Source organism: Nyctereutes procyonoides, unplaced genomic scaffold, assembly GCF_905146905.1.
Source record: "Nyctereutes procyonoides isolate TBG_1078 unplaced genomic scaffold, NYPRO_anot_genome, whole genome shotgun sequence".
Classification (NCBI taxonomy): Eukaryota; Metazoa; Chordata; class Mammalia; order Carnivora; family Canidae; genus Nyctereutes; species Nyctereutes procyonoides.
Window position 1 is genome coordinate 36,232,796 of NW_026575133.1, and position 121,439 is coordinate 36,354,234.

General features: G+C 50.7%; 2 protein-coding genes across 5 annotated transcripts; both read right to left on the minus strand.

Moving 5' to 3' along the window:
- Positions 1-5,275: 5,275 nt before the first annotated feature.
- ASB1 (ankyrin repeat and SOCS box containing 1) lies at positions 5,276-45,009 on the minus strand. 3 transcript variants are annotated; one of them, XR_008667098.1, is made up of 6 exons: positions 44,885-45,009; positions 20,716-20,862; positions 18,411-18,713; positions 10,669-11,054; positions 9,185-9,431; positions 5,276-6,670 (listed from the first exon to the last, which is right to left on the minus strand). XR_008667098.1 is itself a non-coding variant. In XM_055346158.1 (5 exons), exons 1-5 carry the CDS (start codon positions 45,007-45,009, stop codon positions 9,304-9,306), a joined length of 1,089 nt encoding a protein of 362 aa, XP_055202133.1. In that variant the 3' UTR covers positions 5,276-9,303. The 3 variants fall into 3 exon arrangements, 2 of the variants coding, with proteins under 2 accessions (XP_055202133.1, XP_055202135.1); XM_055346158.1 differs by having other exon boundaries at positions 5,276-9,431; XM_055346160.1 differs by lacking the exon at positions 44,885-45,009 and adding an exon at positions 24,750-24,838 and having other exon boundaries at positions 5,276-9,431; positions 20,716-20,857.
- A 150-nt stretch (positions 45,010-45,159) lies between these two features.
- Positions 45,160-103,796, minus strand: TRAF3IP1 (TRAF3 interacting protein 1). 2 transcript variants are annotated; one of them, XM_055346157.1, is made up of 18 exons: positions 103,660-103,796; positions 99,540-99,608; positions 98,781-98,942; positions 96,620-96,763; positions 96,092-96,517; positions 93,793-93,864; positions 92,770-92,845; positions 89,461-89,471; positions 88,556-88,640; positions 83,725-83,826; positions 81,607-81,627; positions 80,631-80,715; positions 79,882-79,965; positions 78,835-78,958; positions 78,593-78,629; positions 75,952-76,028; positions 46,758-46,981; positions 45,160-45,338 (listed from the first exon to the last, which is right to left on the minus strand). In XM_055346157.1, exons 1-18 carry the CDS (start codon positions 103,780-103,782, stop codon positions 45,173-45,175), a joined length of 2,088 nt encoding a protein of 695 aa, XP_055202132.1. In that variant the 5' UTR covers positions 103,783-103,796; the 3' UTR covers positions 45,160-45,172. The 2 variants fall into 2 exon arrangements, with proteins under 2 accessions (XP_055202132.1, XP_055202131.1); XM_055346156.1 differs by lacking the exons at positions 88,556-88,640; positions 89,461-89,471.
- Between the last annotated feature and the right edge of the window lie 17,643 nt (positions 103,797-121,439).

The following is a 121,439-nucleotide window of genomic DNA, read 5'->3' on the forward strand; positions in this document are numbered from 1 at the left end:
CGCGGCCACACACCTGGCCCTGGGACACATGCCCCGGGGGCGTGTTGGCTCCGGCTAACCTCGTCCTCACAGGGGCTGTTCTCAGAGCTTCTCCGGTGCGTGTCCTGTGGGGGCTCAACAAGGAGCACACGCTCCCTGCACACTCCCTGCACACTCGAGGCCTTTCTCCAGGGAGATGCCGGCCCGGGTGAGGCCCTGGCCTGGAGGTTTTCTCACCCTGGCTGTGCTGGGAAGGCCCGGCTACGGCGAGGTGGCCGGTGCGGGCGCGGAAGCCTCGGCCGCCACCAGGCCTTCCCGCAGCGGGGCTGTGCTCGGGGCTGTGCTCGGGGCTGTGCTCGGGGCTGTGCTCGGGGCTGGGAGGCGGGTGCGCCTGCTGCGTCCTCAGGCCGCACACCTGGGGGGCTCTCGTGCTCTCTCTCGGTGCTCGTGCTCGGCACACAGATCCGGGGCTCGGGCAGGGTTTCCCACACCTGCTGCACTCCTAACACCCTTCTAGACCGAACAAGGCTCCCACACGACTCGCATCCAGCAGCCCCGAGCCCGGCCCCTCCCCCAGAGCATCCTTCCCACCCTGGCCGCCTCTCCACCCGTTCTCCCGTGTGGACTCCCAGGGCGGGGTGGGTGGGGTGGGGGGTGGGGGGCGGGGTGGGGGGGCTGCACAGGGACCTGCTGGAGGGGGCTGGGCTCAGCCGGGGGGGGGGGGCAGGGGGTGAGGGTTAGGGTGTGTCAGCTGGACGGGGAGGGGGGCGCTCAGCCCGGGAGGGGGCTGCTCGGCGGGGGAGGGTGTCGGCCGGACGGGGGTGCTCAGCCCGGGGAGGCCTCCCAGCCGGACGACCTCTCAGCGCACGGCCGTGCCCGGGGGCCCTGACCCGACCCGGGACACTCACGAGAAGACGCGGGCTCCGAGCCCGGCCGAGGGCGCCCCCCCCCCCCCGCCCCCGGAACGCGGCCGCCCGTGTCCCGGCCGGGACCGCGAGACCCCGCGCCCGCCCGAGAGTTCGGCTCCAGGAGCCCCGCCCCCAGCTGGTCCGCGCGCAGACACCCTCCATCCTGGGCTCCCATTGGCCCGGCACCGCCTGACGTCATCAAAACGGGCCCCGGAAAATGACAGCTCCACAGGAGGCGGGGCTTCGCTCCCTCTTAAAGGAGACGCGCCGACATTTACGCCCCAGGTGCTCCAGGGCCACTTGGTGCCGAGCAGTGGGTGTGGTTACTGGCCGAGCACTTTCTGAGAATTGCCTAGAAATCTGATTTTCACATTTCCTATTACAAACTTGTTGATCATCATGGTCTCTAACACTGGCCTTCTTCATAGTGATTTGTGTGCCTCTTCGTCTCGACCAGCCTCTTCGGAAGGGAATAGACCAACTTAGGAAGCAGCAACCTGCGGCTTGTTGCTGCTGCCCTCTTGTTTTTGTTTCCCAATGGATTTCTCCCTGCGTTCCCCCTTCCACTCTCTCTGGGTTCATTCCGTCCTTCCTGACGTCATGCCTTCAGGCCGGCTTCCTTTCAGGCTCTCCTGAACTCTCGACCTCTCCCTGCGGTAAGGACCACGTGGCTGTCACCCACACGCCTCCCCACCCTCGTCCCCTAGGCAGAGTTCCTGGCGGAATGGTTTCAGCCCGTGTTACTGTGACAACCTTGCTTCTTGCCCATCATTTTCTTCTCCCTGCTTTCCTGGGAACCTGTCGATAATGGGATCCCAGCCCTCCACAAATCCGTCCAGAGGCAGGAGGCATTCTAATCACTGAGGCCTCCCTGGGGCTTCCCCACGTCCCTAGACCCGGTGCCTTGTGGGCCTGCTGCTGCCCTCCTGCGCAAGCCGCCGCCTGGCCTCCCGGCGTGGGCTGCCCTCTTGCTGGACACCATGTTGTCCTCTTTCTTGGGGAGGAGTACAGCCTCCAAAGGTACATGGAACATAAATTTTTAAAGATACTACAAGTCTTTAGCTTGGCTTCTAGCCTAGCTGAAAATACTCCCTTCAGAATTACGCAGGTGAAGGCCCGCACTCCTCCGTGGCCCAGGGTGGCATGTGACGACTCCAGAGCTGTTCTGACACCTGACACTTTGTACATGTCCTGTTATAGTCTCTCCAGAAGTTAGACGATCTCCTCTCCAGTTCTGAAATTTCAGTGATGTGTGTTGGCAAGTCTTCTTCCATTGTGTTAGTGCTCTGCTGTCGTCTGGAAACGTTGCCCTTTGTTCTCAGAATTTTCATCTGTTGGAATCCACTGTAAGACATGTGACCATTTGATTGGCCACCTTCAGTATTGGTACGTTAGGTCTTTGTCAAAATCCAAACTGCATACTAAACTAAGACAGGGTCTGTTGCAGGGCTGTCGGCCTGCGAACCAGGTAGCCCACAGCTACAAAAGCAATGAGTTCCTGGTTGCTTACAGGCTAAGAGGCTTTAATGGAACAAATATGAAAGGCACTTTGTTTTTTCAGCTGATTGGTTGTCTAGTGGTGTCCTTTCTTACGTGGACGGGGTAGCTGGGCTAGGGAACAAGAAGTCCAACGGCAGAGTGACAGACCCAGCATTCGGGGCCTGGCTGGTGTCGTCCTCTGCTGACTTCTGGGAAGAGCCTTCAATTCCTGTAAGGTTGTTTCCTTGACAGGCCTGCAGGGATGGCCTCCACTCCATCCCTGACCTAAGGGACTCCATTTTAATCTGGTTCTATACATTAGGCTGGTGGGATTCCCCGAGAAGCGTCTTTCCCTGATACCCGGCTGAAGAGTTGATGTACGGAAGGCTGAATGTGGCACACTTCCTTTCACACTTGCACTGGGTTGGGGCAAGTACCACTGCCCAACTGTGTGCAGCAGGGTCAGGACTACGTCTCAACCTGGCTCTTGGCCAGTCCTCCCACAGCCCACCCACTTTCCTGGCTCTTGGCCAGTCCTCCCGCTTTCACCCACAGCCACTTCAAAGGTACCTGAGCTGCTAATTCCAGGGCCTTTGGGAGCTCTGCAGTGAAATCAGATTCTCAGATACTCTCACTTCTTCTTACAAGGTGGTTATCTCAGATGTTTCTGTACCAGTTACCATCATCCGTTTTCTTGAGAGGTTGATCCCTAAATGTTGTTGCTATTCAGTCATCTTAGTGGATTTGTACATTTTTTAAAAAGTAAAACTCCCCTGTCACTTAAATGGGATTTCAGAAAGGAATTATGGCAAATGGCCACTGTACAGAGGCTAATCTGGGAATTTAAGTGTCCAGCTGAAACTGTGGGCTTTGTTATCACACATGAAAACTGGACAGTGCAGGAAAACCACTCATCTCTGCCACACAAATTGAGCTGGTTTGGGACAGAAAGTGAAACCACCCTTCCGTCCGAGCAGGAGTGGTGTGTGTGCAGCTGGGGGTGGGGAGTGGCCAGGATGCGAGGAATGAAGAAGGTATCCGAGACAGCAGGCACAGGGAGCATCCTAGTGGTCTCTGAGATATGCATACATGTTTTTATTTAGTTCCTTCCCTGCTGGGTTCATCCCAAAGCTTCATACCTCACCCTCCCGCTGTCAAAGTAAGCCACATGTAACAGAGACCCAGAAACAATGGTTTTGCCCACAGCTCTCCACCGCCTCCCCCTGCAGAGCCCCACAGGGACAGTTCGCTCTGCTTGAAAGCCATGGGTTTCAAACACTTTAAGGGCACGTTCTCTTCAAACTGGAAACCCCACTAAGTAAAACAGGCTTGGCCGGAAGTTTAAATCTGTGCCACATTCTGGGTGCCTCCCTAGAATGCCAAGATCCCTCAGAGCGGTTCAAAAAAGTTCCTCTCTCCATATCATTCCAAACTTTCCAAGGAGCCCATCACGTGGCTGAAATGTGTATTCAAAGATTTCACAAGACCGATTTCTACCCGTTGAGATAAACAATCCAAAAAAGTAAGGCATTGAGGATGGGGGTTGAGTTAAAGGGTAATAAAGCGTTTATTAAAGTTACAATAACATATCAAAGATGCCCATCATACTTGTGAAAACTCTTCACCAGGCACAAGTGCAAGAACAGTCGCCGTCCCAGCAGCAGAGGGCAAACACACATTCGTTACCGGAGCGGAAGGGACACGCAGGGACTATGGCGAACACTCCCTGCAGCATGTCTCCACGCACACAGGCCCCTGCGGGTCACACTCTCATGCCCACCACCAACCAAGCACTGTGCCAACACTGCAGAGCTGAGCGGGCACGCTGGGGCTAGAGCACAGCAGGAAGCTGTGACTTCAGAGGTACAAGAAGCTGTGTTCACAAACACCACACTCAAGCTGCATTTACACACATTCGTACATTACTTGATGGAGATCTGAAATCAAAACAACAACAACAAAAAGGCTGCCCATGTATTCCAGACACTGGGTGATTACATGTTAAGGCAACAGAAGTGACCCCTGCTCCCCGCCTCACTGCTCCGTCGGCTTGTCTGCCTAGGATCATAAAGTGTATTTCTGTACATCACTACACTCCAAGGTCTGCGTGGCCCTCCCGTGGAACTCTCCTGAGACAAGCCCACTAACCACTAAGAGTGCACACCAGTTATTTTATTCCACACCGAGGGGTCAGGCTGTAGGGGGTTGGGAAGGAGATAAAAGTAAGTCAGGGAGAAAGGTCACATGGCCACATGAGGCACTTTCAGCAAGTAGATAGGAGTTGGTGGGGAGCCCAGACCACTGAGGACTGGTCACCGTGCGCCTGGGCAGGCGGCCAAAGGGGCAGGGCGGAAGCCTGAAGCCTCAGCCCCAGAAGGCCTGCTATTAGCGCCATCACCAACATGCAACGTGCCCCAGGCGCTCAGGGGTGCCACAGGCCCCGAGGCCTGAGGTAAGGGCGGGCCCCACTGAGAAGGCCACGCAGTACTCCCAGACAGTGTTTCTCATAGACCCAGGAATGGCTTGATGCGTACCCCACAGGGCGGTTCTGCCACCGCCAGGACATAAGCATGACCCTCCAACACCACATGTGGTGACCTCAGAGCTTACTCTTAGACTACCAGGCAGCAGAAATGCTGTGAGAGCCTTCAACAACATAAACAGGCTGTTTTAAGAATCCAAGAGGAATTTCTCATCATTATGTAAACATACACCATAGCTAGACTGTGGTTCCCTGGCTCTGGGACTTCAGAGACTGGCAAACTTAAGAAGAAACTCTGGGGCTTGACAAAGAACAGCCAGTATTTCATCTTCATCTTACAGCCAAGAGCATTTAAAAAAAAAAAAAAAAAAAAAATATATATATATAAATATATATATATATATATATTTATATATATATATCCCTCTATTATCACCTTTGTTACATAAAAGTACATTTTATCACCCAAGTTAGGAAGGACATTATCTCAAAATAAAATACAAACCTCTAGGTTGAATAAACTTGACCTCATAAGTTATTTAACATGTGCCCTTGTACTTACTGACGTGCACAGAGCCCTCTGTGCCAAAGGCCTATGCTATGGGCCCCCATGAGCATCGCTGCCTGGCGGGGGGGGGGGGGAGGGCAGGGGGGGGACACAAGGTCAAGCCCGATCCCCAAGGTCACAGGCCCTTCCAGCACCTCCATCCCCTCAAATGCTTATCCACTGAGAAAGGGATAGCAGTCACGAGGGCAGTTTACAGTCACAGGGAATGCTCAGTACAAAGTGCTCTCACACACGTTCTCCCGTGTGTCCTCCCAAAAGTCCTGTGGGCATGTACAGGTGTGAGAGTGCAGCCTCCACACTGCCTGGGGCCTGCCTGGGCCGTGCAGCAGCATGCAGACAACCATGGGCAAAGCATTTCTCTCTAAGGCTGATTTTCCTTGCTCACACCTATGCTTGCTGCATGTTCCTCTCCTCCTACTTCTACATGAACCCTTTATTCAAAAAATCAATTCAAGAAAGAAGGTAAAAAGAAAAAAGGATGGCACTTAAGCCTGAGAACAGAAATATAGTCAACATTAGAAAACTGCTAATTGTCCTCTTTTTAAAATCACCTAATGGGTGCATGTGGACAGAAACTTCCCAAATGTCAAAACAGAACATCAAAAACCAAGCATCAAAAAAAAAAAAAAAAAAAAAAAAAAAACCAAACCCAAAAACAAGCATCACTGCCTTCAACCCTTTTCTAGAACAAGGCAGGACATAAATAAATAAATACATAAATAACATAAGTAATAGGAAAAGGCACAGCTATGTGTGACATTGATGGCTTTGGGAAATACACTCAAAATCCACACCCAGGATGCCAGAGCGGAATTCTCAGAGGTATCCCTGTCCACCTGTCCACAGCAGCCAAGGCCTACAGCAGGACTCTGTTTGAGGGGAGAGTCGGGACACTCCTGGGACCAGGCTGGGGGGGACACTGGCTCGTTCCCACGGGTCTGTAGTGCCCCTCCTTGCGGGGCTCTGGGGCCTGCCAGGCAGCAGCCTCATCAAACCACCACCACTACGTTTCCTTGCTACGTGGGACCTGGTGCCCCACACCTCAGAAACATGATTACCCTATCCTTGCCAACAGAAAGAAAGGGAGCTTTAGGAAAGTTACTCACAACAAGTAGGAATGGCCTTAAGCAACGATGTACACTGTTTCCAGATTCATGTTTGGCAGCTATGAAGTTTCAGACTAGACGGTGAGCCTCAAAGCTGTCCAGATTCCGAAAGAATCAGCAGAGTCTGGTTGAACAGCAGACGTGTCCTCTGCAAAGGAAGAGCGGACGCCCTGGTGCCCTGCTGCTGGCCTAGAGCACAGCACACTCCAGGGGCAGAGCAGGAGAGGCCCCACCTCCTGACCCTGCGCTCCTGACTCACACCGCCTCCCGGGCCAGGTCTGGGGGAGACACAGCAGTGAGGGTCAGCTCAGTCCATTCCTTTAAGAGAGACCCTGGAAAAATCGTTCAATCCCCCAGAAATCAGCCCCGCGCTTGCTTCCCTGGGCTACGGACCCCAAGACCATGCTGCTGGGCCCTTGCCTCGGCGCAGCCGGGTGGTTGTGCCTACAGGTACGAGGCTTCTGACCTGGCAGCATTCCCAGGCACTGCTTTCCAGAAGGTCCAGGACAGAGCCACTGTCTACCCCGGGCAGTGCTGGAGAGGCCTGGTCCTTAACGGGCCTCTGCAGAAAGCACCCAGGGGGGCAGACGCAGAGTGTGCCTGGGGAGAACCTGAGCCAAGAGGGCAGAGGAAAGGGGACCCAGAGTTGGAAGAGCTGAAAGTAAGGTGAACTACCACCCACACTCTCTCAGCCCTACCAAGAAGATGACCAGCCACTGCTTTCACACCACTGGTGACATGAGTTCCCTGCCAGTGGCTCAGTCCACCCATGGGTGGCTCGAACTTCTCCATGTGGAGACAGAGCCCCACCTCCCCAAAGCTCCCGCCACAGCCTCACTGCGGTCCTGGGCCCACCCCGAGTGCCACAAGGAACACCCCTGATCCCTTCTCAGCCACAGCACCTGGCTCTGACTCTAACGGCCCTCACCAGCTACCCACAACCTGCAGCTCACAATGTCACTCTGACAGGCCCCAAGCTCTGCATAAGCCCAGCCAACCAGGGCCCCCAGGCCTTCGGCAGCAGCGCACACACCGAATCGCAGGTCCGACAGCCATCCCACAGTTACACTATGGCCACAGCTTGTGATAGGGTCACTGAAGCCACGTGGAGTCTCCAGTGATTGTCTTCCCCCCGAATCATAAGGGACTCTTCTCCCCTCCGTCTCCACGCATGCACCTACAGGTCACAGCCTGGCTTTCTGGCAGAGCCATCCATGACACGAGGAGGGGTTGAGAATTCTATCCCCGAGCCACCTAAGACAATGACAGGCACTGTGTGTCTCCTCGGCTAAAATATACAGTGCTGTCAGTCATGAGTAAACCTGCATCATTAATTCAATGATTACAAATTAGATCTCTCTTACTACAGAAAACCTAAACTCAGATTTGGAATTTACCCATTTCTAAACACTTCTGAAGCTGAGAATCACCACGATTCCACACAATGGTCATCAGAGGCTTCAAACTACCAGATGTGGTTTCCCAAGAAACAGCATCACCTGGAGAGCTCTGAGGAGGCAGCCAATGGCCCACCTCTACAGACACAGCCAGTCCCGAGCTGCACAGCCGGGATGTGAGTGACCCCTGCCCACAGCCAAACACCTGGGGATGATCACTTAGCTCATCTCACCTACCAGCAGCCCCAAGGAGGCAAGGGAAGACCCCTGACCTCACTGCCCCGTCCTTAGGTTCAAGGAGCAACTACAAAGCCATCAGGTCCAAAGAGGCAAAGAGCAATCAACCAAATGCCAGATGTGTTGTTCACTGGACACTAAGCAACTGGAAGCTTGGAACCATCCAGAGGGCAAGTGAATCCCCCTGTCCTGGAGTGTGCAAGGACTAGAAGGCAGCGCCACAGGTGTTTCCTCCGGTTAGAACTGGCAGTGAATGCTGTTGGAGCAGTCCTTGGTCCAAATGGAGGCAGTCATTTTCCTGGCTAGATCTTCAGTGTGGGCCTCCTAAGATCAATCAGTGTCTGGAAGCTCCCCAAAGTGAAGGGGTAGAGAATTCATGAGACCTGCTGGCGTGACACTAGGCACAGTTAGGTATCAGAACAGGTGCAGCGCTGCCAAAGGGTATCCCGTGAGACTCTGAAAGGATGCAGGTACTGACTGAGCTAACACAGCCAATCCATGCAGCCAAGAAACCCTCTTAGAGACAATTAACAGAGGACACTGCTGCCACAAGAAGAGGGCACTGAAGTGGCAAGGAAGGGCTGTGTGTAGACAAATACCACATGTCACCCCCAGGAGCAGGGAAAACAAACTAGCAAATTCATGAACTGCATTTCCGTACTCTACTTTTTTTTTTTTTTTTTTTTTTTTTTAACCAAAGCTCTCTTTTCATTTAGGTGTCAGAAGGTTTTAATCAAACAATGAAGCTGAGAAGTAAAAATATAAACAGAAGCACAGTTCTGGAAAGTGCTAGGCGTCTTCCCCACTGGAGCCATTAGCAGGCCTCCAACCTTGGCCCGTACTCACACACACTGCAAGGCCCACTTGGTTAACATGCTACCGTGAGAATCCACAACAGAGATAGTGAGGAAGAACGAAATGGAATTTTGTATGAACTTTTCAGCTGACAATGACCCCAGGACTGTCCGATGCCCCAAGCACCTGAGATGGAATTACAGTCCATGAGAACAAGGCGGTTTCTGCTTTACCAGGAGCCAAGTGGGATTCCATCAGCAGCACAGGATGTGGTTCACGGGGGCAAGAATCGGCGTCAACTTTCACGGCAGATCATCTTCTTCTTACTGCAATCAACTGCTGCACCGGAATTCTACTCATAAAGCAGAAACTTTTTTATGGGGTCTGGCAGAGGCAGCGAGGGAATCAGATGAAGCCGGTATTTGCCAAGAACTCTTCTCACGGCCACACGGCACAGACTCAGCAAGGTCCTGGGGACACCTGGATCGCCGTGGGAAGAAAGGGAGACAGAGGGAGCGAGGTTAACTCCAACGACCGCAGGCAGGACTGCACTGACGCTCACTGCCAGCTCCCAGCTCTACAGTGGACGGGGCGGTCCCTGGTGAGGAAGGTCTTGTCATCTGCTCCGCCCGGCTGTGGAAAGGCTGGGATCTCCCCCTGGGCCACCTGCTCACTGTGACAGCACCTCCTTGACTGTGGTTAATTTCCTAGACAGAAATCAGAGCTGACCACTGAAGGCGCTGGCAGGTGTGAACTGACCCTCACCCTCTGTCAGCCTCGGCTCCTGGGTGATCCCAGAAAGTCCAGGGGGACCCAGGAGACACAGGCTGAGCACTCTATGAGGCCTGCAGGCTGACAATTTTGCTCTGGGTCAAAACGGCCTAGCCACATGTCTGCCTTGTGAAGCAGGCACAACCCAGGCAGCTTCGCTCCACCAGGATGACTCCAGTGACCACTTCTCCAACTCTTTCGGGGAAGGCTTCATGGGAGCACGTTTTAATGACTGGCTGAGGAGACCCCAACAACAAAAACACAATCAACTGAAGTTCTGTAAGAGGTAAGGGTCAGGGAAAAGGTTTTCAACTCAGATGCCCTCAAAACCCAGGCAAGGAGGCTGGGCACGGGTGGGTCACGGAGGGCCCACGGCAGCCCACAGGAGGTGCACAAGGCCAATTTCTGAGTCCCGGACAGAGTCTCGGAGAAGAAGTCCAAGCCCCAGATCAACTGCACACAACCTGGCTATCGATTTATTAATTCACTAGCAAAATCTTTCTTCATAAATAAGCAACTATGGGAGTTTATCCTAACAAAAACCAGACATTATCACATAATAAAAATAATGGTATTTGAGTGGGAACTGAAGAAAGGGAAGGAGGACCCCTAGAGGAGGAAGGCCTTGCAATTTGTCGTCAGGCAAACATGGAGAAACTATGTGTAAGTGAAGGAACGTGGGGTCACAAAGCAGAGCAGAGGGGTAGAGAGACTATAATTCCAGGAACTTTGAACATGCACTTTTATATATTCCTTTGTATCAACTCTTGGTGTCTAGGAATTTGAAAAGGCCAATCTGGAAGTAGTCTGGAAGATTCCTGGTCCTGACTGAAGATTCTGACTAAGGGCTTCACTGGAAGGGTTTTTTTCTTTTTAATCACTACAGCCCGACTCATTCGGTTGAGCCAAACAGACTGCAAGTCAGAATGGAACTCAGGCCACTTACTTCTGGCCTCTTTAAAGACTTGCAAGGCCTCGGGGTCCACCTTCCTTCTGCCTCTTGACTCAGGGCCCAAGGATTCCCACTTCACCAGGTTCAGGTTGGCTCCAAACTCTACGAGCAGGCTCACGAAGGCTGCCTCACAGCCGTGACGCAGGACGGCATCCATGACACACCCGGGGGAGCCCCTGTAGAAGCCCTGCGTGTTGACAGGACCATTGCAGTTGAAGTCGGGGTTCGCCCCAGCCTGGAGAAGCAGCTGGAAGCACTGGAGGTTGTGGTAGGCTGCGCTGATATACAAGGGGCAGACCACCAAGGAGGTGAGGCGCCGGGAGAAGGGGGGCCGGATGTCAGGAGTCAGGTGGTGGTTGACATCGACGTCAGCCCCATACCTACAGGGGAGACACAGGGACAATGAGACCTTGTGGGAGATCAGCCAAAGTCAACAGATACCCACCACACCCTGAGGAGACAGGCCTGACCTCTGTGAGCACCGGGGAGCCGCTGAGGAGACCCCACAGACCACGATGGTCTCACGACTTCCAGCAACGTAAGACACTAATTAACAACTTGGAGTCCACTCACACAAAAATTCATAAGGGAACTCTGTAAGGCCTGTGAGGAGCTGACAATCTTATGGCTATTTAAACTACTTCAAAACCAAGGGGAAAAAAGGAAAAATTCCAAATTCATTTTATGAAATTAGCAAAACAATCCCCAAACCTGACAAAAGCCACACTATAAAAAAAAAAAAAGAAAACCTACCAACTAATTTCACTTATGAATATCAATTTAACCACCTCCAATGAAAAATTAGCAAAGAGAATCCAAAGTATATTAAGAAAGCAATTACCACGACCTCAGGAGGGTTATTCCAAGAATGCAAGGGTGGTTCCAATATGAGAAATTCTAAGAACGTAGTTCATCACATTCACAGAACTAAGAGGAAAATCATGGTTACCTCTACAGATGATAAAAAGAAGGCATGGGCCAAAACTCAACACTAATGCAGGTTTATAAATACTCAAAAAAAAAAAAAGTGATAGACATTTCCTTCATAAGATAAAACCCAGATGTTGGTACCTCACCTTATGGGAAAGGGGCAGCTCTCGTATGGAAGCCGGGGCAAGCCGCCTACACCTAGCCCACTATTATTAAGGCATTTTAAAGATTTATTTATTTAAGAGAGAAAGTGTGCACACGTGCGCACACACACACGCGCGGAGTGGGGGTGACTGGGGGAGGTGGCTGAGGGAGGCAGGGGAGAGGGAGAGCGGAAAAAGCAGCAGACTTCCTGACATAGAACTTGACCTCAAGACCCTAACGCATCATGACCTGAGCCAAAATCAAAAGTCAGACAATCAACCGAGCCACCCGGGGCGCCCCTATTCAGGCCTTTTAAATAAAGTTATTAGTGCAATCAGATAAAAGAAAGCAATTAGTCGATTAAGATTATAAAGGAAGAGGAAAATTCTTCCCTATTTTCAGAGGATATGACTATGTCTGGAAAGCCCTAAATAATTAATGAAAATACAATAAGCAATAAGAGAACTTATTAACTAATAAAGTTATAAAACCAATAGACTTCATACATACAAAAATAAGTTCAAAAACAAAAGGAAAAAAGACCTCATTTATGACATAAAAATAATTTTAAAATGAGATATCACAGTACATGTCCATCCAAAATTTGCAGGAGGGAAGTTAAAAAACACTACTAAAGTCACACAAGTAGACGTCAGAAATAGAAAGATCCACCACTGCCTTGGAGATGAGGGCTCAACATTATTAAGTGGTCAATTTCCCCTAGGTTTATTATATAAATGAAAATCCCATTCTTAGAACTAAATAACTTGATTATAAATATAAATAAACAAAAGTAACATCTCTGGAGTTACAAAGTTGATTATAAAGTTCCTTTGGAAAGTCAAACAAGAAAAGATGTAAAAAGCAAAGCTTTTCTTTCTTTTTTTTTTTTAAAGATTTTATTTATTTATTCATGAGAGACACAGAGAGAGGCAGAGACACAGGCAGAGCGAGAAGCAGGCTCCCTGTGGAGAGCCCAATGTGGGACTCGATCCTGGGACCCCGGGATCATGATCTGAGCTGAAGGCAGACACTCAACCACTGAGCCACCCAGGAGCTCCAAAACAAAGCTTTTTACCATAAAATTTAAAGAAAAGCTTTTGCATGGCAAAAAAACAGCATAAGCAAAGTAAAACAGTAAGTGGAAAAGTTGGGGGAATATTACAAAAGATTAATATCGTTACTACATAAAGAACTAATAAAAGGAAAAGATCAGGGCACCTGGGTGGCTCAGTCAGTTAAGTGTCCGACTCCTGGGTTTCAGCTCAGGTTGTGATCACAAGGTCCTGGGATCAAGCCCCAAGTTGGGATCCACATTGAGCACGGAGTCTGCTTGGGACTCCCCTCTCCCTCTGCCTTTCCCCCATGCTCACTCTTGCTCTCTCTCAAATAAATAAATCTTTTTTGTTTGTTTGTTTGTTTTAAAGGAAAACATCAACTGTTTTACAGGAAAATGAGCAAGAGATATTGACAGTGGTAGGCATCTCTCAGCCATTTGAAAGGATGCTCAGCCTCACTCATAGCACAAATGCAAATTAAAACTACTTTTACACCTGAAACATAAAATTATATTCAATTATACTTAACAAAACAAACAAACAAACCCTACCCTGAGATACTACTTCTCACTTATCACACTGGGGAAAAGCAAAATTTTATTGACCAAGCTTTAAGAAACAACAAATCTCATTCAGATCTGGGGGCAATGCAAAATGGAACAGTCCCACTAGGAAAACATTTGGCAAGAGCTGGCAAAGTTACATAAGCATTTACCCTCTGACCCATCAATCACACTCTTGGAATCTAATCCCAAGATACATTTGCAAAATTCTGAAAAGATGCATGCACACAATTCATTAAAACCTTATCCATAGCAGCGGAAGGCAGGAAACAACCCACAGGTCCCTCAAAAGGAGACTGGTTCAACAAACTGTGGTCCATCCACATAAAGCAGCACCGAACCACTATGAAAAGGTGTAAGGAGTATCACTAAATACTGCTCTGGAATGACCTCAACACATTTAACAAGTGAGAAAGGCAGGGCAGTGAAAGTGTGTAGCATGCTACTGTTTATCTGAGGGAAAGTGGTTACAATACATACCTGTCTATGACACAGACCTAGACACATAGACACTATGCTTATTTTTTAACAATGGAGCAATAAACCATATAAGTTTTAAAAGGTCATCTATAGGGGGTTGATGGAGACCAGCACGGAAGTTAGACTTCTTTTAATATACTTTGTTTTACAGATTTGACTTGAGAACCATGTAAATATATGTCATAAACAAATTAAAAACAATCCACAAAACTTAAAAGGAAAAAAACGAAACAAAACACTTTAACCCAACTGTGTTTCCAGATGGTGTCATCATGTCCTGCCTGCAGGTTGGCTCCTCTTTTCAACTATACCTAACAACCAGATAGCCAGGCCACTCTCAACATGAGATGACCTAGAAGGACCTAAGACAGGAAGCACAGCTTGCCAACAGGGAAGCTTCATGCAACATCCCCTTTGCCGCCGCCCGCCTCCCCTCCCCATGAGCGTGCTCACAGCAGTCCCTGAGATAATCCTTATGGCCATCCAAGAGCTCTCCTCTTCTGAGGCCCACTGACAGCCCAGATGTAAGGAAATGCATCTTTCACGGGACAGATGCATGAACAGTCTGACCTGGAAGCCTCATTCTTCAGCAGAGCCGATCTCTAAATGACTGTAAAAAGGCAGAGGCTTCTGGGTCCCCACAAGAGACCTGCCCTTGTCTTCCAGGAAGTCCAAAAATGTGACTTACTTCAAGAATTTGGAGTTCTCTCAGCCCAAGTGCAAACTACCAATCTAGATCTCTTTAATCTAAGCAGAGGCCACTGACTCAAGCACGGACGGCAGCCTAGCTCAGTGAATCAGTCCTGGCAAAGCTAAGAGGATGCCTGCTAAAAGTGCTGCCTGGCATGGAGTATTGTTAGCCCACATGAGATGAGGAGTCATGTGTGAGAGGGAGCAGCAACATTAGACTGGTTACAGATGGGGGACTGGCAAAATAAATATATATGTTAAGGATAAGGGGAACCAGGTCTCTGTCAGAAAAGCAAATAAATTTGGAAAGGGGAAAAGTAGGAAGGCCTCCGTGACACCAGACTGGATTAGAAGTATCCGGGTGAACTCAACTGCCAATGTATGTAGATATAGAAATGTGTTTATATGTAACTTAGGGTCTGTCCAATAGGAGAGCTGAGGACAGAACAGCCCATATGTAATAAACACTATCAGTATCCAGATCTTGGCTTCTAAATACCATTCTCCATTAAAAGAAACCAGGACTCCTTGGAGAAATGACTAATTCCAGGGCTAAGACAGGCATGACGCTAGATGAGCCTAGAATATGCTGTTATAAGACAAAATAAGGAACTGTTCAAAGGATGCAGGGGACATGTCATGACAAAGCTGGGCTCCCTGCAGCCAAATCCGAGGCCATCTGAGCATCAAAGTAAGTAACAATAATGAGGGATTATAACTCCTGAGATAAGGGAGGAACCATAAGTCTAACACAGATAAACAAATAAATTAAAAATTTGATGAGAAATATGATATATATGTGTTGCATGGTACCTCTCCACAAAATACGAATTAAATAATTACAGAGGGGAAAAAGAATAGCTTTACAGTGAAGAAACCTGACAGATACCACCTTAATCAAAAGATCAAGGTGAACACCAGCAGTAACGGGCCCAAGTGCAATCCTGTGCAACCGGATAGGATCTGGCTCCTGTGAGATCACTGCCCCACAGGCTTTACCCAACTCTCATCTGAGTCAACACCAGACAGCCAGCACCTGCTTCCTTGGGCTTCCAGCACCCCAGACAGCCCTCAATGCCACACAGGTTTTGTCGGCACGTGTTTCACTGCAATTAGGAAATGACAGCCTGAGAAGCAGAGATGACAAGTGGACAGGCAGGGGTCTAGGACACAGGAAAGAGCATCATCTTCCAGGCCCTGATATAAATGTCTGGCCAGCAATCATATTCTACTGCCGATCTCCTCAGCACTATTCTGAATGTCCAAAGGAACTTCTCTCTGAAACCCACACTTCTGCTTTCCGGCAGCACAGGCCTAAGAAGAGAAAGGAGAGGCACACAGACCAATGTGCTCACAGGCCAGTCCGCTTCCCCACTGATGCCACGTAGCATCATCAGACACCACTAACACAAACATCACCCAGCCTCCTAGACACTCCAGCACGGACAGGAGTGTCCTAAAACATAGACCAAACCACACAGAAACTGCCATTTCACTTCACATAATCAATTAAGAAAAAGAGAACTAGATTTTAAGCAGTGATATTTTTTTTTCCTCCCTTTGTCAGGAACAGGTCTTCCAAAATGTTTGTACTTTTGGGCAATATGACAATCTGGTATTACTGAACTATGGGAAAGACAGCCCTTCATCCACTCATAAAAATATGCTGGATAGAATCCAGTTAATTTTAATCCTGAATATTTTCCAAAATTCCCCTCCTGCTTTTAATATCTCTGGCAAGGAACCACTGGGACAACTCAGTGAATCAATATAAATTTTGCACATACAGAAACACCACTCCTTACCTTCTTTAAAAAAGTCAGCAACATATATCAAGGGAATTTACAAATAACAAACAATTTACTTGCAGAGAAACAGCAAATTACGGCTTGACAGCAGAGAGCCCTGCATTATCAGGGCCAAGGACCTAGGAAGGCAACAGCTGACATTCTATTTAGATTATATTATTTGTTCAGTAAATCAACCATATCACTCCCATTTTCCAAAAGTCAGTAAGTCAGTTACCTGGTAATTTAGAAAATAGAAAACTTTTAAATATGTGTTCTTGGTACCTCGTTGTAATAGTAACGTCCTATGCTCCAGTAAGAGAACAAGATGTCTTAATAACAGCCACACTTTCTCAAACAGGGCGTCTGTATATGTACTTCTGGAAGTCAAGCCTGCAGTTAATTCAAAGCAGTTGTGCATCATGAACTGACTGAAATGCCTAAAGGGATTTCTGGAACCAAAAGGAAATTTCATTGATTGATCCTATTCAAAAATATTTCCAAATTAATGACTTACATTCTCTAAGATGCAAAGACATGGGACCGGGGTGGCTTAGATTATCAGGCTAAAAATCCTTAAAGAGAAGGGAAAAAAAGCATCACAGCTTTATCATCTTCTAATATAACAACCATAATACCCTTGTCTGTCTTTCCAAGAGCCAATTCCATAGTTATTTAAAAAAAAAAAAAAAAGTTTCACGTAATAAATACACTCTCAGTACGCCCTGCGCTGGGCGAGGAGACACCAGGTCTCTTGCTCCTCAGAACTAACCCCACTGCGGCCTGCAAAAATAGGACCCTTAGCCGATCCTTTCCACACTGCAACTGGCTACCTAAATAAACTGTACTCTGTCCAACCACAGGAAATGCCTCCGGAACAAGACATGGGGGGAAAAAAAGCATCTTTGGTAGAAAGAAGTCATTGGAGACACAGAAAATGAAAATGTAATCTGGTTCAAATTCTTTAAAAATGTAACCATTACTATAATTGAAATAACACCATAAACTATCTAAAATAATAGAAAGTGAAAGCAAAGAAAACAGAGATCATGGAGAAAAGATACAAAATATGGAGCAGCTGAGAAACCGAGAGACACACAGACCTAACATCAGCTATGGTCATAGTGTTAAATGTATGAGAAAACAGAATCCTACCCAGTCCACTAAGAAAGGTGAACACCCACAGCGCTGCTTAAACCCACAAAGGTTAAAAACTAAATGCGACAAAAGGCCTTCAATAAAACCTACAGTTACCTTCTGGTTTGATAATGAGCATAACCCACACGCAACAACTTTTAGCATCAAACAGGAAACAAAAAGATACTAGAAATAAAAAGGGAAACTGACAAATCACAACAGCAATTAAAGACTAACAGACTTCTCTGAACGTGGGGCAGATCTGATGGTTAAACATGTAAAAAAATAGGGACCACGAGGAACACCACCGAGGCTACCATACTGCACTATGCAAATAAAACACCCGTGGTTGGTACGGCATTACGAGTAACCATAGCAACCTAACCTTTTAACGTGTGACATTAAAAAAAATTAGTAAAAAACTCAAAAGAATCCCCCAAATGCAAATTATACACTGCACATTACCTGAGCCCAATACAGTAAAAGTAGTTCATAAAAACGTGTATCCAACTTTTCTCTTCCATGACCATAAGAGCAAAGAAGAAATTGACTTTGATAATATCTGGTTGAAAAATGGGGGGAAAGATCAGCAGATACGACCGAAGCTACACAGAAAGGTGAATTAATAACGTTGAAAGTTGACACTTCAGGGGAAAAAAATGAATAATCAACTGAAAAAGGAGAGAAATAAAATTAAAATAAGGAAAATGGGGAAAATATAAAAATAGACGATCAGCAGAAAAATGAAAACTGGCAGGCAGCACTAAGAAGCAGCTCTTTAAAAAGACTAACAGACAAATCTTCCAACATGTCTGACTTTACAGAGAGAGAGAAGTAAATTCAGGCAACAGGGGATGAGAGTGTGGCCCCAGGAAGGCCAGCCATGGGGCCACGTCCCCCCAAGGGCCCGTGCAGGGCAACGGTGGCCAGGCCTCGGCAGGACTGACCTGATGAGCGCCTTCAGGATGTCGGCCCTGCCCACACGCGAGGCATGGTAGACGGGGGTGCTGCGGTGGTGCCGGCTTCCGTTGGGGTCAGCGCCAGCTTCCAGCAGGATCTGGGCGCTCTCCAGGTGCCCGTTCACCACAGCCACGTACAGGGCAGTCTGTCCTTTCACATCCACGAGATCCACCTCGGCCCCTTTCCGGATGAGGAAGTCCACACAGTTCCCGTGGCCCGCAGTGGCCGCGATTCTCAGCGGTGTGCAGGGGAGCCAGCCGCAGCACCAGACGGACTTCTCGTTAATGCGGCTAAGAAAGAACACAGGGGGGCCGGGCTGGGAGGGCAGCTGGGAACCCCACAAGCTGCTCTGCTCCCTCTCATGCTGGCACATACAAGGAACAGAGACCCAGGGGGCAACCTCTTCAGACACTCCTAGGCTTCAAGAATGCCTCCACGTGCGTTCTGTTTTATGAAATGCTGGATCTGTGCATGGGGCAGCACAGATCTGAAGAGCCCACTCCAAAGCAGAGGAAGCTGAGGCACAGGCAGACCAATAAACACTAGAGCCAAGATCCCAGATTTCCTGACTTTTGGTCCAAAGTTCTTTGTTCCACAAAGAGTGGAAGGGTCTGCCCAGGGAGACAATGCAGGATGAAGAGCAGCACAACTGCTGGCAATCTGTGTCAGGGTCCCAAGGCCTCTTCCCACCAGCTACTAGCTGTGAAGGCCTTGAGGTGGGGCCTTGGCATCCTCACTGGGCCCAGGTGACCACTGTGGTCCCTCTGCCTGTGACGCAGCACAAATGACAGCCTGCAGGAATCACTAAGGCCAACACAGAGGGAAACTGGCTATACTCAGCTCTCATCAGAAGTGACAATCAGACCATGACTCCCTGGTGAAGGAACGCCACGGCCGTGTAGTCCACCGACCCACCACGTCAGCAGCCAGCTCCCTATGCAGCTCTGAACACCGAGCCTGGCCATCCACATCACTGAAGCAGTGACACGGAAACACGGAGTGGGTCAAGGGTTCCTCCTTCAGTTGTGCACTGGCTTCCACTAGCCAGAAAGGCCAAGGAACACTCCAAGGACTCATTGTCAAAGAAGTACACAGCAACAGGAAAATGTCATCTAGAAACAGATCTACTAAGCCCAAATATAAGAAGGAAAAAAGCATTTGGAAAAGCAATACGTAAATACCCAGTTGAACTCTATCCTAATTTTTTTATTCTACTATTACATCTGCAAATTTAAGATTTCCTTTGGGCTTGAGTCACTCGCATCAAATATTCATGCAGAATCCATCTGATGTCTTTGTAGGACGATCCTTTCTGGATCCTTAGAGCTTTTTTTTTTTTTAAAAAAAAAATACTGTTATCTATTCTGAGGAAATAATGCTAAGACATTAGAAGTTAAAAAAAAAAAAAAGAAACCCATTCTCATACTGTTAGAAATCCTTCTCTTGGGAGCTATTCATAAAAAGCGGCATTAATTTCAATATTGACAGGCAGGCATTTTTTTCTGTCAACTCCCTGCCATCCTAACTCTGACGGGGAAACAGAAACACCAAGCATGAAGGACTTTCTGGCTGCAGGTCAGTTTCTAAGCTAGCTGGGACTCCAATCTTCGACCCACAAAACAATCCAAGAATACCAGGAGGGAAGACTCTGTGCTCTCCCAGGGGTCCCCGGTGGGGAAAAAAGTAGTATCAACACTCCGCTGCTACCAAGGAAGAGCCTGAGCCGGTTTGGAGGAAGTGGCAGGATCGAGTGGGCAACAGGCAGGGTACTACAGACAAGGAAATAAGGTGAGCGCACAGCACATCCCCAGGTGATGGGATGATGGCCTGGGCCTGAGCCCCAGGCCCCGGAGGCAGACAAGTGGGCACCAGATGCTGGAGGAGGGTACGTCAGGAAGTCTGCACCCAGAGGGATAATCACGGGAAAATAACAAAGTTAGGTGAACTCACGTACACAGCTTAGGGTAAAGAGCCCCAGGAGACTTGGAAGGGGGCAGGACGACTCTTCAAGAGAATAACAGAGCTGCCCTCAAGACTAACATCAAGAAAGCTGACACCAGAGAGAGCCAGAAGTTTCCAGAAAATATAAAGGCCAAGGACAGAGCTGGATTTGAACTCAGGTCTCCTCACGCTCACTGCCTGGCCGTCTCCTGCAAGTCCGACCATGCCTCCTCCGTCTCCTTTGCGGCCCTGTCCTCTGACACTGGGAGCATCAGGTTCTTCACCTGCATACCAAGGAGTCCACACCACAGCCTCGTGCAGTACTGGCCCGGCCCCAGCAGTGGCGCTCACCTCCGGTAGCTCTCCTCTTGCAGCAGGCTCCGGAGGGTCTGGAGGTCCCCCACGTAGGCTGCATCATGGAGCCTCGTGTCTTCACAGTGCTCCAGCGGATGGTCACAAAACTGCTCCCTGAGCCATTCCTTCAGATTAGGACCTGCACTGAAGAGAGGGGCTCCTGTCAGCTAGGGGAAACCTTGCCAACACCAGGCAATAGGGGGCACCCTCTGCCGTGGGCCCCTTTGTCATCTGGACACCGGGGCGAGCTCAGGCGCTCAAGAATAAACCACTCCCGTGCTCCAGAAACTCCCAGTGCTTAGAAAAATATAGAAAGCTTCCCTTAATGAAACAAGCACATTCCTGACACCAACCTGACAAGGGTAGTAATTTTTAAGTGGGGCTGGAGGTAATGAGTCAACCCTGCTGAAGAATACAGAAGATCCTCAATAAAATACTAGCCAGGGACAATTTAAAATAGGTATCAAAAAATCCACCATAGCATTACTCTATCTATCCCAAGAATGTAGCAGTGTCTTAATCCTGGGGCACACCATATAATCATCTCCTATGTTACAAAAAGATACTTGCATCTGGCAAAATTCAGCAGCCAAACAAATGCTGCTGTCTGCAACATGGGTCACTGCAGCAAGCTGACCTGGGCACTGACCTCACAGGAGTCTCCAGGAGAATCTCATCAGATGGTAACCTAAGAGGGGTACACTGCTGAATATAGGTTACACCTCAGGAAGAAGGAACATTTAAAAACATAAGCATATAAATAGAAAGCCAGCTTCACATAATGAAGACTGGAAAACTGGAAAACAAAAAAGACAACTAGAGATAAGTGCTTGACACCATACCATGTGCTTGGACAAGATGAGTCAATGCTAGAAAAATTTTAAATAGCAACAAGTAAATTAAGCAGATTAACAAACCTCTTTTGGGGGGGGGTTATATGAGATGCGAGAAAAATATTATAAAAGTCTATCTGAAGAGGGCGCCTGGGTGGCTCAGTGGGTTAAGTGTCTGACTCTTGGTCTCAGCTCAGGTCTTGATCTCAGGTCCTGAGGTCAAACCGCCCCCCCTCCACACACACAGAGCATGCTAGGCATGGAGCCTACTTTAAAAAGAAAAAAGGTTTATTTGGAAATATGAATGAAAATCACTTAATTTTTAGTACACATGGGAAAAAAACACTACCCTACCGGTTAACAGAACGTATTCTCAGGACGCCTGGGTGGCTCAGCAGTTACGCGTCTGCCTTAGGCTCAGGGCATGATCCTGAAGTCCTGGGATCGAGTCCCACATCAGGATCCCTGCATGGAGCCTGCTTCCCTCTCTGCCTATGTCTCTGCCCCTCTCTCTGTGTCTCTTCTAAATAAGTACTTTTTTAAAAAGAACTTATTCTCATTTGAATAAAAAGATAAACAGAATCAATTGCCCAGAAAAGATCTTTAAGTATAAAGATAAATGGGTATCGAAATCTGTGAGGAATAAAAGAGTAGTTGCCATAAATTGAATGTGTCTCCCCCCAAGGTGATGGTATTAAGAGGTAGTGACTTTGGCAGGTGACTGCATGGATGAGAGCAGAGCCTTCATGAATGGGATTGGTGTCCTTATAAAAGAGACCCCAGAGAGCTCCCACACACCCTCTGTGTGAGGACAAAGCAAAAATACTCCGCCTATGAACCAGGAAGCAGACCCCTGTCGGACAAAGAATCTGCTGGTGCCTTCCTTGGTCCTGGACTTCACAGCCATCACAGCTAAGAAAATTAAGTAGTCAATGAATTTGTAAAATCAGACACCTATTTGCAAGTAATTGGAGCCCAGCTCACACTGGAGCCCAGAAACAATCTCCAGATAATCAAGAGTTTTGCATACATCACTACAGACAGGGGCACAAGGAAAAAGTAGGAGTGCACACTCCCAGCATGTGACCAGGCACAGATGGAAAGCATACCCCTCCACAGGTGGGCTCTTTCCAATGATGGAGTTGCTTTTACATCCAAATCAATGTCTTTTGATTTGGATGTAATGTCTTTTAAATGTAAATGTCTCTTAAATACCAACTGTGTACAAGGGAGGCCTGACCACCGTACAATGGGGGCGATGAATAAGCTTCTTTGCCCTTCAGGACTCAACGGTTCACTGGTAGGTGGGCAGGGCAGCAAGAGTTCACACACACATGGCTCAGCCAGGCTGATCCCACAACCACGTAGGCAGGCATCGGGGAACCTGCAGGGCTGCCCCCCCACCCCGATCTTCCTCCAGCTGCTCTCCTCTTGTACAGCAGCTCCCCTGCAATTTCAAGCCCCAGAGTGAAAAAGCTCAAAGCAGGAGCGAGTACGATTCAGAACGTGTAGAGCAAAGACTGACAGATAAGTGGGAGCCACAGATGTTTGCTAAGCTCTTCTCTGGGCCTCCCTTTGCTGGCTTCTTTTCAACCCACCGCCTGGTCCAGCTCAGTGCAGCCTCCTCTTCCCTAGCTCCAGATCTAAGGATAACTTCAAGTTTGCTTTTCTACCAGCTTCTTCACGGTCAACACAGGAACTCCACAGAGCTCTCAGACCTTAACTGGAAATCTCTGTGGCCCCTCACTCCCAGGCCTGCAACACTGTAAATAACAAAACAGTGCTGCGAAGGTGTAAGAGGCCCCGCATACAGGCCAGAGCAGCCTGTCTCCCACACTACCCCCCGTCTACACTGGGAAGGGGCCATCCCAGTCCTCCTCTATTCCATACGTCTCTCTCATGCTCAAATGACATCCAGACATTAAAGTCCTGATCCCTGGGGTCAAAGTCAGTACCCACCAAACCCCAGGATAGTAGAAGGGGCTTCGTTTGACCTGCCCCTGTTCACTGGGGTGTCCCCAGCCAGGGCACGGTCTGGCCAATAGCACTTTCCTCAATAAATGTCTGTTGAGGGACGCCTGGGTGGCTCAGCGGTTGAGCATCTGTCTGCCTTCAGCTCAGAGCATGATCCCAGGGTCCTGGAATCAAGTCCCACATCTGTGTCTCTGCCTCTCTCTCTCTCTCTCTCTCTCTCTCTCTCTCTTCCTCTCTGTGTCTCTTATGAATAAATAAATAAAATCTTTGGAAAAAAGGTCCCAGGATCGAGTTCAGCATCAGGCTCCCCTGCATGGAGCCTGCTTCTCTCTCTGCCTGTGTCTCTGCCTCTGCGTGTGTGTGTGTGTGCGTGTGTGTGTGTGTGTCATGAATAAATAAATAAAATCTTTGGAAAAAAAAAGGTCCCGGGTTCGAGTCCCATGTCGGGCTCCCTGCATGGAGCCTGCTTCCCTCTGCTTGCTCTGCTCTCTCTCTCTGTCTCTCATGAGTAAACACATAAAATCTTTGGGGAAGCAAAAAAAAAAAAAAAAAAAAGTCTGTTCAAAGAATGAACAGAGAGGGATGAAAAGCGCTCCTTGAACCAGTGTCCAAGCCTAATCAGCTCTCTGGAGGAGGTGGGGGGGGGGGGGGGCTCTCCAAAGACCCAGATGATGATGACCGCGTGTAAGGTCCAGAGCCCATAGAAGCATCTGGTACATGGGGCGAATCCAGAGACTGACCCAGAGGGAATCCCAGCACAGGTTAGGAGGGAACGCGTCCCCGACGGAGCAGACAGCGCAGCCGCCCGCCCTGCAACTGCGCGCCCGCTTGGCGGGAGGGTCTCAAGGTGGAAGCCCTAGGTCCGACGGCCGCTCGGCTGGGCTGGGCCGCGAGCGCGAGCGTCTGTCGCCCCCGGACGTGCTGTGTCACGGCCGCCGCCGTCGCTGTCCCCGCCCGTGCAGGTGCCGCGGCGCCCCGGGCAGGCGGCGGGCTCCGGGCGCTTTCCCGAAGACGACCCGAGCCCCGTCCCGACAGCCGGGGGGGCCTCTCACGTCGCCGGCGGCGGCTGGGCGGCGGCTGGGCGGCGGGCTCCACCGGGCAGCAAGGCCGGGCTGCAGGGCGCCCACGACGCGCGGCCCCGGCCCGGGCACAGCGACCCGGGCGCCGCCCCCGCCCCGCGCGGCCCCCCCGCCCCCCGCGGCCCGGCGGCTGCGCGCACGTTACCTGCGGGCCCCGGCCCGGCCCGCCCGTGGGGGCCGCCGCCCTCCGCCATGGGCGCCCCGGCCCTGCCCCCGTCCGCGGCCCCGGCCCGCGCGCGCGCGCCCCGCTGACCGGAAGTGGGCAGCCGCGGCCACTTCCGGCGCCGCGGGCAGGTGGGCCGCGGCTTCCGGCGGGCGCGCCCCTCCCGACGGGCTCCCGGGGCCCCGCGCAGGGCGCCGACGCCTCCTCCTCCGGCCTCCCGCGCGGACGTGAGGCCCAACGAGCCGGGGCGCGGGCTGTCGGGGTGCGGCGTGTCGGGCGCGCGGGGCGCGGGGGCCGGCGGCGCCGCGGGTCCTCCGCGGAAGTGGAGGAGTCTGGGAAAACACGCTCACCTGGGGGGGCGGAGCCTATTGCGCGGGAGCTCTGATTGGCCGGGTCCGTCCCCGCCCCCGAGGAGGGGGCGTGGCCTCGCGGGTGTGGGCGTGGTCTCGCGGGTGTGGGCGGGGCCGAGGGAGGTCCCCGCGCTCCTCCTGCGGCTGCAGCAGCGGCGGGAGAGCGTGGATGCGACGCTGCGGGAAGGGCAGCCCTGGTCCCTGCAACAGGCTCTGCATCTACCTGCTAGGAAAGGGGCGCGCCCCCCACCCCCTGGAATTCCTTCGATGAGGCCGGGGATCCCACCTATTAAATCATAGCCCCGTGCCTCTCGCAAAAGCATTTACTGAGCAAATTGGGGAACAGAGCCAGTGACTCTCCCTGCACTCTGGCTTCTTAAACGTTGTCACACGGTGTGTGTTGAGTGTGCATCCTTCACGCGCTTCCCGGGGCTGCAGGCCTGGCCGCCCGGGTGGGGGCGGAGGGCTTCCTGCAGCGCTGGTGGGACCTGATAACAGCAGGCGGCACCCTGGCCCACGCTGGGGTGACGCCCGTGGAGCCGCAGGGTAGGGAGCCAGGGGTGTGCCCAGCCCGCGGGCCGTCCACCACAGCTGCGGGCGACGACACCCAGGCCTGGAAACCACCCAACTGTCCACCGTCAGCGGACATCTGGCCATCCAGACTCAGCCTTAAAAAGGAAGGACACTCTGGGGTGCCTGGGTGGCTCCGTGGGGTAGGGGGATCTGACTTCGGCTGGGGTTGTGACCTCAGGGCCCCAGGTCGGGCTCCCTGCTCAGTGGGGAGTCTGCTTCTCCCTCTGCCCCTCCCCCCTGCTCAGGCTCTGGCCACTCTCTTTCTCAAATAAATAAGTAAAATCTTTCAAAAAGAAAAGGAAGGATATTCTGACACCCGCTACAGCATGGATGAACTTGAGGACATCGTGGTGAGAAGAGCCAGTCACCAAAGGACAAATACTGTATGATTCCACTTATAGGAGGGACCTGGAGGAGTCAGATTCATAAGGACAGCACAGCATGGGTGCCAGGGGCTGCAGGAGGGGAGAATGAGGAGTTGCTTAAGGGGGACACAGAGTTTTCATCTGGGGAGATGAAAAAGTTCTGGAGATTGACCAATGTACAATGGTGTGAATGTACTTAACCTTACTGAAATGTATGCTGTTAAGATTAAATAATGAAATAAAAGGGTTGAAAAAGGAAGGTTTACTATGTATATATTATCACAATTAAAAAAAAAAAAAAAAGGAAGCCTGGCCCCACCCTACTCCCACCACAGAGGTCCTGATGCAGTTGGTCTGGCTGGGGTATGGCCTGGGCCTCACAATTTTTGAGGCTCAAGTGACTCTAACGTGCAGCCAGGCCTGGGAGCCCTGTCCCAGCTGGCTTCAGCTGTGCTGCCTTCCCTGTCCCCAGTCCTCAGTGCCCTCGCATCGAGGGATCAGCAGCCTGAGCAGAGCATCGCTCTGTGCCAGGGCCTGGCTCCGATGTTGCCCTTAGAACCCTGTCTCTTCTTGAGAAAGACCTGAGGCCCCACCGCATGCCTGGCCTCCCACCCCTCCTCCTAAATGCCCAGCGGTGGGCACCGTGCCATCAGTACCAGCAGAGACTGGCGGTGGCACTAACCCCCCTCCCTGAGGCTGAGGTTAACAGCCTTGGTGCTGTGTCCAAAACACACAGTGGCTGAGACAGGACTCAGACCCAGGGCTGACACAGGCCTCACCTCTCTCCAGGGTCCCACTTCTCTGGGTCTGTTAAGCCCCAAACGCCCACCAACAAAAGGGAGCTCAGTGAATGCTTTGGATGGAATTAATTCAGCTTGCATGATCTACACCCAACAGCGGTTTGCCAGTGCCGTCACAGCCCTGGGCACACAGGGCACGCCAGCCCACGGACACAGGGCTGGTGCCACCTCAGGCAATCGGGGCTGTCTCTGCCCCCCTCCCATTCCCAGCAGCACCCGTGCGTTTTCCCACATCCATTGCTCCCTCCCACCCTAAAACCCACCCACAGCCTCCCGTTGCCGTCTGATAGCTTGGGCCACCCCCACGCTGCCCACTCATCTATGGCCCCTGAATAAAATGCCCAGTGTCCCCAGACGATAACCTCCTTGAAGTCTGGCCCAATCTTTCTGGAAGATAGCTTGGCATTAAAGGTTCCTAATCTTTGATCAGAAATACCTCCCCCAGGCATTTATTCTAAGAGAGTAATCAGTTGTGTTTTTTTTAATAATAAATTTATTTTTTATTGCTGTTCGATTTGCCAACATACAGAATAACACCCAGTGCTCATCCCATCAAGTGCCCCCTCAGTGCCCGTCACCCATTCACCCCCACCCCCCGCCCTCCTCCCCTTCCACCACCCCTAGTTCGTTTCCCAGAGTTAGGAGTCTTCATGTTCTGTCAGTCTCATAATCAGTTGTGTGAGAGATTTAGCTGCAGTGGTGCTCATTTGGGTATAATTTTTATAGCAAAAATGTCCAACAAAGCTCTCTGGCACAGGAGGTCAGAGACAGGGGCCCTCGTCCTGCCCATTCCCTTCTCCTGCTGGGAGCACCACTGGTATGCCTGATGGCTAGAAGCCTGAGCCCCACAGCTGCATGTCGTGAGGACCCCACCCTGGGCTTGGGGTGCTGGCAACTCAATCCCAACGCCTAGCACCATGTATGGTCAGCAGATCACCACCCAACAGGGTGAGAAAGGGCAGCTTTCCTGGTTTCGGGGCCCTCTGAGCCTGCATGTGGAGTGTCTCTTCCCAGGAGCCTTGGGCCAGGCCCCCCTTCTGCTCCCAAACCCCATCCCAGGTTGGGGACCCACCTTCCTCCTCTGCCCAGGCTGGGAGAGAAGCAAGGGTCAAAGCCAGAGGCAGCGTCCAAGCAAGCCTCCAGCCGGGGCCGGGACAGGGAAGGACAGGCAGCGAGTGGTGGGGAGCAGTCAGCGTGGCCCACGAAGCCTCCCGCACACCCACCCTCCCTGGCCAGAGATGGCTGAGGACGGCGTCCAAGCCGGGCCGAGCTGCCAAGCTGCCACAGGAGCCCCATCAAAGCGTGTGTCCCCCCACAGGTGTTGAGGAGACCAGGCATTCCCGAGTCTCTCCTTTGAACACCCATGTAAGGCACCTGCTGTGCCCACATCACAGGGAGGAGAGAGCCCCAGGCGTCCTGGTGTCCTGGTGGCAGGGACAGTGACTCACAGCAGGAGCTGCAGACTCTCAGAGGATGACTCACCGCTCCCGGGAGAGACCAACCTCCCGCCTGGCTCCAGGCCCCGCAGGTTCCCAAACACAGGACTCCCAGTTGTAAAACCAGTTGGGACCCTACCCCGCCCCTCAAACTGCTCCTCAGCCCGCCTCTCTCCCTCCTTCCCCCCAGGCTCACTCTTCCTGCCAAGCAACTCGAGATTGAGTCTGTCCAGATTGAGTCTGTCCCCGGGCTGCTGATTCCTAAGCGACCCTTGGGACTCCCATGGGTTCCTTGGCCGGACGTGCAGGGCCCTTCGCCACACGTGCTCCCCGCCCTCCCTCCTGCAGCCCCCAGGACACATCTAGAACCCGGTGTCCACACACCCTCGGGTCCCCACATGGGCAGCCCAGGGTCCCCCGCCCCCCCCCCCAGCAGCCGGTGCCTGGGCTCCCGCCAGCCTCCGCCCACGCCCCGCCGCCTCGATCTCTTCCCACCTGGACTTAGAGCCCTGCGCCGAGCTGCGCTATCTCTGCTGGCAGACGCTTAGGTTCCTCGACAGCTGCCTCCGGCGGCGGCTGGATATTCTGATTCTCTCACAGGACTTGTTATTGAACAAATGGGTAAAGTCATTCATCGACCAGAACTGACAGGGCCCCTCGTCCAGGCGGCAGTCCAGGCGGCAGGCGAGAGCCCACCTGGTCGCCGCCCACGGAAGCTATGGTCCAAGGCGGCGGGGTGCACGGCAGCTCCCCAGAGCCTGTGAACGGGATCTTGTCGGGGAGAGGGGTTTGCAGACGTAATTAGGGCAATGACCTCAGGTGCTCTGGACTCAGGCTAGGCCCTAAATGCAAGGACAGGTGTGTTGATAAGAGAAAGGCAGAGGACGATTTGAGACTCGACCCAGAGGGAGAAGCCACGTGAGGAAGCGGCACCGACTGGAGGGAGTGGCCAAGCTGGGGAAGCCAGGAGCCCTTGGGAGCTGGAAGGGACCAGCAGGACCTGCCCCTAGAGCCTCCGGGGGACACAGGCCCACAGACCCCTCTGCCCTCCGAACCGGACGAGCCTGCGTTTCTGCGTCTTAAGCCGCCAGGTAACGAGTGGGGAGCAGCCACAAGAACCACACCCCCACACACACCCCGTGAGGCAGCCAGAATCACGCCTCACCGCCACCCGGGGCCGGGGGACAGAGCAGGGCTGGGGGCGCACAGAAGGGTGTGCAGTCCACCACAGAGAGGAAGCAGCGGAGCCCAGGGTACGGACAGACAGCGGGACGGTCCGGCAAAGGCCACTGCCCGGGCTGCGGAGGGACGGCCTCATGGGCCCCTGACCGACCGAGCGTGTCCCGGGGTCACAGGGATGTCATTGGGGTGCAGTGACTTTTGTGTGCGGGAAGAAGAGGAGGAAGACCCAGAGTGACCCCCTGCCACCCGCACTGGCCCAGCTGGGGCCCCGGGGACAGGAGACACCCGCCTCTCATGGGCCGGCTGCCAGCGGTGGGGGGCACACGAGGGTGGCACCCACAGGCTGGTAAGGTCAGTCAGGACACCACACGTGGCCTCTCTGTGGGCTTGGGTTCCTCACAGCGTAGTAAGTGGCTTCCTGGGGGAGGGGGTGTCCCGACAGCGGCAGCGGGCCATGCGGGGACACCTCAGGAGCCGGGCAGTGGCGTGTCTGCTGCATTCAGGTGGCCAGTCACCCAGCTCCGCGCTCAAGGGGCGAAGGCACAGCAGTGCCACCTCCATGTCCTTTCTGGGGTGGCAGTGGGCGGTGGGCAGCCACTGCTGCAGCTACTTGCAATGATGCAGCTTCTCCCTGCCTGTCCCTTGACGCCTGTCACTCTGTCCCTCCATCTCTGCCTCTCACTGTCCCCCTGAACCCTGGTCTCACTGTGCCGCCGTCTGGCTCTCCCTTGGCACCCGGTCCCTCTCCCCTGCCCATGCGCCCTCTGCAGGGGGACTTCCTGGCTCCTCTCTGAGCTCCAGGCCCTGCCTCGGTGACCAGCCACTGCCTCACGGAGTCACAAACTCCGGCCTGACCCCACAAGAGCAGCAGCTCCGGCATCCGGCGCCACCATGGGTCTCCCAGCTCACGTCCTGGAGACAGAGCCCCACCACCAGTCGGCCAGGGTCAGGCCCCCGTGGCCCAGCCTGCAGGGACCGGGTGGCCACTGGATAACCGAGAGCTTCAGCCACCGTCTGTGAGGGGTTGGTTCCCTCACTCGCACAGCAGGTGGGTGACTGGTCGGGGCGCCCCGCTGCTAATCAGTCTCGGCTCAAACTAGTGGAGCCACGAAGCCCTTGGCAGCCTGTTGTAGCAGACGCTGTTGGTGCCCGCGGGCTCCAGAGCCACCACGCAAGGCAGTGAGAGGAAAAGGAGTACCGGGAGGTCACGGCCCTTGCATGAGTCAGGATTCGCACTCAGAGCCTGCCATGGTTTGGCTCCTGCTGCTGCCTGACATCACAGCCCACCTGTCTCCACCCTTCCCCATCCCCTGCCCGCTCCTCTCCCCCGGGACCACTTGCTTAATCTCTTGCACTCACCTTAGGCTCTGCTCGGGGAAGCCCACCACATCAGTTAGGGCTCCCCAGAGACGCCAAACCAGTAGGATGTGCGTGTGAGTGTACGTGTGTGTGTACGTGCATTCATGTGTATGATATATGTACACACACATATCACATACATATACACGTATGTAAAGAGATTTATTTTAAGGAATTGGCTCATGTGATTGCGAAGGCTGGCAAGTCTGAAATCCAAGCTGGCAGCCTGGAAACTCAGACAGAGTTTGTATGCTGCAGTCTTGAGGCAGGACTGCTTTTTCTCAGAGCAACCTATTTTTGCTCTAAAGTACTTCAACTGATTAGATGAGGCCCACCCAGATTATGAAGGGTAACCTCAAAGTCCACTGATTTGTAGATGCCAAATACCGTCACCGCAACACCTAAACTGGTGTTTGGCCAAATAACCGGGCACCGTGACCTCGCCATGGTGCTCGGGCACAGCAAGGTCGCACCCATGTGCAGCCTCCACCATGACAGTTTCCTCTGCGACATCACCACGGACCTCCGAGTGCCTAGCTCAGCAACTGCAGGAGAGGCCACCTCTCGGCCCGCACGCCGTATCCACGGCAGGGAGTGCCCTGAGTGCCCTGCTGCCGGTGCCAGCCCCAGAGCTGGGTCCCCCCACCAGAGCCCGGCAGTCCCCCCGAAAGAACTGGATAAAGGGGAACAGGAACAGGGCCAAGGAAGCCAACACGGCCACATAGCTCCTGTCTGCCATGTTGCTCAAAAACCCGTCACTTTGGTAACTTTTTCGCAGGATTTAATTTTTCCGCTGTTTGAAGACAAGATGGATTTCTCTTATTTTCTCAAAGGCCACAGCCAGAAAACACAAGCTATTTGACCTTTGGCTGTCTTTCCCAGGTGACCCAGTGCCCCCCCCCCCCGAGCTTTCCCCCGCAACAGCGGCCACACTGGGGTCAGGACCAAGGGTGTGCTGGCTGCTTCTGAATCCATAAAGTAACAGAAGAATGCCCTGGGTTACAATTAATAAAGATCATTGTTCCTAGACCTGAACAAAGCCGGCCTTCATTTCTCTATTTGGTGGCCCATTTGGTGAAGCACTTAAGAAGCACCCAGGCCAACATACACATATAGTGGTTTTAATTACATCCTGTGAATTTATTTTTCCAGAGAGAAATATTTCTTGGGGAAATGTCCATAAAAGTAACTTTAGCGGCCGTGTGCTCGTGTGTGTGTGTTTCCTGTAGGAAGTCTGTTGAGTTTAAGGCCCAACGTCAGTGCGACTTTTTTACAGAGGTAGGGGGACGGTGAACGTGGATGGGGATGTCGGTGGCCTGGGGTCCCAGGGGGAGCTGGGCATGCGGCCCCGCCACTGAAGGAAGGCAGGCTGGCTGCGGGCGAGACGACTTCAATGGACATGCTGTCCAGGCAACACTCAGGAGCTCGCAGGGTTACGTCCACACAGCTCTGCGGGCTTCTCCATGTGATCCTTAAACACGACGCTAAGGGATCAATTTTAGAAGGAAGGAACAGGATCCCAGATGGAAGGTCTGAGATGCAGGACAGAATGATGAGCAGATATTGGTAAATATGTGAATAAATTTGAACAGAATGTGGCTGCCTAGGCAAAAATAAAACAAATCATGAGCTTAAAAAAAAAAAAAAAAAGTAAAATTAAAAGACCAGATACTACGGCGTATCAGTTGGGATTGCGCTTGTATTGTTGGAAGAAAACGAAAGGCATGGGTGACTCGTAGACTTTGTAAACTGTGAGGAGTCCACGGTAGCTACTACTTGAACCATTAAAATAACAACCGTCAAAAAATAAACTAATAATAAATAATAATAAATAAATAACAACCGTCGCTTGAAAGCGTAACTTTCAAACTAGACAAATCGAGGAAAATGGAAGAAGAAAAACGGGATGTAAACTTTTCTTTTTCCAAAACAAGACAAATAGAATTTAAAAAATGAAGCTGGAGAAAAGAACAAAGAGTGGCGAAAAAGAGAGCCCACGTAATAAGGACGGGACATCCACACGGAATCAGTCTTCCAGGTGAAAACAGACTGCCCGACGGAGGGTTTATGAGCGTCACAGTTGAGATGTGAAAAGTCAGAGAGATTTAAAGGCAAAGGATGAAAACTTATCATCCAGGAGAAATCGCTTATCACAGCAGGTAGGAGACCTGAGAATACAAAGCTCCCTGAGGAAGCGCAGAATCAAGTAGGAAAAGCATCTACGAAGAGTGTGACTTTGGAGAAGACGAGCCACAGTGTCGGTGAGGATCTGGGGAAACTGGAACCCGGGCCCGGGCGGTGGGAACACAGACCGGCGCAGCTGCCCTTGGAAAGCAGGGCCGCGGCTCCTCGAACAATCTACCAGAGAGTCCGCACGACACGGCGATTCCAACTGTATGTTGTGCGCAACCAAAAGCCGGGAAAGCAGGCAGGCGAGGGCCCCGCCGGCCCGACGGCTGAAGAGTCGAACGAAACGTGGTGCCATCGGCGCGAAGCGGCGCGTGTCGGCCAAGAAGAGAGTGAAATCCTGGCCCGCGGAGCGACGGGCGTGATACTGGAAGACGCTGCGGCCGTCGTGACACCAGCCCGCCGCGGAAGGAGGACACGTCCCATCCGCACGCCCCGGAGCCCTGACACCCCTGGGGACAGAGCAGGGGCTGGGGCCGGGGACTCGGTGTTTCACGGGGACATAGTTTCAGTTTGGGAGGAAGAGAAAGTTCTGGAGACGGACGCGGTGCTGATGGTGGCACAGCCTGGACGGAGTTAATGCCACCGCACTGGACACTTAGGGGTAAAGTGTACATTTCACGTTATGCGTATTTTACTGCAACAAAACAACTAAGGGGGGATAATGACGCGTCCAATGTTGTCTGTTAAACACAATGAGGTGAAGCATCGTGTGTGTGTGTGTGTGTGTGTGTGTGTGTGTGTGTGTGTGTGTGGCGGGGGCGGGGGGGTAACCTATCGGGAACTTTTATGAACTGGACTGTGTGAGCTGCTCAAAGGATTGGGACCCCCAGGCACCCGCTCTCCCCGCGATGCGGCCAAACCGGGGTCGACAGCAGGGCGGGGAGCAGGGGGCGTATTTGTCTAGGGGCCAAAGAATAAACTACGATGGGATGAGAAATGTTTGCCACCGAACCAAGATAAGGTCTCCAATGAAGCGGCGGTGAGAACGCTTAGTAACGAGGGGGAGATGCAACACATTGCATCGCTCACAGAGGACGCCGCGTCCGTCCGTCCATCCGTCAGTCCGTGTGACATCACAATATAAACTATATAATCCCAATAGTGTAGACACGTGTGCTTCAATACAACATGTGTTGGATCCACGTGAAAAAAAAAAAAGATGAGATTGCAAAAGACATTATTTAAGGATGAGAAGATGGACGTGTCGCTTTCTAATGGATTAAGTATTAAACAAGCAGAAAGCTAGAACCACAAAGGTCTCTGGGACGGAAGCAGCAGTCACTGTGGGGCCAAAGGACCGGAAACCACCGCCCACCCACCTCCCCTTTGATCCACTCGGTGCTGCTGGCCCCCTGCCCATCTGCCCCCCGACTAGGATCTACGAAGGTACCAGCCCTCCCGGCCTCCCCAGGTGGCACAGGTGGCAGGGCCCCGCGGGGGGGGGGGGCAGCCGGGACCTTCCCTGGAGTTGATGAGGCAGGGTCTGCGCCGTCTGTAAGGCCCCCACCCCCGATTCTGGAGCCCCCCTGGCGATGTGCAGGCCCCTGGGAGAGCTCAGCAGCCTGGAGCCCGCTAGACTGAGGGGGGAGGCCACACCCAAAGCCCCCAAACGTGCCCATTCAAGCAAACAGAGCCCAAAGGGGCTGCAGCCCCAGGAGGCTGCATCGTGGGGCCACGGGGCAGGTGCAGGTGCAGCCGCGTCAGCTCACTGCTGTGGGGGTTCCAGCAGCAGCCCTCCCCGCCCGGCAAGCTGGCCCCACAGGAGGGAATCGCCCCCTGAGGAGCCAGGCACGGGGGGCGAAGGCCTGGGAAGGGAGGAAGCCCCCACTCCCGGAAGGAAAGATGTCCCGGGGCCCCTGGGGGGTCCCCAGAACAGTGAGGAGCACCGCGTGCCCCCCAATCCCACTCAGAACAGAGAGGACCAGAACCAGAGGCCGTCCCCTCCCCCGCCCATGGAGGAGAATTACAAAGATCAGCAGTGATGTAACAGCGACGTATATTTTAAACATTGATAAAAAGGCGCGTAGCACACAGTTGAGAACCAGGAGACCGCACTCGCCGTCCTAAGTGCCCCACAGCCTCGCAGAAGGCTCTGGAGCCTCGCCACGGCCCTGTGCCCACCTGTGCCCACAGCCAGCCTGGGCCGCGGTGCCCGAGTGCAGTTCTGATGCCAACGCGGCCAAGATTTCCGTTTACTGGACGGGGCGGGGGGTGGGGGTGGGCTCCGAATGCTGCCAGGAGTGCCCCGGATGTGGCGGGAACACAACGGGGCCACGCACTGTGGCCTGTGACGGGTGGTGCCCAGAGTGTCAGCACCCCGACCCTGGCCCAAGGAAACACTGGGGAGAGACGAGCGGTCCTGGGGGCTCTGATGGGGGTAAAATGTGAAAGGTGATTAAGGGCCGGACGGCAGCGCTGACTGTCCTGCTCTTGCCACTTAGTGTCGCAGAAGTCCCCGAGGGCGGTCGGAGGGGCGGCCAGGCGGGGGCGGGCGGCACCCCAACACACCCCAGAGCCCACCTCGCTCTTTACAAGACGAGGCTCCTCATGCCACTGCTGAGGCATCTGGGACCTGAGTGCGAAATGGGGGATGCACGGAAATGGGGAGCAGTTCTGCAAGGGCACGGCGGCTGGGGCCCCGTGGAGGGGTGCACACGGCCACGGTCGATGCTCTGATTTCACCGCCGTCCCCACAAGCTCAACGCCTAAAATCCACGGTCGAGGAGCTTTTATCTGAATGTCCTACTTTTAAATGCATCCCAGGGTTTGTGCTGAAAGTGCCCCGGACACACGTTGCTTCAGAGCCAGGATCCCCACGAAGGGCAAGCCCACCGGAGGGAGGCGCGCCCCCGGGTCTCTGGGTCCGCTGTGCAGCAGGTCCCCACTCGGGCTGCAGCACGGCCCCCGGCGCTGTGCCTCTGTGGGCTGTTCCTGCACCAAAATCATTAAAAACCATATTACACAAGCGTGTTGATGTAAAGAGGAATATATTAATAGTGTGTATTAAAACATCTACTTTGACCTAAACGTTGATTTTTTTTTTCTGATTGTGAAAGAAGTTGAAGCCCCTTCACGGGTCCCTGAAGAACTTGGGGTGCCACTGGCTCGCCCAGATTTAGGCAGGGTCTGGTGCGGGTGCGTGGCTCGGAGCCGGGCGGGGGTGACCTGCAGCAGGCCGGGACGGGTCGGGGCAGGGGTGCCTGGCTCGGGTGGGGGAGACGGAGCGATCGGGAGTTTCCAGCGGATCACTGAGTGGCCCCTTCTTAGCTTTGTGCTCGCTCAGGTGAGAGAACCTCCCGGGCCTCCGGCCAACAGCGGCCTCCGGAGCGGCTCCCCCGGGCCCTGCACCCCAAGGTGCCGGGGATTCACAGCTGGCAGAGGCCCGTAACTCGCTCCCGCAGCCTCGCTGTCTCAGCCGTGAAGCGGGTGGAAGGCCTGACCCCTGACCCCAGCCCTGGAGTGGCCCACGTGAGAAAGTGCGAACGAAGGATCTTCGTAAACGATCTCCCACCACGGGGTGGGGGGCGGCGCGGTCTTTCTCGTTGCGGCCCCAGCAGAAGAGCAGAGGGGCATTGGGGACGGGGAACTGTTCCAAGGCCTGATTTCCTGGAGGGCGGCCGCAGCCAGGGCCCGGCATGTGATCGCAGACGACAGCTTCGGCCCGAGTCGCAAGGACAATTTTGGAACATCCCCAAGGGATCGCAAACAGGCTGCTTGAAAGCGAAGCAGAAAAACAGGCAAATGTACGTGTCCCGATCAAATCTGCTCCGAGAGGCACATCCCGTCAGGAACTGCCTGCAAGGTCCCCCCGTCTCCGAGGGCCGTGACAAAGGGCCCTGACATGGGACAGCGAGCTCCCTGGCTGGGGGGGTGGGCGCTGGGGGCCAGCCAGGCTCGGCCTGCACGCGCTCCTGAAGATCACTCTGCTGGGGCCTGAAGCTCAGGCCTTGGTACATGACGGGAGTCAGCTGGGGCAGGAAGGGGTTGCAGGGGAGACCTGGGAGAGTGGGGTGGCTTATTCCTAATACTGCGGGTAGGCAAGGCCTGGTACTAGCAGCGGGGCATCCAGGGGAAGCCTCCACAGCATCCCTGAGAAGTGGTCAACCAGTTCCGTGTGCACACATCCTGTGACGGGGAGCTCACTACCTACGCAGACCACCCACACCATCTTTGAACCATTCTGTGTGCGTGGAGACTCCTTCCTCATTCAGACCCAAAGTCTATCACTCCAAGTTTCTCACCCATGTGTCAGTCCCGCAGCCGCAGAGCACAGGTTCGACTCCTCCCCCACCCACCACACCTTTCATTTGAAGACGGCGGTCACGTCTCCGCCTCGGCTTTCTCCTGGGCCAGAAAAACGTTCCCGTTTTCAATTTTGAGAGGCACTTCCAAGCCGCCTTTAAAAATACCAAACAATCTATACCACCACATGGTCAACCACACCAGGTATCGAGAATCTTTTTGACTCTTGCCTTTTTTGACTCTTTGACTTTTTTAAGATTGATTGATTGATTGATTCATGATACACACAGAGATTGAGAGAGAGGCAGAGACACAGGAGGAGGGAGAAGCGGGCTCCATGTCGGGAGCCCGATGCGGGACTCGATCCCGGGACTCCAGGATCGCGCCCTGGGCCAAAGGCAGGCGCCAAACCACTGAGCCACCCAGGGATCCCCTGATCTCTGTACTTTACAATCAGTGGCGCGCCTATCCCCTGACAAGAAACTATGAAGCAGGTGCCACGTGGATTAGCCCAATCAAACACAGGCGATAGCGAGGCGAGGAGTTTCGGCCACTTGCCCACAGCCACAAGCTAGTGACACGAGCCGTCCCCAGGCCGAGGGCAGGGCACGCTGACCTGCTGGGATTCCGACCCAGGTAACTCTCCCCCAATAACTCTCTGGACCTCAGAGTCTGCCCCGGTATTTGTTGACAGGTTTGTTTGTTTTTTTTTTTTTTAAGATTTTATTTATTTATTAATGAGAGACACAGAGAGAGAGAGAGAGAGGCAGAGACACAGGCAGAGGGAGAAGCAGGCTCCATGCAGGGAGCCTGACGTGGGACTCGATCCCGGGACCCCGGGGTCACGCCCTGAGCCAAAGGCAGACGCTCAACCGCGGAGCCCCCCAGGCTGCCCGACAGATCTTGATCACTGGCACCTGCTACCAACTGTCTCTTCCTTCCGTTGTCCAATTGGGCCCTAAGTATTTTTCCTTGTTAATTAAAAATCTCTGTCTACTGTGAATATTAGCTCTACTAGAGATGGTACAAATACTTCTCCCAGTGTGTCCTCTGTTTCTTCCACGTTTGCTTGGCTAGAAACATTTTAATTTTTATGGAGCCAAAGGTTAATTTTTTTTTTCATCTCTGGCTTTTGGAAATTATACTTTTTTTTTTTTTTTTTTAAGGAAGAAGTTCTTTACCCCAAAACCTATTTGGCACTTACTATGTGCTCTCTTTCGGTGCTTCGTTCCTGCGTATTCTGTTACCTATCACGGAATAAAACAAGGATGACATAAATGTATAAGCTGTATGATAACACAGCAATGGCTAATAAAAACACATCTACAACTGTGATCGCCACAAAGAGCTCTTCAGTCACTGTCTTCCAAGTATTCTCGTAGTTTTTAAGCTCCTTAACTTCTTTTGGAACTTATTTTTGTACGTGGTACGAGGCAAGAATAGAACGTTACTGCTGCCATACGGGTGACCATATGCCGCAACATCATTTATTTGGACAACAAGCTGAAATGCTTCTGCTGTGAAACACCACGTTTATCAGAAACTGAATTCCCAGATTTACGTATCTGGTCAGAAGCTGACTGACGCCGTTTCATTAACTTATACTTCCCCACAGTCTTACCACTTTGTGGTAATTACTACAGCTCCATAGTATATTATCAGCTTAAATTTCCTCAACGAATCCATTCGGACTTTTTTTTTTTTTTTAATTGCATTCAATTTTCAGACTGGTTTGGGGGAGACAGGGCATCCTGCATCCCCGAGGTCTGCACCTGCGGCCTGCTGCCCAGGGCCCTCGGGGCTGTGGTCTGGACAGGCCCCACCAGCGGCTCTCTCGGGGCTCCAGCTGGCGTGCCCTCCTGGGCGCCTGTCCCCAGCTCCCCGGCAGGGTCACCACTGCAAGTCCCCACAGCAGAATCGGACACAGGGACCACGCTGTCCTCCCTGGGGTCCACCCGCGTCAGGGCATCCCTCCCCCGACCCTGGGCCACACCCATCCCTGCCTGCACCTCACTCCTCCAGGGCTGCGGGGGACCACGGCCAGGGCCCGAGGGGACTCACACCCCAGCAGCCCCGCGTGCCCGGCCACTGGGCAGGGTGAGCGGCGTGTGCCTGGGGAAGCCCAGCGTTTCCAACGGTGGCACCGGCTTCTCACCGCCCGAGCCACAAGGGCTCTGTTCACTTATAAAAGCAAATCGAAGCTTCCGGAAGCGCCAGGCCCTGCCAGCTCCCACGGGCCCCACGCCTGGCTTTGAAATCACAAACCTCTGGCAGGCGCCTCTTTTCAGCGCCCCCGTCCAGGAGGTCGGAGCCCCGACTTCGTGGGCACGCGGCCACGGCACAGCCCGGCTCTCACGTTCCCTGCCCCGGCTGTCCACTGGCGGGAGGGCTGCGCAGGGCCCCCCGGAGGACCTCAGCTCAGGCCGCTGTTTGGTTCTCCCCCAGGTGATGCTGGGAGCGAGCTATCCCGACACATGAGGAGGAACGCTCCCGACTGAACCGTGTCTGTGGCACATTTCAGGAAGCCGCTTCTCTCCGCGGGTGGACAATCAGCTGGGAGGCCCTCTGCCCGGATGGGGACGAGGCCAAACTGCTGGGAGCGTAGCATGGACCCCGCTAGGCCTCCTGGGCCCGAGGGGCCCACAAACAACAGGCTGAGAGGCTCAGGACGGGGTGTCCCGGCCCCTAGATCCCCTCCCAGGACTCCTCCCTGGGCACCGGGGCCTCCTCCCCACCAAGACCTTGCCGTCACCTGGGGGGTTTCTTAAGGGAGGGAAAACCACTGTGTCACCAGGTGGGAGCAGCTCATCGGGGCAGAAGGCACCCTGCTGGGGTGCCCGCCCCTCAGGCCTCCCCAGACTCCTCCTCTGCCCACGGAGGGGAGGGCAGGGGCCGCCAGCCGTGTGCATCCCCGGCTCCTACTCCCCCAGGGTGGAGGACGCAGCCCTGTCAACCCCAGACGACAACCCCAGGAGGCCCGTCCTAGGGAGGCAGGCCCGCCCGCCGGGCTCAGGCCTCAGCCGCTGCCTGATTCCCCTGAAGCCCACGCCCACCGCCTGCTACTGTTGATAAGAAACTTTGTGCTTCAGAAAAATGAGGCGTGACCCAGGAACACGGACGGTACCGAAGCCAAGGATGCGAAGCCACCCACGTGTCAGGTCCCAGTTCTGAGTTCCAAACCTGGGGCTGGGGCGGGGGAGGGCTCGGGGGGGTGGGGGGGCTACCAGCAGGTGTTCTCCATCCCCTCTCAGGGCACTGGAGGTGGGCCGGGTCAGCCTGCGGGGAGCTCGGAGCAGGCGACGCCCCAAGGACGGGAACCCACAGAAGACCACGGTTAGTCTGACAGCACAGGGGGCCCCGTCCCTCACCGCCAGACCTCACACGCCGGGCAACAGGAAACAGGAATAAGGATCATGTAGCAGAACCCATCGACCAGTCAAAATAACCCGTCCTCATCCTGCAGGATCGAGCCTATGGCTGTAAGAATATTTCAGTATTAGGTAACGCAGCACATCACATCGGCGAGGCCAGCCGAGCACAAGATGCCATCGCCGCGACGAGGACAACTCGGCACCCGTTCCTGTTGAAAGTTCTCTGAGAGCCAGAAGAGCAGGTTGGAGCGTGATGGAACCATCCCGGAGCAGCTCTGGGCGCACCGGAGGCACCGGCCCCTGCATCGGGACCACTAAGCGTCCGGCGGGAGGAGGCTCTTGGCGGCGAACTGACAAACTGGCAAAGAACAGTTGAGACTCAAACACAAGAGCTTCTGGAAATCCGAAGAAAAGGGCCAAGACAAATGACCTGAAGTCAGTACACGGAGCGGAAATGGCCCTTAACCACACGGAGATGCTCCCCTGTGCTGCAAACACCTGCAAGTGCAGCCTCGCCAAGACCTTCCTCCTCGCCCATCAGAGCACCGGGGGCCTCGGCGCGGCGTGGTGGCTGGAGAGGCCACGGGCCCACGGGCGCACCTGCACGCCTACTGTAGGGCAGCACATGCGGCCTCACACCCGCCGCTCACCTCCCAGGGAGCCCACAGCCTCGCTTCCCACGTGCGTGGCCCGGGACACCACGGGGGCCCAGGGGCAGTCACTGCGGCGCTGACCTGAACGGCAGGAGCCCGGAAGCCACCCACGCACGTCCAGCAGTGACAGGGAGCGGGGCCGGTGAGCCGGGCATGCTCCTGAGGATATTCCTGGAGACAGGCAGTGAGGGTGATCTCCGGGGACCGGCAGGGCGAGGGCTCCCCCACACGGGGGAGGCAGCACAGAGCACGGTGCAGACCAGTGCACACCGCGTGCCGCCTCCCATGACCCTGTGTCTTGTGCGGAGTGTAAATGGACTCACATACGCTTGCATTTCCCTAAAGAAACAGAGAAATAAATGGGAAGCTAATAAAAACTACTGCCCATAGGGGCAAGGACGGGAGGGAGGGATGCATAACAGAAAGAGTAACTTTCTTTTTTTTTTAACTTTCCTTTTTTAAAAAAAAATATTTTATTTGAGGGGATCCCTGGGTGGCGCAATGGTTTGGCGCCTGCCTTTGGCCCAGGGCGCAATCCTGGCGACCCAGGATCGAATCCCACATCGGGCTCCCGATGCATGGAGCCTGCTTCTCTCTCTGCCCCTCTCTCTCTCTCTCTCTCTGTGACTATCATAAATAAATTAAAAAAAATAAAAATAAAAAAATTAAAAAAAAACTTTTGAGAGTGAGCGAGGGAGCACAAGCAGGGGTGAGGGGCAGAGGGAGACGCAGGCTGCCCGCTGAGCAGGGAGCCCAAGGGGCTCGACCCTAGGACCCCGGGGTCAGGACCTGAGCTGAAAGCAGGCAGAAGAGCAGCGGGTGTTGGGACCGCACCTGCTTACAAAGCCCCGACCCCTCCCTGCCTAACGGGGCACAGCCTCCTTGCAATTTATGGACTTCACCGTTCGAACCCCACGTTCTCACCAGAGAGACCCACGTGCTTGGGTGACGGAGCTGATCATTAACCTGGAACTCAGCTCTGCATATGGACTTAAAAAATGTTACAGTTTAAAAACCTTTTAAACTTCCTTTCTCTAGCCAAGTTAAGAATCCTCCCCAACCTCCCTTTATGAAAACACTCAAGACAAGCAAAGCAGGGATTTGTTTGGGGGCCTCACGTCTGCCCCACTGTAAGCCTGGTATAAACTACTTATCAGAACACCTTTTGGGAAAATATAAATAATTTTATTAATAAAGTGCACACAGGACCGTTCCACCCAGAGCCCAAGAGCAGGGCCCTCCCCCGGGTCCTGACAGGGCAGGCCCTCCCTCCCGCCTCAGGGGAGGGCCTCACGCGGCTGCCCATCTCACTCCCACCCTCTGCTACGGCCGACCGCGCTGAAGCCCGCCCAGGAGGCTATGGTCGGCTCCTCGGGAGGCACGATGACCGGGGCAAGCCGCTCCCCACAGTGCTGGCTGGGTGTGGGGGAAGATTCCGGAGCTGGGCACGAAGTCCAGGTGTGCGTGGACTGTCCTCCCTCGCGGTGGGCACACCTGAGCACCTGGTCTTGTTGTGCGTGGCCTCCTCGGAAGCCGGTTCTCGTGGCAGCTCCAGCAAACTGGCCATCCTGAGCCCGGGGCCCCTAACGTGGCCCTGCTCGTTCACACCTGGCCTCGGCCCTGGTGCCCTTGCGTTCGCTCGAGCACCCGGACACGGCGCACCAACAGAGGACAGACCCAGTCAGCTCGGCGCAGCTCAGCAGAGAAGTGCAAGCACGCTCCGGGGGCACCTGTCAGGATGTAGGATGGGGCTCCGGACCACCCAACATCCTAAGCTGCACTCGGGGTCACTAACTGACATCATCTCTCTTCACAGATTTGTCATCAGTATTTGTTTAAGTTGCTTATTGAAAAGAAAAATAAGCATGAATATCAGGCCAGAAAGCTCACATTTTAGTCCTGAATGTTTTTCCCAAAGGTTGACACATTTTCTTTGAATGTAAATGAACATCAGTTCAACTTTTAAATTAAAATTCCTGCAGTGTGACTTCAGCCCTCCTGGAAATGTCCAAGCCAAAGTAGAGGAAAGGGCTTACTAATCCCCTTTGTGTATTTTCTCAAAGCAACAAGTAACATCAGCACTTAACGCGTCTCTGATACGATACCATAATAATCACACACGGAGAGGGTCTGTAACTTCGTGAATGACCTTGAAATTTCTGACAAATGCTTACCTGTCTTATAAAACTTCAATTTATACAGAAGAGCGAGAAGTGTCATGATATGAATGAAAAGATCAATTTCCCTGAACTTTCTTCACAAGAAAAACAAAAATATACGCGTTCGAAGATAAAAAAAATCCAAATGCTTATGTTTTTCCAGCTGTGAACTGAATCGCACAATCCATACACTTATAGAAAAAATATGTGATTGTTTTTAATGATTTATGTATAAAATAAAAATAAATTTTATGATACAATTTGATAAACTTTCATACAAAATTCTACTCACATAAAATGTATGCAGTTTTTTTTTTTTGCAACACAACAATTCTATTCGTATGTACAAATTCATAAAAGGCAGACACATCTTGAAGCAAAATGGTCAATTGAGGGTTGTGGCTAAGTCGTTCAACTCAGAAGAAAAGAGACAAGTATATGGGGGACTCGTGAACTGACACCCCTCCCACCTCCAATAATGCATTCAGTGCGATCTGATCAAACAATTTTATGGTACACGGTAGAAATGACAAAGTAGCCAACATGTCAGAACGGCAGAGCTTCATAAGCTGATCTTGAACTTACTCAGCTTGGAAAATCATAAAACCACCTGAGAAAAGGATTTGTTCTGGAAATCACAGTAGGGAAACCTAACCTGTGCCATCTGTGCTAATCCTTAAAGAAGCAGAACTTTCTCAGGCAATTCTAACATTTAAATGGCACCGCGTGGTTCGCACAATAAATATCTAGAAATAACAGTATCGGGACCCAGACCTTAAGACCTGTATGTCTCCAAACACTGGAATCCTTTATATACAAACTTAAGACTTTCCTAAGTATTTACAACACCATATGTGAGTGAAAAACTAAATATAAACCATGTTCTAAAAAAAAAACCCTTGCTTTAAAAAACAATTTCCAAAAAAAATGGGAACATCAAAAAAAAAAATGTTGCAAATCAGTGCCTCCCCTAAAGCCTCCCTTCAGCTGTCTGCCCCGAGCTACCCGCCTCTTAGGATCGCACATCTAGGGGAGGACCAGGCAGGATGCCAAGGCCGCGGGCGCAGGCGAGTGCAAGCCCCCCGGAGTCACTGCTCCTTACCTGGGGAACACCCTAGGGCAAATGTCCACGAAGGACATACTAAAATCTCCTTAAATGAATGAACTTTAAGGCAGGACACAGAAGCCAGAGGCCGTAGGGGCTGAGGAGAAACTGCCAAAGAAACTCACGTGTACTTTATAGAGATACAGCCTGAAGTGAACCCTCTCCAAGGGGAAGCGAACTCAAAATGGAGCGGACTCATTTTCAGGCCCCATTCGACTTGCAAGTGCCCACCAGGAGCAGTCATCCTTTACCTGCTCCACGCAGGGTCCAGTCACCAGACCTAAGACCTGAAAGCAAGGCCGCTGGTCCCCTGGCACGCCACCACCACTCACCTGCTGGAGGATCCTGGCACAGGACTGAGCAGGACAGGCTGCTGCACACACGCAGAGCACGCATCTGCACGGCGATACCCAACTGGAGGAAGGTGCGGACGCATGGCCCCTCTACACATGGGCATTCCTGCGGTCTCTCAAGTGTGGAGCTTTGAGACCGCACATCGGGTGGACGACGCTGAAAACTTCATTTTCTTAGGAAACTGCACTTAAAAGAGTACTGGCATTCTATCTTCCTTTTTATTGTCAGACTGAGGAAGATTTCCAGCTTTTGAAACGTCTGAGCTTTCACCTTCTCGAACTCAGATTGATGCTGTACACCATCCTCTGAATCTTCTCCTCGTTCTTCAGGACGTTGGCCTTCACGGCGCAGATCTTGTCCTGCTGGTCCTTAATCAGCTGCTCCAGCTCGGCCAGCTCGGCCTTCAAGGGCTCCACCGCGCAGTCCGTGATGCTGATGGGAAACACAGGGGCTCGTGAGTATCTGGTCTTGGCTTAGCTTTGCTTCCTCGTTAAAATAACAAAGGAAGACAAAAGTAAGGTATTCACAGCATCCAAAGACAAAGGGTCAAAATACAAACATACTCTGATAATGATGGAAAGGGATGAGGACCTCACACCTGTGAAAAACATATTTCACCACCCCACAGCCCAGAGTCCAACATGCAATTACACAGAGGAGCTGAATATTCAAGTCCTCACATCACATTTTGCAGAGAACCCTGGGATGGCAGGGAGGGGAACGGCGCAGCCACCAAGGGCCGCCGCCTCTGGGCAGCCCAACAGGTGCCCCACCTTCCTCTGGGAGAAGCTCGTCCAGCTTCCAGGGCTTCCCCATGGATGCCTCCTGACTCATGTGTTCAAGGCATGAGGCCTTTCAGTGCTGTGTTACCTGCCAGGAAAAATCTAGAACACTCTTCGGAAAGAATGGGGGGGGGGGCCTGGGTGGCTCAGTTGGTGAAGCGTCTACCTTCGGCTCAGGTCATGATCTCAGGGTCCTGGGATCAAGCCCTGCATGGGGCTCCCTGCTCAGCCGGGGAGTCTGTTTCTCCCTCTCCCTCTGCCCCTTCCATCCAATTGTGAGCTCTAATAATTTTTTTTTAAGACTCTATATAAAAAACAAAACAAAAAAACAAAAAGAGTGATTGTTCCCAATCATCCTGCCACAAAGCAAACTCATGTTCTGTGAGGAACAAGCACCTAGTGTGGCTTTTCAGTATCTTCAATCCTCTGTAGGAAGTGCCAACAAATCACCATGCTGGACTCGGCACCAAACAGTTCTCGGTGATTTTCTAATTCCTTTCATGCTGAACATTTAAACTTTTAAGGGACTTTTTTTTAAGAATAAGCAGACTACTAATAAAGAATGCAGGTTTGCTATCACACAGCATTTACCATGTGGTTTACAGACCTAGCACTTGTCCACTCAGATCGTTTCCTGACAAACCCTTAGCAACTGATACAGTTTCATGCATTCCCGATTCCCTGATTATAAATACAGAACATCAAACGTTTCCCTAAAATAGGGAAAGTTTTTAGTGGTTATTGTATTTCCTTTACAGTAGCAATTTCAAAATAGGCTCACCAGCATTAATTTCTTTTAGAGCAAAAAATTAAAATACTTTCAAAGTATAAACAGTTACCAAACTTTGGGAATTCTGAGAAAACACATATAAAAATAATACCCATACTGCAAAGGCCCCTGTATTTTTTATTGCCTGTATCTAGTTGCACATGAACGTTAACTCCAAGTCTTTCTTAACTGCTACAAAGATGTGCACTTTGAGATATGAACGCAGAAGGGAAACACTTCCTGTGGGAAGGGTGGTGGTCTCCTGGGAGGCGTCCCTCTGCCGCCCCCACCCCCACTGACCTCTGCTCCTTCTGCAGGGCCTCGGCGTGCTGCTTATTCTCATTGTGCCACAGCTGCAGCTCGTTCTGCATGGCGTCCACGTCCTCCTGGATGTAGTCCATGATCTTCCCCAGGGGGAGCGCACTCTTGCACAGGGTCTGGATGGACACACGCAGCTTCTCTATCTCCTTGGAAACTATGTCCTTCTCCTTCTTCCATGCTGACTCAAAGACAAGCAATTTCTCCTACAGTCAGTGGGGAAAACAGAGAAGTAAACATCCTCACTCCTAGGGCAGAACGAGGACATGCTGAGGGAGGAAAGACATGGAGGGGGAGGGTGGACAGTACTGGCTCAGGACCCACTTTCCACTCGTGCAAAGCGCCGTGCGAGCAGTACACTGTGCACAAGGAGGGTCCACACCCTCCCTTCTCAAAGGTGCAGGGGTCAGAGGTACCTGGCAGGCTGTCAGAGAAGCAAATCTCTATACAGTAAGATTTATCTCCCGACTGACCAGAAACTGACCAGAAACTATGGTTACCAAAGCTCAAGGACACTGATGACTGGCAGAAAAGGGACCTGACCCTGCATCTCCCTCCTTGAATGGACCTACTTTCCATGTCAAATGACTCTGCAACCCAACTCACTGGCGAAAAGAGGTGAGTTTTTTCCTCCTACAGAGAGGAGGAGAATTGCTGCTGTGGAGGTGAAGGGATGGGAGGTTTGCAGAGGAAGGCATGGTGGGCAGCACCAAGCTGGACAGAGAGCCCACTGGATAAGGGCTAGATGGAGCTGGCTGGACAGACATCAAGGAGGCCTGGTGCCTTCAGTGAGAATCACTGGTATAGGGGCGGTGGAGGGGGTGCCCACAGAACAGCAAGCAAAGAAGGGAAGGAGACAGGCAACTGGAGAACTTCATTCAATGTTAGTCAGGAATTCTCTTCATATGAGCTTTTTTTTTTTTTTTTTTTTTAATCACAGACCGCTCTGAATTTCAAAAATTGATGTAAGTTGATATGCAATGAGTAGTTGGGCTCTTGGAAAACCTTTCCTAGGGCATGGACATTGTTTAGGAAGCCCTCCCTGGATGCTCCCAATCCTGGTAAAAGTTTTACTGCTTTACCCCTTTACAGTATGAGTCAAATGCTGTTAATTAAATTATAATTACCTTGTTTTATTAACTTATTTAACCACTTGTGTTACTTCTAATGCCAGCTTTAGATTGTAGGCTCCAGGAGAGCAGGAACGCTGTCTGGATCCACTGTGGCCCATATAGGTTCTCCTTTTTGGCAAAGGTTTCTCCTTTGTCAAACAAAGGCAGTGACTAAGTAATCTACCTGTCAAGATTCTAGCTCCACTACCTACTGGACTTTGGCAAGCATACAGAAAGCCTTAGCATAATGCCTGGCACACAGAAAATTTAACAGAAAATGTTAAAAAAACAGGAGGAAAAATGAAAGGTAAAACTCATAAACTAATAAGGCAAGGTTGCAGGATACAAGATAAACATACAAAAATCAATTCTATCTCTACATACCGTCAACACATGGACACTGAATTTAAAAATACAGTGTTATTTATAATTGTATATGTAATCAAAAGAGAAAAATACCTAGGTATAAATCTAACAAAATATGTATAGAACTTGTGTACTGGAAAGTACATAATGTGGATGAAAGAAATCAAAGCAGACCTAAACAAATGGAGACATACAAATGTTCCTCAACTGCAAAATTCAAATATTGTAAAGATGTCAATTCTCCCCAAATTGATACACAAGTTTAACAAAATTCCTATCAAAGTCCCAACCAGGGACACCTGGGTGGCTCAGTGGTTGAGCATCTGCCTTCAGCCCAGGGCATGATCTGGGGGTCCTGGGATCAAGTCCCACATCAGGATCCCCACAGGGAGCCTGCCTCTCCCTCTGCCTGTGTTTTTGTTTCTCTGTGTCTCTCACGAATCAATAAATAAAATCTTTAAAAATATATACCAATCAAATTTTTAGGAAATATAAGATTATCCTAAAATTTATAAGGGAAGGCAAGGGAACTAGAATAATTAAAACAGTGTTTTTAAAAAAGAATAAAGAGGGAGCAAACAGTCTATCCAATTTCAGGACTTACTATGTAGCTACAGTAATCAAGGCTGTATGGTATTGGCAGGATAGACACATAGACCAATGGAACAGAATGAAGAATCCAGAAATAGACCCTCACAAATAGGCCTGATTTTTTTTTTTAAGATTTTTATTTATTTGAAAGAGAGACAGAGAGAGCACAAGCAGGGGGTAGGGTAGAGGGAGAGGCAGAAGCAGACTCCTCACTGAGCAGGGAGCCCGATATGGGGCTCAATCGCAGGACCTCAAGATCATAAACTGAGGGGATCCCTGGGTGGCGCAGCGGTTTGGCGCCTGCCTTTGGCCCAGGGCGCGATCCTGGAGACCCGGGATCGAATCCCACATCGGGCTCCCGGTGCATGGAGCCTGCTTCTCCCTCTGCCTATGTCTCTGCCTCTCTCTCTCTCTCTCTGTGTGTGTGACTATCATAAATAAATAAATAAATAAATAAATAAATAAATAAATAAATAATCATAAACTGAGCCAAAGTCACCTGCTTAACCACCTGAGCCACCCAAGCACCTCTGCCCAACTGATTTTTTTTTTTTTTTTTTTTTTTTTTTTTTTTGCCCAACTGATTTTTGACAAAGGTGCAAAAGCAATTCAATGAAGGAAACAGAGCCTTTCAACATGTGGCATTGGAACAACTGGATATTTACAGGGAAAAAAGGAAACTTGACCTGAGTCTCCTACCTTATATAAAAATCAACTCAAAATGGATCATGGACTCAAATACAAAATGTAAAATTATAAAACTTTTAAGAAAAGACTTGGGAGAAAATCTTTGGAATTTAAGGCCAAGCAAAGAGTTCTCACACTGGACACCAAAAGCATGATTCATTAAAGGAAAAACTGATAAAGTAGACTCTATCACAACTTAAATCTTTTGCTGTGCGGAAGACCCTGTTGAGAGGTTGAAAGACAAATTAGAGAGTAAGAGTACATATTTCAAAACCATGTATCTGACAAAGCACTAGTATCTAAAATATCTACACCCTCAAAACTCAACAGCAAAAAAGCAAACAATCCAAGAGACAGAAACAAATGTTGCACCAAAAAAGGATACAGAGATGACCAATAAACACATGAAAAGATGTTATCTTATTAGGGCAACTGAAATTAAAGCCACAGTTAGATATCATTACCAGGATGGCTTTTAAAAAATAGTGACACCACCACATGCTGGTGAGGATGCAGAGAAACTTGACTACTTGTACATGGCTGGTAGGAGTGTAAAATGGTACAGCTCCTATGGAAAATAGTATGGCAGTTTCTTTAAAAGCTAGCATGCAACCAGCATCTGACCTAGCAACCACACTCCTGGACACTTATCCCAGAGGAATGAAAAGTCACGTTCACATGAAGCCTGTACATGATGTTTATAGAGGCTGTAATCAGAGCAGCCCCAAACTGGAAACAACCCAGATGCTCTTCAGCAGGTGAACAGTTAAATGAACTGTGCTGCACTCACACCACAGAACACTACTTGGCAATAAAAAGGAATGAACCGCTGATTCATACAACCACCTGGATGGATCTCCAGACAGTTACGCTGAATGAAAGCAGCCAAGCTCCAAAGACTACGTGCTCTATGATGCCAATTAAAGAACGTTCTTGCTGGGGATACCTGGGTGCCTCAGCGGTTTAGCGCTTGCCTTAGGGCCAGGGCGTGATCCTGGAGTCATGGGATCAAGTCCCTCATCAGGCTCCCTGCATGGAGCCTGCTTCTCCCTCTGCTTGTGTCTCTGCCTCTCTGTGTCTCTCATGAATAAATAAATAAATAAAATCTTAAAAAAAAATGTTCTTGAAATGACAATATTATAAAAATGGAGAATAGTTAGTGGTTGCTATGGGCTGAGGAAGGGTGAGGTGGGAGAGAGGGAAAAGTGTGGCTGTAAAGGCAGTAAGAAGGACCTTTGCGGTGTTGGAACTGCTGTGTATTCGACTGTATCAAGGTGGATATCTGGGTGTGATCCATACTATGGCTTTACAAGATGCCATCAGTGGGAGAAACTGCCTACGTGGGAAATCTTCATTATTTCTTGCAACGGCACGTGAATCAAAGTTGTCTCAAAATAAGCTTAAGCTGAAGAAAAGTTAGTGGCCACACAAAGGCCTTTAAAATAAAATGGCAAATGACTAAAATGAATTCCAGACAACAAAAAACGACTTATGGAGGAAAAAGTGTTGTCTTTACTGTACACAGATTAGTAAATCTCTCATTAACTTAGCTGAATGATTTAAAATTCTACTACAACATTCAGAGGTGCCTGGGGGGCTCAGGCAATGAGCATCTGACTGTTGATTTCAGCCCAGGTCATGATCTCAGGGTCATGAGATCGAGCCCTGCATCAGGCTCTGCATTTAATACAGAGTCTGCTTGCGATTCTCTCTCTCCCTGCCACACCCCCAGCTTGTGCACGCACGTGCTCGCTCCTCTCAAACAAATGAATAAACCTTTAAAAAATTAAACAAACTTCCAGTAAAACATATTCATAATGCTTATTAAGTGATTCCCATGTATTTGGCATTATGTTGAGTCTGATAACAAAACTGTTCAAGGTACAGAACTCAGGATGGGGGGTTAATATTTGTAAATGTCCAATAAAACCGGTGAGTTACAAGGTAGACCAAGACACAGAGGGGTTAACTGGCCAAGCTCCCTCCTATTCTAGGTCACCCTGTCAAACTCCCCCATAGTTCAGTATCACAGCACCAAGCTGAATTAGGAACACTAATCTTAAATTCATAACTTTATTTTTAAGGGATTAAGAATCCAAAACAAAATGCATTTGGGCTGTGATTATGACAGTCAAGAGAGACTTTTATTATTGCTGCAAACACACTGCCGCAAAACACCAAAATTCTGGCTTTTTTTCCTTTTAGAAAGCTTTCATTTAAATGAACATGGCAGAGTGGGGTAAAGTCAGTGATTATTTGCTTCAAAAGTACACCTACACGGCTCTGATGATAGGCTGATTTATATATAGCCCATGCAGCTACATCAGCAAATTTCCAGACAAACATAACCACTATAAACCTTTACTTTATAGACTTTTAATATGTATAATAAAATATGAGAATCTACTACCATATTCACCACATGGGAATGAGTCATATGAAAGACACTTAATTTCTGGAAACAGAAGAGCAAAAAATAATGAAACTGTATCATTACGCAAAATACTACTTCAAACAACCTAGAATGTAGGAAGACTTTGGGGAAACGCCGTGAGAGGTCTGGAGCATGTGCTTGGCAGGTACAAAGCTGGTGCCCATCTGGCTTCACCACCTCCTAACTTTACGGCCCTGGAGCTTGACTTGACCTCTCTGTACCTCGGCTTCATCACAATAAAATGGAAATCATAATATTTATCCTGCAGGTGAGATTAAATGGGATAATATAAAACAAGCAGCTCAGTGCCTCGCACATAGTAAACCTTCAATAAACGTTAACCGTTATCATAAATTCATCCGACACGAAGAACAAAACTGCAAGCCTCACTGGCTGTGATGCGGCTCTTTTACCTCAAGCTAACTTGTCAGCTACAAAAGATTCTGGGTCAGGCGTGTTCTGAGTGCTCCGGTGTGTTCCAAAAAAACGCATTTATATGGTGTCAGCACCAACTCACAAGTTCCTATGTCTGGCTTCGGATGGACAGATTCTTTCATCAAAAATACACCTTCCTTACTGACACCTTCCCTTTCCCATCTCCACCCGATAAACATAAATAACCACTACCATGAAATTAGATCTCAGAACTCTTTCCTGGAAGACCCGTGGTTCTGCTCTGGGCCGGGCGGGACCAGCTGTAGCGGTGCTCTGCGGCACCCCTGCCCCGGCACCCCTTCCCCCGGGGGCGGCCCGCCGGGGTGGCAGCAGAGAGTGTCCCCCGGGGACCCGCCCCCAGCCTCCTGCGGCCTCCTGGGCCTCCTGCTTCTCGTGCAGGCTGCAGACTATTTACTCAGCTGCCTTCTGGCAGGAAGGCCTCTGACAAAGCGTTTCAGCGTTTGGCTGGCCGCTTCACACGTGTGCTTTAGAAAAAGTGATTTTCCAAGATTTTTCAGGTGAACACTTACTTCTGGGACTTTGCGTTGACCACACACACACTTGTCCCCAGAAATGTGAGCATTTGTGTTTATGGTGGTTTTCAAGTTTACAGTGATTTATTCTGAGTCATTTAAATAAATGCTATGAACTAAAACGTTTGTTTCTTTACCTTTCGATCGCAGTGCTTCCTGAGAGACAAGTACTGATCTACAAATAAAGCCCCACAAGCCTGAGCCCCAGGCACTGCCACAGGCCGCTCAGAAGCAGACTTCGGGGCACAAGGGCAGGGCGTGGCACCTGCGCGCTGCCCTCCGCCCAGCCGATCGGGGGTCGCCCCACGCCCGAGCAGCACTGCACCCCACGTTAAGCAAACCCAATCCACAAGGCCTGATGGATGCGGGGTGCGCAGAGGGAATAGTGAATCAGCGAGTGTGAAGATTTGCTTTCAATAACGCACTCTCCCATGACCTCAGGAAGTGATTCATATACGAGCTGCCAAAAGTCCATTTTCTTCACAGACCGAGGATCGCCGCATCCAAGTTGCGAGGGAAACGCTGAGACGACAGAGTCGGTGTGGGGAGTGTGCGGCTGCCCAGAGGCGGCCTATCGCCCAGCTTCTCTGGAAACCAAGCACGCACCTCTCGCGCGGGTGCCGCCGGACCAAGCAGGCTGGCACCGCGTGTCTTGACCGTCTTGCGCATCCGGAGCAGCACGTCCACCGTCACCCGGTAACAAAATGATAAAGCGAGTCCGCAGCCCCCGGCTGGGTCGCCGCCGCCACCCGCCGCCCTCCGTGTGCACCTGCCCCCCGCCCGGCGCCGTCGGCCTCTCCTGCTCAACCGAGCTCGGGGCGCGTGTGTGTGCAGCCCCGCGGGGCCCTCCCCACGCGGCGGCTGGGCACTCGGGCTGTTCGGGGCCTGCGGCTACCACAACCACCGTTGGGGAAAAGCGGTTTTTTCGGAGCAGCTAAACCGTAAGTCACGACAGCCAGAGACGGCGACGGCAGCCCGGCAGCCCTTACGCAGGCCGCTGTGAACCAGGCGGGGCACAGGGCCCTCGGGACGTGCAGTGACGAGGGGCGCCGCGGGCCACAGGGTAAGTCTGCGACTTTGTGACGCGGTGTCAGACAGTTTTCCAAAAACGGTTGTGCCAAGTGACGTCAAATGTTCTTCACGAACCGAGAGGCTCTTTCTACGCATAAAACACAAGAACGCAGCAACCAGGGCGGCGCGGCGCTCCGACGGCGGCAGGTGCAGGCGCTGAACCCGGCCCGGCGGCAGCAAGAGCGGGCTCTGCCGCCCCGGGAACCCGCCGGGGAGCGCGGCGCTTGCGGCGGCAACTACCGAGGGGCCCGGGTGCTCCGGGCGAGCAGGACGCCCAAGAAGCGGCGCGTCCCCAGGGCGCCACGGCAGAACGAATAACCCCACGCCTCCGCTTCCCCACCTAGGAGGCGGGGATGGGACCGACCGGATCAACTGCTGGGGACCCCAGCGACGCGCCGCTCCGCAGTCCTGAGGAGTCCTGCAGGGACGCAGGCAGCCGCTGCCCCGCCGACGGCCTCGGCACTGCCGGGAAGCTTCGCGGGAGGGCAGGTGCCGGCGCTCGCTCCGCTCCAGCACGTGGCGCAGAGCCAGAGGCCGCCGCCCTTAGCCGCGCTCCGGACCGGAGGGCCCGCGGGCAGCGACGGGCGACAGGTACCAGTGAGCGGGCCCCAGACCCACTGGGGCACTGGAGCTGCGGCCAAGGGTCAGGGCAGCGCAGGAGAGATGTCTCTTCACGTGGCCTTTCTGACGGCCCTGAAGACTGCAAATAGCCTAAGAACCCACCTCTTCTCACACACGGAACGGAACGGACCAGACGGGCACTCACAAAGCCCGCGGGCAGCGGGGAAATGCGGAACTCAAATTCTCAGCCACAACCACCCCCTCTCCATCCCTCTCTACCTAAAGTCACGGGAGTTAAGATATGATAATGCTGGCCTCAGACTGGTCTTCCAAGCATTTCTCTATGAAAGGCTATTCTCACATATTTATTCTCTCAGAGGAACTCTAGAGTATTCTTTGCCAAGCTCCAAAACATCCACTGAATATTTATTGGCATTCCATTAAATTTATAAACTAAGTTGAGGGAAATAACATCTCTATCATACGGAGTTTCCCACCCAGTAACACTCTCTCGACTTTTTCCAGGCCTTTTTTATATTTCTTGGTAAAATTCTGTGGCTTCTCAAAATAGTTGCTATAAATTTCTTGTTAAATGCATGCCTCGGTAAGTTAGGTTTTTGTTTCCAGGTCTGAAGGGGAGCTTTATGCACGTTATTTTCAACGGGCTATTGCTGACATGTAGGAAAAATACTGACTTTCGTATTATTTGTTTTGACATTGGCCATCAAATACCTTTTTTCCAAACAGTTAACCTTTTGAGGATCAATTTATTTGGTGGACTGCTGTGATCTTCAAATAACGATGATCCTGTCTCATCCCATGAAGAACTCGGTACCTCATGTGTCTCTGCACTAACTAGGAGCCCCAGTGTAGCCGGACAGGACTGTTTCACAGCCTCGTTCCCGAGTCTGGGGGGGAATGTACGCAGCCCTTCACTGCTGCCTAGGATGCCCACTGCCTGGTGCAGACATGAGCCCCCTCCACTCCTCGTTCACTACACGTTTCTAGTTGTAAGGGATCCTGAATTCTATATGCGCCATTTATTATTAAGAGAAAACACACCTACCTGCAACCTTATTTGGTTCAAGAATAGTTTCTTGGTTAAACCTAAGAGAAGTAAACCATGTTTAAAGGGTGCTGCAACCACTGAGGTCAATTTGTTTTAGGCTGGGAGGGCTGCCTCTTGCCTAAATGAGAGGAACAGGAAGCGCTGACTATTCACGGAAACAGAATCATATTTACCTAACAGAGGTAGATCTTTGCTCCTAGGATACGTTCTAGTTCACTATTAGTTATATAATAAATTACATGCTTTAGAAAAAAAATAGTAGTAGTAGTTACTAGTTCCTAACCATGAACTTTTAGTTCTTATTGTTCTTTAAATCTCTAACATCCATTCTAGGTACAGATTTTTAAGGTTCTATTAATTCTTTCAAAATATACCAAGTAGATTCTGGCCAGAATGAAAATATTGGAACCCAACTAGGAAACAACCGTAAAACAGAACAAACCCTCAGAAGCAGCTGTTTCCAGGCCACATCTGAGAGCCTGAGAAAGGACAAGGGGGCAGCCCACCCCAAACCTTGCTCGCTGTGTGAGGACACCCTCCTGGCGCTGGCTTAGAGCATGAGGGTGCCACTGAGCCATGGAGGTGAAGGCCCCTCCATGGGGCAGCTGACACTCTGGAACCGGCAGACGGGGAGGGCCAGACTCCAGCTGGGCCCAGAGAACCATCTGAGATAATTACCCATGGATCGGAGAGCCTGTGTGCAATCCCAAGTGCCCCAAGAAGTTCCAGTACACCATCGGAGCAAAAACGAGTTTGGACACACTGAAGAGGGGAAGAGAAGGAACAGTCTGACTTTACCCACCCTTTACCCCCATCACTTTTCCAATGGGGCACAGCATAGGACCAAGAGAGACCTCAGCTCGTAATTTCTCCTGTGGGGTTAAGTGATAGCATGTGAGGGAGCACCTGGCCTCCCTAGCTGTGCAGGATGTATATCCTATGACTAGGGGCTCAGGAGCAGCTGGGAGAGAGGTGGACAGGACTCTCAGAGGACATCAAAGGGACAAGGTCCAACTGCACCGCAGACCCCATTGAGAAGTCCACACACAAGCTGCTGTGGACACCTTGCCCATGGATCCCCACCCCTGCTGGCCCACAACATCCCGAGCACTCAGCGTGCCTCACCCACGTGCACCCCCACCATGTAGCTGGCTCCGTGTGTGCCCTCCTGATGGTGGCAAACACAAGCTTTGACAGACAGCCAGGGAACAAATGCACAGACCCAGCCCGAGTCTGCGGGCCAGGGGGAGACCACAAAAAAGGAAAGCACAAGGGGGGCTATTAGCACTCACCCAAGGGTGCTTCAGGTTGGAGAGAAGGCATGCAAGCTTAAGAATTCTGCCCCAAGAGGGAGCAAGAAACGTGAGGCAAGTATGTCCACAGAAGGTCTGAAGAAGCTCCAGAATCCCCACCAGGGCCAACAAAAGGTCACGTGTCTCCCGAAGTCAGTGAGTAAAGATGGATGAGGTCACTGCTACTTCAAGGCAAATCCAGCAACACATGGCTCCAAGGAACACAACTATCAGGGAAACACTGGCACCACCAAAATATCTCAGTAACCTTCCAGTAACTGACCCCAAAAACATGGATTCTACATTTTACCCGGTGAAGAATTCAGAACAGGTGTTCTAAGGAAGCTCAAATGAGCTACAAGAAAACACAGAAAGACAATTCAACAAGTCAAAGAAATAATACATGGAAAAAATGAATAGTTTAACAAAGAGATAGAAATCCTAAAAAAAGAACCAAACAGAAGAAAGAATGTGTGAATTACAGGACAGATCTGAGGTTATCCCGCTCGAGGAAAACAAAAAGAATAAAGGGGGTAAAGAGAGCCCAGTCGGCTGAGCTGGAAGGTCCGGCTCGGCCACATTCCCATGTCCGGCAGTGGGTCCCGCCGAGCGCCCGCTGCTTGTCTTCTCCCCGATGCCTCTCCAGCAGGGAGCCAGACCTCGGGGCTGCCCTGGGGGGAGCTCCTGAGGAGCCGGCTGCCCATGGCGGGGAGCCCTGGGGCTGCCTGTGTGTGGGAGTCGGGGTGGGGATGGGGCTGGGGTTCCTCGGTCCCCTGTGCTGCGTGGCCTTCAGGCCGAGCCCCATGCTCACCCAGCCCCTACTCACTAGGGCGAGGAGGGTGTCCTCCACACGCTGGTGTGAGAGATCCAGCACCACAAGTGGTGCACGCACGCTGAGTCCACCTGGTGCGGGTGGCCCAGCGGCGCGAGCACCAAGTGTGGGACCCAGGAAATTTAACAAAAATCCCCTACCCCAGGACGAGCAGAGCAGGACTGATTCCATTTTGTGCTACACCTGCCACCTCCCCTATGACCCCCACATGACCTGCTTATGGCTTGAGGCGCTGCCCCACCCTAGTCAAGCCGCTGGGCACACGCTCATCGGAAATCGGCTCCTAACAATGTAACCCTGCTTTGTGCCCGCCAAAACTGCGCGCCGATTCTGACCGCAGTACTAGGCCAGCTCAAGTGGATACTAGAGGCTAAGGTGTCATTCAATCGGCCACCTGCGTGTGGACCGACATGACTGTGCAACTTTCTGCGTATCCCATGGGCCAGTGGCCCCTAGAAAGCTGCTTCGCCTCTTAGTCTCGGGGCCCAAGTCTCTGCTCCGCTGTGTCGGGTGCACTTGGACCCAAGCCCGAGCTTGTAAATAAACCCTCGTGTGTTTGAAAAAAAAAAAAAAAAGAGAGAGCCCAGGAGATCGGTGGGATCCCATCAAATGAAGCAATCTGCAAATTACTGGAGCCAGAAGGAAGAGGGGGTCGTGGGGGCAGAAAACTTATTTAAAGAAATAACGGCTGAAAATACCCCAAGTCCGGGGAGAGTCTGGGTCTCCAAGTTCATGAAGCTCACGAAGTTCACCAAACAAACTCAACTTCGGGAGATCCTCCCCAGACATACCATAACAGAACTGGCAAAGAGAATCTTCAGGGCAGCAAGAGAAAAGCTTGCACGTCCCAAGGAAGCCCTAAGACCGCAGCAGACTTCTGGTCTGGAGGGAGCAGATGATGCACTCGAAGGCTGAGGGAGGCCAAGTGCCCACGAGAACAGGACCCTGCAAAGCTGTCCTTCAGAGGAGAAGACGACATACAGCCGCTCCCAGACAAGCAGCTCTGAGGAGTCGGCCAGCAGCGGACCTGCCTCCCAGGAAATCCCAAGAGGAGGCCCGGGGCTGCCCTGAGAGCCATGCATTCTCTTAGACAAAATAGACTTCTAGCCAAGAACTGTGATAAGAGACAAGGAAGGTCACGTCATTATTTGCGGATGAGGGTCAACTCAAGAGGACATGAGCACGGGAAACACGTTAGCGCCCAGCACTGGAGCACCTACACACATCACACAAATACCAGCAGGGGGAGGAAGTGGGTGTCTGGACTCCCGCTGTCCTGACCTACAAGCTTCAAGCAAACAGAACCAAGCACCCTACTGAGGGCTGTCATCGTGGCAAGAAAACCAGCGGCATTTTGCAAATAGGACAGCTGACTCCAGGGCACTCTCAGAAAACCAAAAGATTGGAAAAGCTGGAGTCGAGCACCAGTCAGAATGGAAATCACATCAGAAGACACTCCCGGCAGGCAACCGGGGTGGCTCAGCAGTTTAGCGCCACCTTCAGCCCAGGGCCTATCCTGGGGTCCCGGGATCGAGTCCCGAGTCAGGCTCCCTGCATGGAGCCTGCTTCTCCCTCTGCCTGTGTCTCTGCCTCCCTCCCTCTCTCCCTCTCTCTCTCTCTCTCTCTCTCTGTCTTGAATAAATAAATAAAATCTTAAAAAAAAAAAAAAAAGACAACACTCCCGGGAAGGCCCTTGCTCCCTGTGCCCACTGCAGCATTCCCATTTAAGGATCAACCACACATCTGCATGACCCCCAAGTCAGTGACCTGACTTCATCGCATCCCATCATGCATTCCCCCCGTCTCTTTAAAAGTGTGCATTTGTTACATAGGTTTTAGGGTAACTGGCCCACACCTGGGCCACTGGACAGGGCAGCAGGGCACATTTCCCGTTGGTCAGGAAGATGTCTCAAGATCCGCCTCAACTCCACAGCTTCCTGCTCAAACCAGCCAGGTCCAAGAGCACCCCCGCTACCACCCAGGGACCTGGGGGACGGGGGGAACAGGCTCTTTCCTCCCTAAACATTAAGACCCCAGGTCTTCCGAAAGGTTAATGTGACCAGCCTCTCTGTGCACAGGAACCAACAGAGGCCAGCAGCCAGCTGGGCCAGAGGTTCTATGGCGATGTCTGATTCTTGCCTGGGGAACTTTTTGAAATACCAATGCCAGGTCCTGGCCCAGAGACTGATCTAACTAACAGGTCTGAGGAGGAGCCCTGGCACTGATATTTAATAAAAACTCTCTGAATGGTTCTAATGCATCAGCAGCTCTAAGCAGATACACTTTAAGTACCTTTCAAAGGACATAAGACTAAAGTTTACTTGCTTTACATTTTATAATCATTTTCTATGCTACAAGCAGTGGCAGCAAAAAATGTAAGTTAAAAACATACCCTAAGGGCACCTGGGTGGCTCAGTGAAGCATCTGCCTTTGGCTCAGGTCATGATCTCAGGGTCCTGGGATCGAGCCCCATGTCCAGCTCCCCCCTCAGCAGGGGGTTTGCTTCTCCTTCTGCACACTCACCCCCCACCTGGCACTCATGCTCTCTCTCAAATAAATAAATAAAATCTTAAAAAAAATACACTACAAAAGTATTTTGTTTTCACTATGATAGTTTTCACTATCATCTCTGGAAATTACCATTATGATTATTAAATTGTTTTGCTTTTTATTTCCATCCCTTTATTAACTAATTGGATTTGCTACTTTAAATGTCTTGTTAAAATAGTCATCACTTTTTACTTGGGCCTTTTGCTACAATCTTCTAATTCTGGTTCCAGTTTTATTTTTACATATTTAGCCTCCTAAATTCTGACCATATTTCATAGCTCTAAAAATACCAGACAAAATAATCACACCCAAATTAACCATTAATCCTACAAGGCAGTTTCTGGGCAATATGAAACCCACCTTATGGTTGGCATGTGAACCGAAGAAGAAACATTCAAACCTATTAACTAGAAGCGCTTCAACAGAAAATACCTTTCACAGAACCAATGACGAATATAAGGACTGAGTCCAACGGCTGGAAGAGCAGAGGAAAATTCAAACACAGGACAGTCAGGTCCTAAATACCCTTGCAAGCAGTAAGGCCAAGATGGCAATACTATGTTATAGATGGTAACCTGACCTGCTGATGTAGATTGGGGATTGGCTTGTGCTCAGTATGCTCTACTCCTCCAGCTGTTGAAAAGGTGAACCCAAAACCACACAATTTCAGTGAGTGATTGAGACCAGGAAGGAAATAGAGGTGGCGTCTGAGACCAGTGGGCGATGGGGTGGCGAGAGGACTAATGAAGCCGGCTGGTCAGGGGAGGCCCCTCTGAAGAGCTGGTATGTGAGCAGGGACTTGCATGGTGACAGGAAGAGTCTCTGACTAACCAAATGGCAGTTTTCTCCAAGAGGTCCTATTACGGTGCACCAGGCCCGGGATACCAGCAGCCCGCCTCCAGATAACTCTGGACTGCCAGCACAAACCAGGGCAGGAAGAGGCCTGGCCTGCAGGAAAACAGGCCCATAATTATGTACAAACACCTGCTCCTCCCTACCCTCCCTACCTCCCACAGACAACCAAAGAGGGGAAGAAACCAGCTGCACAACCACAGGATCCCAATGAGCCCCTGCCATGGGGCTTCTGGGGTGCAGATGGGATAGGGATGGCACAAGGAATGACAGGAGAGCATGCTAAAGAAGGACCCTCCCAGGGCTCCGTGCCTCAGACCCACATGCCCTGCAGCCAGGAGCGAAGGAATCTGAGACGAGTCAGCAACAGTTGACCACAGAGCCACGCGGGTTCCGAGCAACCGGGATCTCAGGCCTCATCGAATAGGAAGTGAGCTCCTGCTTCTGATCAGTGGCCCTGGGGAGACAAGCCCCCAGGGAAGACTGACTTCTTCCACGAGGGAGGGAAGGTACCCAGCCCCAAGGCTCCACAGCTTCTGTGAACCAGATCACTCCTCTAACTCAAACTGTTCTAGGGCACAGGAAACAGTTTTATAAAAATTAACTATATGAAACTGACATAATCTTGATTCCAACACCTAACAACAGCAGCACACGTGTGCATGAAAACTCCAGGCCAATATCACATGAATATGGACTTCTATTTTAAAGGATTAGTAAATTGGGGTGCCTGGCTGGCTCGGTCAGAAGAGCATGTAACTTTTTTTTTTAAGATTTTATTTATTTATTCATAAGAGACACAGAGAAAGAGGCAGAGACACGGGCAGAGGGAGAAGCAGTCTCCATGGAGGGAGCCCGATGTGGGACTCGATCCCGGGACCCCGGGACCATGCCCTGAGCCAAAGGCACATGCTCGACTGCTGAGCCACCCAGGTGTCCCGTAGAGCACATTAACTCTTGATCCCAGGGATGTGAGTTCGAGCCCGACATTGGGTGTAGATATTACTAAAAAATAAACAAAACGTACAAATAAATAAATAATTGGTAAATTAAATACAGTTTTGCTTTAGGAAAAATAATAGACCATGACCAAACAAAGGTTATTTTAGGAACATAAAGATTGCTCAACATTAGGAATTCTAATAATATACAATAGCTGCCAAGAAGACATTTGATAATGTTGCACATCCATTTCTGATCAGACTCCTGGAATAGAGCCAGTGCACGGCAGATGATGAATAAATCCTGACTTATAAAAACAATAGCTTGTAATCAGAAAACAAGTTTATATTAAGGTTAAAAAAAAAGGCTAAATAAACACTGGCAATGTGAGAGTCCAACTTACGAAATTAAAAGAACAACAGAATAAACACAAAGAGAATAAAGGAAGGAAATGAAGAAAACTGGGAATCAGTGAAAAGAACAACGATACAAAAGAGAAGACCAATGAAGCCAAAAACTGATGGTTTAAAAAGACTAACAGACAAGTTTCTGGAAACACTGCTTCAAAAAAGGAAGAAAAAAATACAAATTAGTCGTATTGTTAATAAAAACACAAAACAAAACTAAACTAAATTACAAATAAAGCACATGTTTAAAGAATTCTATGCAGAACTTTGCCAGGGCACTTGAAAATTTAAAAGATACTGACACCAAAACTGACTGAAGAAGAAAGAGAAAGCCTGCTCATATAATATAAAAATAACAGCTGTGCCCTAAGAGCTTCCCATCAAGGAAACATCATCTCAAATGGTTCTACACACAACTCCCACCAAAACCATCAAGAAACATACCATTCCACCATCTACCATCTCTTCTGGAAAAGAGAAAAAGAACTCTCCTCAGTTCACTTTTAACCTTGGGACTAACACAAGTATCATATGAGGAAAAGAAAATCACAGGTCCATTTTATCCACCAACATAAAAAGAACGCTACTAATTAGCAAGATAATCTACCAGTGGATGGGGGCAGCTTGGGTGGCTCAGCGGTTTAGCGCCGCCTTCAGCCCAGGGTGTGATACTGGAGACCCGGGATCGAGTCCCACACTGGGCTCCCTGCATGGAGCCTGCTTCTCCCTCTGCCTGTGTCTCTGCCTCTCTCTCTCTTTCTGTGTGTGTCTCTCATGAATGAATAAATAAAAGCTTAAAAAAAAAAACCTGAAGAATCTACCAGTGGATAAAAAAGATAACACAGAATTTCATCTCAGGAATGTAAGGATCACTTAAAAAATAAATGTCATTTAGCGAATTAAAGAACTATAATGGAGTCATCTCAATGCAGGAAAAGCATTTAATAAAATTCAACACCCATTCATGATAAAGCCCCATAGTGGGGAAAAATATCAAGCTTTCTTAATGTTTTATTAAATGCTATAGTAAGTATCATTAGAAAAGGACAAATTCTGGAAGAACGGTCACTAAAAATCAGAAAGGAAGAAGGTGGCCCACTATCACGGTCACTGCCCTCTCCCGTCCGGGAGGCCCAGGCTAATCTGTCCAGTTAAGACACCAGCACGGACAGCATGAGGCCTGGAGAGGAGGAACAAGGCCACGGGGCCTCAGGGCAACGGGAACGAGGGAGCAGCTCATGGGGAAGGGCACAGACTTGGGCCAGACGCCTGCCTTCGCATCCCAGCTCTGGCGCTCACGGGTCCCGCAGCCCCAGACAAGTCCCCTAACCTCCAGATGTCCCTGTCCCAAAACAGAGGTGAGAACAATCTGTTCTCAAGAACAGAGGTGAGGGGATCCCTGGGTGGCGCAGCGGTTTGGCGCCTGCCTTTGGCCAAGGGCGCGATCCTGGAGACCCGGATCGAATCCCACGTCGGGCTCCCAGTGCATGGAGGCTGCTTCTCCCTCTGCCTGTGTCTCTGCCTCTCTCTCTCTCTCTCTCTCTCTCTGTGTGTGTGTGTGACTATCATAAATAAATAAAAATTAAAAAAAAAAAAGAACAGAGGTGAGAACAATCTCAATACTGTGAGAACAGTATCTGTATCTCGCTATATTCTCTGTGTTAGTATCCGGCTGCTACTATACTACAGAAAACACAAAAGAATCAACACATATTTTTATTTTTTATTATTATTTTTTTAATTTATGATAGTCACACACAGAGAGAGAGAGAGAGAGAGGCAGAGACACAGGCAGAGGGAGAAACAGGCTCCATGCACCGGGAGCCCAACGTGGGATTCAATCCTGGGTCTCCAGGATCGCACCCTGGGCCAAAGGCAGGCGCCAAACCGCTGCGCCACCCAGGGATCCCTCAACACATATTTTTAAAACAACAATTTATCAGGTGGGAGGACGGGGTAACTGGGTGACAGGCACTAAGGAGGGCATGTGTTATGATGAGTGCTAGGTGTTATACTATAGGCTAGGAAATTGAATTTAAATTAAAAATATATATAATTATCTCTCAAAACAAGAAAAAAAAATAAAAATAAACACAACAACAGTTTATCAGGGAAGTGGTTATAAGTCAACAGTATTCCTACCCACCAACAATTAGAAAATAACTTTAAGACAGAGTGTTTCCAATAGCAGAATAACCTCCAGAGTGTCCACATACAAATCTAACAAACAAGGGGCACAATGGCTCTAGAAAGAAACCACAAATGTTTACTGAGATGTATTAAAGACCGAATACAGAGCGAGATCACTGCTCACCGACACTCCTTAGTTCCCGAGAGGCCTTTCCGTGGCGCTCACTAAGCTGCTTACGGGACTTCCACGGAAGTGGGAAGGGCCAATAGCCAAATCGCCAGATACGAGGCCTCTTCATAAAGCTACTCAAAGCAGCGTGGAATCGGGCAGGGTCAGTGAGACAGGCCACGGCCTACGGGCTGGCCCGCTGCCTAGTTTCTTATACAGCCCATGAGCTAAGGATGGCTTTTACAAAATAAATAGTTGAAAACAAGATTTAAAGGGTAATATTTGGTGACACATGAAAGTGCTATGAAGTCTGCATTTAAAAAAAAAAGAAATCTGCATTTTAGTATCCATTAAAAAAAAATTTATGGGAACCCAGCCACAGTCATTCATCTGTGTGTCATCTATGGCTGCTTTTGCGAAGTTGAATACCAGCGACCAAGTATGCGTGGCTCTCACAGCTGAAAATATGTGCTTTCTGACCCTTTCTAGAAAAATCTGCTAACCTCTGACATACAGAGTCCAGAAAGTGGGCACACGAAACTTTCACACGCAGCAGAGCAATGTGGGAAGGAGGAAAAACTAGTTATTCATTTTGGAGAGAAACTGCATCTCTATCTCACAGGACACAGGAAAATCAACTCCAGGTGGATTAAGGACGGAAATGTCAAAACAAAGCTTTAAACTTTTAAAAAGAATAAATACCTTTCTCAGCTTAGAATAGAGAAGGATTTCTTAACTAAGACACAAAAAAACACTAATCCTAGGAGTTAAGACTGAGAAATTTTGATTACATTAAAACCAAGCACTTAGTCACCAAAAGATACCTTAAAGAAAGCAAAGGGGGAAGTTTTGGACAATGATTTTAATGTGTTACCTCCCTTGGCCCTCTGCCCCACCATCAAGTCTTACTGTTTTGTTTTGTTTTTTTTTTCCCATAAAACTGATTTTTCAGAAACTGGTTTAGGACTTTTGCACTGAGTTCCATAGTGACAGTTTCAAGTTACACTCAATTTCTATTTGCTTAACCGGTTTTATTTCCTACTAGTTTCGACTCACTTCATTAAAAACTAAGAGGGGAGGGACACCTGGGTGGCTCAGTTGATTAAGCATCTTCCTTCTGCTCAGGTCACGATCCCAGGGTCCTGGGATCAAGCCCCACGTCGGGCTCCCTGCTCAGTGGGGTGCCCGCTTCTCCCTCTCCCACTCCCCCTGCTTGTGCTCTCTCCGTCAAATAAATAAATAAAAATCTTTAAAAAAAAAAAGAGGCAAATTAATTCCAATATATATTTTTTAAGATCTTATTTACTTATTCATGAGAGACACAGAGAGAGAGAGGCAGAGACACAGGCAGAGGGAGAAGTAGGCTCCATGAAGGGAGCCCAGGACCCCAGAATCACACCCTGGACCGAAGGCAGGTGCTAAACTGCTGAGCCACCCAGGGATCCCTACGTTCTTTTTCTTCTAAGTCTTTGAAATCCATGGCGTGTTTTATACTCACCTCTCTGCTCAGCTTGGCCTGGCTGCTTTCCTTGTGCCCGCACACCCAGGGTACAAGTAGGGTCCAGAGCTGTAGGTTTGAGGCTTCTTTTCATGTTTACTTTTCCTAGTTAACTAGGAAGACTGTCATAGGCCATTTTCCCCCCAAGAACCCAAAAGCAGTAATTTTTTTTGATCCCTTGCATTATCCAGATCAATCTTGCCCTATTTCTACATATGTAACGCCAACCTAAGTAATAGAATCCTGAGTCAACCTGCTTCTCCACAAATGCTATGATGCTGTGACTATCGTCCCCTCTTCTTTGGACATTTAGGGCCACAGAGCAAATCTAAAAGCAAATCTGACTTTGGTTCTTTGAGAAGAACCTACTGTTTTTCACACCATGTTCTTTCCTGGGGCACGAAAGCCCCTTTAAGGGTAGGCCCACAGGGGGTGAGGTTCCTGCTGTGACAGGTGCCCTTAAAAAAAAAAAACAAAAAAACAGACTTTGTTTAACATCCCATGAAGCTAGGTCAGAAAGCTTATCATTCTTATCACACTTTACTTTGCAGTCTGTATTACTGTCCGGACTACAGTTTCCGCGTTGGAGCAGAAAGCCACATGGCTCCGCATCGGGAGTCACGGTGTGAGGGGCTAGAAGCATACCCACTGGTCAGCATGGGGCTCAGCACAGCCACGGCACCTCCCCACTGGGCCCTGTTGTCCTCCAGAAGCATCGTGAGAACATCCACCCTCCAAGTGCAGGTGTGCTTATGTCACTCTGCCGCGTGCTGCCTCACATTGGACCGTTCAGTCCTTTCCATCTCCCTCTGTCTCTTCTAACTTTTGTTCCATTTGCTGAAATTCATCTAGTCAACAAGTCAGCAATTTGTTCTCAAGTAGTCTCGGGGTGCAGGGACTTCCTTGTAGTCCACTCCTAACTTTTCTGTAACCCGGACACAAGAAGACCCTGGGACAGCACAGCCACCGCACAGCCGAGCTCGTGGCCCCGGCCCCACTTGGCAGATGCTCACCAAAGGCTGGGACACTACGGTTCCTGCTGCCACCCACACGATGGGCCATCGGGGAAGGGGTCCATCCCAGAACCGGATCCGCTCTCCCTGCTGGAAGCTGAATGCTGCACAGAGACCACAGCCAAGAGGAGGCCAGCAGCAGAGACGCCGCGAGGACGGGGCAACGTGCTGCATCTGAACCTTGAACATCACGATCAGTCATCTCTGAAGTATCCAACAGTTTTCAAAAGTGCTCTTCACAACTCTGAATGTCTGACCTGCTTCTAAATCTGTTTTTCCTCAAGAGTTGCTTTTAAGGTTATATAAAAACATTAACTGTATTTGGTTTGCTTGTTAGTATTACATTATTTTCTATCATTTTTCACTGCAAACAAATTCTTCACGGTACAATAAAGCTTTCATGAGCTACCTGGAATCTTAGTACCAAAAATATTTTTTTTCCAAAAATATTAATATTTGGAAATTACTCTCGAGTTTCAAAATATAATAAATAAAACTTTTAGAATGAGTCTTGCTTGTAACATGGAGTGTACACGGAAGAGCGTACTTCAGAGTATGTGTTCACATACAGTGTATTTACAATTTATAAATAACTTAATGTCTAAACTAAACACATTTCTATTTTATCTTAATATCTTTTTCCCCCCTGTAAGGGATGTAAGAATAGTCTGTGAAGTTTAAAGCTTATGTATGGCAAGACCCCGAAGTAACGCTCAGACCTGGCCTCTCTGACACAGCTCTCCAAGGGCTTCCATCAGTTATTAAAGGGGTCCCGGCTGGCGGGGAGGGGTCTTCAGCCAGAAAGAAAGGTTTGGAGAATTCCGTCAGGAAACCTCAATAATGCACTACTATGAAAACCCGTACGTGCATCACTGCTACAGGTAGGAAACGAGTCCTTTCATGCCGAGCGTTTCAGTTTTTCATCATTGTAGAAAGTCCCTTGAAACCCATCTCCTGCAGAAAAAGGACAAGGCTGTGTGACCGGCTGGCCCACGTCCGCTCCTCCTGAGTCTCTCCTCCTGCCCTCAAGCCCCTAGTTCAACTGCACTCAAGCAAGCCTGACTCAGCAGCCCAGCCCGTCCCTCCAGCGCCAGCACGCTCTGCTGGAAGCCGCTCTTGACGTCAGAAGCAAACAGACAAGAACGAGAAAGAGAGCAACCAGGAAAATCAAATAAACGTTATTTCTCACTTAAAACAATCAGCACAAATGGGTAGGTTTCAGAAAGGACAAAAAAAAAACTAAGAAATAAGAAAAAAAGTTATCAAGAAATAAACTTGTTTAAAGAGAAGACAAAGAAACATGGAATTTTAGGGTTAAAATAATTCTGGAAGCAACTGCTCCACCTAAAGCGGAGAGAACACCACGTGTACCTGTGTCCCAACACACACCTGCAGTCCCCAAGCTGCCCGTGTGCCCAGGAGCCAGATGGGGGGTGGAACGAACGCAGGCCTGGAGCGCGAGGCGGGGGTGACATTAAAGGCACAGGAACGCGGCCCGAGGGAGGAAAGCTGCCGTGGCCCCCACACCGCGGTCACTGGCGGAACCACCAGGGCAAGCAGGACACCCGGCCAGCAACACTGCTCTCAGGGGGGAAGGAAGCCAGACCTCGCCTCCAGCTCGCCCAGGCTCAGGGGTACACCTCTCCTCATCAAGGTCCCTTCCCCCGGGACACACTTTCCTGACGTCTCACCGGGTACTTCTAACTGTCTTCAGGCCTCTGCACACCAGTGAGAACAGTTCAGGGGGCCAGGGCATCATCAGTCGCGGGGTGGCCACAGCTTCCAGAACTTGTGCTGAATCCCTGCTGCTCCCTTACTGCTCCCTGCACAACCTGTGTTTGTGTCGCTGAGCTTCGCCCATCTGTTCCAAGCCCTGTGAGTCACTTGGTCCTGAATTCTAATCCTTATCAGCCACTTTTCATCCTGGGGCTGCTACATCATCACTCCCTCCTTCCTCCTCTGTGTGCCACAGTGCCCGTGTGTCCACACCAGCACCTGTACCACTTAGCACCTGAATTTACAGCTAGACTCAGGCTGTCAAAAGTTAATCAAAGTAAAGATTTGTTTATGCAAAGCAAACAGGATATTGATCAGGCCAAACTGAGTAAACCTAGAAAAGTGATAAATATATGATACAAATGATAAGCTGCTATTTTTTTGGGGAAAAATCTTTTGAGAGAGAGAGAGACAGAGAGAGAGCATGCAAGGGGGATGGCAGAGGGAGAGAGAGAATCCCAAGCAGACTCCATGCTAGTAGGCATGGAGCTTGGCACTAAAAATAAAAGTTTTTATTCATCATATTATCATTCACCGAGTAGACATACTAACCAGAAGGTGAGGACCATTCAGTTTGGAAATGTTTGTCAGACTAGAGCTGGTCACAGTTTTATAATCCAACTTTCTTAAGTCATGTAGACATTTTTCTTCAGGTACAGTATTTTGATATTTTATCCACATCAGGACCTTTGTTTATACAAAGAAGGCCTATTTACTCATAATTATCTTCACAAAGTTCATATACACGTGATGTCTTGATAGTTTCCATTTTCATGGTCTATAATTTATCCATGCCATAGATCTGCAAATATTTTTAAGTGACATTGTTGATTATTTGCTGGCAGCAAGTTTATATCCAAAACCTAAAATCCCCCATGTGCATGTTGGAAGGCACTGCAATACTGGGAACATAAAACAATCACCTTATTCCCTAGAATAAATAACTCACTCTTGAGGACTAAAGTCCGTGTCGGCAGCTCCCCAGTTTGGCTGCTCACGTCTCATCAGTGAAGAACATCTAGCATATGTCCCTTTTCTTTCTTTCATAGCAATTTAAATGCAAACAGTACTTCTAGCAAAAATAAAAAATTAAAATCCATCCAATAATACCAGGACCACAAACATCCAAACTAAAAATACTCTTCTTATCAGGTGCAGACTTGCAGTTAAGGAGGGATTCTGAGGCAGCTTTCTCGAAGAGGGTGCAAGGGTTTGTGATGAAACGGCACCACCTAGTGACCCAAGTAAGAAATAACCTAGCGATCTACTCGGATCACACAAGCAAGAGAATAAAATCGAAATCCCTGCCTTTCCCGTAAGAGTTGCTCTAACAATCGTTCACTATTTGTTACTGTAACTGAAATACACCATGTTCAGGGTAAGGTCATTTTACTCATCAAGAGTCATTTCAAGGGATCCCTGGGTGGCGCAGCGGTTTGGCGCCTGCCTTTGGCCCAGGGCGTGATCCTGGAGACCCGGGATCGAATCCCACGTCGGGCTCCCAGTGCATGGAGCCTGCTTCTCCCTCTGCCTGTGTCTGCCTCTCCTCTCTCTCTCTCTGTGACTATCATAAATAAATAAAAATTTAAAAAAAAGAGTCATTTCAAGATACACATTCCCAAATACGTGCTCTTTCGGATGACTATCCACAATCTCTACTGCCACCTGGTTGCCACAGGAGGCCCTTATCACAACCTTCACCGAGGAGGGCAGTAAATACGTGCATTCACGTCAAAGTAAACACAACGCCAAGTTCTCATCTGAAGACATGCACGGCCTCCAGAGGATGCAGTTTACATGACCAAGAAGGCGGAGAAAGTAAAATCACACAAACTTTAAACGAACTAAAAAGGAAACTCAGAGAAATACTTGACTTCAAAATAAAGAATTTCAATGAAAAGAGAAAGCATCTGCAATGAAAAGACACGACACGAAGAAGGCTAACGGAAGAGCAGGTAAGCGGGGACAGCAGATAAGGAATGAGAAGCCGTGGCCAGCACTTTGCAGTGAGAGAGCTGTCTCTGAAGTTGCTGCTATCATCTAAAGCATCTTCGTTTATAAAGTTCAAAAAGCAAGTACTTTTAAAGCAGAAGAAACGCTAATAAAACAGCTTTTTTGGTTGTTTTTCAACAACGTCTTCATAAATCTGAAGGAAATAAAATGCTGGCGTGAGCTAGTATCTTACTATTAACAAAGTTTATATTTCCTCTGGAAAAGACAGCAAGTCGGCCAGGATAATGAAGAAAATGCTCAAAGCAGTCCTGACGTGCATATTTATTTTGTAATGTATTATTCAAGTCCATCAGTACAGTAAGAAATAGCTTTCCTTCAAGCGCCACTCCAAAGGCAGGCCGCAGGGATGGCTCCACTGCAAGCTCATTATCTCTTCAGCACAGAAAACAGTGCTCCCTCCAAACAATGAGAAGCACCCAGACTAGAGGCACAACATGATTTACATGAAAAGCAGAGTAAACATCTACCATCTGAATTTTTAAGTGAGACAGAGGGAAGACAAGCAATTACTATCATGACGAGCACGTACAAGTCAATAATGACAACAGGCAGACGTGGCCTATGCGTTTTGAGCAGTCTTATCGTCGCCTCTCTGCAAAATCAACCAGGGGCACTGGAGTCTGGCCCCAAACACACAGAGCAGACACACTTTGCAAACACTTGGAAACACTTATAAAAACTGACCTCAGACTAGGCCACAAGGAAAGGCTTAATTCCAAGTAATAGATATCATACAGACCATATTCTTTGAACATGAAATTAGAACTTGTCCACAAAAAGACTTTCGAAAAATCCTTATGTTTCAAAACTAAAGAACAGGATCCTCAGGAATTTTGAATATTAATATTTAATAAATTCAAATAAAGCATGCTTAAAGAAAAATGTATGGCCTTAGGGCGCCTGGGTGGCTCAGTCAATTGAGCATCTGACTTTTGATTTCAGCTCAGCTCATGACCTCAGGGTCATGGGATCGAGACCTGTGTCGGGCTCCACTCAGCATGGAGTCAGCTTGGATTCTCTCTCTCTCTCCCTCCCTCCCTCCCTCCCTCTGCTCCTCCCCCTTGCTCAAGTGCATTCTCTCTAAAATTAATTTTAAAATTTTAAAAGAAATGAATAGCCCTAAGCATATTCATTTCAAATGGCAAAGACTAAAAATAAATGAACTAAGTATTTTACACAAGAGACGAAAAACGTAAATAACCAAAGAAATTAAAAGGAAAAAGGAAAAAAAAAGAAATTAAAAGGAAAAATAAAGAAGAGGAGAAATCAATGAAATGAAAACAGAAGTGAGTATCTGTAAAACCAGAAGCTGAGTCTTTGCTAGAGGGTGCATATTTCAATAGTTTCTTTTTTTTTTTTTTCAATAGTTTCTTTAAAGTCTCATCAAAGAAAAAAAAGACAAAATTTTTGGAAGAAAAAGAAAACTATAGATATATTTTTTAAATCATAAAAGCATAGTTGAAACATCCTTATGCCATGACTTTGTAAAACATGAACAAAACAGTTCCCTGGAGAAAGGCTGGGGAGGGCACGGCCCGGACATTGGTTTCTGCTCCCCCTCCCACAGCCAAGCTTCCTGCCCCGTGTGCAGCCCACATGTGGGAGATGTGCCGCTTCCAGAAACCCTCGGCCCCCAGCCAGGCAGCCAGCTTCCTCTGCTCACCCACATGCCTTGCAAATATCATTTTCTGCACATGCCAGGCAGCGAGAAAATTTGGCAAACTCTAGTCTGTGTGGAACCCAATTGTTACCTAAGCAAACCGATGCCTGGAGTAAGGATTTCACTTCACCGTCCCTTATTGGCAAAGATCTGGCCAGTATCACCTAAGTGGAAGTAGTACGTACAACTTCCGAGAAATAGTCTAGAAGAAAAGAGGCATGTTCCTCTCCTTCTCTTCTTCCCCTTCCCTCCTTCCTGCTGGATGGACCTGGACAGCCTCCTTGGACCGCGAGGCGCCCTAAGGCACAGGGTCACACATGGGCCACAGCCACCTGCAGACTCTGAGTTGTGAGCTAAAGCACCTACCACCTCATTTAAGCCACTAATGCTGTAGATCTCTCAATTCCAAAAGAAATAGAAAAACGGAATATACCCACTCAGGAAACTGACTTGTAAAGCAAAGAGAAAGGATTAGGTCAAATGATCAGAAAAGCTAGTAACACGGAGACTTCAATACTAAGAAAAGAGCCAAGAGAAGGAATCAGCAGTCACGACCGAATCATAATCAGCCATTAAGGAAATGCATATTAAAAACACAAAGAATGTGACCGTTCCAAGCACTGATGCGGACAGGAAAAAAACAGAACTCTCACAGGCCGTGGTGAAAACATAGTGGTACAACCACTTTGGAAAACACTGGGCAGTTTCTTAGAAAGGTCAATATTCGCTGACTATGTGAGCCAGCGGTCTTGCTCCTCGGTATTTACCCAAAGGAATGAAAGTGTTTGTCCACGTGGAACTCGTACGTGAATGTTCTCCACAGCTTTACCTGCAAGAGACCCAAACTAGAGATGACCCAAACACTCATGACCTGACAGATGGATACACACACTGTGGTGCATCCAGACAGTGCACTACCCAGCAATAAAAAGAAACGAACTGTTGATGCCTGCTGAAAAACAGACAGATCTCAAAATAATTGAGAAAGAAGCCAGGCCAAGCAGGAACACATGCCCTCTGACTCCGCTCAACTGCAATTCTGGGAAACACCCACCACAGTGGCCAAATGCAGAGGAGCAGCTGCTGGGCCCTGGCGGGAGGTGGCTGGGAGGGACCCCACAGGCCGCAGGGCATGGGCCATGGAGGGGTGGGGTGGGGAGGGGGATGCACAAGTTGACCATGCTGCCTGTGGACGGTGCACACGTGGAAGACTCTTGTTCCACTGGGACAGTACCTGGGGACAGCCACTTGGAGGACTAATTTGGCAGTACCTGGTGAAATCGAAGCTCTGTACGTGCTCTGGCACAGCAATTCTGAGCGTGGACACAGACTCTAAAGCAGGATCGCAAAGTCCAGCCCCAGGCTGGGTCCCGTTGTTGTGAATAAAGCTTTACTGGAACACAGCCACACACATGGTTTACTGCTGTCTACACCAGGGCTGCTTTCAGGCTACATCAGCAGAGCTGAGAAGCTGCAACAGACTGTACGCGGCTCATCAGCCTAAAATATTTACTATCTGGCCCTTCTCAGAAAATGTTTGCCGACTGGTGCTCCGAGAGACACTGGCATCTGCAGGCCAGGAGACACATGAAAGGAGTTCGTCAGAGTTTATAACTGTGGAAGGCTGACGAAACCTATGTCCACCATTAAAGGAATTAACGAACAAATACTGGAATACCAGTCATCAATTAAGATGACTGAACTAGACCCCCAGGTATCCACACAGGGAAGGTCTCAGAACATAATGGTGCCCAAAGAAAGCGATCTGCGTCACATGCCAGCAACAGGGCAGCACTGAAAACTCACCCGAGCAGAGGCAGCTGCGTTTAAAGTATGGCTCACACCAAGTTCGTCCCTGTGGCTGCCCTGGGGACAGTGGGGTTGGGGCAGAGGCAGAAAGGACATCAACTTTTCCTGTACGTTTTAATTGCTTTTATTTTAAAACTCTAAGCTGTTTTCAGAAGACCAATCAGTGAAATTCAAATCTGATGTTTATGAGCGTACTACGGAAAACAGAGCAGGGCAGCCTCCTTGTTCCCTGTCTGCAATACACATCACCCCGACTCTGAAGCACTTACTAGCTGTACTTTTCTAAAGCAGCAAATGTTCACCACTCAAGGACATTTTTCCCTTTTATCTTCTAAAGTCAAAGTATGTACTCTGAAATTTACTCTTCAGACGAAAGCCTAAAGCACAGACCTTGTGTGCATCGCATAGCAAACAGGGCTATAAAATTTAAACCAACTGAAGCTTCAAAGGTTGCCTACATTAACAGCCTGGAGGGACACACTCATGGTTTCCGACTGGGTCCCAGGAACACTGCCAGGGACACCAGGACAGCCCCTCGGGCCTGTGAAAAGGCCTATGACATGAAAATTTCACAGCACAGACAATGGACCACAGAAAGACCATTCTCCTCCCAGAGGAGCCAACGGTGGTGCCGTGGAGTAGAGCCCCAGGGAGCACTCTTCTCCTGGGACTGTTCCGGGGCCCCCCCTGAGGTGGCTCTCAACTGCAGAGTCCCCTCCCTGCTCAACTACTGTCCCCTCCCCTCCCCAAGCCACATCTTCATTACAAACCCGGACATCTGAGGCAGAATTATCTGTGCGTGTGTGTAAAACTTCCTGGAATTGTTGGCTGCTGCTGCAACTATCCAAGAAACATCTTTCTGTTACAAAACCAGTAAGGGAAGATATATTCTTATTTTTTAAAGTGACTATAACAGAAACGTAGCTGTGACATTTGAGGCCTACAATGTGGCTGGCAAGTATTCGCCCCAGGGTCATATGCTCAGGGGCGGTGGCTGGCCAGGAGCTGTGGGTCCCAACAAACAACATCCCACAGCTGCAAGAAAGACGGCTGGCAGGCCAGGGATAAGCAGCACCTGGATTTAAAAGCCAGACTTGAAAACTCCCTGGTCTCTTAGTGTGGAGGCAGCCAGGGCCAGGCGGCCAGCCTCCCGACTCTGCAAGCAGGGAGAGGGACTGGACGAGGCTGGAAGGGGACAGCCACGGGATCAGAGCAGAACAGGCCCTTGGCCTTGACTCCTGAGCCCCCACCCAGGAGACGCTGGAGGAGTCCAGAATTTTCTATCCTCCCAACCAAGGAGGAGGTGGAGCGGGGAGCTTTAAAGTGTGTCAGCGGACTCTGCTGATGAGCACATTTGCAGGCATCACTCCTTACCTTCTCTCCAGGTCTGGGTGACCGCTGTAACTTCTCATAATCTTTCTTGGTCTCCAGAATTTTTTTCACAAGTCCTCCTGTTGAGAATCAGTGATTTTATGTTATTCTCTAAAGAGCTCTTCTATTCTAAATGGGTAGAGGGGTGGCAAGAACACTAGTTTCTTGTTTTTCCTCTTTCTATATTCTACACAGCTTCAAATCATCTTTATTTGCTTGGAGTCTACATTGGTCTAATACAGCTGGTGGGAGAAATTAACTATAAAACTTCAGAGTGTTTCAAAGAAATCAGCTCCTCAAAGGTTAAAAAAAAAAAATTGGAAACAGAAAAGAATTATGAGGACACGCAGATGGACATTCAAACATATAGCCACCTTGTCACAAACAGGTGCGCCAACTCTGAGCTGTTTCTAAGCACAAATACTCCTTTTATATTAGTTCAAGAGCCTTCAACTTCCTTTTAAAAAAAAAAATTTTGCCCATGGGGGTAAATATCATACAAAACATTTTCTTTAGAATACTGTCTCATGCAAATGCACATCCATATGAAATTGGCTGCATACGCCCTGAAGCACCCGGATGGCAGAGGAGGGCTCAGCTGTGAGCAGCAGTGAGGATGACTTGTCTGCGCTGCTCGGGGACGAACGCCAACACACGACGCCAAGTCACAACAGCAAGACAGAGACACGCAGATACTGCTAAATGCACACACACACTCCACGCACATGTACTAACTTACAGTTTTTTAAATCAAAGTATAAGCCATATTTCTTACCATTACCTACAGGGAGAGGGCAGGTGGAGGCCCCAATTTCAGAACATACATTGTTTGGTACATTTCACCTCGGAAATGTATTATTTTACATAAATAAAATCAGATTTTTCAATGCCTAAAAACTGAAACCAAAATGAAACTAATACACCTAATAATATCAAACTGGCAAGCACAGCCTAACAAAGAATTGCTTTGTAACTTTGCAACAGAGTGGTTGGCTGTCCATCCCTGATGGGACATAACCTGAGAACAGACAGACCTGACCTCCCAAGAAACACCCGATAGTGTTTTCAGTAATTGTTGTTGCTAGTGACCGGTGGTGGTAGTCTAAAGACGCCATGCATGCCATAGGGTAAGGCAAACAGATGGCAACGTTGGGAGCCAGGATTTGGGGCATGAGATAGACACGTACATATAAAATAAAAAATTTAGGAAAGACTCTAGTAAAGCTGCGATGGAAATACCAGTATGAACTTGGATATATTTTCTCATTAAAAAAAAAAAAAAAGGCAAGAAAACCCCTGGAAACAATGACCAACCCAGAAGCAACATGCAGCCAGGCTCCTTGGGGGAAATGGAGGGTTCCAGTTATGGGGCAGGAAATACACGAAATGAGCCTGAAACATCTGGTCGTCTCAGAAAACAAGGAAGCTGCAAAGTCTCCTGGGATGTGTCAAAAGCCCCCAAAAACCGCTCAAACAGGCTCCCTCAGTTACATATCGGACAATCTGAACATCAGTGAGAAAGGATTTGGCTTGAAGTGAGGCACATCAAATGTGCTAAAGGAAAACCCAGGACTTCATACAGGTAGGAGAGGGATCCACAGCCATCACCCCACAAGCCCTCTCTAGTCAGCTTGGACAATGCCAGGACACAAACTCACTGGGAGGAAAACCCTCTCCCTAGGGGCTGCGCTTTGGGGCAGAGGTGGGGGAGGAAGCTCTGCACCACAGTGTCCTCCAGCTAAACCTCAAGGAAGGGAGGGTAGGACGAGAATGTCACCCTTAATGATCCAGGCTAACGTCACGAGCAGACGTCAGGAAGAACCAACACCACTGACCAGCATTCCTGCCCCAAACCTGCATCTCTTCAAGTCTCCTGAACCAAGTTACAAGAATGGAAGAACACGTGAAAAACCTTATCACGGGCATGTAATAAGCGACAGTCAACTGCGGGAAACTCTGAAGGACAACCAGCCAGCTTCGTCAACAAATATGTTACAAGGGAAAGGCAGAGGGACAGGGACAGACAGGCTGAGAGGCTAAGAGATCAACTCCAATGCAGTGACCTTATCTGGATTCTGACTCAAACCAGAAAAAAAAAAAAAATCATAAAACTGGAAAAACTGTGATGATATTAGGGAATTGTTTTGTTTTTTAATATACCACACAGAATTGTGGTTATGTTTTGGAGAACCCTTATCTTTTAGAGATACACGTGACAAGTTAACCAAAGAAAACGGTCTTCTCTAGAACTTGAGAACAGTTAGGGGAACAGGGGTCTGCAGCAGGAGGAGGCTTAGAGAAAACATGAGCCCATCACTGCTGAAGCCGTGACCTGTAATGGGGTTCGTCAGACTACTCCCTGCTTCTGCAAATGTTTGAAATCAAAGAAGATCCTTGGGAAGGGAACAAGTAATGCCACAAATATTGTCAATTTGGGAATGACCCTAGAGGTCTAACCTCTAATGTAACTGCACACCACGTCAGAGGCTGCTAACAGCGAGCTCCTGGGTCCCGGCACCCAGCACCCATTGTCTCCCGGACCAAAAGCCACCAAGCGAGAAGGCGCCCACCCATGCCGCAGTGACCTGCTCGTGCTCTTTAGACCTGACCAACACCTTCCGCACCACACAGGCCCAGCACTCACCGTGCTTCTCCTCGTCCTCTACGTCCACCGCGGGCACCTGGACAGGAGAGCAAGGAGGAAAAAGCTGATTCTTGAAATCCTGTTTCCATAGGGTCTCCTCAAAGCAATGACAAAATTAAGGCAGGCAGAAATCTAACTGAAAAATCAGAGGCACGTTTTGTCTCCATCAACCTAAACGCTGGCATATGAGCTCCAGTGTCATCCAAGTGCAATGACAAAAACCAACACTCGCATTGCCTCACCATTTCAAGTTCTGACATCTCAGGGAGCTGGGGGGCAGCCTCCACCACAAACTGATCATCTTCCTCATTGTCAGAGTTCTGCGTGTCCACAATCACACTGGCGACGATTTTACCACTCCCTGTCCTAAAGAGAGGAGTGCTGTTAGTCGCACATCTGCATCAACCCCATGCATCCCGGGCCCCATGAGAGGAGTTTAGCCACCACCTACCTCTAGAACATCACAAAATATGGGGGGAAGCTGAGTGAAGGCCAGCAGGCCTGCGTCCTAGTGCGTCCTGCCCTCTGTGCTGCCCGCCCTCCTCCCTCTGCCCCTCCCCTGGCTGCACTCTCTGGACACCAGCTCCACCTGCAGCCCCTCACCTGGAGGGCCCTATTCTTCCGAGTGGCAAACACTGGGGCAGGGTGGCGATGTGGCCCCAGACAGCGGCCTCCTCCTGGCCACCACTCCCTGCCTAGCACCTCCTCTCCACCAAGTCCTACCCCTCCCACTACCTACTGTGTCAGTGCTTGGCTTCCCTCGGCAACACAACCTGAGTCCACGTCCATACCCGTCTCCAATTCCTGCCTCCTGCTCTATCTGAAACCACTCTGGTCAAGTGTGGTTTGTCTATTTTTTTGTTTTGATTTTTCATACTTCCCTCTAAAGATCACACTTCACCCACAGGTACACCTGTAACACTCAGAGAACCCTGTCTGTGGCCTGCTTTTATATCGTTTATGACTTTCTGACCTTTCGTTTTACAAGGTTGTGCAATTTAGCCTTAAATATTTGTTTTCCTTTTTTCCCCTCATTGTTTTTAGTTTAGAAACCACCACCCCCCCACCTCCTCTCAAAGAATAATTTCCCCACGTGCTGTAAAGCTTTAGCTCCATGTGCATGGGCACGTTCTTCTCTTCAGCTAACTGAAGTATGTGGTTGTTGTTTGGCCTGGGTCAGGGCCTGACCCGGCTTCCCTCCCCCCGTCAGCTGGCAGTGGCACTGCCTCTGGCCCCCCACACCTGCCCCTACACCCTACACCCAGCACAGCCTCCCAAAGAGGCCTCACCTGTCAGGCGTCAGAGCTTCCACGCTGTCTTGGCGCTTCACCCGGGGAGGTGCTGGTCTCGCACTCCCGGGCCGAGGTATTCTTCTAAACCCAAATATGGAAAAACCAAAAAGAGGATATGACACTTTTGCACATTTCAAAGAGGATAACAGAAAACCCAGGTCAATGATACCACTAACTTCCCGCCAGCCATCGACATGCTAGTCAGGACACAGTCTGCAGAATGTTAAGAACATCCCACTAATGTGAAAGTTTAAAAGTATCCATCTTTTAGGGCACCTGGGTGGCTCAGTGATGGAGCGTCTGCCTTTAGCTCAGGTTGTAATCCCAGGGTCCTGGGATTGAGTCCTGCATCAGGATCCCCATGGGGAACCTCCCTCTCCCTCTGTGTCTCTGTCTTTCTCTCTGTCCCTCATGAATAAATAAAATCTTTAAAAAAGAAAGTATCCATCTTTTAATCTTATGTTTTCATTAATTTTAAGGCCCAGAAAGTAATTATGTAAATCTTGGTAATCAAAACATAATTTACCATAATTACGAATTTCCCTAAATCTTTAAACTGGCCTATGTGTAGTAACTTGTACCCAGTATAGGAAAACTAAATAAATGGTACCAGCAATCCCTCATAATTAAGCTCAAGCACTGTTTACAAACCGCAGAAGGTGCAGAGAGAAGCATGGGGTGGGGTGGGGGTGGGGGTAGGGGTGGGGGTGGGTGGCTGCCTGGGTGCTGGATTAGAGCCAGCACACCTGATGTTGGCTGGGAGCTCGCTCGGCAGCTCAGAACTCTCTGACACCTCAGACTTCTCCGGGCCAGGAGGTCCAACTTCTCCTTCTGAACCATGACAATCCAGTCAGCAATTCACAAAGGAAGAAACACAAACAGGTAATAAGTGTTTGAAAGGACAGCACTCAAATGATCGCAAATAAAAACGAGCTTTATTCATCTATCATTTTCATGAAGTTAAAGCAGACATTTCATATCTAGATTTGGTGAAGATCTGGGGAGATGGGTGCACTCAAACCCCGGAAAACACACTGGTTCAATTTCTTAGGAAAGAAAATTCAAAAGGTAGGTTGATCCAGTCAAGGAATTTAACTTAAGGGAGATACAACCTGAGAGGGATGGACACGTGTGATCCTACGACCGGCCACCTTTTGTATTAGCGGCGGATGCTGGGCCACCCCAGCAAACCGTGGCAGTCCCTCGCCAGACCCACCGTTCTAACACATAACCGAGTGCAGTAACGGGTCTAGTAACGCACACAACGGGGGCTCTGGAAGGACTTTCATTTATGTTAGAAGCAGTGCTTTTCTTTCCTACTTCCTATTTTTCTGCACTTAAAAACTGTGCTACTTTGGGTATGTGCCAAATTATTTTTATGATCTGAATTCGGCTTTCTTCATTTTAAAAAAATGACTTAATCAGTAAGTGCAAACCCTAACTATTAAAGCAATCCAATTTGCTCCCCCATTTTCAGTAAAAGGGCTTTGTATTTTAGAAAACAGAATAAATCGGACTTTGAATTTAGGAATAAATTTTTTACTCTGGAAATAATCGTGAAATACATTCTCCTGGAGCATAAGACAAGTAAATTAAATCTTAAAGTGGTATAGTTATGTTTCCTTAAATTACTTTCACTGTGTATAACAAATCTGGGAGTACATGTTGGTATCTACACACACACGATCTATACCAATACACTCAGTTCAGGCCGTTGCTCACCTGCATCACTAGGGGAGTCTCCTATTAAAAAAAAAAAAAGCAGCACATGAGAAAACCGACTTTTGTGTTGGTAAAGCTCAGTGTATTAGCTAGCAGGACCAGGGGAAAACACACACTGAGCAATGTGGCCATCTGCCAGGGACACGGCCCCGTCCCCACAGCCGTGCCCACTGTCCCACTGCCATCACTTTATTTTCAAAGATCGAAAGACAAAGAACCAAGAAAACCGTGAATTTTAAAATGCTATTAATGAAAGGAGGCAACAGGGGTATGAGGAGAGCAGAGCAGATCACAGACAAAAGAGAGAGATCAGAGATCAAGCAACAGCAGATACACAGGGGAGCACGGGTCACGACGGGGTGACCACAACCAGGGCCTTCCGTCCCTGGCTCATCAGCAAAGGTCCTTCCATCAGCCCCTGAATAAGAGGACATCTCTCCAGCTCCCCACGGACCTACCTTCTTCTTGAAAGGCTCCTTTTGGGGGACAAATGGGACCTACGTGGCCACAAGAAAGTGAGCACAGGAGGGAGAGGGGGACTCAAAGTCACAAGAGGATACTGTCCGTGTGACCCACTTAAAATACATGACCACATCTGCAGAAGCGCCAACACTGCTCGGGTCCGGGTCAGAGCCAAGGACACCCCAGGAGAGCCCCCCCGACTGCAGCCCCACCTCCACACAGGAAGCTTTCACACGCACAAGGGCCAGGCCCGGGGTCACCCTGAGGACACACATGCCCACGCAGGAGGAGTGTGCTCCCCAGACACCTCTGTCTGTCTGCTGAGGCAGACTTCAGAGCTCTGTCACTGGTCAAAGTGACCTATAGAAGGTGGCTCTGGGGACAAGGGGGGCCAGGCATATGGGGCAACGGGAACCACAGGCCCTACAGGACCTACACGTATGGAACACAGGAGCCTCCCAGAGTCCAGTGCTCACAGGGCCTGAGGAAGCGTGTGTGGTGCTTAGGAGGGGCCCAGGAATCACGTTTCCAGACCGTGCCCCTAGAAGGACAGGGTGACAGCAATGGGGGACTCGGCTCGGGCTCCTCCCTGGGACGGGGCTGCACCGGGGCCAGAGCAGGTAGCCGCAGACCCTCTCCTCGACACCACGCCACCTGGACTGCACTTGGAAGAGCCCAGCACGTGACAGTCACTGTGCAGCCGGGGGCCCTAGACTCCAGACCCCCGAGCGCTCTTCAAATCTCACACCATTGGTGTTGGGGACAGACTGGGGGGTCACATGCAGCTGCTGGATCTCAGGGCCGCTACCCAGGCAGAGACTGCGCACAGCAGCTTCCCCCTTCACAGACGGGGCCCCTCTCCCCTCGGCCAGGGCTCCTGCCTCACGGAGCCTCGGGTCTTCCCTGGACCCTTCAGCAGCTCGGCCTCTTTCCCAAAGAGGCGCACAGGCCCTCTCTCCCTGGCCCCGGCGGCCACACTCCCGGCCGCTCCCCCGCCGTCCCTGGCGCACCCGGAGCCCGCCCGTGCCCCCACCGCCCACTGCAGCGCGGGCCGCTCTCCGGGACGGCTCCGCAAGCCTCCCGAGCTCGCGTGACCTCCACGGGCTGGCACGGCTCGAGCTGGCCCCGCGCCCGGCTCCCCCCACCCGGGGCCTAGGCCCCTCCAGGCTGGCTCTGCTCGCCGGGGCACCCACGGCCCCGCCAGCCCCCCCCCCCCCGGCCGCCACCCTGCGGCCCCAGGTCGTTCGCGGCCCGTTTAGATGCTGGGAAAGATCACGCCAGAGGCAGACTCTTCACGGAGGCCCAACTTAACACACCCAGAGAACATTGGACAGAAGCACCAGGTCAGGAGGTGCTTCGAGCGGCGCCCGGTCCTCTTCGACGCGACGCGGGCGGCGGCGGCCCGGCCCGGGACTCCCCGCAGCGAGCGTCAGCTCCGAGGCTCGCTCGCAGTCATTCCGACACTGGGCCCGCCGCGTCCCCTGGGAGAGCGCGCGGGGGACCCGGGAGAGGCCGGTGCCCCCACGCGAGGCCCAGCGTGCCCTGCCCGAGCGGTCCTCCAGGCCCCGGGGGGCCCGGGGAGCCCCCGCAGGTCGCACACCTGCAGGTGCTCGGAGTCGCCGCCAGGGCGGGAGGGCGGGAGGGCGTCCTCCTTACCTTTCTGCTTCGCTGCTGGCTCTGGCTCAACGCTCTGGCGCCACAGACTAGCTGAAGTGTCATCTGAAACACCAGCTGCGTAAGTACTAGCTTCCTTGGTTCCTGACATGAAACAGTTCAGAAGGAGCCATCACGACGTGCCCCGTCCTCTGCGGCTTCATTAACTGAGAGCACCTCGTCGTCGCTCATCGGTGCCTCCCCACACCCGCACCGCGGCTGCCGCGGCTTCCGGAGCGACCAAAGGCAGCTTTGGGGAACTTACACCAAGAATGTAAGCGATCGGGAGAGGGACGAGGCCCGCTCAGCCCAGGAGGAGGCTGCGGCCCCCACGGCCACAGCAAACTGGCCCCTCCACCCCCATTTCCAGAACCTTCCTGACACTATGTGTCTCCACCCGCCTCCCCCCTACAGCCAGGCCCGGCTGAGAAGCTGCAGATAGGTGGCAATTTCAGCAAAGCATAATGAAAAGAAAAATACTTCTGGCATAGTCCACAGTCCTAGACATACAGAAAGCTTCCAAACCCTGGTGGAGCTACTGACCAATGTGCCAATGTCTATAAAAATAGAAAAAAAATATCAAATACCTAAGAAATAAAACATTTTTATATTAAAAATAAAAGGGGGCAGGGAGGTGTGGTAGGAACAGATTATTAATGTGGCAGGACCCAGGTAGAAAACTAACCCATCACTAAAGGACCCCCACTCTCTAAAATGAAACGAGGCAAAAATAAACTTAGAAAAATGTTCTCTTCCCTGAAACACAATCTTAAAATTTCTTAAAAGTATTCAAATAGTTTATTTCAGAATCAGCCTTCAATTAACTGATCAAAGAACTGATTCCATGTAAAGAACTACATACAGCAGATGACATAATTTTCTAAGGAATTTTTTTTCAACCTACAAAAATGGTAATTTAAACAGTCTGATTCAAGTAATTATTCACAATCTATAAGGTAGCCAAAGAATCAATATGAAATACTAAATTCTAAAACAAATTCAAAAATAAACATAGGCCAGGCAGCTATAGATCGATTTTAAAAGAAAGTACACAAGAATTTTAGATTATTACATTTATTTCAAAGTGTCAAAAATTTCCTACACTGTTCAAAACGCACAAGCACAATAAGTAACTTCCAAATGCAGCACCTTCTGTCCAAAGCTCAAGGGGACCCTGCACCACTTCATCTCTTCAAAAGCCTAGTGGCATTCTTTTTTCTTTCCTTTTTTTTTTTTTTTTTTTTGAGACGCCTATGATAGTTCCTCTAACACATCTTTCCTAATATTCTTAAGCAAATTTTACTGCAACTCTGATATACACAGAGAAACACAGTAATAACACCACAATCAATTCTTAATCACAGAGGGCAGATGACCTAGTCTGCCAAATAACAGCTTTAAAAATAACAAATAATGTACCTATCATAAATAAAAATTATTATGAACTGGCCAAAAATCTGTTGTCTGAATTACTGGCAATGAATGAACGTCGAAGGTAAAGATGTGGGCCTTGGTGTCCTGATTTCCTAAGTTCCAGTGCCCCCAAGCACCGTATCTTGAGGAAGCTCCTGGCCTCTTCTGAGCCAGTTTGCCCCAACTTACGGCACTTGGGTAACGAGACTGTGGTCCACAGAGCAGGGGGTGCTGTGCCAGGCCAAGTCCCCATCTGTTACCATCCCTGACACTCATCAGAGGTACAGCCCACAACGCAGCTGCAAGAAGCTTCCCGCTACGCCAGAGTTCTGTAGAAAGTTTAGCGGCACAGAGTTGCCGGTTACATCCAAGCATAAATGTGACCAAATAACCAGGGTTTAAGAGGAGGGGCCCTGCCTGGTCCAGTGTCAGTCTTAGCATCCCGTCATGGGATGCAGAGGCACTACGTGCATCCACATAGGACACAAGATAAAGGCACAAGTTCACTACACACAGGTCAGATGCGAAGCAAGATGTTTGACCCAAAGCTAATGAGGCCTTTAGATCAAACAGAATATTGGGGGACGGGGGTGGAGGGAAGGAATGTCACAAGTTAAGTGACACCACAAGGAAATGAGACAAATCCAGAGGGTGGAACATTGTGCAGGACAAGCAACCTCCTCTCTTCCAAAGCCAGTGTGCTGGACTAAAAGGGCAAGGCAGGGGCGCAAGGCGGAGGAGCTGTTATTTGAGATTCGAATCATTTAAAGATACAAAAAGATTAAAAAATATATAGTGTGTTCATCTCAATGGAATCCTGGTTTTTTTTTTTAAAAGAATAACACTTTGAGACACTAAGAATACAGCCTGGGGACCAGTACTCCTGCTAGATACAACAATAACGTTGTGGCTGTGTCTAAGCATGTCTTTCTTGTTTTTTGGTTTTTTTTTTTGTTTTTTTTTTTTAACTTTTTGAGCTGCATGCTGAAGTATTTAAAGTGTTAGGATGTTTTTAATATACTTTGAAATCATTCATAAAAATACATTGCTGTAGATGAGGCACATTATTATAACCATGGAATCTGTGTGAGAGGTAGAAAGCTGTTCATTCTTCCTACTTCTCTACGTTTTTCGTAATAAAAAAACTTCACACAATAAACTGAAATGACATGAGTGATGGAGCCCAAGCAAGCCGGAGACACAGGGATGGCACATGTTCCAGGAGAACCTGGGCTGTCAAACAACTATAACCACGAGGAGGCTCATGCAGTGGGCATTTCGACATGCAGCAGGGAGGAACCGGTTTGTGCTTGAGAAAAAAATGGATAATCTCCTTATTGAGTTCTTCAGTGAGCCCGAAAGAGCAAAATGGTAGAGCAAAGTGGATGAACGCTCCATGACACGCCTGCAAAGCGGGCAGGGGCAGGCCAGGGCCCGGGGCCACCGCCACAGCAGGTGTGGCTTACGTGCAGCAGCTCACAGTGAAGGGCAGTCGCGAGGGAAGGCTCACTGACCAGACCCAGCAGCACTGCATCTGGAAATCACACTCCGGTGAGATGAGAAAACCAGCAGCTATGACAACTGCTGACAAACCCTGAATCCCAAAAGTCAAAGGACTGGCAACGCAAGATGACATCTGTGACTGGCGTGATGGTGAAGACGGGGACCCAGGGCACATGCAGCAGCAGGTTTCAAGGGGAGGAGGGTCGGGGGACGGGACCACCCAGGGACAGGGAGCAGGACTCCACTCTTGGCCACCAGGTGGCACTAGGCTCCGTTCTAACGTCTGCAAAGCTCTCAACTGAGAACCACCTGCCCCTTGCAGGCTTCCCCGCAGCCTGAACACTGAGCCCTACGCAGGATCTACAGAGTGAGGATACGTGTCTGAATGACTCTATTTATTTTAAATCCATGTTACCATCTCAGGATGAGATGCCTCTCACCACGACTTGGGGCTCGCAGTCACTGAAGTGGTATCCATAAAGCAGAGCCAACAGGGCACTCATGTCACAAGCTGGCCCCTGACGGACAGATCTCACTGAGTCTCAAGGCAGGTATTTTCAGACCCAATTACCTGTGGGGTACCTGTGGCTCTTGGAACGTACCCATGAAGCTTGCTCAAGGCCGAGAGGTAGGCAAGTGGCAGGAACGGGCCTTCCTGCTGGGCTGGGAGGTGGGCACAACCAGGCCCATCTCCTGCCCCTCTGCGGCCCCTCTCCAGCCCCTCTGCGGCCCCTCCCCTGGTCCTCTGTGGCCCCTCTGTGGCCCCTCTGTAGTCCCTCTGCGGCCCCTCTCCTGCCCCTCTGCAGCCCCTCTCCTGCCCCTCTGCGGCCCCTCTCCTGCTCCTCTGTGGCCCCTCTCCTGCCCCTCTGCGGCCCCTCTCCAGCCCCTCTCCTGCAGTACAGGGACTGCCTGGTGCTTCCTACTCGGACTCCCACAGGAACGAAACACAGGATGTGGGTGAGCCGTGCCACACCTGCCGGCTGTGAAGCGTTCCTCAATGACAACTCCTGCTCCCGTTCAGCACCTTCCGGTGGGGCCCCCCACACCGCTGAGGAACTAGATCAATCTCCTGAGCCTGACCTACTTGGTGGATGATCAGCGAGGACCACCTTTCAGGCTGCGCCCCTGCTGAGCCAAGGATGCAGCCCAGCAGCCCGCCTGCAACACAGCGCTCTCAGGAGCTCAACTTCTTAAAGGGAAAGCACAGGCACAGAAAGACGCACTAACCACTATTAGCCACAGGCACAGAATTTTTGAAAATCAAAGAGATACAGGTTCAGCCTAGACAAGTTTTTATCTTTTCCCGGGGTCAAGATTTACACTATACTTTCCCCTAAATATCACTCCAGATTTTTAATATTTCTGAAGAATTTAGTTTAACATCACAAATGGCAAATACTGATATTCATCAAGGATCACACCCTTTGAAATCCCGAATTCTCACATCTAATTGCTCCAGGGCAAGAGGGTGAGGACACATGTACACACATCACACTGCCCACCTCAGTGTAAGAGGGGAAGCCACAGGCAACGACTTCCCAAACGCACCACAGCCAAGGACCTTCAAATCTGTATTATAAAGCATTTTCTTAATACAACACAGCAGAGCAGGATGGGAGAGCTGAACAACAATCCCTCTACCTGCCCACCCACATCACTTTGCAAAATTCCAACAGCAAGATAAAGAAAGCACCTGGATCGAGATGCAAATATAAGTTCACATAAAAAGGCATGTAAAAGTTAACTAAAATTGAGTTAATATTATCTTATAATTCATCAAATTAAAGCAAGTAGAATATCAGGTCATTTCTGATCTTCACTATATCAAGGTTAGAATAAAAAATAAAACTATGCTGAGAGGTAAATACTTCGTATCAAAGTGGTGAGGAAGGTAGACTAAAGAATATCTTTTTCTTACCGATTTCTGAAGACATAGTTTCCTGATTTGCTTCATTATTTAATCCAGACACTATGGGATCTAAAATTTTAGCTGAAATTATTATCTTCCTTTCTTCCTGACATAAAATAGTTAGCAACAGATTAAAACATTGCTGAGGTTTTTCTGTGCGGTGCTCAGGCCGGGACCCACAGGGGTTTATGCCAGGCTCACACGAACTCACCCCCTCCAGGGTTGCAGGATGCCCCCTGCCGCCACTCCCCCTACCCTGCCCCCACCCCACGTGCTGGACCACCCCTCCCTGTGGGTCCTGGTGGGCTCTGGAGCTCCCTCTCTTGATCCCCACGCTCCCCTATGCTAATCTCACGTGGGTCTCCACGGGATGGCAGGAAAGAGCACCACGCAAAACCCCCGACTTCTCTGACTTTACCTTCAGTCACCCGGGCCCCCTGAGCCGCAGGCCTACAGCCCCACCGCTGTCCTGACACACTGCCAGGCTGCGTGGCAGGCACCTCAAACTTGACGTGTTGAAAACAGAATTGCTGGCACTGCCACACATCCCACCAACTAGCTTCTCCCACAGCCTTGCTGCTTCAGCAACAGCACCATGTGGGTGCCCAGAGCCCTCCCCACCGACCTTCTCCCTGTGCCCTCTCCGGTTAACAAGCGCCACCCAGTCAGCCCGCAGACCTGTCATCCCTTCCACCCAACACATCCTACACCCAATCTGTCCTCGCCAGTGACACTCACTCAGGTCCGGCCGGCAGTCTCCCCTGGACACCTACCTGCCGTCTGGCCTCTATACTAGCCTCTCTCCACTTTGAAAAGGAGATGCTTCTAAACCGAAGTCCCATCAGGCCTCTGTCCTGCCTAACGCCCGCCACGGACTTCTACTCACACTCACTGTAAAGCGCTCGGCCCAACACCTCGGGCCTGCCTCTGCGTGCAGTCTCTTCTGACCCCTCGCCTCCCGCCCGGCCTCACAGCCAGGCTCCCGCCACTCAAACAGGCAAGCCTGTCCCCAGCACAGGGCCCAGCATATCCCCTGCCTATCCCTGGACACCAGCATGTCCTCCTCCACCCTCGTCAACTCTGCCCAGACGTCCCCTCCTCAGAGCCTCTCTGCCTACACACCCACCCCTACCATGCCCACCTCTCTCGGCTACATTTGTCCTCAGAAGACTCACCACTACCATGAATGTGTACACCCTGTGTTCTCTCCATGATCTGCCTGCCCCTCCACATTATACGCCCCAGAGGGCAAGGACTCCATAAACTTCCACAGAACAAAGAAAAGAAGACTCAAGTGGACAATCCCAGCCCGTGACTGATTTATGGTAGGAACGCCGCGGTGGTTGGGGTGGGCCCGCAGCTCAGTGGGCAGGGCTTACACGCGCTTCTGCCCCACTCCACTCTGGGGCCCGGGCCCCGGGTCCAGCAGGGCCCCACCCACAGGGTTCCACCGGCTTGGTGGTCAAAGGGTCCAATTCCCCAACATGCACAGCCTCCACTAGGGCCTGCTTCGTCTTACCGAGCTGTTTCACGGCATGCTCCTTCTTAGCTTTACTGTAGGAAGAGTTATGTTCAAGGGAAACACTATTTTCACTGGTTCTAGAGTCCCTTCTTCCTGATACAAAATTGCATAATGAAAGTACATATTAAACTTAATTGTAATGCTGCATAGTATATTCACTATAGTGTACTATTCTGCTATAACATGCTACTTAACAATAAGCAAAAATTATCATATTCTTATGAGAAATGTGGTGGTTTTTTTTTTTTTTGTATTCTATACAGATTCTAGAATAGCTTTAAAATTCTAAATAAAAAAATAAAATAAAATTCTAAATATGTTTGGGACGCCTGGGTGGCTCAGTGGTTGAGCGTCGGCCTTTGGCTCTGGGCATTGAGTCCCACGTCAGGCTCCCTGCATGGAGCCTGCTTCTCCCTCTGCCTGTGTCTCTGCCTTTCTCTCTGTCTCTCATGAATAAATAAATAAAATCTTTAAAAAAAATTCTAAATATGTTTAACAAGCATGACACCCCACACTCCAATAAATGCTAGGCTTATTCTCTCAAGCAGAACATAGAGGTCTTATGCCTCTGATACCTCCTGGATGCTGGACATTTGCCCAAATGCAACCCATTTAAGTGAGGAGGAATATTAGGGTGAGGATGCACAGTGAAGTTCACGCCCAGCTAGCAGACAGGGAAGGAAAGAGTCCATCAGCCTGTTGACGGCTCAGTAAAGCTTAGTATCATAAAACCTGCATATCTCTGGTGATCATAGCTCTTAGAGAGCACCAGTAAACTCAGATGCACATGCCCCGAGTTATTAGAAAAGGAGACAATAACAACTGTCAGCTTAAACAAAAAAAAACAAAAAACAAAAAACCACAATTCCACACAAGAACTAAGGGCTAAAACTGAACATGAGGCCAGGTTTGCGGTGCAGGTACCACAGTCCATGACACTTCTATACTCCAACGATCATCACTAGGAAACAGGGAGGGGAAAGAAGATGCCATTTCTAAACCAACTAAAAACAAGCTATCATAGGCTGTGGCTAACAGACATAGCCCAGCACATGCAGACATATCCTTTGGGGAGAAGGGAGGGACACCCACACTAACTTGGAATCAGAAGCATCCAATCTTCCCCAAATCACAAAAGCGTAAGTTTAACACAAGTCCAACTCAATCCTGATCAATTAATTAGTTCTGTTTGTGGGAAGCAAGATTCTTGACTCAATGGTCTTAAAATAATCTGTAAAGATAAGCACACGAAATGGCTTAAAATTAGTAATTCTGGAACACCTGGTGAGTTACTCTGGAAAAAATAACCTCACTTCACAACAGGAATTAAAATAAGAAATAACTAAATAGATTATATATGAAAATGCATGACAAAATACAAATCTTCATCTCCCAAATCTCTGGACAAACTACCAAAAAAACAAAAAAAAAAAGGCTGGCTGCTTCCAGCGCACAAAAATTAAACACTCAGGCAAGTCAGGAACTAAACATAATGAGTAGAAATAAACTGGAAAACAAACACTTACTTAAAAATTGGCAGATGTCCTGAGTGTATAGCGAGCGTGTGTAAATTAGGGACAACACTGCAACTGCCATCACAGCGATGCGGAATCCCCGCCAAGAAAAGACGAGCCCAAGAAGTCAACAAAATCACTAACACACACAAAAACGTGCAATTTCACTAGCAATTAAAAAGAGAGAGCGCTGTTCATTTTTCAGCTCCCCAAATCAGCAAGCCTTGGGAACCCCGGAGGAGGCGGAGGGCAGGGGTACAGTGCACCCTGCAGTCACACCGCAAACGGCCCTGCCCTCTGTGCCGGGGCCCGTCTGGAGCCTATCCCAGGAGATTGCCAACAGAGGGAAAAGCTGCTGGAGCAAAGATGCTCATTAAAGCAGCACGTATATTATGAAAGGGGGGCTTTCTTTACATGTCTGTGTAAGTCCTGGATGAAGAATTCCAGCTACGGCAGCCCCGCCACACCGCTTCAACTTTTACAACTTAGGAAAAGGATGGGTTTTCAGGCACTACCACTGCTCAAAGTGACTTCCCACTTCACCTGAAAACTGCAACACGACCAGCCCCCAGCAGCTCCCATCTGCAGGGCACGGACGTGCTTCCCCACTTCCCGCCCTGGCAGACCCAGGCGCTCCCCTTGGGCAAACCCCCGGCCACGCCTGTTTGCTTCAACTTCAGTTCCTAATAGCAAGATTCCCAGGGATCATTTCTGCCGATTTTTAAATGCATGAACATGCCCTAAGAGCAGGCAGGATGCTCTTGCTGGCCACTCTGTGTCTGGATTAAATGACAAGAGTCAGTAAAATGTGGGTGGGTGGCTGATAACCATTTCTGGAAAACTAAAGTTCAATCGCATCTTTTAGGTTGCAACAGATCTCCAGCAAAGAGGTGCTACTCTGCTGCTGGGGTCATGGGCTCACACATGCGTGGGGGGAGGGCAGAAGGGAGGGAGAGAGGGAGACGGAAAAAGAAAGGGAGGGGGGGGGGGAGAGGGGGGAGTGGGGGGAGAGAGGAAGAGGGAGAGAGAGAGAGAGAGATTTTCATCCTTTTCACAGTCTTTGTTTATTCCCCCCAACAGATCTACTAGATTATGATTAATATCAATTACGATTAATATCAATCATAAGTATTAATACATGATTAATATCCATATTTTCAGTTACTTATATGATAAATTTGCAGTACCTTCCATTGAATTTTTGGATCGCCGTTTTGATGCTTTTGTTGTCACTGACCTGGATGCTCTGGCGGAAATCTCGGTCTTAAAGAAAACGGAAAAAGAATTAGTTGATGCATGACCCAGCAATGCCTTGAGCAGATTTACTAGTCCAGCTCTTCTCAGTGACGAACAAGGAGGACACAGAACAGCACCACCAGGTGCTTTAATGGGAAACGGATACCAACTCGGCACAACTCAGCACCCTGGACCTGAGGGTGAATTAGAGACCGCTCGGGCCTTCTTCACTCTAAAATCAGAAATCCATCTTTCTGCGAAGCTCTCAAAAGGCCAGCAATCCGCCAACCACACTGAGAAGCACTGTCTTACCGGGTGTGTTTATGAGGACTCCATCTCTGCTGCTTTGTGCTAAGTACTCACATGCATCTGTGACAGCGCTGAGGGCAAACGTACATGTGCTTCAACAGAGCACACACCAGCCATTAGGTTTTGCTCAGCCTGCCATGATGACCTCCTAACTGGCCTCCCAGCCTCCACGCCACTCCTCATCCATCTTCCCTGTAGCTGCCTGGACATGTTTTCTGAAATCCAAAGTCCATTAGCAAAGTTGTGCTGAGTCTAACCTCGGTGGCCTGGGGGCAGGGAAATGATGTGGCCCAGCCTCAGCTGTGCCCCACCCCCAAGACACGCACCATGGGCCCCCCACAGGCTGAGCAGAGCTCAGAGGGATCTCTCCGGCACCCCTGCTGTCCCAGCCAGCCTGGAGACCAAATCCTCTCCCAGACTCATCTGAAGCACCACCTGGACACGCTCCCAAATGACCTCCCATCCCTTTGTACCCCATACGTCATACCTGTCAAACAAGTGTATACAGAAAGCCCAGAGCCCGGCATGGAAACCCGAGGTCATGTGGGAGCCTGTGCCACATCCCCACCCCCGGGCTCTCCATGGACTAGAAGAAACCACAGCATGGAAGTCACATCAACCCAGCCATGGGTTTACATCTCTTGAAACTATTTTTCAAAGTTTACCTCTGCTTCAACTTTGGAGTCTTTCACGGATCCATCTGACAACTTTTTAGCCATCTCCCCCGAACTTGAGGACTGCAAAAAAAAAAAAAAAAAAAAAAAAAATTGATCATATTCCAGAATTATTCAAATTTGTTACATCTAAAAACATGTCAAGATGCAAGGTGTTTCTTGTTGAGCAGCAGCAAGATCACCCTTCCCATCCATACCACTCCAGGCCTATCTGCGGCAGGAACGCAGCCCGCAACCCCCCAGGGCCGTCCAGATCATCCCCTGTGGAGCAGACTAGGGCAGAAGGGGAGCTATGGAACAGTGTCTCCCAGACACGTGGGATCCGCACCCCAGGCCAAACCTCTCGGAAACACCCCAGTGAAACACAGGGAATCTGGAAATAGGGGAAGAAGTGAATGACAGAGACCACCAGCCACCATGGAAGGGGGGAGCAACTTTCCAATGAACGGTTCTTCTCAAGCAAAGCTTTCAGACTCCACAGCAGGAAATATTCTCGAAGTGAAGTACAGGAAACCTGCAAACACCAGCTCACAGCTACAATCCAGTCTCTAACCCACACATCTAGACATACGGACTAGAAAAGATGAGGCCACGGACACTTTGCGCCATGAAGACTGGAAAGCAAGGGATGACTGTTGAGTTCAACCGTGACGCATCTCCATAGCTTCCTGCTGGAAGCCCCTGGCTCTGCACGCAGCTCCTCGCCTCCCCCCCACCCCGCCCACCCTGCCAGCCCCTAAGGGTGAGCACTGCACCCACTGCCCTGACAGCTGGTCTTCACCGCCACACCCGAAGCTCTGGACACACCTACTACTTCACCTTCTCTTCACACACAGCCTGAGAGGGGGCGAGAAGGTCTCAGCATCGTCTGTTTCAGACACGATCAAACGGAGGAGAGCCATGGGATCTGACGCAGGGGGAAGACCCACACGGCTGGGTCAGAACAGTCTCCTGGGAGACGTCCCATAGGGGTGTCCTCGCCGCCGGCAAGAGCCGCCCCACAGAGGAGCCCCAGATTTACACCAGGGGAGCCGGCCTCACAAAACCACCACGAAAGATCTACGGAGAACCGACTTCGGGAGAATGTGGATCTGCGCTGAGCAGAGGCACAGGCCCTGCGCCCTGGCCTCACACACTCGAAGCCGAGCCCACGGAACCCCCTACAAAAACTTCTTTGGAATTGGCTTTCTATTTAAGACCCTCCTCACAGCATCAGCAACTCTGGTCAATGTAATGTGTGGAAAACCACCTGAAGACCCGGAGGACTGAGGCCTTCCCACTCGGGGGCGGCCCCACGCTAGGAAAACATATGAGAGCATGCTACTGCCTCAGAAAAATCACATCAGCAAGAAACACCTTTCCTTAGACTCTACAAAAAGGCAAAAGATGAGGGATGCCTTTGTTATTTCTAAAACTCCTGAGGGAAGCCTGGTTTTCATGACATGACCTCACAGGGTCCATTACTCCGGGGCTCTCTACGCATCAGCCCCGTGGGCCCATCATCACCCAGTACTGGGATGCACCCCGGGATGCAATGCCAGACAGCCAGGAGCACGAGCCACACACGCCAGCGCAGGCCTCACCCCTCACCATGCTGCTGTGTCACATGGCAGATCTTGAACCTTTCCAGACCTCGGCTCCCTCCTTCCTACGGGCTGGACACCAGACTTCCACAACCTTCTGGGGACACCTGACAAGATGCTGTGCCCGAGAGAACAGGCAGGTGCGATGCGATGCCAGCCCTGACGGAGCCCTGCAGCACCTATGCTGAACCCAAAAGCAACTTGCACATTTAGGAAACACGGAAACCAAACACATTTTCTGGACAATCGTAAATCTACTTGAAAATTCAATTAAATAAAAATTACAGTCAGAGGTCCTGTACGTATCCACTGATGCCTACGAGACCAAAGCACAATCCTTCAGAAATTCAGCCAGGCCCACGGGCATGGCCACGTATACGCACCTGCCCACCACCATGGCGCATGTAAGGACGGCTCACGCAGCCATGGTGTGGGCCCGGCTCCAAGAAGCATTCACACAAAAAAATAAAAATAAAAAAAGAATTAAAAAAAAAAAAAAGAAGCATCCAACATGCACACGCAGCCAAAGGTGAAAGCAGTACACCTCAGAGCCCCAGCATCCACTGGTGTCCGTGTGGGTTTCCACTGGGAAGGCGCGAGTGTCCTAACCCACCGTGTGCTGGGTCCCCACCACGCCTGACAAAGGAACCACTGTAGAGAACACCAAAACTCTTCTCAAAGACAGAGATCGTCAAGCAGGACTTTACCTTCTTCTCTGGCTTGTCGGGCTCTCTGCTCTTTTCCCGGTCGGGCTCCCGGGAGTGCTCCCCGTCCTTCACCTTCCGTCTGTCCCTGTCCCTGTCCCGGTCCTTGTCTCGCTCACGCTCCCTCTCTCGGTCTTTCCACTTCTCTTTCTCCTTCCCTCCCTCGTTCCTCCTCTCCCTGTCACGGTCTGGATCCCTGTCCCGGTCTCTGTTGCCTCGGTCTCTGTCCTGCTTGGCCCGGCTCCTGGCTCGCTCTCGCTCCCCTTCGCGGTGCTTGTCTCGCTCAGGATCTTTATGTCTATCATGGTCACTCTCCTTTGTCTTCTCCTTCTCCTTGTCCTTCTCTCTTGCTTTGCTTTCTTCCTTCACTTCTTTCTGTTTTTGATCTCTACTTGTACTTCTCTCATTTATTTCAGAGTTCCTTTTATTCTGGAAAAAAGGTCAGACAACAATATCACTTATAAATGTCTTTACCTGTGCTATGAACAGACTCATCACTTCATTTTCAAATATGCACAACTTGCAATTCACCTCTTTATCTTTATGAACTCTGGGCTCTTCTTCTCGCGCATTCTTGTTGTCTAATTCCTGAGATTTTGACGTCAGGGAGGTCTTTCCTTTCAGATCACCCCTCTCTCCAGCTAACACCCTCTTCACCGCCTCATCGCTGGGGAGCTTGCAGTCCGAATGGGAGGAAATGAAACACAAGGTAAAAACGAGATCAGCACAGGTGACAGACGCGAGCATCCGCATTCAAAGACAGTTCACTAAACACGGGAAACATGTGGACATGAGTCAAAGGATAAAACATTCAAAGGAAATGCTGTTATCGCCAAGTGGAGCATCTCTTGATAGCTGTCACCTCCAGCACTTCAGATGGGAACAGCAGAGTCAACCCAAGCCAAGTGAATCCCACCTCAATCCACTTGAGCTGTCAAGTGTGGGCGTGTGCGTGGTTCAAGGACAACAAAGCTGCCGTGCATGACTCCACAAGTGCCTTACACATCTCACAGGATCATGGAGGCCCGGCACTGAAAGGGCCTTACACAATGATCTACCTCAAGCTCTATCAAAAGCAAAAAGCCTCTCAAATGCAGCATCCCACGACTTGGTGCCGGAGCTTTGCACACCCCCGGGCAGGAATCCCACCCGCTCACACACTTGCTCGTTCCACAGGATGCACTGAGTGACCATCACACTGAAGGCACCAGACCACAGGCTGACCCTGCTGGGGACTGGGGGGAGGTGCCAAATGCTACAGTTGAACAGCAGGGTGCCTAAGCCAGGCCGGGAGAGAGGGAAAAGCCAGGGCTCTGGGGACAGCAACCAATCCCACACTGCTGCCACAGAAATGAGGGAGCATCGCCAGTGCAAAGGGCCTCAGGGTGCAGGCAGGGGTGCGGGAGCTGAGCGGGACCTGGAGGGGAGGGAGCAGCAGGTCTTGAGAACCCTTGTGAGCCATGCCACGGAGCAGGCTGTGCCCAGAGGCAACAGGAACCTGGCAAAGGATTCAGCAGGGAGGACAGGAATCAAATGTGTTTTGAAAGAGAAATAACAGGAAGGATGCAATGGTGGGGACCAGGGAGAGAAACCAGGGCACTGGCAAAATCAGCTGTATGCCTCCAAGCCTAAGATTTGGATGCAGGCCAGGGTGAGACACTCCCAAGGCCTCCTTGGAGCCACCACCTCCCACCCTCACCCCTGCTACGTGGGCAGAAATCCAGCCTCTTTCCCCAGCCCACAACCCACCAGGTAGGTGAAGGGCTGTATGAGTTATGCCCTCTCCCTTCAGGGCAACTTGGCTCCCACAAGGAAGAAAGGCCCTGAAGATGCCCTGGTGCCATCACCAAGCAGAGCTGTCCTCCAGCGTCTCTAGCGAGGACATTCTGGGCTGGACCTAAGCAGGGAGGCCAAGTTTCCAACCCACAATGAGGATCTCAGAAAGTAGCGAATCAGTCCCTGTCCAAGTGACACAGGAAAGCAGCACAACTCTGCTATCCACAGCCAGGATGGAAAGAGGAACGGAAGGACAGAGCGTGGGGGAGGGAGGGATGGAAGGAGGGAAGCAGACACAGAAGGCTGGAAAGGCAGGCAGACAACAGGAGCCTCCCATAAGCTGGGAAGAAGAAGAAGAACAGCAGGTCCTCCTGCCTCTAAGACCCTGCCCGAAAAGGAGGCCCGAAAGGAGAAGGCAGGCAGGGCTTGGCTGCCTGGGCACGTAGCCTCCACCCCCTGCCCCAAGAGCACGTGTCTGGGAGGTTCCCACATTCATACTTAACACCTGAAAACCTCGTGCATGGCATACCTTTGTTTCACTGAATAATTCTTTGGGATTGATTGATTTAAAGATTTTATTTACTTATTTGACACAGAGAGAGTGTGTACAAGCAGGGGGAGCAGCAGGGAGAGGAGAGGGAGAAGGAGACTCCCGACTGAGCAGAGAACCCCAGGCAGGACTCAATCCCAGGACCCTGGGATCATGACCCGAGCAGAAGGCAGACACTTCGCCGCCTCAGCCACCCAGGAGCCCCTTCCTTGTATACTTCTACTTCACTCCTCCTGGAACTCTGAGGCTCCAAAGCCCAGGTTTGCCAGACACCAGCAAATTCCTTCCCGATACTGCCCACTACCCTGTGGTCGCCCACCACCCCGGCCGTGTCTTTCAGGACTAAACTCTGAGCCTCCACGTTACCTTGCTGAGACAGCATTTTCCAATTCTCTGGAGCAGCTCGTTTGTTCTTTCAGGCTCGTGCCCGGCCACGATGCGCACTGGTTTTGCTGACAGTGGCTCTCCTGAAACCATCACCACCACGTCTATGGCCTTCTGAAGGAAGCTAATTTTTGCATCTTTATCCTGAAAGATTCCCATTTAAAATACAAATAAAAAGCACTTCCAAAAACGTTTCCCTCATCTTTGGTATGCTCAACAGGCACAGTTACTATTTATGTCACGTCAAATTGGGAATACTAACTGTGTAACAACAACAACAAAAAAAACAATTAAAGCTTTTTGTTGTTGTTGTTCTAAAAATTTATTTATTTATTCATGAGAGACACACACTGAGAGAGAGGCAGAGACACAGGCAGAGGGAAAAGCAGGCTCCTTGCAGGGAGCCTGATGTGGGACTCAATCTCGGGGCCCCAGGATCACGACCTGAGCCAAAGGCAGGTGCCCAACCACTGAGCCACCCAGGCGTCCCTAATTAAAGCTTTTAATTTTAGCTGGTAGGCTAGCAGTTACCTTTAAAACGCTAGTTCCATTTCTTAGTGGATAAAATTAGCAAATATGCAGTTGGCAAAAATAAGAAAATGAAATGAGAAAGGGTATACTGCAATTCATGAATTAATCCACCTTGTACTTCAACATGCATCAGGATATAAATGACATACCCCGGGTTCCCAGCTTACAAAAACCCCACTTTGCTAGGGTGAGGGGTGCCCCCCAGCCTACCTTAACGTTGTCAGACTTCATCTCCGCGTCTGTGTAGAGGCCCTTCATGAAACCGGTCATCCTAATCACCTTCAAGAGACCAAGGCCGTGGTCAGCACCTCCCAGGACAGCCTCTCCATCAGCCTTGCCCCCGAGCCCTGGAACCCCACGCTGCCAGGAGCTGTCGGGTCTGCTCACAGCCAGGATTTCATTCCTTCACTTACTGCACAAGCTTCTGAGTGTCTGCGATACGCCAGGCCTTTCCCCAGGCGGAATCCAGCCTGGACGTGGGGACGGGGAAACATCTTGCAGGGTGCCAAGTGAGCACGGGATGACTCCCTAATCCAAGCGCAGGAGGGGTGCAGGTGTCAGGGAAAGTTTCCCAGAAGACATCATATATCCGTTGACACCACAGGCCGACAGGAGAACAGGATTGGGCGGGGGGTGGGGGGGGTGCTTAGGACACAGGAGCCAGGCTAAACAGCCCCTGCAGGGGCCTGAGCCAAGAGGGTCCCATTCAAGGGAGCAAAAGTTCAGGGCAGGAGGAGCCTGAGGCCGGAGTCGGGTGGGGCCTGAGACCCAGATGGCCTCGGAAGCCACTCAGGAGTACGGACTTTAGCCTAAGGATCACGAGGAGGCCCTGACAGGTTCCACGGCTGGGCGACAGCATTTTACAAGGGGCACTCAGGCCCCGTGGAGAGAATGGATTCTGGAAAGAATAGCAATTCCTCAGCTTGCGTTTCTGAACATGGACAGAAAGGTCTTTCTCCTCAGTCACGTCCTACAACAGGGGGGTGCTCTGTGCAATGTCACTTCTGTCCCTTTCCTGCCCGTCCCTCTCAGTAAACCTGTAGCTCCTCATTACCCTGAACCAGCGTTAGGGGTGGTGACTCTCCCTCTTCCTCCCTGCACCCACACAGCCAGGCTCCTCGTTCTCTAGGACCAGAATTTTTCAAAAGGCAAGAATTCACTGTAAAAATCAACATAATGGGTGGCAATAAGCATTTTTTTTCCAAAAAATCAAACAAAACAAAATGTTAGCTGCATTGCATGTAGGAAGCGTGAACGTGTGTATGTCCTGGGTGGACAGAAAGCATATGTACTAGTGCAAGACTCGTCTGTTAGAAAAAAGTCCCACGCTAACATCAGGCTATTTCTCTGAGACCAAGCCACACCTCCCTATTAATTAAGCTGGCTCTCATTCCTCAACAACTACCTAAGAGCTGTGTATTCTTTTTTCCCGAAAAGACAAATATAATATTAAGGGTATCCTGTACTTGATATCCCTAGAGCCTTTCATTTTGTCTCTTCTGAGGTTTTCCTATTTTGCTGGCAGTTAAAATTGTGAACAATATTTTTAAGGGACAAGAAACATTAACCTTACAAGGCCAATGCTTTGATTTATGAAAGACAGCTAGTTTAGCTGTAACTAAATTACTGATATGGTGACTTGAACACAATACTCAGAGAGAGTTAAGAATTTTCAGGAAGCTCTTCATCTCTTACCGGAAAATGCTTTTCAATATGTCATTCTCATATCCCTAACAAAAGGTGACAGTTGACGCATTTACCTTTACACAGGCAGAGAAATTAATTTCAGCATTAGATTTGGGAAAAGAAAAAAAAAAACATGAAAGAAAAGCAGACCACTGGCCCCTGATTGGGAACGTGTGACTGCTTCCACGCAGCCTGGTGACCTGGCCAACCAAGTCAATTCCTGCTTGAATGTCCCTCCTCCTTCCCCATTCCGAGGCACTCCAACCTTCCAGGAGCCCAGCGCCAAGCCAAGCCCAAAAGAATGAGGCATATCCCCCTGTCTCCTCCCTGGCTCGCCACAGGACTAACACAGAAGGTAAAAGGGTGAGAGTACGGTGGCACCTGCCGTGGTCGGGCGGGCTCACCTCCTGGCTAACGCACTTCTTCCCTTCTGGGTTAGGGGACACTACCTGCCTACTTCACTGGGTAATGCAGCACATGTCTCTGTGCCATGTCCCTTCCCCCAAACACCACGTAGGGCAGGCGAAGTGTTGCCCCAGCTAGAAGAGGAGGGGGCAGCTAGACAGACAGCCTGGGATGTGGGTGGGATTCCAGAGAGTTCTAAGCACAATTAGGGTTTTTAACACAGACGCACACATTATAAACCATGTTGAGATAGCAAATGAGTAAAGCAAAGTTAGTGGAGAATAATACACCCAACCTATTGGAAAGAGTAAGAGAGGAGGTTGGAGGACCCATAGGGGGTGCCCTCGGAAGTCTGCAAGTTCTTTTTTTTTTTTTAAAGATTTTACTTATCCATTCAAGACAGACACACAGAGAGAGAGAGGCAGAGACACAGGCAGAGGGAGAAGTAGGCTCCATGCAGGGAGCCCGACACAAAACTCGAACCCAGGACTCCAGGATCATGCCCTGGGCCAAAGGCAGGTGCTAAACCGCTGCGCCACCCAGGGATCCCCAAGAAGTCTGCAAGTTCCACCTGATTCCTAACTCCCAAAGCCCACGCCCAAGTTCCTGAGTTCAATACCCTTCTTAGGGGCACCATGGAAATGAGTTACCAGGAGCCTAGATGGCCTCAATCAACAACGAATGTTTGTGCTGCACCTTCCGTGCATCTTCCCAGATCAGCTCACCCAGGATATGGCAACAAACAAGTACGGTCTCCATCACAAGGCAATTCACCCCCTGGGGAAAAGCCACAGACAACCAATCTCAACGGAGGTCAGGCTGTGCAACTTCACCCGCCAATACCAACCTGCTCTTTGATAGTTTCCCCTTTTGGGTCCCACTACAACCACTTTCAATAAATTTACCCACAAGTACTTTATGAAGCATCCAAAATGTGGTGCAGACTCGCGTGGGCATAAGCTTGGGGGACATGAGGACTTAAAAAAAAAAAAAGAATTCTCCAACCATTTCTGATCCCCTTTCACGAGCTTGGCACTGGCAGTGGTGGGGGGGGGGGGCGTCATAGAAACAACTGCCAGGCAGGGTGGAAGAGTCCTAACAGATACTGGGGGAGTCGGGAAAAAAAGAATGGTCCCAGAAGGGCCGGAGGAGAGCGGCGGCGAGGACAAGGAGCCCATGCAGGGGGACCTCCGAGCAAGGGGACCACCACCTTGGGCCCAGGGGCTGCGCTAGGCTACGGGAGGTCGGACTCTGACGCCAGCCCTGATTCCGGCCCCGACCTCTACCTTGTCCCAGACCTGGCCAGGCCTAAGCCCCACACCTAGGCCCCAACCATCACCTGGGCCCTGACCATCTCCTGGGCCCCGACCATCACATGGGCCCTGACCATCACCTGGGGCCCAACCTCTACCTGGTCCTGCACCTGGCCAGGCCTGAGCCCCTCACCTGGGGCACGACCATCACCTGGGCCCTGACCATCTCCTGGGCCCCGACCATCACCTGGGCCCTGACCATCTCCCCGACCTCTGGTCCCGGACCTGGCCAGGCCTAAGTCCCACACCTGGACCCCGACCATCTCCTGGGCCCCGACCATCTCCTGGGCCCCGACCACCGCCTGGGCCCTGACCATCTCCCCGACCTCTGGTCCCGGACCTGGCCAGGCCTAAGTCCCACACCTGGACCCCGACCATCTCCTGGGCCCTGACCATCTCCTGGGCCCCGACCACCCCCTGGGCCCGACCACCCCCTGGGCCCCAACCATCTCCTGGGCCCGACCACCCCCTGGGCCCGACCACCCCCTGGGCCCCGACCACCCCCGGGGCCCCGACCACCTCCTGGGCCCCGACCATCTCCTGGGCCCCGACCACCACCTGGGCCCGACCGTCTCCTGGGCCCCGACCGTCTCCTGGGCCCCGACCGTCTCCTGGGCCCCGACCGTCTCCTGGGTCCGACCATCACCTGGGCCCCGACCATCACCTGGGCCCCGACCATCTCCTGGGCCCCGACCACCACCTGGGCCCCGACCATCACCTGGGCCCCGACCACCACCTGGGCCCCGACCACCACCTGGGCCCCGACCACCACCTGGGCCCCGACCATCTCCTGGGCCCCGACCACCACCTGGGCCCCGACCACCCCCTGGGCCCCGACCGTCTCCTGGGCCCCGACCCCAGGCCCGCACCGGGGCCCGCGACGTCCGCCTCGCACCCCAGCCCGCACCCCGACCCGGCCCGCCCACCTCCGTGATGATGTCGTGCAGGTAGCGGAACGGGGGCTTGCTCAGCAGCTTCTCCGTCAGCGGCGGCCTCCGGATCACCTTCCCCAGGGCCTCCTGCGTCCGCTTCACCACCGCGGCGTTCATGGCGGCGCCGCCCGCGCCCCGCGCCCCCGCGCCCCCGCCGGCCGAGCCTAAGCCGCGCTCCCGGGACGCCGCCGGCCCCGCCGCCGCCGCCCGCTCCCGCCCCGCCGCGCCGCTCGGGCTCCCATCCCACAGTGCACCGGCGGCGGCCACGGCGCGTGCGCGGGGCGGAGGGCGCCGTCGTCAGGGCGGCGCGGCCCTAGCAACGGACGCGCCGCGCGGCCCCGCCCCGCCCCTGCGCGCGGCGCCTGCTGGGAGAGGGCTGGACCACACGTCCCGCGGGCGCCTAGCAACCAGGACAAGCCACGCCCCGGCTCCATCCGCGGAAGGCCCGCCAGCAGCCTGGAGGCTTTGTGATGTTTCTAGTTCAATTCTAATGAAAAGATGCACATGGCAGCTACAGTTTTAAAGCTTTTTTTTTTTTTATTGACACGTAATTGACATATAGAACATTAGCTTTCGACCTTTGTATATCCTGCAAAACGATGAGCACAAGTCTACTAGATACCCGCCACCGTAGTTGCTAAAAGTTTTTATTGTGATGAGAACCTTTAAGATGTGCTCTTCTTAGCAACTTCCAATATGTAACACAAAGTTGTTGGCCATAGTCGCCATGCTGCCCATCCTGTTCCGTGACTTCCTACAACTGGAAATTTGCACCTTTTGACCTCTTTTATCCTCTCGCGTTCTTGTAATAGTATCTTTATAACTTTCATTTACATTTATTTTATTTATTTATTTTTTTGCCATTTTCAATGCTCTTCATTCTTTGCATGGACTCAGATTTCCATGGGGTATCACATTCCTCCTGTCTGAAGAACTTCCTTTACTATTTCTTTTTGCAAAGGTCAGCTGGCAAGGCGCGCTGTCACCTTCCCTTTGTCTGAAAGCGTTTATCACACTTTCACTTTTGAAAGATTGTTTCACGTTGTATGCAAGCTGAGTTAACTTTTTTTTTTCCCAGTACTTCATGGATTTTATTCCACTGGCGTCTGGATTACACAAAGTCGGCTCTAGTCCTCTCTATGTATCTGGCTGCCTTCAAGATTTTCTCTTATCGTTGGTTTTTATGAATTTGCCCATGGTGTATCTAGGTGTGGGACTTCTTCTTTTTTTAATTTTTATTTATTTATCATAGTCACACACAGAGAGAGAGAGAGAGGGAGAGAGAGAGGCAGAGACACAGGCAGAGGGAGAAGCAGGCTCCATGCACCAGGAGCCCGACATGGGATTCGATCCCAGGTCTCCAGGATCGCGCCCTGGGCCAAAGGCAGGCGCTAAACCGCTGCGCCACCCAGGGATCCCTAGGTGTGGGACTTCTTAAATTAAATTTTATATTTCATTATTATTTATGTGCAATAAGCATCACCTATTTTAAGTATACTGGTTGATGCATTTATGTTACTGCCACCACAATCATGATACAGAATAGTTCACGCTCCCTAAAATATTTCCTCTTGCTCATTTGCAATCTGTCTCCTCCGCCACCCCAGCCCCAAGCAACCAGTGATACACTTTCTGTCATTATAATTTTGCCTTTTCCAGAGTTTCATATAAATGGAATCATACAGTCCATGGTCTCTTGTGTTTAATTCTTTCTCTTAAAAGGATTCTGAAATTCATCTGTGCTGCTACCTACATGAATATGGCATTCCTTTTTGTAGCTGAGTAGTATTCTATAGCAGAATTTGTTTATCCATTTACCAGTTTATCAATATTTGGATTGCTTTTTGGGTTTTGATTATTTATGAATAACGCTGCAAAGAGCATTCACATACAAGTCTTTGTGCAAACATAGTTTTCCTTTTGTTGCAGGGCTGCAGGGTTCTTGTCTCACAGAGTCGAAGAGTGAATCTCATGGACACAAAAAGTTGAAGGGAAGTGAAAGTTTATTAAGTTAAGGTAAGAGCAGAAAGCAAAGCTCTCTAGAGTGAGAGGGTTCCTGAGGTGTTTTATTGAAAACTGACCAGGGAACTTGAATCTTCTTGACATCTCTACCACTGATAGCACCACGTTTACCCCTCCTTTGAAGTTTGGTAGCTTTTAGTGGTCAATCTGTAACTATCATAAAAATAACTTGTCTCTGACATTTAAGGCAAGTGAGGTGGTCTGGTTAGGTTCTCTTATCTCTGGTTCCTTATGCATTTTTCCACACTTGGGATTTCTGTTAGCCTGGGCGCACTGCCCCCTACCCATCTCTCCCTATAGCCCTGCCTGTCCCTTACTAACTTTCTCTTGAATGAATACCCAGGAGTGGAATTTTCAGGTCGTATGTTAAGAATATGTTTGATTTTACAAGATGCTACCAGATTTTCAAACTGGTGGTATCATCTTTCATTCCTACCAGCAATGTATGTGATTTCCAGTTGCTTCATATGCATGCCAAGACCTGATAGGTCAGTCTTTTTTCTTTTCTTTTCTTTATCTTTTTTCTTTTTTTTAGGTCATTCTTTTTAGCTGCAGTCATTCTAGTGGTGGTATAATACCTTATTATGGTTTTAATTTGCATTTCTCTAGTGATGTGTGAATTTGAACTCTTTTCATGTACGATTGGGATATTCACTGTGTTCGGTGAAGATAGCTCATAAAGAAGTGTCCAGGCGTTCAGTGAATCCCTGGTGTGTGCTGTGAAAAATAAGAAAAGGAAACATCGCCTACAATAGAGTCAGGAGGCCAGCAGGAGGAGCTCGCATTCCCAGCACTGGTTATCAACTGCAGATCCAACAGGAACAGAGGGACCTTGCACGCGGATATTATTTTATCCGCCCAGTGCAAGAAGAAAGGTTTCCTCCCCGCCAGGAGACAGCCCAGCCAACCAAAGACAGTCACAGCTCAGCCCGTGAGAAGCACTTCCAGCTCCCACTTTCCTTCAATGGACGTTTTGTTTATAACAGCTCCCAGGGGTGCCTGGGTGGCTCAGCGGTTGAACGTCTACCTTCAGCTCAGGGCCCCATCCCGGAGTCCTGGGATCAGGTCCCGCATCAGGCTCCCTGCGAGGAACCTGTTTTCCCTCTGTCTGTGCCTCTGTGTCTCTCGTGAATAAATAAATAAAATCTTAAAAAATAATAAATAACAGCCCCCCAATTCCCTCTTTCCTCTATAGAAAAGAATCTCTCTCCTTTGTTCTAGGGACTTGCCTATGGTATTGCTGGAGCTTGCTTGTCCTTGAATTCTCTGTTATTCCAGAATAAACCCATTTTTGCCACTAAAATAACAGACAATTTTATTTTTAAGGCTAGCAGTGCCGAGTACTGCCTAGGTGCTGGGGAATTCATGGAGAACTAGGTACCTTCTAGTAAGCAACATCTGTGTCATCGTCTGCAATCCCCTGCACCTGAGAACATCACTGTCCCTGCTGCTAGTTGTGTCCTGCACTGCATGAGTTTGGCCACCCAGACAGAGGTCAGGTGAGCCACCAGGGCTCACTTCCTTCCAGCGGTGCCAACCTCGCTCCTGCCCCTACCTCACCAGGCAGGCAGGCAGGCTGTCTGTCTGAGACTTTCCCCTGAGAAATTGAGGGGAAGGAATTTGACTACACTCACTATATAGAGCTATTCTGTGGTCCATGGGGGGAAAAGCACCCAGCAAATTGCACCCTCAGAAGTGTTCCCTCCTGAGTGGCCCTCAGTTACTAACCCTGCTCCCCAGCTTCCAAGTCTGGATCTACCCCCATGGTCAGAGCACTTCTGACCCCTGCCTTGTCAAATCTCCCTGACTTTCTAGAATCCCCACCATCTACATGTGTATCATCCCATGTACCCCCTTCCTTTCAGCACTGGGTGTTCCATTCCAGACTCATCCCAAGGAGGGGGCGGGACAGTCCCCTGGGACGTTTGGCCGTTCAGCCCCTTGGAATAGTCCAGGGTGGTGATGGACACTATGACTCAGTCTCCTTCCGGGGCTCCCAGATCTCCAACGTTCTCCTGATTGTCCACATGTTTATCTTTATCACACACGCGCACACACATACACATTCTGCTTCCCAAGAACAAATGTTCTCAAAAAGTTCATCCAACTCCTTGAAGAAGAATAGTTTCCATCTCCTTGAAGAAGAATAGTTTCCCAACTACGTCATCATTTCTGAACATCCCTGCCCACACTGCCACCAATACTTCATGTTCACGTGAACAGCAGGTTAGCCCCCTCTCTTCCCCTTCCTGCCGCTGCCCGGCGCCTCCACCGGCTTCCCGGAAAGTCTTCTCCCAGGGGGATGGGACATAGCGAGACTGTGTCCTTCTTCACGGCTGGGCCCTCGGCTCACAAAGGCTGGTCCAAAGCTCTGAAGAGGATGATTAAGCCTTTAGACAAAGATGCACCAGCTTCTGGCCCTGCAGCTGTTAGGGAGAGAGGGGGCGGCAGGACCGCCAGGTGGGGCCCACGAAGCCTTAGTGCCTGACAGCTGGAGTGTCCTGCCCGGACGCCTTCCTTGATGGGCTCCCCGAGGCTGAGCTGGGAGTGCAGGGGCTCCTGGGAGGAGTACCCACCCCTGGCTGGGCTGGCCTGAGTAAGGCGGGGGGCTCTGGGAGGTCACCGACCCTCGTCTGTGTCCTCAGGTGCCCTGCCTTCCCGACAGCCCTGCCCAGACCCCTGCCTCAAAAGTTCACACTAGATAGATTCCTCCTCCGGGCCCGGGGCCTTGGGATGGGCGTGAGCAGCAATGGCTTGTCTGTGAGGTTGGGTTGCCCAGAGCAGCGGGGACGGGTGTGGCCGCAGAGAGCCCTCTGGCCCTGAGGGTCCACTGAGCACCAGCCAGTGCCACAAGAGGGGAAAACCTGATGCTGGCCTCTCCCACAGCCGGCGGGGAGCAGGGGAGCCATGTAGGCCAAGGAGGCCCTGTGCAGGCCTTGCTGCTGCCTTTGGGACCAAGGGCCCTGAGAGAGGGTCTCTGAGAGGATGGGGACAAGGAAGCAGAGCCCCCAGGCCCCACTGCGAGCTTGTGTGAGGGAAGCAGGCCACAGGGTATGGGCGGTGGCCTCTGGGGACATGCTCCCGGTCACAAAATGCATCCTCCTGAGGCCTCCACGCTGCCCTCCACAGGGACACCGGGGCAGGTGTGCGGGGCCCGACAAGACCCAGCCAAGGAGTCCAGACTCCGAGAAAGAGACGTGGAACCACCTCAGGAGAGTGGGGAGGAGCAGGGGCCCAGAGGCCGGCGGGAGCCTCCAGTTCCGGGGGCTGGCGGTGCGGGGGCCGGCGCTGAACTACCCTCAAGCACCTCAGAGTCGTGTGAGGCTCAGAGGAAAAAAGAACAGGAAAAAGTCATTCATGACAACAGAGAAGTGATTATATAACTATAGGAAATCACGGCACAGAGAGCATTTGAGACATAAAGAGCTGGCAGGAGATGCACTTGAAATAAGCAGCTTCCAAATGAATGGAGGAGACGACAGTGGCCATGACTCACCCCAGGAGAGAGAGCTCCACAAAGCAAGGGGCTCCCAGACCCTGCCTCCCCTCCCCTGAGAGGCAGCCGGTCCCAGAGACAAAGGCCCGGGGAGGGGAAGAGCCCGGATGTGGGTCAGCCTGCAGGTCACAGCCTCATCGGCCGGGGATCCAACACCGAACTCCCTGGCAGGCTCAGAAGGAAGGCATCAGTTTGCGTGGCCATCAAGTGCCTTGCTGTGCGCTGCCCCGTCTAAGCTGGAAGGTGACCGGCCCCCGCTTTGTGGAGCCTGACAGATTTGCGTGGAAGACCTTGCTCCCTCCTCTCCAACGGAGCCTGGGGGAAAAAGAAGACCAAACCTTCTTCCTAAGCTTGCTAAGATCATTTCTGCCTCAGGACCTTTGCACTTGCAGGTCCCTTTAACTGAATAACAGTAACATGCTTCACCCAGATCTTCATATAGCTGGATCCTTGCCATTATTTGAGTCTCAGCTCACATGGGACATCTCAGAAATATAAAAAATAGAGCACATCTGAATTCTCCAGCATGTCATTTTACCTTATTTCCTTTAAAGTACTTAACACTGTGAAACTGCTTTTTATTCATATGTGCCCTTTTGTTTTTGTTTGCCCTTTTCTTCCCCTACCCCAATCACTCGAGAAAGTGAGTTCAGCGAGTAGAGGGGCCTGTTTGATTTGCTCACCCCTGAATCCCTGATACCTTCAACACATACGGGCACTAGGTAATTATTTACTAGATGCTGAACAGACCACACTCTTATTAAAACTGCTCTTTCCAGGGGCACCTGGGAGGCTCAGTGGAGGAGCATCTGCCTTCACCTCAGGGCATGATCCTGAGGTCCTGGGATCGAGTCCCACATCGGGCTCCCCTCAGGGAGCTGCTTCTCCCTCTGCCTGTGTCTCTGCCTCCCTCTCTTTGTTGTGAATAAATAACTAAAAATCTTTTTTTAAAAAATTGGTCTTCCCAAAGGACTCTTAATAATATGGTTTGTCTATACTAAAATTTTAAATGAAAAAATTAAACTCTAATGTTATATAAACAATGGGATCTCAGCAATGTTAAATGTCTGTGTGTGAGTGTGCGTGTGTATAAATACATCCACCAATTTCAAGGATTTCAGAGACTATCCAGGAGTTGGGATAGTGGGATATTCTTCTGCTTCCCTATCCTCCTTATAATATAGATGCATTTCTCAATAAATAAGAACTTTTAAATCAAAAACAAAAGTTAAGGGACGCCTGGGTGGCTCAGCGGTTGAGCATCTGCCTTCGGCTCAGGTCATGATCCCAGATCCCAGGATCAAGTCCCAGAATTGAGTCCCACATTGGGCTCCCTGCATGGAGCCTGCTTCTGCCTCTGCCTGTGTCTCTGCCTCTCTCTGTGTCTCATAAATAAATAAATAAATAAATAATCTTTAAACAATAACAATCAATTAAAAACAATCCCCAGGAGAGTCCCACCACTCCAGCTAGTCTACAAAGGAGAACACTGAGGCTCAGGAACTCACCCAGCATCATGCACCTAGTCAACAGCAGGACTGGGATGGGGCTCGCACCAGGGTTGGCTCTCAGCGTCCATACGGGACTACGTCGAAGGTCCTGGCTCTTAACCAATTAGAACATTTCCCCTTAGATGACCCTGCAAGAGGAAGGACATGCCCATCTCTGGGTCCTGACTGAGACAGAGGCCCAGGCATGATGTGCTATCTCGGAAAGGCAACATTTAGCCAACAATGTCGACGTTAGTTCTCTTACATCCACTTTGTTCAATCCAAATAGATCAATTGTGTGTGTGCCCAGCAATCACAGTAAATGTAAGACGGGTAATACTAGGCATAATGGCAGTATCTGGAAGAAAAGAACGGGCCGGGCCCAACCCTGGGACTCCGGGGCCCACCTGCAAGAGGACCTTGGAATATTTTGAGATTAAAACAATTACTTTTACTGTAAGTGCAATGACATTTTACAAACAAACCCAAAACAGTTCAACTTGCTGGGACCTAGTAGGCTCCTGACATAGGCTGAGTGCACGAGGCTTGTCTTTGCCTGAAACTCTCTTTGCAAACGTGGGGCTTGGCTGCATGCAAGCACTGACCTGGTGACCCCATGGTGCCCGACAGCCAGCTCTGAATCCCAGTTAGCAACTGGGGGCTGTGCTCCCAGGGTATTCCCATGTCCACTGTTGACTTTGTGCCTGAAGACAGGTTCAGGCTGTAGCTCAGAAAGAGGAAGCCAGAGTCTTCAAAATTTTCCAGAAAGAAAAGAGGTGAGGTTTCACAGGAGAACGAGGGCTGAGCTTCCTTCCCACCTGCTGAGCCCATGCCACTTCTCTTAAACACAACCATTGTCAACTGGAGACATATTTCAGGTCTCCTATACAAACTGAACAAAAGTTTCACTGGCCACAAGAAGGCGGTTGCTGAAAATGGGTCAATCTTTTGATGCTGATGAAAGATGTTGGTCCCCAGGGATAAGTACCCCACACACATACACACACACACTGAACACTCACACCGGGCCATGCAGCGGGAGGCCCAGAGCCACCAGGGACAGACATGGCTCTTGCAAGCGCCATGTGGCCTGGGCCTGAGCACCCTTCAAAGACCTGGAGGGACCGCCTGCAATCGTAGGAGCTCCACCTACAAGCCCACAGTCAGGTACTTTCCTGCCCTCAAAGGGCAGCTTCCAGGGCAGCTCATCTCTGGAGTTATATATATGTGACCCAAAATCTTGATAACCCAAATATTGAGGAGGGGAGCAGTGGAGAAAAAAGGAGTTAAGGGGGAAAAAAAAACACCATTGAATAGCTCTGAAGCTCATTCTTGGAAAAGGAAGAAATAATTCTTATCTTGAGTGACTTTCAAACAGATTTGGAGACCTTCTAAACCTAGAGCCCAAGTTTAGTACCTAAGACTTAAAAAGCCTCTGCTATCCTGGCATGGATGTCATCAAAAGTTGCCTCACCAGATGACGCGTTCTGAGTTTGAGAAGTCTGGAGTCTTGAGCAAGGACAGAGAGGAGGGTGAGAACGGGAAGCTGGGGTCCAGAGTGGGAGACAAGGATGCACAGTGGTCCGGTCTCGGGCACCTGGGATGGGGGAGACTTGTCTCATCAGGTGACTGCCTCGACACTGAGCAGTCCCCACCCTCTGCTGGCTGGGGGTGCTGTTTAAGGCCCCGCGTCCTCACCCAGATGACCCCGAGGGTCCTGCCTCATCTTCACTGATGGAAGAGCAGGGCAGCCCCACATTCCAGCCCTGGCACCTGCAGGGACCCAGTCCAGGTGGGACCGAGTGAGCCTCCCCACCCCACCCCCCAGGGTCTCCTCCACACCGCCCACACCCAATCTCTTGGCAGGGCCTTTAAGCCAACATCCTTAGAAGGCTGTTTGTGTCTAAATCCACGTGAGAAAGAGCGTGCAGAAATTAGTAACCCCGAACCCGGGATTATTTGTACCAGTGAAACAGGAAGGTCACATGCAGGGCTTGGAAAACCCTTTCACTGCATCTGCCCCAACAGAAATAAATCACTTTTATGTATTCCCTCCCAGGCCCAGGGTCGGTCTCCATTGGCATGCATGTTTTATATGGTCAGACATGCAAGATACATACCCCCCAAAAAAGCACAAATTCTGCTTCGTCTTTTGGAATATTACTGTGTGAGCTTTATTTTGACTTCACGGGTATATCCATGCCCATCATTTTATCTTTTTATCTGTCTGTAGCATCTTGCCATGTCTTGCCATGACTCCTAAAAGCCTCCAAAGATCCGACATGTGCAGTCGCACAGTACGTCTCAATCCCCGAGAGCTCACAGCTGCTCGTTTGCTGCTCTCACAGCTGTGCCTGGTGTGCATCGTCAGATTGTTTTCTGCAGTTTGTTTATTGTTTCGCTGTCTGACTTTTGCTCTGTGGACTATTTAAGTTGTTCACATTTTTGCAAAAATTTGGACCACAAATATAAGCTTGGTAAATCTCCTGCAGTGGTTGTTCAAAATAGTGTGCAACTCATATTTACCTGATTATTGAAGACAAATGCTGGGGAATGAAATCAGACAAAAATAATACCTTTGCAAGGAGAAAAATCCAGTGTTTTTGCTTTTTCATTGCTCAGGTCCTTGCTCTTCATCCCTATGAATATAACCCTGATCACAAAGCAAGCCAGTTTAATCTGATACTAAACATCCTACTCAAAATTAATTTTTTATTTTATACCAGGTAGTTTATAAAATCTGAAACTATATCTTTCTAATTAGGAAATGCTTATTATAATATATAAAGGCAGGTCACATAGAACTTATGATCTACACACACATATATATGTAACATGTTAAGTACTCCTTGCGGACTATAGGAAGGGCACTGAAAAACAGAAAGAATAAAACCAACATCATTCGTGTTCCACAACCCAGGGAAAAATCACTGTAAGGGTTTGGACGTTCCCTTTTGTTTCTCTGTTGTGTACACATTCGCATAAAAACGCTCCCCCGCCCCCCAAAAAAGAAAAAAACAGAGACTGCCAGGTTATGATCCTCATCTACAAAGGAGGTCCATTTTCTTGTCATAAATTGCAAATCTGGGTCTCTGGGGTCAATATTTGAGCTCCAGTGGGGAAGGGGAGGTGTCTCTGGCTCAGCCACTGGCCAAGCTTACCCTCCTGACTGTCACAGAACAAGCTGTCAGGAACTGAGACTTTCCGTGACCTCCTGGCCTGTGACCCTGAGGGCTGGAAGTGGTTTGGGGCTGGAACGCCAAGGTCCGCCCAGATTCCTGGCTCCCCAGGCTCAGACAAGAAATGTCTGGAGGGCCAGATCATTCTGGAAGGAAGAAACAGGGATGCCTGGCAGCCATCAATCCCTCACTGGAGCCCTCATGGCATATCAGCATTTGAGTGACCGGGGCCATCACTCATGGGAAAGAAACTTGAGTAGCCTCCTTTCTGTTGACAGCAGATTTTATGCCCCCGAAGAACAGGAGCACGTGGTCTGAGGACTGGTCTGTCTCTGCCACAAACGTCCTGAGAGCCACTGTCACAAATCCATCACAGACTGACTTACAACAGACTCCTCACACAAGAAGCCAGAGGTCTTGAAGACTGAGGAATACTCTTACAGTGGAAACCTCAGGGAGATTATTTGGTAACAACAGGCCCTTTTGGAATCGTCTAAATGGTTTGGAAAAATAGTCTTGTAGGTGTCGAGCTCTCCTCCTAACTGAGCAAACCCAAACTGTTTCCTAAAGCAATGCTGAGTTGGCCACGTTGGACTGGACCCGGGGTGAGGCGAGGCGGGCCTCCTCTCCTCACGCATTTGGCCCTTGTAGGCATTGCCTCTTTCATAACAGAGTCACGTTGGTAGCTTGGAATTGGCCACAGTTTGGGTATTTACAGCAGAAAACTTGGCAAGTGCTACAAAATCTTCCCCCTTCAGAGAGTCAGCTGTTAAACTTTTACTAGCACGCTGCTGGAGTCATCCTGGGAAATTATTAGAACCAGTTCCTGGTGTCCTTGCTGTAACCCTGAGTTCTACATCACGGAAGAGTGCCCCTAAGCCAGTGAATCCTCCTCTAGCTCTGCTGACATGTGACCTTCTTTATAGGCCTGGAATCAAAGGCAGTGGGGGGTAGGGGTGAGTGTGGAGGGCAGGTCTTGGGAGCAAGCATCATTTTGCAAAGCACCTGGTCCAGGTGAGGTATCTAGCAAGGACGACCCATTCTCCGGAAGGTAGAAGGCACTACCTCTGCCACCTAGGAAGTTCCTGGGAACTTGGGACTTTGAAATTCTCAGTCCATCTCTCCAGCTGCCCACATCCACGGCCCAGGAGCCTTCCGTGTCTGCCCGTTGACCTTGTACAGAGGACCTGTCAAGGCTGCGGCTTTGGTCTGCTTTGTAGCTCTGTGAATCTTGTCCTCAGAGTCCAGACTGAGTTCCAACAGTCCATGTGGTGGCTACGGGAGATGGGAATCTGCTGAGCTGCTATAGAGGCCCTTGGGCTTGCAGACTTGGCCTGAGTTTGGCAGGAAACAGACCTAAGCCTATCATTTGTTTTTCAAGGTCTCCAGCACCCACATAGGGAGCCACCCTTCTCCATAATCGGCATCATTACCATTGGGACCCACGAAATCCCACATCCACTTGGTCCCTCGGTGCCTGGCGCTCTGCTGTGCCCCGTTGTGATTGGCCACTGGTGAAAACTTACATAACTGCAGTGCAAATACACCACTGCTTGGTGGGTTATTACCGGGGTCAGCAAATTTTTTTCTGTAAAGGACTGGAGAATAAAAAATTTAGGTTTCGTGGGCTTCACATGATGTCTGCAACTTATTCTTTGGCATTCTTTTCTCCCTTTAAGCTTTAAATAACGTAAAAACCACTCTTACAGTGGCGCCTGGGTGGCTCAGTGGGTTAAGCATCTGCCTTTGGCTCAGGTCATGATATCAGGGTCCTGGGATGGAGCCCCTCGTTGGGCTCCCTGCTCAGCCGGGGTCTGTCTCTGCCTCTCCCTCTGCCTTGCCTCCTACTCATGCATTCTCTCTCTCTCTCTCTTTCTCTCTCTTTCAAATTAATAAATTTTTTTAAAAACCAAAAACAAAACAAACAAAAATAATAATAATAATAAAATAAAAACTGAAAACACATTCTTAGCTCAAAATCCATTCAAAACAGTCCAAGGCTGAACCCCAATTAGTACTGTCCCACTTACCACTAGGAATGGGGCCCCTATTTGAGACAGGCAGACGGTTCTAGCCCAAAATGAGCCCCTGAGAGTCTGCTTTCTAGAACCATTCTCAGTATCCGGTATCTTGGTTCCCTAGAAAACAGAGCCTCAAGATAGGCTTGAGGACAAATGCCGTAATCCGGAGGTGCAAAGCCAGGGCAGCAAGAGTGACGGTTAAGGGGAGAAAATGCAGGAGGAGGCATTTCCACGGGGCCCCTGCTTACCGATGGCTGCAGAGCAGACATTCAGCAGGTTCACGCGCTCGGCCTACAGGGCTTCTCAGGCCCCGCTGAGCGAAAAACCATCACTGGGATCTTTGCCCACCAGAGGGCAAAGCATGAGAAACGGACCGGCTGGCGCCCTCCTGCCTCTCACAGGCTACGTGGGAGGCTTGCCCTGCCATGCCCACGCAGGATGTGTGGGAGGAACCCAATAGCTTTTATGACAATGACGTTTCTGGGTGGCGGTGACAGCTACCTGGGCTCTGAGGTCCAGCGAGCCCCAGGCTGCCTGGGACCCTGCCCCCATCTGGCACATGTGGACTGGAACACACAGGCCAAGGTCTCCCAGAAAGGAACAGAGGGGACAGGGCCTCATTCCTCATTCTCAGTTCAGTTTGAAGGACTCACACAGGGTGCGGAGAGGCTGGGCCAGGACTGGGCTCACAGGGTGGACCCAAAGCTATGAGCACCCCCCATGGAATCCCAGTTTGATACTGTCAGCCTGTGGGGTGCTCGCTCTTCCTCCATCTGCTGAGGGCTTCAGAGGCGCTAGAAGCTTTGCAGGGTGGGATCACAGGGGGAATGACAGGCTCTAATCTCCTAGGGACCCCTGGCCTTCCCTGGGTGCCCTCCCCCCCACCCTCACCATCCTCCTCCCTCCACAGCCCCTCACCTACAGCTGCCATAGGCCCACCCCGTGGGTCGGCCAGGCCCCGGGGGCCAGGGCTTGGCAGGTCCCCCTTTCCCTCCTCCGTACACCCCGTTCCCAGGCCACAGCCACACAGCTTGGGAGAGGGGCAGGTCCTCCATGCTCTGCTCCCCTTCTCTGCCTGAGGCTGAGATCTGGGGGGACTGTCCCACCCGAGCCTGCCTCCCGAGGAGCGGATCCCAAATTGAATCAACCACTACCTTCTGAGCCCAGAGCATGCTGTCAGGGGGCCTCCTTGGATCCCCACCAGGTCTCTCGGGGTCTCATGGCCTCAGTAGGGTGTCCTAGTTGATGCTGGGGACAGTTATGCCAAATCCCAAATTCCCTTGAGCGCTCGTTCCAAGATGCTGGTCCAGAACACTGACTCTGCGGTGGGGCCCAGGGTCTGTCCCCACCACCTGCCATCAGCCTGCTCGGCGGCGCTGATGTGGCCTCTCACTGTGCAGAGGCAAGCACATGGGCTTTCTGGGGGCTCCCAGGTGCTGGTGGTGGCAATGCTGGGGAGTTCATCTCTCCCCCGAGTCCCTGGCACCCCTGCCCTAAGGCTCCCTCCCTGTGTCAGGGGCTACAGCAGCTGCCATAGTGCCACAGGGGTGGGGGCCTCCTATTTGCCCTTCCTCCTCCCTCATAGGGCCCGACCTGTCAAGGAGAGACAGGGACACGGGCACCCAGCAGCCCTCCTGCCCAAGCTCTCCTTCTCGGTGGGCCCGTGGCGGGCCCCAAGCGCCTGTAGTCCAGTCACCCAGGCTCCTGCCTCTGTGCCTCAGGTGACCCACTACCACCCCCTGAGAACGATCCAGTCAAACCCCTTTGTTTCCTCCAAGAAGCTCTGGTCTGGGGGCAGGCGTTATGTCTTCCACATTGGGCAGCAAGGAGAAGCCAGTGAGCCAGGGCAAACGAGGCAGGTAACACACTCTGAGGCCCAGGGCAGAATTTTCCGGAGGAAAAACCTACAGGCAGAGACTGGGGCAGAACTGGCAGGGCCCTGTCATCCCAGGACAGGCACCGAGGGCCAGCATGGCTGCGTAGACCCGTGGTGGGTGTTGGGACACGTGAAAGGCCCGCATCCCAGCTGTCGGCACCTGTGAATCCTTCGGGTCTTTGAAAAGGAATTAAGAGGGTTCAGGCAGCAGCTGGCCAGCCACGTCGGAGAGGGAGCTCTCCGGCAGGGAGGACATTCAGGGTTCCAGACGGACATTGGAGTTTGGACTCTGGTCACCTGGTTCCCAGACTCCGCAGGGGCGTGGTGGTGAGGGTGGCCAAGAGATCATTCTGTAAACAAAGGTTGTCTCTGGGGGATCCCTGGGTGGCGCAGCGGTTTGGCGCCTGCCTTTGGCCCAGGGCGCGATCCTGGAGACCCGGGGTTGGATCCCACGTCGGGCTCCTGGTGCATGGAGCCTGCTTCTCCCTCTGCCTGTGTGTCTGCCTCTCTCTCTCTCTCTCTCTCTCTCTCTCTGTGACTATCATAAATAAATAAAAATTAAAAAAAAAAAGGTTGTCTCTGCCTGGTGATGTAAGACGTGGCCCCACACGATTCCTGGGTGCATCGTGACATCAAGGGTCTTTCACAAAGGGACGGCGGGGACCTGGACACATGTCCTGTGGAGCTGTGAGGGTGAAACGACAGCACACATGTGGAGTGTGGTGCCTAACTCGGTGAGCGCATGCTGGTCCACAGCTTGTCACGGGGCGAGGGGTGCCCTGAGGCCCGTGCCGCCCGCCCCCCCTCACCTCCCCGCCATACGTGTGACCTCAACCTCCTGAAGGACCCAAGGCCCTGATGCGGATGGGCCTTGTTTGTCCCCCAGTCTGACACTGCCCCCAGGACCTCCGTGGTTGGGGGCCGCCTGCCTGGCTACCCCTCAGGGCCAACCAATCCCAGCACTTCGGGCAGAGCCAAACTGGGGTGACAGCCTCGGGGACCCCACGGCAGGCAGCGTGCGACTGGACGAGAGACCCTGCCGTGGCGCCTGCACCGTCCCGTCGGGTGGCGCGCCAATCAAGGAGAGAGGCTTCCGCCCTCCGCAGACAGAGGCACCTGGGACGTGGCAGTCACCTTGCACACAGGTGGCCCTGTTGGCATGCAGTCTTTCCTGGGGCCCCACCAGGAGACTGAGGGATAGTGGTGGCCCAGGACCTCCCGAGGGGGTGGTGCCGAGCTGCCAGAGACCAGCTGACCCGTAGGTCAGCCCTCGAGGTCTGGAGGCAAAGGTGTGGCCGCAACTCAGCCTGCCCACTGCCGCCCCCACCTCCCTCACCAAAGGGGACACTTCAATACTTGGGTTTTCTTTAAATGGCCTCATGACCAGGAAGTTTGACGTTTTCATCCTTTCTGAAGTGACACACTAGCGAACAGAGTTTTGGTTTCAGTTAAAACCATGTCTTTTATTTAGAAAGCTGATAATAAGAGAAGTCAGTTGGGTACACGTTTAATCAGTGGATTCCTACAGCAATCGAGGAGGAGCTTACAGTATTTTTTTAAAAAAAAGGCAGTATCAGGGTGCCTGGGCGGCTCAGTCGGTGAAGTGTCTTCCTTTGGCTCAGCTCATGATCCTGGGGTCCTGGGATTGAGCCCCCTGCTCAGGAGGGGGGGGAGTCTGCTTCTCCCTCTCCCCCTGCCTGCCACTCTGTCTACTTGTGCTCTCTCTCTCCACCAAGTAAATAAATAAAATTTTTTTTGAAAGAAGCAGAAACTTGAGCAATAATATTTTCATTCATGTATATCTTTTGTTTTAAATCATAATAAGGAAGTAAGCAAGTCTATACAGATTGTTATAGAGTCGAGACAAAGCTATGGTGATTTAAATTATTTGCAGATCTGCAAAAACTAGATTAACTTGGAGGGGTTATTATAAAGTAAATAAATTTCATAAATCAATAAGTGCCATGGATTAGAACCCCATTATACCTATGTAGGATTTAAAAGAACCACCACAAACCTCTCAGCAAACTGTAAGAGAAAAAAACCCTTCTCTATCCACAAAGGCCATCTATGAAAAAGATAAGCACCTAAGGCTGACATCATACTTCACGGTGAAACATCAAGTGCTTTCTCCCTCAGATGAGGAACAGAGCAGGAATGTCTCCTCTGACGGTGGCAGGTGTGTCTGGCTGACACAGTGCCTGTCGCAGAGTAGTTGCCCAGGACACGGCTGGCTAACTGAGTGCACGAGTGGATGAGAGGGCTCGTGAGTGGCTCTGCAAGGGCATGAGGCCCAGGCATAGAGGCGCCCCAGGCAGGGCCCCGGCATGGGGTGGGTAGGGCTGGGCCCATGGGAACAAACAGGTTGGTAGAAGTGGCCTGGGGGCGGGGGCTCAGCAGCCTCTGGCTGGGAGGCAGGGTGAAGGCAGACACCAGCGGCCAGCCCCTTGCCCTGACAGCATTCCCCAGGCAGCTGGGGACACTGGCTTACCACCCCCTGCCCCGGCTTCCTCCTCGCCAGCCTGCCACCCTTGGTGCTCATAGTGATTTGCCTGGCCAAGGGTTCTGTGTTAAGGTGACAGCTAACCCAACACATTTCCATTTCCATGTCAGTATAGGCTGACCAGGAAAGGATTCATTCCCAGCACCACTTTAACACTGCAACACACACACACACACACACACACACACACACACACGTATTCAGGATTCTGGGTTCAGTGAGAATGGCACCTATGGACTTAGCCTGGTTCTACAGGTGTCACCTCATCTGCATTGCAAACGACGTATCCGATGAGATACACTTTGCATACCAACCCCCCACAAACACTTAGACCTAGACAACTATTTGTGGAGTGAATGAAAGTTCCCAACAACAAGAATAATAATAATGAAAAAAAAAAAAAAAACACCTTAGCTGTAAGATCCTGAAAATAGGTTAGGTTCTGATGGGTTCTAGGGTCCATTATGTTTTATAATTTTTTTTTAAATAATAGATTTCAACATCTTTCTACCAGATTTATGGGTAGAAATAGAAAAGGCTAAATTTAGGGAGGAAATGTGACATGAGGCTACAAGCTGAATATGGAACAGGACCACAGAAAAGCTGAGCGGGAGAAGAATCTCTGTGTGATGTGGATGAGCTGTCTGTTTACTCTTGTTTCCAGAACAATGGAGCTTACCATTGACGTCAATGTACATGAAGGAACAAAAGGCCTTTGGGTGTACACAGGGTGCAGCTGGGCCTGGATTTGCTTGGGGCGTGTGTGCGTTAGGGAGGGGGCGGGAGGGTGTCTAAGTGTCAGTGTCAGAGAAACAGGAGGAGGGCCACTTTCACCTTGGAGTGTGAGCCACACACGGGGGTTGGGGGGGGTAGGGCTTCCGGGGGCAAGGGCTGCCCTGATGAACTTGGCATTGGCCCAAGTTTGCATCTGTGTCTGACAAAGTTGAATTCACGACTTGTCAGGGAGAAGGAAAGAAGTGGCTCCTGAATGTGGGTTTGTCTGCAGCAAGAAGAGGCCCAGTGGAGGGAGATGCCAGAGGCCCCTTCAGCCCCCTTCAGAGCCCCTCCGGCTCCCCCTCCCTGCTGGGACCCTGCATTTTCAGAGCCTGCTGCAGCTGAGCGGCCTCGGAGCCCGCATGCTGCTTCATGTCCTACAAGCAGGTCCCGGGCCTCTGGCCTGTCTTCGA

Coding starts and splice junctions, on each gene's coding strand:
- ASB1 (XM_055346158.1), bottom strand. CDS start 45,009: ATGCCCATGTGTAGAGGGGCCATGCGTCCGCACCTTCCTCCAGTTGGG. Junction 20,863..44,884: donor GTGCCAGGATCCTCCAGCAG/GTGAGTGGTGGT, acceptor CCCTCTCTTCAG/TGCAGGTCCTAATCTGAAGG. Junction 18,714..20,715: donor CAAGAGGAGAGCTACCGGAG/GTGAGCGCCACT, acceptor GTTCTTTCTTAG/CCGCATTAACGAGAAGTCCG.
- TRAF3IP1 (XM_055346157.1), bottom strand. CDS start 103,782: ATGAACGCCGCGGTGGTGAAGCGGACGCAGGAGGCCCTGGGGAAGGTG. Junction 99,609..103,659: donor TGCACGACATCATCACGGAG/GTGGGCGGGCCG, acceptor GGTCTCTTGAAG/GTGATTAGGATGACCGGTTT. Junction 83,827..88,555: donor AACTATGTCTTCAGAAATCG/GTAAGAAAAAGA, acceptor GTTTCATGTCAG/GAACCAAGGAAGCTAGTACT.